Here is a 144,179-nt window from a genome sequence, read left to right on the forward strand (position 1 = left end):
GTGTGTGTTTGTTGTGTGTGTTTGTTGTGTGTGTTGCATGTGTTCTGTATGTTGTGTGTGTATGTTTGTTGTGTGTGTTGTATGTGTTGTGTGTGTTTGTTGTGTGTGTGTGTGTGTTGCATGTGTTGTGTGTGTTCTGTATGTTGTGTGTGTGTTTGTTGTGTGTGTGTTGCATGTGTTGTGTGTGTTCTGTATGTTGTGTGTGTGTATGTTTGTTGTGTGTGTTGTATGTGTTGTGTGTGTGTTTGTTGTGTGTGTGTTTTGTTGTGTGTGTTTGTTGTGTGTGTGTTTTGTTGTGTGTGTGTTGCATGTGTTGTGTGTGTTCTGTATGTTGTGTGTGTGTGTGTATGTTTGTTGTGTGTGTGTTGTATGTGTTGTGTGTGTTTGTTGTGTGTGTGTGTGTTGTATGTGTTGTGTGTGTTCTGTATGTTGTGTGTGTGTATGTTTGTTGTTTGTGTTGTATGTGTTGTGTGTGTTCTGTATGTTGTGTGTGTTTGCTGTATGTGTTGTGTGTGTTCTGTATGTTGTGTGTGTGTATGTTTGTTGTGTGTGTTGTATGTGTTGTGTGTGTTTGTGGTGTGTGTGTGTGTGTTGCATGTGTTGTGTGTGTTCTGTATGTTGTGTGTGTATGTTTGTTGTTTGTGTTGTATGTGTTGTGTGTGTTCTGTATGTTGTGTGTGTTTGCTGTATGTGTTGTGTGTGTTTGTTGTGTGTGTTTGTTGTGTGTGTTGCATGTGTTCTGTATGTTGTGTGTGTGTATGTTTGTTGTGTGTGTTGTATGTGTTGTGTGTGTTTGTGGTGTGTGTGTGTGTGTTGCATGTGTTGTGTGTGTTCTGTATGTTGTGTGTGTGTATGTTTGTTGTTTGTGTTGTATGTGTTGTGTGTGTTCTGTATGTTGTGTGTGTTTGCTGTATGTGTTGTGTGTGTTTGTTGTGTGTGTTTGTTGTGTGTGTTGCATGTGTTCTGTATGTTGTGTGTGTGTATGTTTGTTGTGTGTGTTGTATGTGTTGTGTGTGTTTGTTGTGTGTGTGTGTGTGTGTTGCATGTGTTGTGTGTGTTCTGTATGTTGTGTGTGTGTGTATGTTTGTTGTTTGTGTTGTATGTGTTGTGTGTGTTCTGTATGTTGTGTGTGTTTGCTGTATGTGTTGTGTGTGTTTGTTGTGTGTGTTTGTTGTGTGTGTTGCATGTGTTGTGTCTCACGTCTTGTGCCGTACTACCTTATATGTTTTGTTTGCGTCAGTTCAGAGAAACCAAAAACCATATCATGTTTGGTGCACTATATTAAATCACTACAAGGCCGCATGTATTTATGTTACACAGCATGGTGAAGACCGGTTAGAAATGTAACAAAGCTTTAAAAGTATACATAAGTTAGATGTTTTTTGAATAAAAATAATCTGTCTTATATTATTCACTGAAAGGAAGCAAAATTTACGGTATACATAGAACGCCAAAGAACGGCGACAAACTATAACTAAAAGTCAGATTATAAAGAAATTAAGATTTATTATCTGCAAAAAGTGGAGAAACAAACTTTGAATGTTTTGTAATTGTAATATTCAGGAGCCTGCACACTTATGTAGCTTGGTGGCTCTAATAGCCTATCTTGGGAGCAAAAATAATTGTAATGACTAACAAATTCCATGGAAAAATAAATAAATAAATAAATAAAAATAAAAATAAATAAATAAATAAAAATAACTGAATGTAACAATTGCCAAGTAGTAGAAACAATAAATGGTTTTACAATATCACCCAAATCAGCTAGGTCATTATTCTTTATTTTAATCCAGTTACATACAAGTTGAAAGCAGGAATCATTAGCTGCATGTTATAAAATATGACAAACGTTATTATATTCACTAATCCAACAAGTTCTAGAGCCAAATTTCTACACATGGTGTTTATTGTAGAGATCCATAAACCCACGGCATAAGCCTTTTTCACATTAACATCATGGATAATTTTCATCATTTTTGTTTTATAACCGGAGCGGCCAATTCTGTAGCATTATTCTTTCCATAACTATTATGTGGAAACCATGATAGAACCCCCTTAGACCCCATTAAAATCAGTGGTGTATGTCCGGATTTGAAAGTAGCTATTTGGCTCTATTTTAAGCTACAGATATTACAATAGTCTGAATGGGGCCTAAGATGTAACTTCATATGAAACTACTGTGATACATTATAAATTACAAAATAGTTTGAAGCTTTGTGTAGAAATATATCAGGCAAAGAATATAAATCTACTAGGCACTCTAAAAGAATAGTTAAAAGTAACTATTAATAAAATAAAATACTGTAACATATGTAAAACATTATATTCAATAATACGCATATTTTTTAAAGGAAAACTGTCCATGGTTGGGAATAGTGTACATTCAGAAGCAGCAAAGAGAAATGAGTGCAGTGGTAACGCTCAGCGAGCTGCGCTAGAAAAATCATGAGAAACACAGCTGTTATACAAATGTTTAAGGTCTGCAAAACACGGCTTCAAAATGGTTGTGTGCAAATAGATGGCACAGACATCTGTGAAATTAATGTGTGATAAAATAATGTTGAATTAAAGAATGATGGAATAATATACGTGTCTGTGGCGGTTGTAAAAGTCCTGCATTTGTTTCTTACGTGTCTTGGGCTAACCAAGAAGATTTTTATGGAAAATTTCATAGTCGTTCAATATTGACACAATTTTGCGGTGTATGATTATTATTATTATTATTATCATCATTATTATTATTAAAGTAACACCAGGAAAATAAAATACTGTGACATATGTAAAACATTATATTCAATAATATTCGTATTTTTTAAAGGAAAGCTGTCTATGGGTAAGAATAGTGTACATTCAGAAACAGCAAAGAGAGGTGAGTGCAGTGGTAACGCTCAGCGAGCTGCGCTAGAAAAATCCGGAGAAACACATCTGTTATACAAAATGTTTAAGGTCAGCAAAACACGGTTTCAAAATGATTGTGTGCAAATAGACGGCACAGGCGCTACGATATCCGATGTCAATAAAAGAGAATAAATATTGTTGGTACACTTTTGATATTATTATCAATTTGTTGGAAGCGTATCAGTAATCAATTTAATACATTTTGATTCGCTGTGATTTTGGTGTACTGTCTATTTAACACGCTTTATGCGCTTTTAATTAATTATCTGCAGTCCAAATAAATATTATTGGGGCTATAGGTTTATGAAAATGTCAGAACACTGGCTTGTCAAGCAAGACTAATCTTAATATATCATATAAACATCTAATATAAAACAATTACTGGGATAATATTCACTGTATTAACAAATTAAACTATATCACACAACCTGACATCTAGTTAGTGGTCAGTACAGATACATTTTAACAGCTGCTAGCAAGTTGAGTGCTTGTATCTGCACCACAGAAAATCTTAGCAGCTGTTAGCAGTTATAGTGCCCAGACTTCAAGCTCACAACAGAATAATACTGTAGAAACACACCCCGCTCCCCCTACAGAAACTGAGGTGGCCGGTTATACCACCAGACTCTATTACTGTGGTTGAGATCTGAGACAGCAAGCAGAGGTGGGATGTTATAGCATTAGAGCCTATTACGGCCGGGGAGATATGAGGCTATTCAGTAATATTCATATCTATACATAATAATCCCATACAGTGAGGTATAAATCAAATAATCAAATAATCGGGCAGAAACACAGAATATACATAATATACTCTATTTTATAAGAAGTGTAATGGTGTATGTTAATTGTACATGTGATGATTTTTACTTTTTATATTCATATACCTGTCATGTATAAAACAACCGCTTTATACCCTGTCAAAACACTGGTCCCTAGTTTCTGTTACAGAAACTCTAGCATTTAGTTAATGTATAGCATTGAAGTGGTAAAACAGACAGCAAAACAAATGTAACACCGGGAAAATAAAATACTGTAACATAGGTAATACATTATATTCAATAATATTCATATTTTTAAATGAAAACTGTCCGTGGGTGGGAATAGTGTACATTCAGAAGCCTCCAAAGAGAAGTGAGTCCGGTGGTAACGCTCAGCGAGCTGCGGCTACGGTCACATCTTTATGGCCTGTCGGCAGAAAAATGCGGCTTACAGAGGCAGCCGCACAAACAGCTACAAATAATGTGAAAATCTAATATGCTATAAAATAAACAGATAAAATGCTATAAAATAAACAGATAAAATACTGTAACATAAGCTCTAGCATTTAGTTAATGTATAGTGTTGAAATGCTAAAAATTGTGTCATCAAATTAGCAATGGCTCATTTGGGGATGAGTGTAATAAAAATACGAGCCATAATATAGGATAGCTTTTGTCAAAATTTTCAAGTTTAACCCGCTGTTCGGGCAGAAATTATCATTTTAGTGAACAATTAACTAATAATTATACATAATATGACCTGGGGTGAGTGTAATAAAAATACGCACATTAATATAGGATAGTTTTTGTCAAAATTTTCAAGTTTAATCCGCTGTTCGGGCAGAGATTATAATTTTAGTGAAAAATTAGCTAATAATTATACATAATATGTCCAGAATATACTGTGCTTGTCTGAAAGTTTCACAGTGATAGCTAGCAGTATCGCTCTGGTTGCAGAATGCCCTCTCAGCACAAATACATATAGAAGCACTATTCACTATATGTGAACACTGTGTATAAAATACACTGCTCTGATTACAGAGGCAAATTCATTTCAGCTGCCTTAGTAAATATCACGCCTGTCTGATACATACTTTATTAAAGTCTATTAAAACTCATACAGTGACTGTCATTTTTGCACTTCTACATCTGTGTTTTGCTTTTACCGCTTCGGTAAGTTATCACACATAACACAGTCCTCTGAAAGTTTCACACTGATAGTTAGCAGTATTGCACTGATAACAGATTGCACTCTCAGCACAATTGCATATAGAAGCTCTATTCACTACAGCAAGCAGTGTGATGTGCCATTGCAGTCTGATACATACTGGTACAGCAAGACATGTAATGTGATAGTTAGACTCTATTTAATACAACATATAATGAATAAACAGCATGGTGTATTATAAAACACAATTTTGTGTCATTTTAGTGAAAAATTAACTAATAATTATACATAATATGTCTTTTAAGCTAAATCATGCATGTGTACATACATATTTAATGTTTTTGCTTTTTATATTCTGTAAGAATTTTTATATTATTGAATTGTCTTTGTCAAAATTTGACATTGTTCTGTCAGAAATGACCGTTTTAGTGAACAATTAACTAATAATTATACATAATATGTCCAGAATATACTGTACTTGTCTGAAAGTTTCACACTGATAGCTAGCAGTATTGCTCTGGTTGCAGAATGCACTCTCAGCACAAATACATATAGAAGCACTATTCACTATATGTGAACACTGTGTATAAAATACACTGCTCTGATTACAGAGGCAAATTCATTTCAGCTGCCTTAGTAAATATCACGCCTGTCTGATACATACTTTAATAAAGTCTATTGCCTTGTATTGTATATCTACCCTTGATTATTGTCGAGTTATGTGTAAGCCGGTCACTGTTGGTGAATTGGCATATCATATCTGTATTTTATCTATTAACCACACGAGCATGTAGCCCCCGTATCACACATAACACGACCTCTTAAAACTCATGAAAATGAGAAACTGCGTTATAAGCTGAAAAAATATGCTGTTTCACTCTAAATGTGCAGTGGCCAACTGCACTTGTCTTCACTCACGATTATTTCGTCAACATTTTCAAATTTACCGCGTTCTAATTGCAATTATCAATTTAATCAAAACTGCACTTGTCTTCACTGATCTAACTAGTTGTTTAAATTCTTAGAGGACGTTCAAGGTGACAGATGCTTTGTGTGACAGCTGCTAGCAAATTCTGTGTTTTCTCGGCTAGTGGGATATCTACCATGCTTTATTTCACACAGTAAACTATTTTTAGCCAGCCTCTGCTTGCGCCCCGTTATTTGGGGTACCTGAGAAACAGCTGCGGGGAGCCCCACAAACACAGGTTTGAATCATACGCGGTCATTTTCCAAGCACAGTGATCCAGTCATTTTCCAAGCACAGGGATCCCAGCTGTTAGGGTAATTAAGTAGGAGACAGTATTCCATACTTAAATGCAAGCAGTTGTGTGGCCATTAACTAGACAGCCAGTGTTTCTGCAGTTAGAATGTGTTCAGTGATAATGAACCACGACTTATAGTGGATAAATAATCACATTATTTTGTAAGGCGTTTGTTGCTGTATAACCAACGTGTTATTTATTTTGTGCGTTGCAGTATTGATATTTATTTTGAAAGAAGTGTACTGTGTACAGGCTGCAGGGGCTCCAGTCAGAAAAAAAAAAAAAAAAACAGGTGTGTGTCTGCATGACATACATTCGAGCCAGAGTTTCTGAGTTTTAACAAGTGTTCAGAAAGTGATGATAGTGTGTTACATAGACATCTAATCAACGGTTACTTTTACAATACCCCGACTTTTGCTTTTTTATAAACGTATAAAACACCACGATTCATACCTGCGATTGTTGTAATATGGTCGCACACATAATGCGCCCATTATAAAGCACCTATAAATATAAAACTCTAATATAAATCAATTACGGGGGTAACACTCATGTTGTAACATGCCCAGGGGCATGTTGTAACATGCCCCGGGGATAATATTCATGTTGTAACATGCCCGCATACATAATGCGCGCATTATAAATACCCATATAAATATAAAACTCTAATATAAAACAATTACGGAGATAATATTCCCTGTATTAACAAATTAAACTATATAAAAAGGGAGGGGGAGCTGCCACACAGCTGCTGTTAGAAGACAAGGAGGCCAGCTGTCAGGGGGGAGGGGTTACACACTTTGATACAGCTTGATAGGGGCGTGTCCACCTGTCAAATTGAGTTTGACGAAACCACCCGACGCTCCACTACTCACATCCCTTGTCACCTGGGTGGATTGCTTCGCAGGTGTAGAATGGGCCAAGAACAGGAGAGAGGTGTATCCAGGCCCAGCTGGGTAACCCTGCTAGAGAAGATTTTACACAGCAGATGACTCAGGGACTTGTGGTCTACTTTGACCTTGGAAGGGGCTTTGGCTTCTTTATGGAGAGCACCTGGGACAAGATGTAAGTGATTGAAAGATGTCTTCTCTGCAGTCTCAGTCTACAGCCCAGAGAGCGGGTCCAATTCTTGAAGGAGGATGGGATACTGTGGTAGTTCGCAAAACATACAACTCTGCCCTTCACCTTTCCAAACAAAGCTATTTCAACACCATCATCACCTCACTGTCCAATAATCCTAAACGTCTTTGACACTTTTCATTCCCTACTCAACCCAAGAGTGCAGGCCCCAACCACGGATTTCCACGCTGACGATCTGGCCATCTACTTCAAAGAAAAAATTGACCACATCCGACAGGAAATTATCTCCCAATTCCCTCATACCATGCACTGTCCTCCCTCTTCCACTGCATCTAGTTCACTCTCTGACTTTGAACCAGTTACAGAAGAAGTAATCAGGCTCCTTGCATCTTCTTGCCCGACCACTTGCACCAGTGACCCAATTCCATCACATCTCCTACAGTCCCTTTCCCCTGCTGTTACCTCTCACCTAACAAAAATATTCAACCTTTCTCTCTCTTCCGGTATCTTTCCCTCCTCATTTAAGCATGCCACCATACATCCATTACTTAAAAAACCATCCCTCGACCAAAACTGTGCAACTAATTATAGACCTGTCTCTAATCTTCCCTTCATCTCCAAACGCCTTGAATGCCTGGTCCACTCACGTCTTATCCACTATCTCTCAGATAGCTCTCTTCTCGACCCTCTTCAATCTGGTTTCCGCTCTTTACACTCTACTGAAACCGCCCTCACTAAAGTCTCTAATGATCTACTAACAGCTAAATCTAATGGTCACTACTCCATGCTAATTCTCTTGGATCTCTCTGCAGCATTCGATTCTGTGGATCTTCAGCTCCTCCTCACTATGCTATACTCCATTGGCCTCAAGGACACCGTTCTCTCCTGGTTCTCCTTCTATCTCTCTGCCTGCTCTTTCACTGTATCTTTTGCTGGTTCCTCCTCCTCTTATCTTCCCCTTACTGTCGGGGTTCCTCAAGGATCAGTCCTAGGCCCCCTCCTCATCTCTTTGTATACTGCCCCTATTGGACAAACAATCAGTAGATTTGGGTTCCAGTACCATCTCTATGCTGATGATACCCAATTATACACTTCTTCTCCTGATATCACGCCTGCCTTTTTAGAAAACACCAGTGATTGTCTTACCGCTGTCTCTAACATCATGTCCTCCATCTATCTGAAACTGGACCTGTCAAAAACTGAACTCATGTTTACTCCCTCTACTAACCTAACTTTGCCTGACATTGCCATCTCCGTGTGTGGTTCCACCATTTCTCCCAAGCAACATGCCCGCTGCCTTGGGGTCATACTTGATTCCGAGCTTTCATTCACCCCCCACATCTGATCACTGGCTTGCTCTTCTTATCTGCATCTCAAAAACAATTCTAGAATTTGCCCTTTTCTTCCTTTTGACTTTGCAAAAACTCTTACTGTTTCTCTTATTCATTCTAATTTGGACTATTGTAACTCTCTACTAATCGGCCTCCCTTATACCAAACTCTCCCCACTCCAATCTGTCCTGAATGCTGCACCCAGGATCATATTCCTCACCAACCATTACACCAATGCCTCTACCTTGTGCCAGTCATTACACTGGTTACCCATCCAGTACAAACTTATTACCCTCATCCACAAAGCACTCCATGGCTCAGCACCACCCTACATCTCCTCCCTTGTCTCAGCCTACCACCCTACTCGCGCTCTCCTTTCTGCTAATGACCTGAGGTTAACATCCTCAATAATCAGAACCTCCCACTCCCGTCTCCAAGAATTTTCACGTGCTGCGCCAATTCTCAGGAATGCACTACCCATGTTAATACGATTAATCCCCAATCCCCACAGTTTTAAGTGTGCCCTAAAAATGCATTTGTTCAGACTGGCCTACCGCCTCAACGCATTAATATAACTATCCCTGTGTGGCCCATTCAAAAATCTTAAACCATAATCAGGTTACTCGCATCATGATCTCTTATGCTTTATGCATTTAATAGCCCTCTGTCTGTACAGTTACATATTTAGGCTGTTAATCGGTTCACGCAGCTTTACACGAACACCCGATTCTTACACTATGTCTGGTCCAAACAACGAAAGCAATTGTTACCATCCACCTTTCGTGTCTCCCTTTTTTCCTCATATATTGTAAGCTTTCGAGCAGGGCCCTCATTCCTCTTGGTATCTGTTTTGCACTGTTTATTGTTATGCTGTAATGTCTATTGTCTGTACAAGTCCCCTCTATAATGTAAAGCGCTGCGGAATATGTTGGCGCTATATAAATAAAATTATTATTATTTTTATTATTATTAATAAAAGGATCTTTTGTATAAAATTGGAGATGAAAGGATTTCCTGCGGCCGTGCAGCATCGACGAGAGGTTTCACTTCTTAAGACCATAAGTAGGGATGAGAGAACTTGTTCGGAGAACATTTGCCAATCTGAAATTCGGCCCGAATGCAGCATGTTCAGATTAGTGTTCTCCAAATTTGTTCCTAAAAATCTGCAAAAGTTGGATAAAGTTCGGTAAATGACAGAGTTCACTAAAGGCTCTTTCAAGCATCAGTGTTTCTAGTAGCAGCACATGCCTCACAATGTCCCGCACATGTGCACACTGATGACATCTGTGTCATCAATGTAACACGTATTGGCGCCTGAGAATCATCGGTACTGTTTGTGCTGTTTCCTGGCACTGGGTGCTCAAGAAGACAGCTGACATTGTCCCCTGCCTGCGATCAGCACTAGCAGAGGATAATGTTGAGAGTTGTAGTATTATATTCAACTGTTAACAGCGAAAGCAGACGGTGACTGATGGGAGTATTCATCAGCCACCACCTGCGCTGTAAATTAATAAAAAAGACATGGGGTTCCCCTGTATTTCTGATAACCAGCCAGGCAAAACTGACAGCTGCGGGCTGCAACCCTCAGCTATCAGCTTCAGCAAGGCTGGTTATCAAGAATAGAGGGAGTCCCCACGCCCCTACTAAGCCGTGAGCTTGATGTCACTGGACAATACAAAGGTGACTTCAATCCCACAAATATGAACCCCGCTAGTCACCACCACAGGGCAAGTGGGAAGAGGCAGGCAAAGTGCAAGAATTGGCAGATCTAATAGATGGGGCATCTGCTGGGTGCTATTTTTAGGCTGGGGGCAATATCCACGACCCTTTACTAGATGGAGAATACTTACCCCCAGCTGTCAGCTTTAGCTTGGCTGGTTGTCAAAAATGTGGGGACCCCATGCCGTTTTATTAAATTATTTAAATAATTAAAAAACATCATGGCGACCCCTCAGAGGCCCGCTCACTACTACCCCAGCATATGATTGCAAAAAAGATGGCACTTGCCACTACAGACTAGTAGAACAATTCTAACATTTTGCTGCACACATTAAAAGACCTCAGTTTCCTTAGGAAATACAATCTGCTCATCCCCTTCTTGTAGACAAACTCTGAGTGGCATCTCCAGTCCAGTTTGCTATCCAAATGGACCGCCAAATATTTATAACTCTCCACCTGCTCTACCTCCTGACCAGCAATAGTGATCGTTAAGCATTCCATCTTTATCCTGCTATAGTTGGCCACCAACTCCTTCGTTTTCTTAACATTTAGTTGTAGATAGTTACCATTGCACCAATCCACGAAATTCGACACCACCCTTCTGTATTCCTCATCCCCCTGATCTCCCCTAATACATCCCACAACCACGGAGTCATCCGAAAATTTTTGAAGGTGGCAAAGATCAGATTTATACTGAAAGTTTGAAGTATACAGTGTGAAAAGAAAGGGCGCAAGCACCGTTCCCTGGGGGGCACCTACACTGCTCAATAATCTGCTTGACACATCTGCTCCCATCTGTACAAACTGTGGCCGATCTGATAGGTAGTCAGTTATCCAGTTTCTCATCCCCTCCTCAGCCTTCATATCAGTCATCTTTTTGTGTAGTAAAAGTGGCTGCAGGGAGTTAAATGCACTCGAGAAATCGAAGAACATCGCTCGCACCATGGTTCCGTCAATCTCCAGAAATGAATGTACACTATGTAACAGAGAAAGAATAGCATCATCCACCCCCAATCTATGTCGGTAAGCAAACTGAAGGGGATCGATAAAAGCATTGACCCTTGGTCTTAAGTGAGCAAGCACTAATCTTTCCAAGGCCTTCATAGCGTGAGATGTTAAGGCTACAGGACGATAGTCATTTAGGGTTGCAGGAGAAAGAAGAAGGAGGAAGAAGTCTTGGGTACCGGTACCAGACAGGAAGTTTTCCATAACACAGGTACCCTCTGTGTTTGCAGACTTCCATTAAATAGGAGTGTAAAGACAGTACAGAGCTGGTCTGCACACACTTTAAGGACACGTGGACTGAGTCCATCACTTGACTTATCCTGACTTACTGTGCTATAATACTACAAGTTCCATGATGCATTGCACTGGCCTGTAAGCCAGCACCTAGCACACCCACTCCAAAATACACGCCAACCCCTCCCTCTATCTTCAATGTGAAGCATCCATTCTTAACACATTGCAAGCACCTAGGCTGATGAGGAGAGGTCACATCGGGGTCACAAGCTCAAAAGCGGCACCAAGGACTGCACAACCATGGTGATCAAGCTTTTAGCTTTTTCTCTTTATCATCTATTTCATAGTATATATACAGTAGTTTAGTATACATATATGATATAAAGAGTGCACATATGTCTTAGATATGTAAATACACAGTACATGTGTGGGTATATATGTCCATCTACATATACTTGTGTGCATGTCTACAGTTTGTGTGTTCTAATTTTACACCATTAATGCTCATATACAGGAGAGGCCCCTGTTTCAGAAACAATATATGGGCCATTTGCAGTACAATAGCTCATCATAAGTCACGATTCCACCTGCTCTGGAGGTAGAAATGGCCCCTTGGCCTCTTAGCTGCAGATTGCACCAATGTGCTGTCACACAAATATATACTTCTATGTGTATGTATGAAAACAAATTATTAATATACATACACTTTAACCCCTTCATGACCTTGGGATTTTTCGTTTTTGTTTTTCACTCCCCTCCTTCCCAGAGCCATAACTTTTTTATTTTTCCGTCAATTTGGCCATGTGAGGGCTTACTTTTTGCGGGACGAGTTGTACTTTTGAACGACATCATTGGTTTTACCATATCGTGTACTAGAAAACGGGAAAAAAATTCCAAGTGCGGTGAAATTGCAAAAAAAGTGCAATCCCACACTTGTTTTTTGCTTGGCTATTTTGCTAGGTTCACTAAATGCTAAAACTGACCTACCATTATGATTCTCTAGGTCAGTACGAGTTCATAGACACCTAACAGGTTATTTTTTACCTAAGTGGTGAAAAAAAATTCCAAACTTTGCTAAAGGAAAAAAAAAAAAATTGCGCCATTTTCCGATACCCGTAGCGTCTCCATTTTTCATGATCCGGGGTCGGTTGAGGGCTTATTTTTTGTGTGCCGAGCTGGCATTTTTAATGATACCATTTCGGTGCAGATACGTTCTTTTGATCGCCCGTTATTGCATTTGCAATGTCGCGGCGACCAAAAAAACGTAATTCTGGCGTTTCTATTTTTTTTCTCGTTACGCCATTTAGCGATCAGGTTAATGCTTTTTTTTATTGATAGATCGGGCGATTCTGAACGCGGCGATACCAAATATGTGTAGGTTTGTTTTTTTTTTATTGATTTATTTTGATTGGGGCGAAAGGGGGGTGATTTAAACTTTTATGTTTTTTTTATTTTTTTCACATTTTTTTTTTCACTTTTACCATGCTTCAATAGCCTCCATGGGAGGCTAGAAGCAGGCACAACGTGATCGGCTCTGCTATGCAGCAGCGATCATAAGATTGCTGCTACACAGCAGAATTGCAGGTGTGCTGTGAGCGCCGACCACAGGGTGGCACTCACAGCTACCGAGGATCAGTAACCATAGAGGTCTCAAGGACTTCTATGGTTACCTTCCTGATGCATCGCCGACCCCCGATCATGTGACGGGGGAAAGCGATGATGTCATATCCAGCCGCCCGGCCGGATGCGGTAGTTAAATGCCGCTGTCTGCGTTTGACAGCGGCATTTAACTAGTTAATAGGCGCGGGCAGATCGCGATTCTGCCCGCGCCTATTGCGGGCACATGTCAGCTGTTCAAAACAGCTGACATGTCCCGGCTTTGATGCGGGCTCACCACGGAGCCCTGCATCAAAGCAGGGGAGCTGACCTCGGACAGTATAGTACGTCTGAGGTCAGTAAGGGGTTAATATATTGATGCAGAGTGATATATGCATGCATATGGAATTTTGAAGGGTTTGTCCACTATTCTAACAACTCCAGTGCCTGCACGTTCCAATGGTGTCGGCGCGGTGTCTGTACCCTGTGGTCAATCAGTGGCCGCATCACTCTCCCCTCCTTCTAAGCAACCTCTTATATCTGTAGGAAGTGAGTGTTGCTGCATTTTTAAAAAAAATAACAAATGTAAGCCATTTTTCCTAAGGCGAAGACAGTGAAGCAGCCACTGATTGTCCACAGGGGTCGCATCCTATAGTAGGAAAGTGTTAAAAAAAAACCACACACACACACACATAAGACTAAAGTATTTTAATGAAATAAAACGCAATACGGTTTTCATATTTTTATTGCACGCCCAGATCCAAGCGACGCCCTCGGTCTCCTATAATAAAAAGTAAAAAAATAAACCAATCGCATACTCCCTGCTGACGCAGTCCAATTAATGACGAGTGCCCCACGACGATCTCCCCTATAGAACAGTGACATCAGGTGGACACTGCTTTATAGGGCCTCCCCGTGATGAACTGACAGGAGACAATGGCTCCTGCAGTGCATCACTGAGGTTACCTGAGTTCAGGCTCTCACTTTACAGCAATGTTGCGTGAGAATTACGGTTAGGGCTACAGGACCTCTTTCCCGGCGGCAGAGGGATACACACCGGAGGATTACCTCCGCCTGTCATTTCATTGCTGGAGCCCCTGTAGAGCACTGACATCACCCAATCACTGGGACCCTCGTTATTAATTGGACTATGGTGGAAAGGTAAGTATAGGTTGGTTTATTATTTTATTTTTATTAAAGGAGACGAGGGCGTTGGGGAATTAGGTGATTGGTAAGTATTAGTGATGAGCGAATATACTTGTTAGTACATGTGGGGGTTACCTGGTTGCTAGGGAATCCCCACATGTACTTTTGCTGGCTAACAGATGTAAGTCATTCAGCTGCGGCAAGAAAAGCTAAATCTCCGAGCACTAAAAAATACTCGGAGGACCCCCGAGCATGCTCGAGAAATCTCAAGTAATGAGTACATTCGCTCATCACTAGTAAGTATGTAATCTATGTTATGTGTTGTATGTTATATGTATGTTCTGTATGTTAAATGTTGTATGTTCCGTATGTTTTTTTTTTTTTTTTTTTTTTACATTCAACACATTAGCCGGATGATGGGATTACTACTGCCCCATCATTGGCTAATGTGTCACTCACTGACAGTGTGGCAATCTTCATAGTAGTATAATCATCTATATGACTCATGTGTATATGGTAAATTTAGGTTTATTTATGAAGTATGGTTGTTTTCTGTAGGGAACATATAACTCTGCTATGCAATGTATATTAACTGAGTATTATGGAATATTTTTTGGTTTATCGTTACCTGCTGGTCTTCTAGTTTGGCTTGAGGCATCCAGTATATACTTGAATAATTTTATGTATTTATTATGAATAAACTTTATTGATTTTATATATACACTCCTTGTTCCTTGATTGGTTCTGGGTTGATGTGATATATACGGAGTGTGACGTATATATGTTTAGGGTGCTGTGAGGACTAATATGTATACTTCACCAAATAAAAGCATTTATTATGAATGGCATTGGAAGACAAAAAAGGTACAAAAATGTAAAACACATTAAAAAAGCCAATAGGCCATTTATACACAAATCTGTGTCTGTAGTTATATGAACACCTATCCGCATATGCCTGATACGTTACAATTCACAGGATTTCCAGCAAAGAAAATAAAAGCTAAGTTTATACTGACAGAATGATAACCAAAGGAATATGAACAATTTGTAATGCCAAGATACCAAAAAATACACAAGTATTGTTCAATCACAATTAATAACTCTAGTGATATGCATGTCAGCACATAAGGACTTATACTAAGCACAGATACCATGAGAATAATGAAACAAATAGGACAAAATAAATATAACAAGGAACCTGTGAATGAGGCAAAACTAGAATCAGGAGAAAAAATTTTGTGTGTTTCGCCGCACAAGCTGTGGCTTCTTCATGGGGCCTCCTTTCTAATGGTGCCAGACAATGTCCCTTATATACACAAAGATAATAGAATAATAAAGTACATGATTTAATTACCAGGTGTAGGAGGCAGAGGGAATAAATCAATGGGTTATATCAGGTTGGAATTGTGTAATGCGCATGCATAAACTTAAAATATAAATAAAGTTGATTTGAGGTTGCCATTTCACAGGAGTGAACTTGCTATATTGATAAAATTTGCTTGAAAGATTAATTGCGTATGTGCAAACAAGTGTTAATACATTTTATACAATTATCAAGGCAAATGTGAGAGCAAAGCATTTATAGGCAAGTAATTTGTAGACAAGCTGCGCATACGTGCAAGAATAATCATACAGAATATAGAAATGTTCAGTTGAGCTATAGCGCATGTGCGCAAAGTAAAATGTGAGATTGACAAAGCTATTCGTAAGAGAAAGCGGAGTATGTGAAGAGCTCCGCGCCACTAATGATTTGTAAGTAGAATGCGCATGTGTGATAAGATAAATCCATACATAATATGTAGAACGCTTAATTAATCCATAGCACAAATTACAAATCAAACATTGATGTCAAGAACGATACGTGTTTAAAGAGGAACACATCAGAGAACAATGGAAAATGGAGTATATCCATACAAAAATAAATGTATATGGAACATTAGTAGATCTAGAGCACATGAACGCATGATACAACATTGATTCCTGGGCAGAAGTAGCAGATAAGTGAGAGATAATAATAGTTCAGGAAATATAAGGTAAAAAACCCATATATATTATTAATGACAAAGAGATAGAGGGAAGGGATCATTCATGACATCTCTGAATCATCCAATATAATTTAACATATATTTATATGTCACATATATTATAGATTCAATATTCTATTTTTATCGAAGAAGAAATGTAATTGTTGAAAATAAAGGAGGAGATAAAGGTGTATACATTAGATTTTATTCCTTTTCGATAACAGGTGTACATTGGTAATTGCATACATTTCTGGATCATCACAGGGTGTTCTAAATAACTTTTCTTTCCTTACGTAACATATGACTTTACTTTTACTAACAGTTTTAATGAATTTGTAAAAAAAAAATTGAAAATCGCTGCTTCCATGTGTGATTTCTCTGATGTTAACGAAAATGTGATGTGTGAGTAAATTGTTCTAGACATGAAAATGACTTCCTCCCTATGCGAGTTCTCTGACAGGCAAAAAAACTTGGTTTGTAAAATGTTTACTACATTCTGAATGTGAAAAATGTTTTTTTTTTCACTCTGTGTGTGTTCTCTTATGTTTGCTAAGAGCGGAGCGATCATTAAAACATTTCCCACATTCTGGACATGAAAATGGTTTGTCCTCTGTGTGAATTCTCAGATGTCTAACCAGGTCCCATTTGTTTCTAAAACATTTCCCACATTCGGAACATGAATATGGCTTCTCTTTTGTATGAATTCTTTGATGTACAATCATATTTGCTTTGTATATAAAACATTTCCCACATTCTGGACATGAAAATGGTTTCTCCCCTGTGTGAATTCTCTGATGCTCAACAAGTGTTCCGTTCTTTGAAAAACATTTCCCACATTCTGGACATGAAAATGATTTCTTCTTTGTGTGAATTCTCTCATGATAAAAAAGTGTTCCTCTTTGTGCAAAACATTTCCCACATTCGGAACATGAATGTGGTTTCTCATTTGTGTGAATTCTCTGATGTTCAACCAGGTTTGAATTGCGTAAAAAACATTTCCCACATTCGGAACATGAATATGATTTCTCCTTTGTGTGAATTCTCTGATGTCTAACTAGGTTTGATTTGCTTATAAAACATTTCTGACATTCTGAACATGAAAATGATTTCTCTTGTGTATGAGTTGTTTGATTTTGCATATCCGTACTGTTATTTTTACTATGCTCAACAGTCTGTGATGAATCAGAAGACAGGACTTGTTGAAAAGGATCAGTTGAAAGCTTTTTGATGTGAAGATTTGGAAGTCGATCCGGTATAAGAATCTGCTCTTCATACGAATCTGGTTTGACACCACGATTTTCTTCTTTAAAATGTGAAAATAACAGATGTTTCTCTGAGCTTCTGCAACAGCCATCTAACAAAAATAAAATAGATTTTAATTTCCTTCAATAACAGGGAATATTATTTAACATCTGTCCATCCAGTTCAGCCTATATTCCATCAGAATAAATCCCGAGATCCACGTCCTTCTACAGAACCTAACAGCTGTAAGATACAATATTGTTACGCTCCAGGAAGACATCCAGGCCTCTCTTGAACCCTTCGACTGAATTCGCCATCACCACCTCCTCAGGCAAGAAATTCCAGATTCTCACTGCCCTAACAGTAAGGAATCCTCTTCTATGTTGGTGGAAACACCTTCTCTCCTTCAGATGCAGAGAATGCCCCCTTGTAACCACTGCCTTACTTGGTATAAACAGATCCTCGGAGAGATATTTGTATTGTCCCCTTATATACTTATACATGGTTATTAGATCGCCTCTCGGTCATCTTTTTTCTAGACTAAATAATCCTAATTTTGCTAATCTCTCTGGTTATTGTAGTTTCCCCATCCCCTTTATTAATATCGTTGCCCTCCTTTGTACTCGCACTAGTTCCATTATATCCTTCCTGAGCACCAGTGCCCAAAACTGGACACAGTACTCCAAGTGCGGTCTAACCAGGGAATTGTACAGAGGCAGTATAATGCTCTCATCATGTGTATTCAGCCCTCTTTTAATGCACCCCATGATCCTGTTTGCCTTGGCAGCTGCTGCCTGGCACTGGCTGCTCCAGGTAAGTTTATCATTAAAGGGCCACTGTCACCCCCCCAGCCGTTATAAACTAAAAGAGCCACCTTGTGCAGCAGTAATGCTGCAGTCTAATAAGGTGGCTCTTTTAGTTTTTGATTAAGTTATTACCGCAATAAAACGTTTTAAAAATTGGCCAAACGTACCAGATATTGTATCTGGAGGCGGTCCGAAGCGTCCTCTATCAATCCCCCAACTGCCGTCACTCTTCTCTACAGGGCCGATGGTACCCGCCCCCTTCCTGGGAAGGCGGGGGAGCGTCAGAGATGGGAGAGCGTCCGAGATGGGGGAGCGCCTGAACAGCGCAGTGCGCATGCCCAGGAACCCCAGCCCCGCAGTGTGCATAATGAATAACACAGTGCGGGGCGGGGATTCAGCAACAGGGCGGCCGCACTGCCCGCACAGGCGCAGTCAGGCACCCTGCGTGTAAGTGATGACGGCCAAAGAAGACTGCGCAGGCCCCAGGCAGGCACGCACAGCGCAGGCGCCGGATTTGAAGCAACAACGCGAAGGGGGCGGGTACCATCGGCCCTGAAGAGAAGAGTGACGGCAGTTGGGGGATTGATAGAGGACGCTTCGGACCGCCTCCAGATACAATATCTGGTACGTTTGGCCAATTTTTAAAACGTTTTATTGCGGTAATAACTTAATCAAAAACTAAAAGAGCCACCTTGTTAGACTGCAGCATTACTGCTGCACAAGGTGGCTCTTTTAGTTTATAACGCCTGGGGGGGGTGACAGTGGCCCTTTAACTAAGATCCCCAAGTCATACTCCATATCAGATTTACCCAGTGGTATTTCTTACAATATTAGATATTTTATAGCAATTCTGCAGAAGCATTTCTATACATATTGGGGTAAAATTCAATTGAGTAGGAGAAAGTTGACATTAATAGATGTCAAAGCAGGGTCTAGTGGATTATTATGTTTGGTCCTCAGGTTGTGCACTTTCAATAGTTCACTTCTCTGTAGCTTTGCCATAGGTTCAAGTCTCTTTGTCCCCTTCGGCAACCTTTCGCAGTAAAACATTTAGTAAAGACTCATGATGGCTCATATAGGTCAGTGATATTAGATGTCCATTACATACAATAGATAGCAGATCACATGAGCCAGGGCTTTGGAGTAAGTGCAGTACTCTGGTGCCAGGTACATGTTTGTATTGATTTTTTATGTTTTTGAAAAGTAAAGAGTGGAAGATAAGCACTTGTGGCTTGGTTTTGACCTGGATACTGGATTCTCCCATCATCTGTTTCTCTAGCTGCATCTAATCTCAATAATGTGATTTTTCTCTTTTGCCTGCTTTAATGGAACTCGAACTGCTGCTATCTATTGACCTTAACGTGAATTTCATCTGCATCCCTCTGCTTAAATATCCACCTGCCCAACTTCTGTGTATGACCTGACCATCTATGATCATCAGTGTAATAATCATTGAATATACTGCAATTTATGTCCTGGGAACTTCCTGTATCAAAATAAAAATCCTTGTATTGGGGTTAAAAAAGTGAATAGCAGGGGCGCTGTGGACTCACTGTCTGGTTTTGTCAATACCAAACACATGGCAGCTTGTTCCACCTTGCTGGTAAGTACATTCATAACTAGTGTTGAGCATTCCGATACCGCAAGTATCGGGTATCGGCCGATACTTGCGGTATCGGAATTCCGATACTGAGATCCAATACTTTTGTGGTATCGGGAATCGGAATCGGAAGTTCCCAGTGTATGGTTCCCAGGGTCTGAAGGAGAGGAAACTCTCCCTCAGGCCCTGGGATCCATGTTACTGTGTAAAATAAAGAATTAAAATTAAAAATATTGATATACTCACCTGTCCGGAGGCCCCTGGACATCACCGCTGGTAACCGGCAGCCTTCTTTGCTTAAAATGAGCGCGTTCAGCACCTTCCGTGACGTCATGGCTTCTGATTGGTCGCGTGCCACTCATGTGACCGCCACGCGACCAATCACAAGCCGTGACGTCATTCTCAGGTCCTAAATTCCTAAATCCGATTCAATACAGGAAAGAAATATATCTTGGTACCGTGTTAGCCAGTAGATAGAAAAATATTTAGAATTGAGAGTCCTCAGTGGTTGATACCTTTTAATGGCTAACTGAAAAGATGGTAACAAATTGCAAGCTTTCGAGACTACATACGTCTCTTCATCAGGCAAAGACTAAAACAAATTCTGAAGAATCACATATTTATGCACAACATAGTATAGAGAAAAAAAAAAAAGAGGGGAAAAAAACCATGGATAAGCTAGGTGACATGAAGCAGAATTACCATGGGTGATAAACAGTTACGTCCATAAATAAATGTTTATCACCCATGGTAATTCTGCTTCATGTCACCTAGCTTATCCATGGTTTTTTTTCCCCTCCTTTTTTTTTTTCTCTATACTATGTTGTGCATAAATATGTGATTCTTCAGAATTTGTTTTAGTCTTTGCCTGATGAAGAGACGTATGTAGTCTCGAAAGCTTGCAATTTGTTACCATCTTTTCAGTTAGCCATTAAAAGGTATCAACCACTGAGGACTCTCAATTCTAAATATTTTTAAATCCGATTCAAGGATTTTATACTTCTTATCTTATATGTTTTCAATAGTCAGCAAACATCATGTTCTGGGTACATGGTAAATAAAGGTCAGCATGACCCAGGATAACAGGGGGGGGGCACATGAGTTACATTTGCTTTAGAAAAAAACCTGCCTCTTTTTCCATTAAATCAGTTTTTTCTCCAAGCAACCTATTAATTTTGCCTCACTGGTGATCTGGCATATCTAACTTTGGGTCAGAACAAAAACAGGTACGACATTAGCAAACAGAGTTCTCCCTATGTCTCTGTAACACCACATGGACATGTTCCTGGTGAGTGTCCAAGACTGGTGAGAAAATTAGAATGCCATCGAGGTATATTACAACAAATCTTCCAATGCAATCAGAGAAAATATAATTCATAAAATTCTGAAACACAGCAGGTGCATTAGATAATCTGAAAGGCATGACAAGGTTTTCAAACAGACCCTCAGATGTTAAAAATGCCATTTTCCACTCATCACACTTCCGAATCCTTATCAAATTGTAAGCACCTCTAAGATCAAGTTCAGAAAACACCCTGGCCCCCAGAAGCTGATTATATAAGTCGGGGATGAGTGGAAGTGGGTAGGTATTTTTAACAGTGATTTTGTTTAGTTCACGGAAATCAAGTCAAGAACGGAGACCCCCATATTTCTTTTTAAGGCCCCTTTCACACATCAGTTTTTTGCCATCAGTCGCTATCAGTCAAATTTAAAAAAAAAACGGATATGGCGACTGATGTCGCCGTATCAGTTTTTTCCTCATAGACTTGTATTAGTGATGGATTGCGATGGATAGCCTCACGCTTCATCCGTCGTTCGCCGCATCCATTGAAAATTGTTTGTCCGGCAGCCGGAGACAACGGACAAAGTAACATTTTTTGTGTACGTCGAAAAAACAGACAGGGATGGATCCGACACCGTCCATCGTTTGCTAGAATAGAAGCCTATGGCGCCGGATCTGTTAAATGATGGTATCTAGTGATGGATTCCGTTTTTTTAACTGAGCATGCTCCGATCCAATTAGCCAGATCTGCTTGTCGGATCAGTCCAAAAAACGGATCAGTCACATCAGTTTTTCACAATCTGCAACGGATCCGTCGAGCCCACGGATTGTGACTGACGGCAAAAAACTGATGTGTGAATGGGGCCTAACAAAGAAAAATCCAACAGCTACAGGGGACGAGGAAGGACAGATATGACCCTTCCATAAACTTTCACTAACATTCTTTCATGGCGGTCCGTTCATGCCCCAACAAATTGTAAAGGCGAGCTTTTGTCAATTTAGTGCTAGTAATAAGGTCAATTGCACAATCATAGGAATGATGGGGAGGAAGTATCTCCGTCTCTTTTTCTGAGAACACATCTCCAAAGTCCTTCAGGTACTCAGGAAAACCCTCTAGACTATGGGAGTATATTTGTACCTTTTTTAGATATTTCTTGGAACAGTTGGGGCTCCATTCCACAATGTCCTTCAGACACCAATCAATAACTGGATTGCGAGTCTGCAACCATGGAAACCCCAGTACAAAACCAACAGGTAAATTATCCAAGACAAAACAGGAGATGGATTCAGAGTGGAGTGCCCCCACTTGGTGAAATCCACCGTTGCTCTATTGACCAACTTGAGAGCCAACGTTGTCTTCTCAAGGGTGATGATTTGAATGTGTCTTTCTAAACTAACTGTCCCTAACCCTAGTTTCAGAACCAGTCCCGAATCAATAAAGTTAACAGCAGACCCACAGTCAATGAACGCGAATGTTGATAACACCTGTTTCTCAAAGGAAATCATCATATTAATCAGTACTTTGTCAGAAGAAAAAGGTACCTGGGAGTCTGTTATGATCTGGTGGTTTAGGAGCAACATGGGACGTGCTCTGGAGGAGGTGGTACCTGTACTGACCGCAGACCCTGAACTTAACACAACAACTAGAAGTAACCGTGGGATGTTCCTAACACTGCCTAGACACCTCGTCACAGCCTGAGGACTAAATACCCCTTAAGATAGAAACAGGAAAGCTATCTTGCCTCAGAGAAAATCCCCAAAGGATAGACAGCCCCCCACAAATATTGACTGTGAGAGGAGAGGAAAATAACAAACACAGAATGAAACCAGGATTTAGCAAAGGAGGCCACTTCTACCTAAATAGAAAGTACAGGACAGAATACTGTGCGGTCAGTATTAAAATACTAGAAAAATCCACCACAGAGATTACAAAAATCTCCACACCTGACTAAAGGTGTGGAGGGTAAATCTGCTTCTCCAGAGCTTCCAGCTTAACTGAATAAATCCATACTGACAAAGCTGGACAAGAAAAAACATAGAATGCACTGAACTATTAAGTCCACAGCATGTGGACAGCAAAAAACCAAGCCAGGACTTATCTTTAATGACTTGGTCAGAATAGCAGGAGAATCCAAGCAGAGATGTGAATCCACCAAAGAACAATTGACAACTGGCACTAAGGAAAGGGTCTAGCCAGATTAAATAGCCCAAACAGAATTAGTAATAAGTGAACGCACCTGATAACTTGCTGAAATCCAAAGGAGCAGCAGTACCACTTATAACGACCGGAGGGAGCCCAAGATCAGAACTCACAACATTACCACTTATAACCACCGGAGGAAGCCCAAGAGCAGAATTCACAACAGTACTCCCCCCTTGAGGAGGGGTCACCGAACCCTCACCAGAGCCCCCAGGCTGATCAGGACGAGCCAAGTGAAAAGCACGAACCAAATCGGCAGCATGAACATCGGAGGCAATGACCCAAGAATTATCCTCCTGGCCATAACCCTTCCAATTGACAAGATACTGAAGCTTCCGCCTCGAAAAATGAGAATCCAAAATTTTCTCAACCACATATTCCAACTCCCCCTCAACCAACACCGGGGCAGGAGGATCAACAGAGGGAACAACGGGCACCACATATCTCTGCAACAACGATCTATGGAAAACATTATGGATGGCAAAAGAGGCTGGAAGGGCCAAACGAAAATACACAGGATTGATAATCTCAGAAATCTTATAAGGACCAATAAACCGAGGCTTGAACTTAGGGGAAGAAACCTTCATAGGAACATGACGAGAAGATAACCAGACTAAATCCCCAACCCGAAGCCGGGGACCAACACACCGACGACGGTTAGCAAAACGTTGAGCCTTCTCCTGAGACAACGTCAAATTGTCTACCACATGAGTCCAAATCTGCTGTAACCTGTCCACCACAGAATCCACACCAGGACAATCAGAAGGCTCAACCTGCCCTGAAGAAAAACGAGGATGAAAACCAAAATTACAAAAGAAGGGTGAAAACAAAGAGGCCGAACTAGCCCGATTATTAAGGGCAAACTCGGCCAACGGCAAGAAAGCCACCCAATCATCCTGATCAGCAGACACAAAGCATCTCAAATAGGTTTCCAAAGTCTGATTAGTTCGTTCAGTTTGGCCATTTGTCTGAGGATGAAATGCTGAAGAAAAAGACACATCAATGCCCATCCTAGCACAAAAGGCCCGCCAAAACCTAGAAACAAACTGGGAACCTCTGTCAGACACAATATTCTCCGGAATGCCATGCAAACGAACCACATGCTGAAAAAACAACAGAACCAAATCAGAGGAGGAAGGTAATTTAGGCAAAGGTACCAAATCGACCATCTTAGAAAACCGATCACAAACCACCCAGATAACAGACATCTTCTGGGAAACAGGAAGATCTGAAATAAAATCCATGGAAATATGCGTCCAAGGCCTCTCAGGGACAGGCAAAGGCAAAAGCAACCCACTAGCGTGGGAACAGCAAGGCTTGGCCCGCGCACAAGTCCCACAGGACTGCACAAAAGAATGCACATCCCGCGACAAGGAAGACCACCAAAAGGACCTAGCAACCAAATCTCTGGTACCAAAAATCCCAGGATGACCAGCCAACACAGAACAGTGAACCTCAGAAATTACCTTACTAGTCCATCTATCAGGAACAAACAGTTTCTCCACTGGACAGCGGTCAGGTTTATCAGCCTGAAATTCCTGAAGAACCCGCCGTAAATCAGGGGAGATGGCAGAAAGAATCACCCCTTCCTTGAGAATGCCAACCAGCTCAAGGACTCCAGGAGAATCAGGCAAAAAACTCCTAGAGAGGGCATCAGCCTTAACATTCTTAGAACCCGGAAGATACGAGACCACAAAATCAAAACGGGAGAAAAACAGGGACCATCGAGCCTGTCTAGGATTCAGCCGCTTGGCGGACTCAAGGTAAATCAGATCTTATGATCGGTTAAGATCACAACGCGGTGCTTGGCTCCCTCAAGCCAATGTCGCCACTCCTCAAATGCCCACTTCATAGCAAACAACTCCCGATTGCCGACATCATAATTACGCTCCGCAGGCGAAAACTTTCTGGAAAAGAAGGCACACGGTTTCATCAAAGAACCATCAGAATTCCTCTGAGACAAAACGGCCCCTGCCCCAATCTCAGAAGCGTCAACTTCAACCTGAAAAGGAAGAGAAACATCCGGCTGACGCAACACAGGGGCAGAAGTAAATCGGCGCTTAAGCTCCTGAAAGGCAGCAACCGCCGCAGAGGACCAATTCGTCACATCAGCGCCTTACTTCGTCAAATTGGTCAGGGGTTTAACCACACTGGAAAAGTTGGCAATGAAACGGCGATAAAAATTAGCAAAGCCCAAACATTTCTGAAGGCTCTTCACAGATGTGGGTTGAATCCAATCATGAATGGCTTGAACCTTAACAGGATCCATTTCTATAGGCGATGGAGAAAAAATGAAACCCAAAAAAGAAACCTTCTGAACTCCAAATAGGCACTTAGACCCCTTCACAAATAAAGCATTATCACGAAGGATCTGAAATACCATCCTAACCTGTTTCACATGAGACTCCCAATCATCGGAAAAAATCAAAATATCATCCAAATATACAATCATGAATTTATCAAGATAATTGCGGAAAATATCATGCATGAAGGACTGAAATACAGATGGAGCATTAGAAAGCCCGAAAGGCATCACAAGGTATTCAAAATGGCCTTCGGGCGTATTAAATGCAGTTTTCCATTCGTCACCCTGTTTAATACGAACAAGATTATACGCCCCTCGAAGGTCAATCTTAGTAAACCAACTAGCCCCCTTAATCCTAGCAAAAAAATCAGAAAGCAAAGGCAAAGCGTATTGAAATTTGACCGTGATCTTATTAAGAAGGCGACAATCAATACAGGGTCTCAAGGAGCCATCCTTCTTGGCAACAAAAAAGAATCCCGCTCCCAATGGTGACGAAGATGGCCGAATATGCCCTTTCTCCAAAGACACCTTAACATAAGTCCGCATGGCGGCATGCTCTGGCACAGACAGATTGAAAAGTCGGCCCTTAGGGAATTTACAGCCAGGAATCAAGTTAATAGCACAATCACAGTCCCTATGTGGAGGAAGGGAACTGGACTTGGGCTCATCAAATACATCCTGGAAATCCGACAAAAACTCAAAAACTTCAGAAGAGGGGGAAGAGGAAATTGACATCAAAGGAACGTCACTATGAACCCCCTGACAACCCCAACTAGTCACAGACATAGATTTCCAATCCAGCACCGGATTATGTACCTGTAACCATGGAAAACCCAGTACAACAACATCATGCAAATTATGCAACACCAAAAACCGGCAATCTTCCTGATGTGCTGACGCCATGCACATGGTCAGCTGTGTCCAATACTGAGGTTTATCTTTGGCCAAAGGTGAAGCATCAATGCCCCTCAAAGGAATAGGGTTCTGCAAAGGCTGCAAGGGGAAACCACAACGCTTGGCGAATTCTAAGTCCATTAAGTTCAGAGCAGCGCCTGAATCCACAAATGCCATGACAGAAAATGATGATAATGAGCAGATCAAGGTCACAGATAAGAGAAATTTAGGCTGTACAGTACTGATGGTAACAGACCTAGCGACTCTCTTAGTACGCTTAGGGCAATCAGAAATAACATGAGCAGGATCGCCACAGTAAAAACACAACCTATTCTGACGTCTGAATCCTTGTCGTTCAGCTCTAGACAAAATCCTATCACACTGCATAGGCTCAGGACTCCGCTCGGAGGACAACGCCATAGTGTGCACAACTCTGCGCTCGCGCAAGCGCCGATCAATCTGGATGGCCAGAGACATAGAATCACTCAGACCAGCAGGCGTGGGGAACCCCACCATAACATCTTTAACGGCTTCAGAAAGACCCTTTCTGAAAATTGCCGCCAAAGCATCCTCATTCCATTTAGTGAGCACAGACCATTTTCTAAATTTCTGGCAGTATAATTCTGCCGCTTCCTGACCCTGACACAGGGTCAACAAGGTCTTTTCTGCATGATCCACTGAATTAGGTTCGTCATACAATAATCCTAACGCTTAAAAAAATGCATCTACATTAAGCAATGCCGGATTCCCTGATTCAAGGGAGAAAGCCCAGTCCTGAGGATCACCACGCAGCAGAGAGATGACAATTTTAACCTGCTGAATGGGATCACCAGAGGAACGGGGTTTCAGAGCAAAAAACAGTTTGCAGTTATTTTTAAAGTTCAAAAACCTGGACCTGTCCCCAAAAAACAAATCAGGAGTAGGAATTCTAGGCTCTAAAGCCGGAGTCTGAACAACATAATCTAGAATACCCTGTACTCTTGCAGCAAGTTGATCCACACGAGAAGCCAAACCCTGAACATCCATGCCAGCGCCAAAGTCCTGAACCACCCAGAGATTAAGAGGAAATGAAAGACATAACAGACTGCAGAAAAAAAATGGCTCAGAACTTTTCTTTCCTTCTTTTGAGATGCATTTAACAGTTGTACTGTTATGATCTGGTGGTTTAGGAGCAACATGGGATGTGCTCTGGAGGAGGTGGTACCTGTACTGACCACAGACCCTGAACTTAACACAACAACTAGAAGTAGCCGTGGGATGTTCCTAACACTGCCTAGACACCTCGTCACAGCCTGAGGACTAAATACCCCTAAAGATAGAAACAGGAAAGCTATCTTGCCTCAGAGAAAATCCCCAAAGGATAGACAGCCCCCACAAATATTGACTGTGAGAGGAGAGGAAAATAACAAACGCAGAATAAAACCAGGATTTAGCAAAGGAGGCCACTTCTAGCTAAATAGAAAGTACAGGACAGAATACTGTGCGGTCAGTATTAAAATACTAGAAAAATCCACCACAGAGATTACAAAAATCTCCACACCTGACTAAAGGTGTGGAGGGTAAATCTGCATCTCCAGAGCTTCCAGCTTAACTGAATAAATCCATACTGACAAAGCTGGACAAGAAAAAAACATAGAATGCACTGAATTATTAAGTCCACAGCATGTGGACAGCAAAAAACCAAGCCAGGACTTATCTTTGATGAGTTGGTCAGAATAGCAGAAGAATCCAAGCAGAGATGTGAATCCACCAAAGAACAATTGACAACTGGCACTAAGGAAAGGGTCTAGCCAGATTAAATAGCCCAAACAGAATTAGTAATAAGTGAACGCACCTGATAACTTGCTGAAATCCAAAGGAGCAGCAGTACCACTTATAACAACCGGAGGGAGCCCAAGATCAGAACTCACAACATTACCACTTATATAACCACCGGAGGAAGCCCAATAGCAGAATTCACAACAGGAGTCTGGGTGACTTCCTTAGTCGTCATCCAGACTCAGCCACTTTCCCGATGGTTTGGTAGCTTGAGGAAGAGTTGGGCAATTCTTAAAAAAATGTCCAGAGAGACCACAGTATAGAGAGAGTCTGAGTTCTTGTCTCTGTCTTCTCTCCGTAACACGAAGACTGGCAACTCTAACCTCGGGTAAATGGACCTGCTCCGGGGAAAAATAACATGCGGCCTGCTGTGGTTGATTCGCATGGCATGATTCATGGCCTCCATCAGAGAACAAGGGGCGTCATGGAGGACCAGAGCATCTTTGAGTGTCTTGGAAAGACCTCTTTGGAACTGGCACATGAGAGCAGCATTGTTCCATAGAACTTCAGTGGACCACTGATGGAACTCAGTACAGTAGTCTTCAGCTGTGCGACCCCTGTGCCATGTTCATGATCTTAGCCTCAGTGACCTGGATTCTGTCAGGTTCGTCATAGATCAGACCTAAACTGTCAAAAAAGGCATCAATGGAAAACTGTTCTGGGGATTGTGGGGACAAAGAAAATACCCAGGTCTGAGGACCCATGCTCACTAGGGATATGATTATTCCCACCCGCTGGAATTCCTACCCTGACGACCGGGGGCGCAGGGTAAAAATAACTTACAACTCTCCCTGAATACCTTAAACTGGTCTCTCTCTCCAAAATATTTATCAGGGATATGACAGGATCATGATAGACCAACTGTAGATCAGAGGCTACTGATGTCACAGCCACTGCCAGCAGTGTGGGGCTATGGGAGGTCATCATCAAGTCATTTATCTCACCCTGCAACTGATATTGCGATGACTCCAGACTCTGGCAATCCTTCGCCAGATCCTGAGTTATCTGCATCAAATTCGCCACTTTGTCACAAAGCGTGTGAACAGGAATACTGGTGAAAAAGAAAAACTTAGGGGCCAGATGTAATGTGACGCTAGTAACATTCCAAGGTCAGAAGCCAGGAGGCTAACGGATCAGAACTGAAGGCGTTAAACAAGCGGATGGTCAGAACCAAGTCCAAAGTCAGGCAACAGATCTCAAGGCACAGGGAGCACAATGCACATACCTCACAAGATAGATGTGCGTCTGGCAGTGGTCTTGGAGAAGCTGCTCAGTTAAGTAGGCATGGCCATTACCCGGGATAGTGAACACCTGAGACAGCCGACGTCTCCCAGTCACAGATTGGCTAGTCGAGCTGTCAATAAACACACCGACAGCTCAACACGCCCCTGAACCAGACTGGACGGTCATGATGTCAATCAAAGTACTGACAGCTTCAGCACGCCCCTGTATCAGATTGGATGGCCGAGCTGTCAGTAACTGCATCCCTGACACCGTGAGGGGTGGAACTGTGACAATTAGTTATTTGAGTGACTGGACCAATGTGTCTCTGCTGCGACCAGATATTATCTTTGCACAATGTCATTACTTTCAATTGTTCTGATTTTGGATATGTGACAATCTAATGCTTTTTAATTTAATATATGGAAAGACATGCCAAATGTTAAAAAGGTGGAGGGAAGCATTAGTAACGTATTTGCTGAAAAGCTAAATGAAATTAAAGTGTCTCCTGTAGTTGGGTGCAGAAACCACATTTGTGGTGATTTTTCGTTTTGCAAAAACAATATAATTTCAATTTTACATTTTCAATGTTTCTCAGTAAAAATGCATTAATAAAAAGAAGTATAGTTTCAAAAATATGTGTAGGTCAATAGTTAATTGAAGAATCCAGTGACTCAGAATCACTGCAGAATCAGAATGCTCTGAATTTAGTAGTCACTACTCACCTGTGCTGTCATCTATAGGAATCTTCTCTTTATACCGCTCATCACTCCTCACATTTGTCTCTGCAGTATCACTATAGGTCAGATCTTTACCCTGAAGATGGAGAAGTCACATCTATGATCAGCTGTAATCCTGCCATCTCCACCATTCTAAATACACAAGTATAAACTATATAATACTGGTGGATCAACCAAGACAAAACACAAGATCTTAACAGCCGTCTAGACATCACAGGGGAGATCACATGCCGCCTTCTCTCCATGTACCTGATGATCCTGAGGAACATTGTGATTTTCTTCTGAACAGTCCTGTTCTTCTGAACATCTCTCTGGTGTTGTCCTCTTACTGAATAGAACTGGAGGAAACACATACAGGGACTGAATTCATTCTTTACATACAAATAATTACAGTTTGTGTATTTTTCATCCTGTCCATTACCCGGTGATGTGAAGGGCTGTGAAACCTCCATCATGATGTCCTTGTACTGATCTTTGTGTCCTTCTAAATACATCCATTCCTCCATGGACAAATAGACGGTGACATCCTGACACCTTATAGGAACCTGACACATACAATGAATCCGTCATTCCCTCGTTCCCTTCATAGCATTACTGTATAATGTCCCAGCATTCCCAGCAGTGTCACCTCTCCAGTCAGCAGCTCCATCATCTTGTAGGTGAGTTCTAGGATCTTCTGGTCATTGATGTCTTCATGTATCAGGGGGTGAGGTGGAGGCCCCGTGATTGGGCTCAGAGGTCTTCCCCATCCCTCAGACACAGGGGCCTGACAGCGCTCACTAGAGGTCTTCTTCACTACTGTGTAATCCTGGTTATGGAGAGACACATTAATAAATCTCACTACAGACATTTCCAGAGTCCTCACCTCTTCAGTACTGTCCATCTGTTATTCCCATAGATAAGAATGATGTAATGTCACGTCATCAGAATCTCTCACCTCTCCAGTAAGCCGGTAGAGGATCTCTAGGGTGAGGTGTAATATCCTTTCTGCCATCTTGTCCCTGTCCCTATCCATCCTAGATGGGCCACTCAAAAAATTCTCTTGAAGATCTCCACTGAGATGATTCGATATTGTAGGGACCTGAATGAAACAAAAATGTAAAATCATAGAGATCCTGATTGAAAATGAGAAATAACTTTTTTTTTTTTTGGGGGGGGGGGGGGGAATTTGAGTTTTTGAAATTTAAATAGGCTTCAATCCACAAGTCACGGGTGAGTCCCAATAGTTTGGGACAAGCGGCGGGACTGTTGGACGGGGTTAACAGACTGTTCTGGATACAGTGCGCTCTCCCCTCCATGTTAGGAGGGGATGGAAGGATGGGATGGGGATTTGTTGGGGATGTTTCTCTGTTGTGTGGGGGGAGGGGGTTGGGGTTGGGGAAATATTTGTGTAGTGTACATCACCAAGGTTACTGTGGTTGTGGCTTCGGCCGCAAATGGATGAACGAATGTGGGATAATATGTACTGAGGAGGGAAAATGTCGGGAAGAATGAGAATTGTGAGTTGGAATGTCAGGGGTTTGGCGTCTGGTGTGAAGCGGCAAGCTGTGTTTAAATTTTTGAATGATGCCAGGCCCTCAGTGATCTGTCTGCAGGAGACTCATATGGTGAAGGAGAGAACTCATTTTCTGGCTAAGAGATGGGTTCAGGTGGGGTACCATGCCACATATTCAGCATACTCTACGGGGGGTCAGCATCCTTATCTGTGCTGGGGTACCCTTTGTATATCACAAAGTGGTTATAGATCAGTCGGGTAGATTCGTATGTTTACTTTGTAAACTGTATGGAAGTCTGATGTGGCTGGTTTCAATTTATATTCCACCACCATATTGTGGAAAGGTGCTTCACAGACTTCTGGAGATAATAGAGGAGACACCGGGAATACCGTTTTTGCTAATAGGGGACTTTAACAACATTCCGGACGCACACTGGGATAGGGGAGATGAGAGCCGTTGAAGTCGTGTGATAATTGCACACCATTTGGTGCCATCCTGAGGGAAACTGCTCTGTATGATTTATGGAGGATGTCTCATCCTGGGGTGTACAAGTATTCCTGTTTTTCGTCCTCTTTCACTTCTTTGTCAAGAGTAGATCTGGCCTTGGGCAATTCACAGATGTTGGGCCTTGTAGGGGAGGTAACATATATAGCTAGAACAATATCTGATCATTCCCCCATGAGTGTGATACTTGAGGGTGTGGGATCTGTACATGCTAGGGGGTGCATGTGGAGGCTGAATCCGTTCTGACTACACCTTATTGATTTAGATGGACACATAGGGGGAAATTAAGGAATATTTTAAAATTAATGATGGGTCGGCTTCGGTATTGACGGTATGGGAGGCTATGAAGGCCTATTTCAGAGGGCTCTGTATTAGGGGGATATCCCGAGTCAAGGCAGAAACAGGCAGGAAGGATCAGATGTTGATAAAAGAGTTGGAGGAGGCTGAGGAGGCATTAATCAACAATCAATCCCCAGAGGCACAGGGGAGGTTGAACGTTGTGCAGAATAGAGTATGTCAGATGGCAATGAAAAAAGCGGAACGTAGGAGAATGTTTCAAACTGCTAAATACTTTGAAGAGGGGGACAGGGCAGGCCATCTCCTTTCCAAAATAGTGACGGTGCAGAGAGACTCCACACATATAATCGCTTTGAAGGGAAGGGATGGGAAGGAGCACACTGGTTGCAGAGCAATTTTGGAGGTGATGATGGAGTATTATTCGGATCTTTATAAATCACGTGTACAACCAACGATGGAGGAGGTGGATGGTTTCTTGACAGAGGTTCAACTTCCCAGACTCTCAGTGGCCGATTGGGGACTTCTTGAGGAGCCATTTAATTTGATGGGACCCCGGAGGAGGTGTATAAAAAATATAAAGAGATACTGCTACCTGCCTTATTGGAGGTGTATGCTGCTGGTCTGGTGGAGGGGGAGCTGCCGAGGTCCGTGCGGGAGGCAATAATTGTTGTGCTGCCAAAACAGGGTAAGGATCCCAGGGATCCAGCTTCTTATTACTTAATCTCGTTATTAACGACAGATATCAAAATCTTGGCCAAGATGTTGGCTAACCATCTTAACAGGGTGATAACGACACTAATAAATCAAGATCAATCCGGATTTATGCCCAATAGTTCTACAGCATGTAATCTTCAAAGATTGTTTCTCAAAATGCAGATAAAGGTGGATAATATGGGTCGGAGGGTTGTGATGTCTTTAGACGCCGCTAAGGCATTTGATAGTGTGGAGTGGCGGTATTTGTGGGCGGTCATGAAGGCTATGGGTTTTGGTGAAAGGTTTTTACGTTGGGTGCAGCTGATGTATGCGTCTCCAAGAGCCAGGATACGGGTAAATGGAGTCTTGTCGGGGGATTTCCCTTTACATAGGGGAACGTGGCAGGGGTGCCCCTTGTCTCCTCTGCTGTTTGCAATTGCTGTTGAGCCCTTGTCGGCAGCAATACAGAGGGACAGGGACGTAAAGGGGTTTCAGTATAGGGACTATGAAGAACAAATAGCCCTGTATGCAGACGATGTGTTATTGCTCTTGGAGGATGCACAGGAGTCTTTAGGGGCCTTTATGAATAGTATTTCTAAATTTGGGGCTCTTTCCGGATTATCTATTAACTGGGATAAGTCTGTGTTGTTGCCCATGGACATGGCGGCTCCTCTGACACTAGACCTCTACATATTGCATAATGCTCCAGTGTGGCTGCCTCCGAGTAAATTTTATAGGATCAATACTCTATTTAGGGATTTAATTTGGAAGGGTGGATGGGCGCGCATCAAATTGGAACATCTGCAAAGGGCAAAGGATGAGGGTGGTCTGGCAGTCCCTAATCCATGGATCTACTATATAGCATCCCAATGCCAACATATGATTGGTTGGGGAGAACCAGTACAAAGCTCTTCAGCGGGGATAATCATTGAACACGCGGTAGGGAAAGGCCCATTGTAAGCCAGTCTTGAAGCAGGTAGATTCTGAATTAACCCAAAAAAATTCCCAACAATAGCTATGCTGGTGAAAGTATGGCAGAACATTAAGCAATGGAGGGGAGTAACGGAATTTACGAGATATACGCCGATTTGGTTTGGGCCTAGATTGGCAGAGCTTACGAGATTGCGGGGGTTCGGTCAGTAGAGGCGCATTGGCATTTGGTTTGTGTCTCAGTCGCTTGATGGGGATGCTATAAAACCATTCGGGACACTTAGGACTGAGTTTTCTTTGCCCCAGAAGACGTTTATTCAGTACCTGCAGTTGAGACACGCCCTAAACTGTCAAAATGAGGGGTCGCGATTGATTCTGCAGTCAGATAGCATGTTGAACCTTATTGGGCCTCGGAGAAGTACGAGGGGGTTCATTACCTTGATGTTCAGGGGTCTGATGGATACCTTTTTATTGAAGCATCCGCTAAGGATTAAGGAGAAATGGGTGGCGGACGTGGACCCCTTGTTGGAGTCCCAGTGGGAGTCCATACTTCAATATATCCCCAGGGCTTCCCTGAGTGAGGCTAAGAGGGTGTCACAGCTATACTTGGTGTATAGGGTGTATAGGACCCCGATATGGATGATGAAGGCAAAACTGAGAGGTGACTCAAAATGTCCCAGGTGTGGTGAGGAAGGCGCTGATCTGCTACATATGATGTGATCGTGTGCTCACCTGCAACCCTTTTGGGTGAAGGTGCTTAACTTGATCCAGGAGGCGACAGGAGTAGATGTGGTGTGTAACCCGCTGACTTGCCTTTTGGGCTGTTTGGATGATATTGCTACGGATGAATGTGGAAGGCTGACTATCACAAGATTGCTGTACGCTGCGAGAAAGCTTATAGCAATGCATTGGTTGGATGAAAAACCACCAGGGAAAAAGGAATTTATCAACAAGATAAATTTTATTGTCCTTATGGAAAGAAACATATACAGTAAGAGAGGTCAGAATTACCCAGGCGTGGCGTCTGCTGAGTTACCGTAAAGTAGAATGGGGGTCATTTAGTTGATTCTGGGGGGACTCCTACATGTACAGGTGTGTTTTTGTAAAGCTTGCTATCTTTTCTCAAGAGGTGATGTTGTCAGATGGTTGTATTGGATAACGGGTAAGAGATTGGGGGGAGGGAGGTGGGTGGTTAGGGGGTAAAGGTGATGTTTAATAAAATGAAAATGTATTATCAGGTCATATATCTAATGTGTTTGTCTGAAAATTGTATCAGACTATGTTAATGGTATGTCATATGCTTTAATAACAAAAACATGATTTAAAAAAAAAGAAAATGAGAAATAACATTTAGAAGTTATATTCTTTTTGCTCATATGGACTAGAACATGAGTGGAATAGTTTACAATGCCAGCTCCTCCATGATCACAATCTTAATAATAATAATAATAATAATAATAATAATAATAATAATAATAATCTTTATTTATATAGTGCCAACATATTCCGCAGCGCTTTACAGTTTAACAGTTTCAATCTTCTTCCATAACGATAATTCAAGTCTCACTCGCCTATACTGGAATCTGCATCCGCAGAAAACTACAATGAAACAAGGATGACACCTTCATTATCCACTAACTTTTCTATAGGATACCAAAGGAAGTGGATCAATTCCGCACTACTGGAATTCCAAAATCAGGATCCAAGACCAAGATTAGAGAGAAGTGTTTTATTGTCAACGTGTTTCAAAGTCGATCTGACTCCTTCTTCAGGACAACCCCAGTTAACAATAAAGATATGTAAAAAAACAAACAAAATAAACATATTTGGTATCAATGTCTTTAGAAAAGTCAGTTTTCTGAAAATATAAATGCATTAAACCGATCTGTAAAAACTCTAAAGAGAAGAAAAATCAAAATGCCGGAATTAGCTTTTACTTCAATTCACTTGGAATTTTTTTTCCAAATTTACAGCAAATCATATGATAAAAAGAATGGTGTAGAGATCAGATTGAAGAATCCATTTTGTCTTCCTCTACTCAGAGACGTATATGAAGAAACTTGAGCAAGGTAGACATTTCCTTTTATGGACGCATTCCTTCTTGTTATTGTGACCTTTAACCTACATTCCAGAAGTTGAACGTTATTAGTAGAATAGATACTCTTTGTTAGAGAATATGAGCCCTTGTACGCATGTCTGTAAATGCTTATCTCATTCCTATATAAACAGGAGGGGTGAGCCCAGTGAGTCAGAGGCGAGCTCCTGGGCGATCCCTGCATATGATCACACATCTCTTGTGCTGTGTGTTATTACTTGGATCTCTCTACATCAGTAAGCCGGGGACTGATAAGGACTCAACATTTCCTGGCGCTCGAACAGGGACCCGAGGTGAGAGTATTTACTCAAGATTTACCTGCGGATACGGACAACGGAGATCTGGGATAATGGACGGCAAATGAAAAAAAACCTGGCCAGGTAAGAGACATTATTAGTTCTCTTTTATCTGCCCTGTATTATCCGAAAGATCTCTATGAGCCGTGTCATGCTGGGTTAGTCTAGTAGTGAGTAGATACCTATAGAACTCGGGTTACCATATTGTATAGATTTATGAGTCTAGTCCCTGGCAGTGTGTGAACAGTGTGTGAACAGTGTGTGAACAGTGTGAAGGTTGTGACATGTTGTGAAAGAAGAATAGAAGTACGTAGAACAATAAGCCACGATTGTTAGAACAAGGTTATTGGTGAAGTCAGCCTAACTGGGTTATGAGGTAGCGTCCTTCTGGGAGACCTCCGCCCATGCTTGACTCTCCTATAGAACTTGTTTCTACATTCCCTGGATAAGGTGTGATAGAATGAGCCCAGGACGCGGTTTTCATGAGCCTGGGACAAGTATGCTAACTGACACAGAAAGTTTTGTGATCTGTATGGTGTTGCTGGGTCTGTGTGCATAATAGCACTTAAGTACGTCCTGCATATTAGAAGAAACAGAGCAGACAAGCCCTTCAATATTTTAGCTCCCTAGGAGAGAAGGCAACGAGACGCCACCAACAGAGGAAGTGGTTGTCCAAACGTCACCTGGGGTAGAAATAGCAAATATTGAAAGGATATTTTAGCTCCCTAGGAGAGAAGGCAACGAGACATCACCACAGTGATTGTCCAAACGTCACCTGGGGTAGAAATAGCTAAAATGAGAAATAAACAGACCAAAACTGTTTTAGGACAAGTGGAAGCAGCAGATATCATACAGGAAAGATGTGGAAAGGCAGTCAGAAGTCAGATTAGAAGAGTAAGAGGAAAATTGGGAATTTCAGAAGCACTTATGTTCAGTACAGAATGGGAAAGACTGAGTAAAGAACGAGGTGGAATTATCAAAGACAATGGGTGGGAAGAAATCATACACTGTATGATAGAGGTCTCAAAAAACAGCTAAAGAGGAGAATTGGAAGTATGATCCAGACACTTCCAAATGGATCATGGGAAAGGGAAAAAGTTGTGACATAATCCCGCCACCTTACCTAGATCCAAAAGCCCAATCATTTGTACCATCTGGAAGAGCAGAAGGAGGAAAACAATTTCCAGCCTTGTATCCCAATCTTGGTGGGGTAGGAGGATGGGAATGTTCACACTGTGGACAACAAAATCCAGATGGGAGAAATGATTGCCTAGCCTGTGGTACACCTAGATATGGCGCTGTACTTGCCCCTGTTAGGGTAGTACCTAGACCTTTTAGAGAAGTTGGTGCTAATGGAGTAATGGCAACCCACTACCATAACACACGCCAATACTTCCCTTGGTCCCCTGCTGAGGGTATGTCCCTCTTACATAACGCACCAGATCCTGTCCAGTTTCCAGTTAGATTTGCACAATATATACAACAAATCATGCAGACTCATGCTGGGGTCTGGGCGGACGGGGAAGAATTATGTAGAATGAAAATGTCCCCCGGACTTTTTCAGGAATTATTGACACACCTACAGCCCAATAGACCAGTGGCAGAAGGGGGTGCCTTACAGACAGAAGCATCAGGTACCCAGTTCACAGAGGCATTAATAATTTTCATGAGAGGAAAACAGAGGGAAAGGGGGTCTACAGGTGTGATTATGCAGAAATTTGGGCAAAGTATTGAAGAATATAGTCAAGAACTAGAAAATAGCTTTAGGGATGAAGGATTAGATATGACTGATGCTTCAGTAAGGAGACTTTTTACAAAACAATTAATAGAGGGGTTAGATCCGAAAATCAGAGAAAAATTTAAATCCTCTACTCCAGATTGGAGAACAATTGAACAACCAAATATTGTGAAACAACGATGTTTAGGAATAGCCATGGATATGAGAGAGAATCATAAGCCTGTTAGAATAGCACAAGCTAATACAGGAGGAAGAGTGAGACACAATTTTCTTTGCCACTACTGTAAAAAGCCAGGTCATTTCCAAAGAGAGTGCAGGAAGAAGTTGGCAGATATAAAGTCAGGCAAATTTGTTCCCAGAAATAACCCTCCCCAAACGGACAACCAGCAGAAATCTACCATCATAGATGGTCCCATACCAGATTCAGATTGACTCGATGTGTTACAAACTTCCCTACCAGCTAGGAGACCTATGAGACAGGTGAATGTGGGGGGGAGAGAGATTCCATTTTTGATAGATACAGGTGCAACTTCCTCAATTTTGAATCAAGATTTTCTTCCAAATCCGGAAGATATTTCAGAACAAACAACTTTTGCTGAGGGTTATGATGGGGTAATTCGAACACTGCCATATACTGTGCCCCTAGAGGTCTCATTAGGACCTAAATGTTTTGCATCCAGATTTTTGTATGCCAGAGGTGCCCCAACATGTTTGTTAGGAACTGATGTACTAAAGAAATTAGAAGCTAACATCAATTTTAGGGAAGATGGCACAGTTATGCTGACTATCCCTGATGATGCAGAAACATTAGAACAATATGTCAGAATTCAGGCTTTTGAGGATTATGCTGAAGAAAAAGAGTACACCATAGATCTAGACCTCTCAATGGTCCCAGAAACACTGTGGGCACAGGGTGACACTGATGTGGGATTATTACATATCTCTCCTGTAAAATTATCTGTGCAACCAGGAACTGTTCTCCCACAGCTCAGACAATACCCTGTGAGTGCCCAGCAGGAATTAGCAATTACAAAACAGATAGAGGGATATAGAGAGAAAGGAGTTTTGGTAGAGATACAATCACCTGCTAACACCCCTCTGTATCCAGTCAAAAAGAGAACTCTTGATAAGAGTTCTATGCCCAAATATCGTATGGTACATGATCTAAGAGAAATAAACAAAGTTCTAGATCCAATCACCCCAGTTGTACCCAATCCTCATACGTTACTATCACAGATACCAGCCAGTTCTCAAGTGTTTACTGTAATAGATCTTTCAAATGCATTTTTCTCGGTTCCTTTACACCAAGACAGTTGGCATTTGTTTGCATTTACATTTAAGGGCAAACAGTTGGCGTGGACACGCCTTCCACAGGGAATGATACACTCCCCTACTCTTTATTCAAATGCCCTACAAACAGTTCTTCAAAGGTTTGAACCTGAATCACAGGTAGTAATTTTGCAGTATGTGGATGACCTACTACTTTGCTGCCCAGATCTAGAAACAGCAGAAAAGTCCACTGTGAGTTTACTATGTTTTCTAGAAAAAGAAGGGTGTAAAGTGAATAGACAAAAGCTACAAGTTTGTCAGATCAAAGTGGTCTTTCTAGGTCATTGCATTTCTCAAGGTAAAAAGCATCTTACACCTCAAAGAACTGAAGCAATAAGACAGATGAATGAGCCTAGAAATCATAAACAGCTACGAGCATTTTTAGGAATAGTGTCTCATTGTAGACAATGGATTATACATGCCAGTCAACTAATGCAATCACTGTATGACTGTGTAAAAAGTGAACCTTATTTGTTGACAAAAGAAGGTCAGATTTCGTTCCAACAATTAAAAGATGCCCTTGTTTCAGCTCCAGCGTTAGGGCTACCAGACTACACCAAACCATTTCAGCTTATGGCTGCAGAAGTTGATTCCCATGCTACAGGAGTTCTTACCCAGAAGCATGCAGGGAAACAAAGACCAATTGCATATCTTTCAGCAAGGTTAGATCCAGTAGCTAGGGCAGCGCCAACCTGTGTACGTGTGGTTGTTGCTGTCTCGCTATTGTTGGACAAAGCATCAGAAATTGTCCTAGAGTATCCACTCACAGTTCAAACTACGCATGATGTTTATGGGATATTAAACCAGGTCCAGCCAAAACACATTTCCATGGCCAGACATTTGCGGCTACAGTGTTCTTTGCTGCTCCCCTCTACTATCACATTTGCAAGGCTTCAGACTCTCAATTTAGCTACACTGCTACCTCTCGAGTCTGAAGGGGGGAATAAGGACACTGATCCACACGCAAATTTTTTCCCTACAGACACACATGATTGTACAGAGCTCATTTTACAAGAAACGGTAGGCTTACCCAATGTATCCGAAACACCACTTCAAAATCCAGATTTAGAGCTGTTTATAGATGGTAGTAGGTTTGCAGATGACACAGGTAATTTCCATACAGGGTATGCAGTTGTGTCAGAATCTGAAACTCTCAAAGCAGAACCTCTTCCACCGAAACAGTCTGCACAAGAAGCAGAACTAACAGCATTGATTGAAGCGCTAAAAATAGCTGAGAATCAGACAGCTAATATATACACTGATTCTAGGTATGCACATGGTATTGTGTTTGACTTTGGAGTAATCTGGAGAGCTAGAGGTTACATGACAGCGTCAGGCCAACCTGTAAAACATGCTTCTCTGATCAAACAGATCTTAGAGGCTGCACAAGAAACAAAAGAAGTAGCAGTAATTAAGGTAGCTGCACATGTGAGACTCGACACTAGGGAATCTAGGGGAAATGATAGGGCTGATAAAGCAGCCAAGGCAGCAGCGGTCAAACCCTTACAGCAGGTTCATACTGTAAACCCCACAGAAAATACTGAAGATAGACTGAGACAAGCACAGGAAGATGCAGGAGAAGAGGAGAGGGACAGGTGGAAAAAGGAAGGGGCAGAAGAACAAGCAGGAATTTGGAAGAAAGATGGACTAATATGTCTACCTAGAGCCTGGTACCCGATTGTAGTTGGTGGACTGCACCACCCTACTCATGTGTCTGCAAATGCAATGACACTGCTGGCAAAGCAAGTCTGGTTGGCTCCAGGTTTTGGCAACTATGCAAGAGACTATTGTGCTGCATGCGTTATATGCCTAACACATAATCCTGGACAGACAACAAAGACCCCTATGAAGCATCACGTCCGACCTCTCTATCCGTTTCAGCGATTACAAATAGACTTTATCCAGCTGCCAAAAAGTAATGGGTATGAGTATGTGTTGGTATGTGTGGACATGTTCTCGGGGTGGCCAGAGGCCTATCCAGTTCGGAAGGCTTCAGCTAAAAACACTGCTGTAAAGCTAGTTGCCGAACTGATACCCCGTTACGGTCTCCCTGAAGTGATCGAGTCAGATAGGGGTACTCATTTCACTGGAGAAATATTTCAAAATGTACTGAAAATGTTGGGTGTTGAAAGTTAGTTACACACTCCGTACCATCCTCAAAGTTCTGGTAAGGTGGAACGCATGAATGGAACTTTAAAATTAAAAATACAGAAAGCCATGGCTGAAACAGGAAAGCCTTGGACAGAATGCCTTCCACTGGCCCTTTACTCAATACGCAATACCCCAAGGGGTAAGACTAAACTGTCTCCATATGAAATTTTGTTTGGCAGGACTGCCAATTTAGGATGTTATTTTCCACAGCAACTTGTGTTAAATATTGAGTCATTGACTTCTTATGTGCAAAATCTTCCGAAACAATTAACTAAGGTGCATGCACAAGTTTTTGCTTCCCTTCCAGATCCTGACAACATTGAAGGAAGTCACAAGTTGGAACCAGGTGATCAAGTCTATGTAAAAAGACACACCAGAAAGGCTCTTGAACCAAGATTTGACGGACCCTTCCAAGTCCTGTTGACAACACCTACATCAGTCAAGCTTGAAGGAAAGGCATCATGGATACATGCAAGCCATTGCAAAAGAGCAGTATAAAACTCATAACATTGATGTTAATAGTATTAACCTCAACGGAGGCATGGGATAAACTGAATTCTCTAACCCCTTTGAACAATAGATTCGTACAACATCATAGAAAATTAGTACATGACTTGTTAAATAATACACAACCCCTAGCAGATTGTTGGATCTGTACCCATTCACCAGTATCAGCCACAAGTATACCTTTTCTAGCAGTTCCCGTGTCAGTTGAAGAAATATTCGCTTGGCCTAATTGTTCAGACAACCTGGCCAACAACCAAATTGGTAATACTAGGCTGTGGAATACTACAATCGCCATACCAGTTGTGGGATGGGTAGAATTTCCTTGGTGGCAGGGTAATCTTACAGGAAGAATAGGCAACTTACAATATTTTGCATTCAGGGGAGGAAAATGGGTACCTAGAAATAAGACTGGATTAACTGATTTAGGACAGGTCCCCACTGAAAATCTACAGCTCAGTTTCAGTACAACCACCGACTCTTCTTATGCTTTCAAACCTACAATGTTGGAAAGGTACATACATAATAGAAAATGGGAACATTCTGCGTTGTTCCCCCAAGGTGATGCAAACAGTTGTACAAGCAAACCGGGGAACCTGGTTTGTAATGAATCCGATGAGTATATCAGAGGAATGCCTTTATGTGGGAATCCCGCAGCCGGGTACTGTAGCCCCTTGGGACAAAAACCCTCTTGGTGTATGCTTCAGAATGTATCTAGATTTGTGGATTTGGCTCACAGATTGGTATTGCAGCACTCAGCACTATGGGATCTGCCTGAAGGTACATTTTGGATATGCGGAGAAGGAGCATATAAATGGCTTCCCGTAGGTATAAAGGGTACTTGTACATTAGGACGCCTAACCCCGGCTACTTTCATAATTTCAAATAAACAAGTGAATATGCAAGCCGTGCCCAAGCACACACTGTATAAAAGAGCTGCAGATAACTCACCACGTCCCTCAGGGAGACCACACATAGTGCAAATGGGTATAGCCAATAAAATTGTCAGTTCTATTTTTATTTATCCTATGTTAACACAAATGTGGGATAAATTAGTTAGAGCCACGGATTATTTAGATGATCAGATCTGGGATATATTGGATATACTAAACACTAGTATAGCTGTACAGAATCAGCTTATAATAGTCGTCAACCAACATACCCTGGTATTGGATTATCTAACTGCCTCACAAGGGGGTATGTGTCAAATCATCGGACCCACCTGCTGTCATTATATAGACCCGAATAGTACGATGAGTATGACATTCAAATTAAAGGATGTACAACGACTCAGAGATCAGTATGATAAAGACAATGACCAGAATAAGGATAGCTGGTGGTCTGATACTTTCTCTTTTCTCAACCCAGCCAACTGGTTCAGAGGAATCGGCGGGTGGGTTGCTGGGATCATGCAGAGCATAATACATATAGTTATGATTATTGTAGTCATATACGTACTATTCCAGATTGTGCTCAAGAGTATCTCAGTATGCACAGATAAATTTTGTGTAATGGATGCAAGAGTATAAATTTTCTTCTTCATTCTTATGTTATCCTCTAGTGATTCTAATTAATATTACTGTACTAATTTTTGTTTTTATATTTTAGTATACTTATTGCAGAACAAAGAAAAGGTTGTGAGAGTTAAACGGAAGAATTGATAGTAGATTTGATTCTCTTATTGAATACAAGCGTGTACATGTGTAATACCAAAAATAAAGGCTTTGTCTTTGGCCCTGTGGTAATCTAAAATATGGATATGTTAAAGGGGGATTTGTGATAGATTATAAAAGGAATATGTCAAAGGGGGGAATTGTAGAGATCAGATTGAAGAATCCATTTTGTCTTCCTCTACTCAGAGACGTATATGAAGAAACTTGAGCAAGGTAGACATTTCCTTTTATGGACGCATTCCTTCTTGTTATTGTGACCTTTAACCTACATTCCAGAAGTTGAACGTTATTAGTAGAATAGATACTCTTTGTTAGAGAATATGAGCCCTTGTACGCATGTCTGTAAATGCTTATCTCATTCCTATATAAACAGGAGGGGTGAGCCCAGTGAGTCAGAGGCGAGCTCCTGGGCGATCCCTGCATATGATCACACATCTCTTGTGCTGTGTGTTATTACTTGGATCTCTCTACATCAGTAAGCCGGGGACTGATAAGGACTCAACAATGGTATAGTTCAAAAGTAGAACTATTTCCACAAAAAACAAGCCCTCACTTGCCTTGTCAGAGGGAAAATAAAAAAAGTTACGGATCTGCGCTAAAGGGGAGGGAGAAACGAAAGCACAAAAACAAAAAATTACTCAATCCTTGCGAGGTTAAAGTGACTCTGTCAGCACAGAATGACTGCTCAAACCAAGAAAAATATTTAGAATTGAGAGTCCTCAGTGGTTGATACCTTTTAATGGCTAACTGAAAAGATGGTAACAAACTGCAAGCTTTCGAGACTACACAGGTCTCTTCATCAGGTAAAGACTAAAAGAAATTCTGAAGAATCACATATTTATGCACAACATAGCACAGATAAAAAAAAAGCAAAAAACCATGGATAAGATAGGTGACATCAAGAATTACCATGAGTGATAAACAGTTATGTCCATAAATATTGGACCAGTTCTTAGATAAGTAATGTTTTATTGTCCTCTGATTTGGGTTGGTTCTTTTGTGATGACCCCACATGGTCTGAGGGGCAAGTTCCTTAGTTGATGTAAAAAGACATGGATTTATAATATTTATAATAAATATATATATATATATATATATATATATATATATTTATATTTATAATGTCCAATATTTATGTACATAACTGTTATTTTTCTATCTACTGGCTAACATGGTACCAAGGTATATATCTTTCCTGCTCAAACCAAGCACAGACATTCGGTGCATCATGGCAGGGACAAACATTTAAGTGCACCTTCCCACATGCTTTTTTCTTTCTATCAATTTTTTTCTATCTAATCTATTTCTTTTTGACCATCCGCCATCTTGTTGTGGTTCAGGCTGCTGGTCTTTTTCCTCTGGTGCTGGGTTTGTCCTAGGTCAGGTGATTGTATCACCCTTTATTACCCAGCACCTGTCTCTCAGTCCTTGCTGGAAAACAGTGTTCATCCGCTAGTGTTCTGGCTTGGTGCCTTGTTAGCTTTCTGTGTATGATATTGTGCAGTTCTGGGATCTCTCGTTCTGCCAGTTTTGTTTTTGGTTTTCCATTTGTTTCTACAGCTTCCTGTATTTTCCTACTAGGAGGTTACCTGTTTTTGTTCCCAGTCCCTAGATGCTTCAGGGTACCCTTCCCCGCTACCTGTAGGTCTTCGTTTGAGTTTAGACTAGGAAATGTCAGTGGATCTATTCACAAGGAATTGGTCACCCACTCCATCATAGGGTTTCAGTCTAGTCCTAGTACAAAGTCAGCTTTTCCCCCTTCTACCCTAGTCCTGAGTTGCAGATCCGTAAAAGTTTGTCCAGCCACATATATATATATATATATATATATATATATATATATATATATATATATATATATATATATATATATATATATATATATATATTGTGACAAAACACTCCGGGATCGCCTTTGCTGGGGTCAAAGGTCACGTGGTTTGTGCATTAAACTCTGAGGCGTACAGCAGGATTCTGAGTAGACTGACCGTAGGTCAGATTTATTAAGGTGAAAGCAATCATGAAAACAAAACATAAACATAAATCCTAGCCTGTCCGGCACTACCTAAACAAATACGTTCCTATCTAACAACTGGGGGGGCTTCTCCCTCCCAGCTAACATTACACAGTTCATGAGCACAGCTCTCACTCACGTTTGTCTCACACAGACAGGCATTCTGTGTGCCCCAGGCTGACGCTCACAGCTGGTCATCTTTTATTCTTGCAGTTATTAACCCATCAGTATCCTGCAGATACTGAACGGTCTAATTCATATAGGACAAATACCTAGCCGAGATATACCTGCCCCCGACAACCAGACCGACATGACTTTTACATATCCTCCCCCCCCTGCTCAGACCACTCCGGTCGAGCAAGAACACCCTCGAAACAGTGCACTTGGGACAGGGCATCAGCGTTCCCCATCTGCACCCCGGGTCGGTGTTCCACCGTGAAAGAGTAAGCCTGCAGGGCAAGGAACCACCGGGTTACCCGACTATTATGGTCCTTGTGGAGGTGCATCCATTTGAGAGGGGCATGGTCCGTGACCAGCCTAAACTTCCTACCTGCCAGGTAATACTTGAGGGAGTCGAGAGCCCATTTAATGGCTAGGCACTCTTTTTCAACCACGGCATACCTCTGCTCATGTACATTCAGTTTCCGGCTGAGGTAGAGGACCGGGTGTTAGACTCCATCCCTCACCTGGGAAAGTACAGCTCCGACACCAGTATCAGAAGCATCAGTTTGGACCACAAACTCGCTGCTGAAATCAGGAGTCACTAGTACGGGCTGAGAGCACAAGGCCCGTTTCAGGCTGTGAAAGGCCTCTTCAGCCGCTGCGGTCCATTTTACCATGACGGAACCCCTCCCTTTGGTAAGATCCGTCAAGGGGGTAGCCATGGCTGCAAAATTGGGTATGAACCGGCGATAATAGCCGGCAATCCCCAGGAAAGCTTGTACTTGTTTCTTGTTTACTGGCTGCGGCCAGCCCTGAATTGCCTGTATTTTATCGATCTGGGGTTTAACAACACCTCTGCCAATCACGTAGCCCAAGTATCGGGCTTCTTCAAGCCTGATGTGACACTTCTTGGGGTTCGCCGTTAGGCCTGCGTCTCGTAGGTCATCAATCACCGCCTGTACCTTCCGGAGGTGAGTTTCCCAGTCCATGCTGTAAATTACGATGTCATCTAGGTAGGCCGAAGCGTATTGCCTGTGGGGCCTCAAGACTCGATCCATCAATCTCTGGAACGTTGCTGGAGCTCCGTGAAGTCCAAACGGCATGTAGACATACTGGAACAGACCTTCCGGTGTAGCAAATGCCGTCTTCTCTCTGGCTGCCTCGGCCAGAGGGATCTGCCAGTACCCCTTTGTTAGATCCAGGGTCGTAATGTATCGGGCTTTACCAAGCCGGTCGATCAACTCATCGACCCGGGGCATAGGGTACGCATCAAATTTAGAAACCGCGTTCAGTTTCCTAAAGTCATTGCAGAACCGTATGGAGCCATCCGGCTTAGGTATCAACACGATTGGACTGGACCAAGCGCTGTGTGACTCCTCAATGACTCCTAAGTCCAACATTGCCATCACTTCCCGGGAGACGGCTTCACAGCGGGCTTCCGGAATCCGGTAAGGCTTCACATGGACTGTGACCCCAGGCTCTGTGACAATCTCATGTTTCACCAGCTTAGTCTGGCCAGGTTTTTCCGAGAAAAACTGTCGGTTCTGTAACAAAAACTGCTTCACCTCAGATTTTTGTCGTTCCGAGAGAGTCTCGGCCATCTGCACCTCCGGTACGGTAGGTGCGCAAACCGGACGGGGTATATCCACCGTTAGGGCAGAGCGGTCTTTCCAGGGTTTTATCAGATTCACATGATAAATCTGTTCTGGCTGTCTCTTACCAGGCTGGTACACTTTATAGTTCACTTCACCAACTCTTTCCATTACCTCAAAGGGGCCTTGCCATTTCGCCAGAAATTTACTATCCACCGTAGGGATTAGGATCAACACCCTATCCCCGGCTGCAAAGGTACGGACCTTAGCACCTCTATCATAACTTTGCCTCTGGGCTCCCTGGGCCTGTAACATATGATCCCTAACAATGGGCATGACCGCGGCAATACGGTCTTGCATTTGTGTTACATGGTCGATCACCGTTTTAAAGGGAGTGACTTGACCTTCCCAGGTTTCTTTTGCGACGTCCAACAGACCACGGGGACGACGGGCGTACAATAGTTCGAAAGGCGAGAATCCGGTGGAAGACTGGGGAACTTCCCTAATGGCAAACAGCAAATAGGGTAACAAGTAATCCCAGTTCTTCCCATCTTTGTCTATCGCCTTCCGGAGCATTTGTTTTAAGGTTTTATTGAACTGCTCAACCAAACCATCTGTTTGAGGGTGATAGACAGACGTACGCAACGGGTCTATTTGTAAGAGTCTCCAGAGCTCCTTCATCACCCTCGACATAAAGGGAGTCCCCTGGTCGGTGAGTATCTGTTTTGGAATTCCCACCCGACTAAACACTTGTACCAATTCCTTGGCGATCGTCTTGGTAGCTGTGTTACGCAAAGGGATGGCTTCCGGGTAACGAGTGGCATAGTCCACGATGACGAGAATATGTTGGTGCCCACGTGCGGACCGGGGAAGGGGCCCAACCAAATCCATCCCAATTCTCTCAAATGGGACTCCAATGACAGGGAGAGGTACCAAAGGGCTACGGAACCGAGGTTTAGGCGCGGAGATTTGGCACTCTGGACAGGACTCACAATAGTTACGCACATCACTATGCATGCCGGGCCACACAAAACAATGGGATATCCTTTGTGGTTTTCTGCACCCCCAGATGTCCCATTATATGCCCGTGGGCCAGGTCCAGTACCTTCCGCCGATAAGGTTTGGGTACCACTAACCGTTGCACAGTGTCCTCCCCTTTTTTTTCTACCTGGTAGAGCAAATCATTTTCAAGAACCATATACGGGTATGCTAGCCTAGTGTCAGGTTGTACGGGTACCCCGTCTATTACTTTTACGTTTTTTCTACCCGGAGCCAGAGTAGGATCTTTCATTTGCTCGCTGTGAAAGTCATCCACCTGGACTTCCAAATCTGGCAGGCAGGGGGCTGGATGGCTATCTGCCTCCGCCTCTCGCTGAGTTTCCACAGTTTCCTCAGTTTCCCCCGCCATAACTGAGAAGGGGTACTGAAGGTTAGATTCAATATCCTCTCCAGCAGCATCTTCCTGTGGGGTCTCCTCCAGGAGCTCGGGACCTCCAGGTAGCATGGGAGAAGATTCACGGTTACAGCTACCGTGAAGGAGCAACTGATTCTCCCACAACTGCCAGAAATGAGGAAAATCCCTGCCCAAGATTATATCCTGTAACAATGCGGGAACGAGTCCCACTTTGTGTTGCACGGACCCATAGGGAGTGGAGATACATATGACCGCTGTAGGATATGAGCAGGTGTCACCATGCACACACGTTACAGAAAACTTGTCAGACGGACTAGTTGGACATGCTATCAGACTGGCTTTCACTAGAGTCACCACACTTCCAGAGTCTAGTAATGCCACAACATTTTTCCCCATCCACAGACAATTCACACAGATGTTTCACTGTAACATTTTGGCCCGCATTCACACCTACTAGCCGGGTAACCAAAGACACGCGTTTTTTAGAGTCTGTAACGTCGCACTGCATGGGTTCAGTGGTAACCGGACAGTTCGCAGAAACATGGCCCTTCTCATGGCAACGGAAACACCTAACAAGCCCCCTATTGAAACCAGAGTCCGACACCCTTGATCTCGGGGTGCGAGCAGTCCCGTGTTCCTCCCCCACAGTTTTTGGCAATTTTCCTTCCCCCGCAGTCCCTGGAACAGTCTTACCGGTTCCACGAGGAGGAGGTACAGTTTGGGTAGCAGCGGTATCATCAGGAAGTCCTTCCGCCACGGAATAACGCTCCACCAAGTCCACCAGTTGATCCGCTGTCGCGGGATTTCCTTGGCTCACCCACTTTTTCAGCGTTGGTGGTAGTACTCTCAGGTACTTGTCCAGGACGACCCGCTGGATTATCTCCGGTGTTGTCAGTACCTCGGGTTGCAGCCATTTCTTTATCAAGTAGATCGGGTCGAACATCTGTGACCGCGGCGGTTTATCTTGCTGATAGGTCCACTGATGTACCCTCTGTGCACGGACAGCCGTTGTCACACCCAGCCGGGCCAGGACCTCAGCTTTCAGCCTCTCAAAGTCCTGAGCGACTTCCGGGTCCAAGTCATGGTAAGCTTTTTGGGCCTCACCGGAGAGAAACGGAGCAATTAGATCGGCCCACCGTTCCTTTGGCCACTTCTCTCTCAATGCTGTCCGCTCAAACGTTGTCAGGTACGCCTCGACGTCATCTTCTGCGGTCAGCTTTTGCCAGTATCGACTCACATGGATCCTCCTGGACTCTGCTTCCGGGTCAGCCTCAGGCATGCTCATCAAGCGTTGCGCCACCTGTTGGAGAAGCTGGCGGTCTGCAGTCGTCATGTCCAGTAATTCCTTCAGCTGTGCGGCCATCAAGCGATTAGCTTCCTGCTGTGTAGCAGTGGCCTGCACTAAGGCTTTCACCACGTCTTCCATACTGTCGCTTGTGCCACGTGTTTGCCCGCATTCTCCACCACAATGTGACAAAACACTCCGGGATCGCCTTTGCTGGGGTCAAAGGTCACGTGGTTTGTGCATTAAACTCTGAGGCGTACAGCAGGATACTGAACGGTCTAATTCATATAGGACAAATACCTGGGCGAGATATACCTGCCCCCGACTACCAGACCGACATGACTCTTACAATATATATATATATATATATATATATATATATATATATATATATAAAAATCTCTCTCCCGGATTCTGGCAACATGGACAACGTTCAAGAACTTGCTCAACGCTTGCAAGGGTTAACTTTGAAACCCAACAACAACAGCAAGCGAGTAACTGCCTTGGAACACGCTCTGAAGAACCAAAGGTAGAATTACCTGAGCTTTTTTCCTGGTAAACGGCAGGAATTTTTTACGTTTAAAAAGCATGTTTACTATATTTTTGGCTTAGACCCAGATCCTCAGGGAATGAATTACAGCGAGTGGGGATTATCATGTCTTTATTGCGAAGTGAATCTCAAATTTGGGCATTTTCATTACATCCTGATGATCCTTGTTTGAAGTCAGTAGAATTTTTTTTTACTGCTACGGGGTTGCTATATGATGATCCTGATCGGGTCACAGCAGCTGAGGCAGAGCTCAGATGGCTTAAACAGGGTTCAAGTGATGCTGAGAGGTATTGCACCCTGTTCAGATGATGGTCCGCAGAGGTCAGGTGGAATGACCCAGCGCTCAAGAGTCACTTTTTAGCAGGTTTGCTTGACAGAGTTAAATATTTACTTATTGCATATCCTGCACCTGATACTTTGGAAACTGTTATGCAGTTAGCTATCCGTGTGTATAGAAGATTGAGAGACAGGCAGAATGAAGATAAGTCTCCTACTATGCTGGACCCAGCTCCTCAAGATACCCCCATCAACAACGGGGAACCGATGCAACTTGGGGCGATGTCCTCTTGTTCCCAAGAGAGGGAGAGGAGGTTCTCTGAGGGTCTATGCTTGTATTGTAGTAGGACTTTTTTTGTAAAAAAAAAAGGATGGGGGTCTTAGGCGGTGTTTGGATTTTCGGGAGATTAATAAGATCACTGTGCGCAATCCTTATCCATTGCTGCTAATTCCGGATTTGTTTAACCAACTAGCCAGAGCAAAGTGGTTCTCTAAAATCGACCTTCGTGGGGCATATAATTTGCTGTGGGTGAAGGAGGGAGATGAATGGAAGACAGCCTTTAATACCCCGGAAGGTCATTTTGAGTGTCTAGTGATGCCTTTTGGCCTTACTAATGCGCCTGCATTTTTTCAAAATTTCACTAATGACATTCTGAGGCCATTGATCGGTAGAAGTATTATTGTTTATTTGGATGACATTTTGATTTACTCACCTGATCTGTAGTCGCATTGGCAGAGAGTCCGCAAAGTTCTACAGATTTTGAGCGAAAACACACTCTTTGCTAAATTGGAGAAGTGTGAGTTTGCGGTAAAGAAAATTCGTTTTTTGGGGTACTTTGTCTCCAATGATGGGTTTGACATGGACCCGGTGAAGGTTCAGGCAGTTTTGGAGTGGCCTAGGCCTGAATGTTTAAAGTATGTTCAAAGAGTTTTAAAGTTTGCTAACTATTATAGAAAATTCATAAAGAATTTTTCTGTTATTGCTAAACCTATAACTGACCTCACCAAGAAGGGTTCTAATACTGTCCAATGGTCTACTGAGGCTGTTAAGGCTTTTGAGCATCTGAAGGAGAGGTTTAGCTCTGCTCCTGTTTTGATCCAGACAGATGAGACTAAGCATTTCTGGTAGAGGTGGATGCCTCTTCAGTAGGGGTGGGGGCAGTTCTGTCCCAGGAGGGAGAGGATGGGGTGCATCCCTGTACTTTCTTTTGTAAAAATTTTTGGAGACTGAGCTCAACTATGATGTTGGGAACCGAGAGTCGCTGGCTATTAAACTTGCGTTTGAGCATTGGCGACACTTTTTTGAGGGGGCTAGACATCCGATACAGGTTTTTACTGATCATAACAATCTGATATATCTGGATGCTGCTAAACGTTTGAATGCCCGTCAAGCTAGGTGAGCACTGTTTTTGCCTGCTTCCATTTCTCTGTATCTTATATCCCTGGAACAAAGAATGTCAAAGCGGATGCTTTGTCTCGTAGTTTCTCTCCAGCTGTTAATACTGAGAAGGAGGAATGTATATTGCAGAGAGGGGTGGTGGTGGCAGCATTGGGTTCTGAGTTGGAGAATAGCACCCTAGAAGCCCAGAATGCTGCACCAACAAACACTCCGTATGGTAAATTATTTGTGCCTAGAGCCTTGACGAGAGCTTTGTTTGTTGAATGTCATGAGTCTCATTTGGTGGGTCATCCAGGGATTTCGGAAACTAGAAAGTCGATCGGTTGAAGTTTCTGGTGGCCAGGGTGGCAAAGAGAAATCATCAAGTGGGTGCGTCAGTGTACCGTGTGCGCTTGGTTAAAGGCCTCACATGCCCCGGCTGCAGGGATGCTTTACCCTTTGGAGGTTCCTAGTTTACCATGGACGCATCTTGCTATGGATTATATCACCGATCTGCAGGTCTCTCAGGGTTTTCCTGTCATCTGGATTGTTGTGGATCGGTTTAGTAAGAGGTGTCATCTGGTTCCAATCAATAAATTACCCTGCGCCAAGACTCTAGCTAAGGCATTTGTGAAAGACATTGTCAGTTCCCACGGACACTGTTTCCGATAGGGGACCACAGTTTGTGGCTCAATTTTGGCATGCTTTTTGAAACAGATTAAAGGTTTATTTGTCATTTTCATCAGATTATCATCCTGAGTCCAATGGAGAGACATAAAGGAAGAACCAGGAGGTCGAGCAGTTTTTGAGATGTTTTGTAGCAGACAATCAGGAGATGTGAATCAAAAATTATAAGTTAAACCACACCTCATGTAGCCAAAGTCCTACAGGACACTATTTAAGACGCACGTCACAACCAGGGAGTTCATCCTGGAAAAAAGTCCATACCAAGTAGTAGAAAAGACAGCGCCTCAAAAGTTGGTGAAAAAAGAATCACATTTTATTCCGCCTCCTGTGGCAACATTTTGGTCCAAAAGATCTTGAGAAAGATCTTTTGGATCGAAACGTTGCCACAGGAGGCGGTATGAAATGTGATTCTTTTTTCACCAACATTTGAGGCACTATCTTTTCTACTACCTAATCAGGAGATGTGGTCAGAATATCTACCACTAGCTGAGTTTGCTCTTAATACTAATACGTCTGTTCTCCTTTTTTTTGCTGTACAGGGAGACATCCATCTTTCAGACCATTTTCTAAGATTGGGGTGGTGATGCCTGAGGAGGGAAGTTTTTCTGGAAATTTGGAAAGGGTTTGGACCAGGGTACACCATAATTTGAAAGAGGCGAATAGGAGGTCAAAGAAATATTTTGACAAAAAAAGAAGGGATGCGTTGTTTGCAGTTGGGGACATCGTCTGGTTGTCCTCTAGGAATCTGCGTTTGAAGATCCCTTCTAAAAAACTGGGGCCCAAGTATGTAGGACCCTTCAAAGTGGTTCAGGTTGTCAACTCGGCAGCGGTGAGATTGGACATCCCCTCATCCTGGAGAATTAATTCATTTTTTCATGTATCTTTACTGAAGAGAGTTGACACGCCAGATAAGGAGACAATACTGATTGTTCCTCCAATTGATGAGGACGGCGAGTTTGAGATTTCATGCATTCTTGATTCCAAGTGACACAGGGGAAGGTTGAAGTATCTCATGTCCTGAAAGGGTTTCGGTTCCGAGGATAATTCCTGGGTGACAGCTGAGGACACCTCAGCCTCAAGGCTGACTAAGGCTTTTCACAGGAGATTTCCGAATAAGTCTCAGCCAAGAGGATCCGGAGGACCCTCATAAAAAGGGAGGTACTGTTAGAATCTATTTTGTTGTGACCATCCGCCATCTTGTTGTGTTTTTTAGGCTGCTGGTCTTTTTCCTCTGGTGCTGGGTTTGTCCTAGGTCAGGTGATTGTATCACCCTTTATTACCCATCACCTGCCTCCCAGTCCTTGCTGGACAACAGGGTTAATCCACCAGTGTTCTGGCTTGGTGCCTTGTTATCTCTCTGTGTATGATATTGTGCAGTTCTGGGATCTCTAGTTCTGCCAATTTTGTTTTTGGTTTTCCATTCGTTTCTGCAGTTTCCTCTATTTTCCTACTAGGAGGTTACCTGTTTTTGTTCCCAGTCCCTAGATCCTTCAGGGTACCCTTCCCCCTACCTGTAGGTCTTCATTTGAGTTTAGACTAGGAAACGTCAGTGGTTCTATTCACAAGGAATAGGTAGCCCACTCCATCGTAGGGTTTCAGCCTAGTCCTAGTAAACGGTCAGTTTTTCCCCCTTCTACCCTAGTCCTGAGTTGCGGATCCGTAACAAGATCAATGGAAACAAAGCAGGTGGGAAGGTGCAATTAAACGTTTGGCCCCACCATGATGCACCAACAGCCTGTACTTGGCTTGAACAGTCATTCTGTGCTGACAGGTTCCCTTTAAACGTGACGTTATTATGTCATAGAAATAGATAGAGCAATAGGGTCTTATCCGATAAAAGTTAAGAATTAAAAATAGCAGATTTTGCTCACTTGATCCACAAAATTGTGTGTTTTAAAATGTTATGCAGCTGCTGCGGATCCAAGGGCCATCAGACCACTTTCAATAGAAACCAGAAGGGATTTTGTGGACTTGCTTGCACACCTAATTATTGAAGATGTCAAAATCAGAAAATTATTTAAATAATTGTTTTTATTTGACGCGTTTTGAAGTACAATATAGTTCTTCCTCAGGAAAGAGTGTGTTGTATTTCAAAATGTCGAATAAAACCATATATTTAATTATCTTTAAATTATCTTCTGAATTAGACGTCTCCAATGATCAGGAGCGCGAGCAAGTCCACAAACCCTTCTGGTTTCTGTTGTTGTGCTATGTGAGCTCTGCAACCAATCAGCAGCCACTTCTCTAACTTCTTTTAGGAAAAACTAACACATGGAAGAATTGGGACATCGATGGAATGGTGTCTACACATGGTGAGTATAGCTGTTGTTTTTCTACATAGAGGAAATGCGGTGGTAGAAAATGGGTTGTTCGAGTAGTGGACAACCCCATTATTGTCTATAGACTATAATATGGAAAAGTCTCCAGTGTTTTACTTTTGACATCTTTGTAATGGGTTTTTTTTCCACTTTACTCTCAGTATAATGTTTTTTTCTGCCACTTTCCTCTTAGGTTTCTCTACAGGACGTGAACAAAAAACAACAACAAAAAACATCAAAAAACAGGTGATAAGTGCCACAAAATAAATTCAGCACAAACAACTCAACATAAAAAAAAAATGACACACAGCATCCCTTTTTACAGACGTTTATGACCCTTTGAGCACTACAATGGACATGTTTGTCCAATTATGGCACAGGCATAGCGCCAACTCCAATTCCAACACTTGTCCCTGTTAAAAGTGACCACTTCATCTAAGGTTGAAAATTGGTTGAGATTATCTGTCAGATCTCCCGCTGCCACCACATGATTGTGAGGTGCTTCTGCAGTCCTGACAATGGCCTCTGGGTCTGCAATGTGTAATAGTCCAAAGTCTATGAGGCCCAGAGGCGGCGTCATAGACTGGCTATCAAAATGGACACTGACCGGCAGGGATAGTGCACTGCACTACAGTAATACAGTGTAGGCCCGGATTGGCACTCTGCCAAACCAGACAGATGCTCAGTGGGCTGCAGTACTAACCTAGAATGCCGGTTACAGCCCTCAGTTTGCAGGCAGCTGGCCCTTTAAATCTTCTACATACTGGCATTGTGTGCAAGCAAACGAACATGCACTTGCTATGCTGCCGCATGCACACAGGCCTGTTACTGTCCGACGCTGGCCAGTGCCAGGGTCAGAACATTTTTTCTGTGGGCAAAGTTTGCACTTTACTGTCCTGTCCTCGGTAGGTAAATGGAATTGGCTCCTCTGTGCGCCCGACCAAGGAAGAATTGCAGTCTCCTATGGAATGTATATACAGCAATAAAATAGGTCAGGAGTGGTGCGCTCAAAAAACAGATAATATGGTGCTTGAAGGAAACAAGTCAAATGTAGTAGAGAAACACCTTCAGCACTCAACAAGTCCACAATTCAGTATATTCAACTTGAGTTTTTATTATGCAGCCAGCAGAAAGAAAACAGACATCACAATCCAACGTTTCGGCAAACACTGCCTTTTTCAAGGAAGTCTATGGTAACAAAAAAACATAAGCAACATACATAGATTATACAAAGGTAACCTTCACTAATAGACTGCGGCCGAACAAATATACACAAAAGAGAAAGAAAAATAAATAAAAGATTTTTAATAGAAAGAAGAGACACCAAGAACCAAATACGAATACTGTGTCGCCATAATAGTGCAATCAAGGTAATAAACCCATCCTTTTATTAATAGAAATATCCTACTGGATAAGAAGAGGGTGTGAGTGTAGTGAGACAATGAGTCAAAGTATACTAAAACCACCAAGAAAAGAAGGGGTGTGTACATTTATGCAAACTAAACTCATCTATACATGAGCACCAGCGCCACCAAAATGAATAAGTATGGACCAAAGCCCTAAGCACAAAACATTAAGGGACCAGTGCGGAAAAGGAAGTAAAATAAGTATCCACTAGATACCTGTATATACTAAGTAGAGCTCCTATTTGAATAGCTCGTCAAGCGGCATGGAAGAAAAGAAAGGGGCAACTGAAAAAGCAAAAGGTGAATATACTATCAACAGGATAACAGGAAAAGCGCGTATATTCACGGACAATCCATATACCAGTATAGGCAAATAACTTACACCGGAACAAAGTCTAAGTAAGCCCCTAAAGAAAAAAATCCTGGAGAACTGTACCTGCCCTGAGTAGAGTGCTGGCATGCGTCCTGCAGATGGAGGCGGGATCACAAACCACCGCCGAAAACCAGGTATAAATGCCGTACTTGTTGTGATGTAATATCCGGTATAACGAGCACAAACTCATGCAAGAGACGGAAAAAGCCGAAGTATAAAGACAACGCATGCGCATTGCATCGTAAGGGCAAATCCACAAACAAAGCGGAACGCTATGAGATAGCACCCATAAGGGAAAAATATCACACTAAGGACTAACGGAAACAAAGATTCAGTGCATCTGCACTGCAGAAACCCAAAGCAACATGTTAAACTAATGACTCAATACAAAACTCACAAAAATTAATACATATGCGTGGCCGAGAGACAAGGATTGTTATATCCCTCCCAATATTTCTGTCCGAAACAATAGGACAGTCTAGGAAACTCCCCAATAAATACAAAACAACAGAACGGAGTATACAAGTCCCAATACGCATTTTATTTAAAAATTGTATAATTTTATTTATATTATCAAAATATATAATTCAAACTGAGTAATCAAATATAAATACAATACATATAAATAACAGGATTAGTGGAGGAGGAAACACTATAATAGTGGCGGAGCGGATGACAACACCTATCACATCATATCACAAGGACTGCTATTGTGGGAGCCATAGTATGAAAACAGTCTGTGGCAATAGCCCTAATCATCATAGCTATATTGCTCAAAAAGAAAAAAAAAATAAAAAAAAAAAAAAAAGGTTGCAACAGTGCAGGTTATATCACTAGCTAAAGTGCCATAGTGCCTACAGGACTCATCACCTCATATCATATAAAGCAGCTTACCCATTAGGTCTGAGATGTCTCACCACGCTCCACACACCACCCCCTTGACGCACGTTTCGCGGTCGCTTTCTCAAAAAGGGGTTTGTTGCTAGCTCACTCTCTCACCGGTTAAAATAGGGCGCATACAGGAAGTCTCATCAAGCGCATCGGCGCACATGTGTCCAAGGTCCAGATCCATCATACCCGGCGGTCGTCAGAGCCGCACACACAGGGGCGGAAAACCGCTCAGTGACGTCACATGGTGTGTGTGCGGCATCTAATGATAACCGCCCAGGAAGTCAGGTGCATAGGATCTAGAGCACGTGTGCGCACAGCCTGAGACCCTCCCACCGAAGTCCATGGCGGCCGCCATTTTCTAAATGATATCCAGTATGTTACAAAGTAACATGTGAGTAAATAAAAGAAAGTCTTTGACCAGAGACCATCAGAAGCACGAATCACCGCAAAGTAAGTAATACTACTAAGCCTGCTGTGAATTACATAGTTTAACTCCCCAGATCACCATATCGGGGACCACAAGAAAAGTGCTTAAAGTGCTGTAAACAAAGTGACTGCCTACATAAATAAATCCAAAACCCACCCATGGATAACCATGGGAATCGCTATATTATAATGGTGAGATATAACGTGCATAAGCACGATTAAAATAGTGAAATGTCATTAATGGAGATCATACAACCCCTCCTGCTATACTAAATAGAAACTCATACTTGGTGAAAACATAACAGTGTGCACCATGACAGGGGCCCATCAGAAAACATGATAAGTGATATACAAAAACTAAACATAAATTCATATGTGAATACATAAGTAATTACAAACGTGTACACATACATATAAATGCAACACAGCAGGAATAAAAAAAAAAAAAAAAAAAAAAAATTAAAAAAATTATAAAAAAAAAAAAAAAAAATTAAAAAAATTATTAAAAAAAAAAAAAATAGTAAATATATAATACTAATAAATAGTATGCATAAATAATAATAGAAAAAAATATAAAGATATAATAAGACAAATAATCAATAATGAATATATATATGAATATGAATATATAAATATATATGAGTAATTGAATAATACGAAAAAAATAATACAAGAACGATATCTAATATAATAATAATAACGAAGAAAAATAAACACATCAAATAATAAAGAAAATAAAATGAAAATAAAAAATAACAAAATAATAAAGTTGAAATCCGGTTTCATTCATAGAAGGTCTCAGGCGAATCCGGTGAGAGATCGCATAACAGGTCACATTGCGGCAGCGTCCCATACTAATAAAAACTAAAGACAAGAGAACAAACTTATTAGAATAAAACTTAAAAACACAGAAAGGAATCATCTGGAAAGAGGATAAACAACAATAGTCAGAATTGTACTGAGTGCTGGGACAGCACAAAAGTATTACCAATGAGGACGAAGTCGTGGTGGAACAGCAATCGCACATAAGAGGTGGGAAAGGCGTGTCATAAAAATGGAACAAAACTCAATTGTTCATTAAGTCCCTTGGGGGACATGGTGTCAAGGGTGGCAATCCACCTGCATTCACATTGTGCAAGCAGTTGCTTCAGATTGCCACCCCTGATGCCGCCATGAATCCTATCAATTCCCCTCACTTTTAGACCGGTGGGATCAGACCCGTGGTACATGCGGAAATGCCTAGGTAGGGTTTTCAAAGTTGATATATCCTTTGTTTCTTTTGCAGCCAGAATGTCACGAACATGCTCGCGCGTCCTAACCTTCAGTTCCCTAGATGTGAGACCGATATAAATCAGGGAGCAGGGACATGTAGCGTAATATACCACATGGGTGGAATTGCATGAAATATAATCACGAATTGTATATTCCCTGCTCCCATCAGATGATAAAAAGGTCCCACATCTAAGGATATTAGGACACGCGACACATGACCCGCAGGGGAAGCAACCCAGTCTGGGATTTATTTTCGCCAAGAAGGTATCACATTTTGCCACATAATGGCTTTTCACCAGACTGTCTTTAAGATTTCTTCCCCTGCGCTGTACCATACATGGGGCTGGAGACAAATGTTTCGCCAGAACATTATCCGTCATTAAGACCGACCAATGTTTGGTCAAAATATCACGGATCCGATCCCACCGGCAATTTGCTGTGGAAATAAACCGTATCTCAGGATCCCGTGCTTTGTTGGTCTTTTTAGATGGTACCAACAGATCCTCTCTCCGGGTCTGTTTCGCCCGTCTATAACCTGCCTTGATGCACCGACGACTGTACCCCCTGGCCTTGAATCTGTCCGAAAGAGTCGCGGACTGTCCCTCAAAGCGGGCCTCGGTGGAGCAGACACGCCTATTCCTCAAGAACTGACCAACTGGGATGGCCTTAATAGTTGAGTAGTTATGTGCTGAAGAGGCATGAAGTAAAGAATTGACGGCCGTCTCTTTGCGATAGAGGTCCGTCTCAATAGAGCCATCTGCGGCAACACAAAGAGTGATATCCAAAAAATTAATCCGAGTTTTGTGCCAGCAATAGGTAAACTTCAAATTAAAACAATTTTGATTAAGGTACTGCATGAACTGGGTCAGGCTGGTCTCGTCACCGTTCCAGATCATAAGTACATCATCGATGTAACGAAACCAGCCCACCACCTGGTCCGCGGCATGTGCCCCGTCGCCCTGGAAGATGGTTCTTTCCCAGTACCCCAAAAATAGATTAGCATAAGACGGGGCACACGCCGCGCCCATTGCAGTACCTTGTAACTGTAAAAAAAATTTATCCTTAAATACAAAAAAATTGTGCTTCAAAATAAATTCCAATAATTCTAAAATAAATTCCGAAAAATGTCCATCCCAGTTGGTTGTCTCAAGAAAGAAGCGTGCCGCCCTTAACCCATCGCTGTGTCGAATTGACGTGTATAATGATTCGATATCGATGGTAACCAGAAGCATACCCGCCTCGAGGGACAGGCCATCGACCCTTGTTAGAACATCCGTAGTGTCTCTGACATAGGAGGGGAGCGTTTCCACGAGTGGTTTTAGATAGTAGTCAATAAATTTACACACATTATCGCACAACCCTCCCATGCCAGAGACAATCGGTCTGCCAGGGGGATTAACAGCGTCTTTGTGCACCTTCGGCAGTAAGTAGAAGGTGGCTATCTTTGGAAATTTTGGAAGCAGGCCATCAAGGACCTTCTTTGGAATAATCCCTGACTCCCCAGCATAGGATAGAATCACCTCTAATTCATTAGTGAAGGATTGTAAAGGGCTGTGGGGCAACACACAGTAAGTGGTTTTGTTCCTCAACTGTCGAAATGCCTCCTTCTCGTATTTGTCGGTTGGCCAGATAACCACATTCCCTCCCTTGTCTGCTGGTTTAAAAACCACTGAATCCAATGATTGTAATTCCTTCAGAGCTCTCCTCTGTGTCTGTGTAAGATTGTCATTACATCTAAATTTTGATATCTTCTTGAGATCCTCCGTTACAAGTCTACAGAAGATCTCAACTTGTGGACAGAGAGACAAGGGAGGGAATGAAGAGGATCTGGACACAACCGACAGGGGAAATTTACCTGGAAGTTCAGACTCCTGCTCCCTCAAAAGATCTTCCAATGCCTCCAAGGCTTCACGTTCCGCATCCACAGGTAGATCTTGATTGGAATCCCTTTGACTATATAGCTTCTTAAGTATCAACTTACGACAAAAGAGATGGGTATCTTTTAGGACTGTAAAAAAGTCAAAGTTATTACAGGGTACAAAATTTAAACCCAATTTCAACAGTTCCACCTGTGTTTGGGAGAGATGATGGGATGATAAATTAATTACCTCCAAGTCAGAGGATTTGGATTTGCAGTCATATATCCCTGTTGGTGAAAATTTATTCTTATTAAAATTTTGTTTCTTGGCAACTCTGCCCGGTTGTATCTTTCTGGCTGGCTGCTTATTCCTTGAGTGATCAGATATAATACTTGATTCATCAATAGAAGTTACGGATGAGATAGAGCCGGATCGGGACTGAGAGTACGGGCGACCCCTTTTATTGTTATTTCTCCACCGGTACACTTTATTGTCTTGGTAATCAGAGTTATCCCTCTGTAGTTTTTTGGTTTTAACTGCACCAATCTCCTGTTCCCACCTTAAAAAATCTTTGTCTAAGTCTCCATTCAATTTCTCCAAGGCCTCTGATGTCAGGTCATCCTTGATTTGGGATTGGAGGGTATCAATATCCCTCTCAATTTCTCCCAATTTAGTCTCGTCCAATCCCATCAACAATTCAATAAACCCCCTAGAGCATTTGGTGGCCAGATCCTCCCATTTTCCTTTAAATACTTCATCATCCACTGTAAACGAAGGGAAGATCTGGACCCGTAGGCCCCTAGGTATTAGATTGCGAGCCAGGTACTGGCCCAGGGAAGCCCTATTCCACCACAGCTTCGTCCTCCTATACAAGAGTGACTTCAATTTAACAATCCTCTCCCCAGAGTCCCCTCTGTCAGAAGTTAAAACAACATTAGCGTCCTCCTTGAACACCTCCTGTAACCGGGATAACCAAGTTTGGTCCCGGATACGAAAATCCATTTTGTAGTTAGATGCTGTGAAAAACACAGAACAATTAGACTCAATACAAAACTCACAAAAATTAATACATATGCGTGGCCGAGAGACAAGGATTGTTATATCCCTCCCAATATTTCTGTCCGAAACAATAGGACAGTCTAGGAAACTCCCCAATAAATACAAAACAACAGAACGGAGTATACAAGTCCCAATACGCATTTTATTTAAAAATTGTATAATTTTATTTATATTATCAAAATATATAATTCAAACTGAGTAATCAAATATAAATACAATACATATAAATAACAGGATTAGTGGAGGAGGAAACACTATAATAGTGGCGGAGAGGATGACAACACCTATCACATCATATCACAAGGACTGCTATTGTGGGAGCCATAGTATGAAATGGCCGTCTTCCAGGGCGACGGGGCACATGCCGCGGACCAGGTGGTGGGCTGGTTTCGTTACATCGATGATGTACTTATGATCTGGAACGGTGACGAGACCAGCCTGACCCAGTTCATGCAGTACCTTAATCAAAATTGTTTTAATTTGAAGTTTACCTATTGCTGGCACAAAACTCGGATTAATTTTTTGGATATCACTCTTTGTGTTGCCGCAGATGGCTCTATTGAGACGGACCTCTATCGCAAAGAGACGGCCGTCAATTCTTTACTTCATGCCTCTTCAGCACATAACTACTCAACTATTAAGGCCATCCCAGTTGGTCAGTTCTTGAGGAATAGGCGTGTCTGCTCCACCGAGGCCCGCTTTGAGGGACAGTCCGCGACTCTTTCGGACAGATTCAAGGCCAGGGGGTACAGTCGTCGGTGCATCAAGGCAGGTTATAGACGGGCGAAACAGACCCGGAGAGAGGATCTGTTGGTACCATCTAAAAAGACCAACAAAGCACGGGATCCTGAGATACGGTTTATTTCCACAGCAAATTGCCGGTGGGATCGGATCCGTGATATTTTGACCAAACATTGGTCGGTCTTAATGACGGATAATGTTCTGGCGAAACATTTGTCTCCAGCCCCATGTATGGTACAGCGCAGGGGAAGAAATCTTAAAGACAGTCTGGTGAAAAGCCATTATGTGGCAAAATGTGATACCTTCTTGGCGAAAATAAATCCCAGACTGGGTTGCTTCCCCTGCGGGTCATGTGTCGCGTGTCCTAATATCCTTAGATGTGGGACCTTTTTATCATCTGATGGGAGCAGGGAATATACAATTCGTGATTATATTTCATGCAATTCCACCCATGTGGTATATTACGCTACATGTCCCTGCTCCCTGATTTATATCGGTCTCACATCTAGGGAACTGAAGGTTAGGACGCGCGAGCATGTTCGTGACATTCTGGCTGCAAAAGAAACAAAGGATATATCAACTTTGAAAACCCTACCTAGGCATTTCCGCATGTACCACGGGTCTGATCCCACCGGTCTAAAAGTGAGGGGAATTGATAGGATTCATGGCGGCATCAGGGGTGGCAATCTGAAGCAACTGCTTGCACAATGTGAATGCAGGTGGATTGCCACCCTTGACACCATGTCCCCCAAGGGACTTAATGAACAATTGAGTTTTGTTCCATTTTTATGACACGCCTTTCCCACCTCTTATGTGCGATTGCTGTTCCACCACGACTTCGTCCTCATTGGTAATACTTTTGTGCTGTCCCAGCACTCAGTACAATTCTGACTATTGTTGTTTATCCTCTTTCCAGATGATTCCTTTCTGTGTTTTTAAGTTTTATTCTAATAAGTTTGTTCTCTTGTCTTTAGTTTTTATTAGTATGGGACGCTGCCGCAATGTGACCTGTTATGCGATCTCTCACCGGATTCGCCTGAGACCTTCTATGAATGAAACCGGATTTCAACTTTATTATTTTGTTATTTTTTATTTTCATTTTATTTTCTTTATTATTTGATGTGTTTATTTTTCTTCGTTATTATTATTATATTAGATATCGTTCTTGTATTATTTTTTTCGTATTATTCAATTACTCATATATATTTATATATTCATATTCATATATATATTCATTATTGATTATTTGTCTTATTATATCTTTATATTTTTTTCTATTATTATTTATGCATACTATTTATTAGTATTATATATTTACTATTTTTTTTTTTTTTAATAATTTTTTTAATTTTTTTTTTTTTTTTTATAATTTTTTTAATTTTTTTTTTTTTTTTTTTTTTTTATTCCTGCTGTGTTGCATTTATATGTATGTGTACACGTTTGTAATTACTTATGTATTCACATATGAATTTATGTTTAGTTTTTGTATATCACTTATCATGTTTTCTGATGGGCCCCTGTCATGGTGCACACTGTTATGTTTTCACCAAGTATGAGTTTCTATTTAGTATAGCAGGAGGGGTTGTATGATCTCCATTAATGACATTTCACTATTTTAATCGTGCTTATGCACGTTATATCTCACCATTATAATATAGCGATTCCCATGGTTATCCATGGGTGGGTTTTGGATTTATTTATGTAGGCAGTCACTTTGTTTACAGCACTTTAAGCACTTTTCTTGTGGTCCCCGATATGGTGATCTGGGGAGTTAAACTATGTAATTCACAGCAGGCTTAGTAGTATTACTTACTTTGCGGTGATTCGTGCTTCTGATGGTCTCTGGTCAAAGACTTTCTTTTATTTACTCACATGTTACTTTGTAACATACTGGATATCATTTAGAAAATGGCGGCCGCCATGGACTTCGGTGGGAGGGTCTCAGGCTGTGCGCACACGTGCTCTAGATCCTATGCACCTGACTTCCTGGGCGGTTATCATTAGATGCCGCACACACACCATGTGACGTCACTGAGCGGTTTTCCGCCCCTGTGTGTGCGGCTCTGACGACCGCCGGGTATGATGGATCTGGACCTTGGACACATGTGCGCCGATGCGCTTGATGAGACTTCCTGTATGCGCCCTATTTTAACCGGTGAGAGAGTGAGCTAGCAACAAACCCCTTTTTGAGAAAGCGACCGCGAAACGTGCGTCAAGGGGGTGGTGTGTGGAGCGTGGTGAGACATCTCAGACCTAATGGGTAAGCTGCTTTATATGATATGAGGTGATGAGTCCTGTAGGCACTATGGCACTTTAGCTAGTGATATAACCTGCACTGTTGCAACCTTTTTTTTTTTTTTTTATTTTTTTTTTCTTTTTGAGCAATATAGCTATGATGATTAGGGCTATTGCCACAGACTGTTTTCATACTATGGCTCCCACAATAGCAGTCCTTGTGATATGATGTGATAGGTGTTGTCATCCGCTCCGCCACTATTATAGTGTTTCCTCCTCCACTAATCCTGTTATTTATATGTATTGTATTTATATTTGATTACTCAGTTTGAATTATATATTTTGATAATATAAATAAAATTATACAATTTTTAAATAAAATGCGTATTGGGACTTGTATACTCCGTTCTGTTGTTTTGTATTTATTGGGGAGTTTCCTAGACTGTCCTATTGTTTCGGACAGAAATATTGGGAGGGATATAACAATCCTTGTCTCTCGGCCACGCATATGTATTAATTTTTGTGAGTTTTGTATTGAGTCATTAGTTTAACATGTTGCTTTGGGTTTCTGCAGTGCAGATGCACTGAATCTTTGTTTCCGTTAGTCCTTAGTGTGATATTTTTCCCTTATGGGTGCTATCTCATAGCGTTCCGCTTTGTTTGTGGATTTGCCCTTACGATGCAATGCGCATGCGTTGTCTTTATACTTCGGCTTTTTCCGTCTCTTGCATGAGTTTGTGCTCGTTATACCGGATATTACATCACAACAAGTACGGCATTTATACCTGGTTTTCGGCGGTGGTTTGTGATCCCGCCTCCATCTGCAGGACGCATGCCAGCACTCTACTCAGGGCAGGTACAGTTCTCCAGGATTTTTTTCTTTAGGGGCTTACTTAGACTTTGTTCCGGTGTAAGTTATTTGCCTATACTGGTATATGGATTGTCCGTGAATATACGCGCTTTTCCTGTTATCCTGTTGATAGTATATTCACCTTTTGCTTTTTCAGTTGCCCCTTTCTTTTCTTCCATGCCGCTTGACGAGCTATTCAAATAGGAGCTCTACTTAGTATATACAGGTATCTAGTGGATACTTATTTTACTTCCTTTTCCGCACTGGTCCCTTAATGTTTTGTGCTTAGGGCTTTGGTCCATACTTATTCATTTTGGTGGCGCTGGTGCTCATGTATAGATGAGTTTAGTTTGCATAAATGTACACACCCCTTCTTTTCTTGGTGGTTTTAGTATACTTTGACTCATTGTCTCACTACACTCACACCCTCTTCTTATCCAGTAGGATATTTCTATTAATAAAAGGATGGGTTTATTACCTTGATTGCACTATTATGGCGACACAGTATTCGTATTTGGTTCTTGGTGTCTCTTCTTTCTATTAAAAATCTTTTATTTATTTTTCTTTCTCTTTTGTGTATATTTGTTCGGCCGCAGTCTATTAGTGAAGGTTACCTTTGTATAATCTATGTATGTTGCTTATGTTTTTTTGTTACCATAGACTTCCTTGAAAAAGGCAGTGTTTGCCGAAACGTTGGATTGTGATGTCTGTTTTCTTTCTGCTGGCTGCATAATAAAAACTCAAGTTGAATATACTGAATTGTGGACTTGTTGAGTGCTGAAGGTGTTTCTCTACTACATGTATATACAGCAGTCACAGTCTCCTATGTGAAGTATATACAGAAGTCAGTTTCCTATATAATGTACTCTGACAAGCAAAAGAGTGATAAAGTTTTGAACTGTTGACTTTCAATCTCCATATCTCACCATGCACTAATACTTCAATAGTATGACTACCATCTTTTTGAAAACACTGCGAGCAGTGAAGATTCATTTCCCTTAAGGCTACTTTCACACTGGCGTTAACTGCAAAACGTCGCAATGCGTCGTTTTGCCGAAAAAACGCATCCTGCAAAAGTGCAGGATGTGTTTTTTCTACATTGACTAACATTAGCGACGCATTTGCGACACATTGACACACGTCGCAACCGTCGTGCGACGGTTGCGCCGTGTTGTGGCGGACCGTCAGGAGCAAAAAACGTTACATGTAACGTTTTTTGCTACCGACGGTCTGCTTTTTCCGACCGCACATGCGCGGCCGGAATTCCGCCCCCACCTCCCCGCACCTCACAATGGGGCAGCGGATGCGCTGGAAAAATGCATCCGCTGCCCCCGTTGTGCGGCGGAGACAACGCTAGCGTCGGTGACCTCGGCCCGACGCACTGCGATGGGCCGAGCCCGACACTAGTGTGAAAGTAGCCTAATAGTGGGCACGGTGTTAGCCACCGAGCAATCACATGTGCCTACTATTAAAAAGAATGAATATTCAGTGCTATCCACTCCTATGGGCATAGAGAGCAGTGAATATTCATTCTGTTTTTTAGCGGGCCCACATGCTCGCCCGGCGGCTGCAACTAACAATGTGCCCACTATTAAAGAAAATTAATATTCACTTTCCCCACGCCCATAATCCTGGGCTTGGAGAGCAGTGTGTATTCTGGCAGCTGTCCTCAGCGTGTGAGGGTGCATGGCAGTGACGACATGCGTTTTTACACCCTGAATAAGCTGCTGTCATCAGAAAAGGACTCCGAACCGAGGGAGTGGAGGGAAGGTAAGTAGATTTATTTTTTTTTATATGTGCAGTGTGATGGGGGGCCATGTACATACCAGGATGGGAGTAAAGGAGCCATGTATACCAGGATGGTGGATGGGGCCCATGTACAGTGGGTATGCAAAGTATTCAGACCCCTTTACATTTTTCACTCTTTGTTTCATGGCAGGCATTTGGTAAATTCAAAAAAGTTATTGTTTTTTCTCATCAACCCCTTACGGACATCGGGCGTAATAATACGCCGATGTCGGTATCCCTCCTTTTGATGTGGGTTCCGGCGGTGAGCCCACATCTTTCCCAGGACATGTCAGCTGTTTTGAACAGCTGAAATGTGCCCGCAATAGCTGCAGATGGAGTCACGATCCACCTGCTGCTATTAACTAGATAAATGCGGCATTTAAATGGCGCTTCCGGCAATTGCGCCGGAAACATGCACACCGGTGACCTGCGTCACGTTTCCTGGAGACCTCTATGGTTGTCAGCGCCGGGTTGCTGTGAGTGCCACCCAGTGGTCGGCTCTCATAGTAAGTCACAATTCAACTACATAGAGACGATCTGACCATCGCCTTTATGTATCAGAGCCAATTGGGCTATGGCAGCTTCTAGATTCCTATGGAGACTATTGAAGCATGCCAAAAGTATAAAAAAAGTTTTTAAAAATATAAAAGTTCAAATCACCCCCTTTCACCCCATTCAAACTAAAACGATAAAAATAAAATCAAACCTACACATATTTGGTATCGCCGCGTTCAGAATTGCCCAATCTATCAATAAAATAAGGACTAACCTGATCGCTAAACGGCATAGTGAAAAAAAAAGTCAAAATGCCAAAATTATTATTTTTTGGTCACCGTGACATTGCATTAAATTGCAATAACGGGCGATCAAAAGAACATATCTGCACCAAAATGGCATAATTAAAAACATCAGGTTAGCACGCAAAAAATAAGCCCTCTCCTAACTCGAGATCACGAAAAATGGAGACGCTACAGGTATCGGAAAATGTTGCAATTTTTTTTATAAACAAAGTTTGGAATTTGTTTTCACCACAGATAAAAAAGATCCTAAACATTTTTTGTGTCTATGAACTCGTAATGACCTGGAGAATCATAATGACAGGTCAGTTTTAGCTTTTAGTGAACCTAATAAAAAAGCCAAGCAAAAAAGTGTGGGATTGCACGACATGGTAAAACCAATGGTGTCATTAAAAGTTGCAACTCGTCCTGCAAAAAACATGCTCTCACACAGTCAAATTGATGGAAAAATAAAAAAGTTATGGCTCTGAGAAGAAGGGGATCAAAAAACGAAAACGGAAAACCGTAAACAGCTCAGGGGCCTAAGAGGTTAATATACACTCTGCACCACATCATGACTGAAAAAAAACTAGAAATATAGAAATGTTTGCAATTTTGTTAAAAAAGAAAGACTGAAATATCACATGGTCATAAGTATTCAGACCCTTTGCTCAGTACTGAGTAGAAGCACCTTTTGAGCTAGTAAAGCCATGAGTCTTCTTGGGAATGATGCAACAAGTTTTTCACACCTGGGTTTGGGGATCCTCTGCCATTCTTCCTTTCAGATCCTCTCCAGTTCCGTCAGGTTGGATGGTGAGCATTGGTGGACTGCCATTTTCATGTCTCTTCAGAGATGCTCAATTGGGTTTAGGTCATGGCTCTGGCTGGGCCAGTCAAGAATGGTCACAGAGTTGTTCTGAAGCCATTCCTTTGTTATTTTAGCTGTGTGCTTAGGGTCATTGTCTGGTTGGAAGAAGAACCTTTGGCCAAGTCTGAGGTCCAGAGCACTGTGGAAGAGGTTTTCATCCAGGATATCTCTGTACTTGGCTGCATTCATGTTTCCTTCAATGACAACCAGTCGTTCTGTCCCTGCAGCTGAAAAACACCCCATAGCATGATGCTGCCATCACCATGTTTCACTGTTGGGATTGTATTGGGCAGGTGATGAGCAGTGCCTGGTTTTCTAAACACATACCGCTTAGAATTATCACCAAATGGTCTATCTTGTCTCATCAGACCAGAGAATCCTATTTCTCATAGTCTAGGAGTCCTTCATGTGTTTTTTAGCGAACTCTACGTGGGCTTTCATATGTCCTGCACTGAGGAGAGGCTTCCGTCTGGCCACTCTGCCATAAAGGTCTGACTGGTGGAGGGCTGCAGTGATAGTTGACTTTCTCCCTTATTCCTACTGCATCTCTGGAGCTCAGCCACAGTGATCATGGGGTTGTTCTTTACCTCTCTCACCAAGGCTCTTCTCTCAGGATTCAAAAAGGGAATTGCACAGCACTCCGTAAAAGTGAGGTGCACGAATAGGGTACCACTCCCAATATAGAAGAAAAAAATTTGGCACTCTCAAATATCATGCAGAAATCAAGAATTAAGGTTTTATTACTGATCAACTGTTTGACAAAAAATCATTGACGTTTCGGCCAATACCTAGGCCTTCATCAGAACTCTGATAAATGAACATAAAGAGTACATATCAGTATAGTCCAAGTGGTAAGACGTATCTTCTTCTACCACATCATTTTGTGCAAAAAAAACCATAACATTTCTCAGTTACGTTTCCAGGTATTGGAGCAAATTTCTTACCCTAGAAGAGGTGGTAATAGGGTTAAAACTCTTAAGCGCCGCGAGGCCTTTTGGATTAATAAGCTAGACACTTTGGAACCGCGAGGACTAAATAGAGATTATGAGATCTCCAGTTTTATTTAAAATACTTGAGTCTTATTACTCTTATTTTCTCTTATAGACACGAATAAACTGAGACTATATGCTGCACTGCATGGATGGGTATAACTCTCTAATTTTCCACTTTGGCTAATTTCATTTCCTACTTTCATTATTTTTATTTTTTTATTTTGTATATTTTTTTATATTTTAGTATTTTTTTAATACAACTTATAAGCATCATCTAATAATTATCTTTTTCAAATTATTATTTTTCTAGCTTTTTTTTTTTTTAAATTGTTCATTATTTTTATTATATAAATTTTTTATTTTATTGATATTTTTCTTACTTTTGACAGTTTTATCCCATTTTCCCAGTCCAATGCATATCACTAATTATTTTCTATTTTTCCTCTAGGTAAACTTGGAGCTCTTCATTCTATAGAGCTATCCTTCTTTTCCATATATCCTTTACTAAATTGTTAGTTTCAACATTAGTTTTCCCTTTCCAGTAGTGGTTCCAACCTTGCAGACATTGTATTCATGTTTCCGGGGAAACCTCTTTTTTTCTAATCTTCTGTATGTTTACAGAAATCCATTACGTCATTTCCGGTGACGCGTTCTACCCACAGTGATGCGGCACCATTACATCTTACATGCTGTACACGGAGGAGTCTTTTTTCTCCTTGACAGTCCCGCCGCGTCACTTCCTGTGACATTACACACATAGTTGAAGCCATGCAACCAAACGTTTACATACACTATATAAAAAGACAAATATGCATGTTTTTCTCAATATCTGACATGACAATCAGAATAAATCTTAACTGTTTTAGGTCATTTAGGATTACCATAATTATTAATATTTGCCAAATGCCAGAATAATGAGAGAATGTTTTAAGGAATTTTTATTACTTACTGAAAGTCAAAAGTTTACATACACTTAGATTACTATGCCTTTGAACAATTCTGGACTGCCAGTATGACGATATAATGTCTTTGGAAGCTTTTTTGCAACATCTGAGTTAATTAGAGACACCTGTGGATGTATTTTAATGCACACCTGAAGCAACACTGCTTCTTTGTGAAGCATCATGGAAAAGTCTAAAGAACTCAGCCAAAATATCAGGAAGAGAATTGTGGACTTGCACAAGTCTGGATCATCCTTGGGTACAATTTCAAGATACCTAAAGGTGCCTTGTTCATTTGTATAAACAATTATACACAAGTACAAACAAGATGGGAATGTTCAGCCATCATACCGCTCAGGAAGCAGATGGGTTCTATGTCCCAGAGTTGAATGTGCTTTGGTCCGACATACACATATCAACCCAAGGACAAAAGCAAAAGACCTTGTGAAGAGGTGGTAAGAGCTGGTAAGATTGTGTCAATATCCACAGTGAAACAAGTACTGTATCAACATGGGCTGAAAGGCCACTCTGCCAGGAAGAAGCCCTTACTCGAAAAGAAACATAAAAAAGCCAGATTAATGTTTACAAATGCAAAGAAAGACCTTAATTTTTGGAGACGTGCTGTGGTCAGATGAAACTAAAGTTGAACTTTTTGGGCATGATGACCATTGTTACGTTTGGAGGAAAAAGGGAGAAGCTTGGAAGCCTAAGAACACCATCCCAACTGTGAAACATGGGGTGGCAGCATCATGTTGTGGGGTTGTTTGCTGCAGGAGGGACTGGTGGACTTCACAAAATAGATGAGATCATGAGAAAAGAAGATTATGTGGCAATACTGAAGCAACATCTCAAGATGCCAACCAGGAAGTTAAAGCTTGGGCGGAAATGGGTCTTCCAAATGGAAAATAAAGCATACTGCCAAAATGGTAACAAAGTGGCTTAAGGATAACAAAATCAGTGTCATCACAAAACCCTGATCTAAATCCTATTGACTTTTCACATTGCAGTAGGTAATTAAAATGCCTTAAAACATTTTCTCTCTCATTATTCTGGCACTTGGCAAATAATAATTATGGTAATCCTAATTGACCTAAAATGGAAAAACTTTATTCACATTTCATGTTAGATATTGAGGAAAAACATGCAGATGTGTCTATTTATATAGTGCATGGAAACATCCTGTCAATGAGAAGCCGGCAGCTTATGTCGGTGTGAAATCACTGGCGGTGGATGACATCATGCGCTGCCCATGGCTTGCCTGCTGACATCAGCTGCCGGTTTCTGTGCCGACTATGGAAGAGAACACCACATTTCATGGGAGTGGGAGAAGGTGAGTAAATCGTTTTTTGTTTTTTTTTATTTGAGTATTGGAAGAAGTCCAAGATGAAGGACTTATATTACTAGATGGGACCCAGGATGGCAGACACTATACCAGGATGGCAGGCATTATACCAGGATGGCAGGCATTATACCAGGCATTTTACCAGGATGGCAGGCACTATACCAGGATGGCAGGCATTATACCAGGATGGCAGGCACTATACCAGGATGGCAGGCATTATACCAGGATGGCAGGCATTATACCAGGATGGCAGGCACTATACCAGGATGGCAGGCATTATACCAGGATGGCAAGCTCATTTTTTAATTTTGTGACAAATTAAGTCCAATTTGCCTTTTTGCTGTCTTTTTTGTGTTGTTACAATACAGACAAAGGAAATAAACGTATGTATAAGAAAAAGTGTGTAATTAAAAAATAATTTTAAGGAACAATTTCAAGGGTGCCAACATTTTCAGCCATGATTGTATTACTGGAAGGAGCCTAGGATGAGGGACATTATACCAAGATGGGGGACGTATATTACTGGAAGAAACCCATGATGGGGGACATATACTGTTGGAAAGGGCACAGTATGGGGAACATATATTACTGGGAGGGGTCCAGGATGGGGACATTATACCAGGATGGGGACACTGTTACATAGGAGAGTGAACATGAGGGTCTCCAGAGGATCTACAAGGTCCCATATATCTGACAAACATGTAGGTGGGGGCTCAGGTCCAAATTTTGCATCAGAGCCCATCGAACTCTAGTTACACCACTGAAAATGACTCTTCCATACAAACTGCGCTCCACTTGGAACCGCTGACCTGTGATCCCCCCCGGTACTGACCACCACTGTACAAAGTGTGATAATGCGCTAGATGTCATCGCTGCAGGGTATTATGGGAAGGCCACGTGGTGACACAAAATTATGCCAGCTCACTCTCTGATGCTTCTGCAGTGTGCAAAATGGTGTCGGCAAGTTGTTTTGGGGGTTTTTTTTTGCAAAGAGTGAATATCAAAATGCTCATATTTGCATGAAACCGCAGATTTCAGGAAACTCAACTCAAACTGTAGCCACTCATCCATACTAAATAACACCAGTAATGGGGAATCTCCAGCACCTACCTCCACCTGCAGAGCCGCACACCACATATATGGCTGTTCTGTGCGCACAGGACCTGGGATGAGGTCACAGGAGGGGAGGAGTCAGGGGTCACATGATCAGGGGCCTCAGTGTATGCAGGACTCTGCTGTGCTGGTGTCATGGTGCTGGATGAGGGGAAGTTTCTGTGTGGGGTCAGGAGGGGTTTACAGGGTGGATGTAGCAGAGCCGTGTGTGTACGAGGTGTACGGAGCGGAGCCGTGTGTGTACGAGGTGTACAGAGCGGAGCCGTGTGTGTACGAGGTGTACGGAGCGGAGCCGTGTGTGTACGAGGTGTACGGAGCAGAGCCATGTGTGTACAAGGTGTACGGAGCGGAGGTGTGTGAGTACAAGTTAAACGGAGCGGAGCCGCGTATGTATGAGGTGTACGGAACAGAGCCACATGTGTACAAAGTATGGAGCGGAGTCACGTCTGTACGATGTGTACGGAGCGGAGCCGCGTGTGTACGGAGCGGAGCCGCGTGTGTACAAGGTGTACGGAGCCATGTGTGTGTACGAGGTGTACAGGGCAGAGCCGCGTGTGTACGAGGTGTATGGAGCAGAGCTGCATGTGTACGGCGTGGAGCTGCTTGCGTGTACGAGGTGTACGGAGCAGAGTCACGTCTGTATGAGGTGTACGGAGCCGAGCCATGTGTGTACAGAGCAAAGCCGTGTGTGTACAGAGCGGAGCCGCGTGTGTACAGAGCGGAGCCACGTGTGTACAGAGCGGAGCCACGTGTGTACAGAGCGGAGCCACGTGTGTACAGAGCGGAGCCACGTGTGTACAGAGCGGAGCCACGTGTGTACAGAGCGGAGCCACGTGTGTACAGAGCAGAACCACGTGTGTACGAGGTGTATGGAACAGAGTTGCATGTGTACGAGGTGTACGGCGTGGAGCTGCGTGCATGTATGAAGTGTAAAGAGCGGAGCCGCGCACGTGTGAACGGGGTTTACTGAGAACATTTGGGTGTGCATGGTGTATGCACAGAGAGGAGCTAGACATGCATGGCGTGTGTGCAGAGAGCTGTGCATGTGTAAGGGGGATGACTGTATCTCAGGTATCTGGGTGCTGGGTCTGGAACTCATAAGTATGCATCCCCTCTTCCGTGGGGGGACTTTAACGAGGCGGACCTACCCCTGTTGCCTGGGGGAAGCTTTAGGGAGGCGGACCTTCATCCTGACAGAGGACATAAAAGGGAAAAGCGTGCGCAGCAGCGCAGTTTGGTGCGAACAGAGGGCAGTGCGCAGTCAGGCGACTGGCGAGCTCCGCGTCCCCTCCCTACAGAGTACCGCCTCTGCAACAGGGCCCCACTGTCTGCAGAGGGATCGCTGCCCGAAGAGAAGCTGGGTGTGCTGCAGCCATCAAGAGAGAGTGCTGCGCTCAGGGACACTGCGTGATCAGCAGCAGTCAGGGAGAGGAGTGCCCCATCCTGACAGCGGGGATTAGAGCCAGAGAGAGGTGCAGTGTGCCACTGACTACCAAAGAGAAGGACGCCGTGTCTATGAGTACAGCACACGTGCCACATAAGAGGGTCCGGGTACGGGACTGACACTTGCGCCCTGAGTCTTGCCAGTTATTTGCCGAGCCACGTTGGGCTCGTACAGGACTGTGGCTCACACTCCTGTCAGCCACTACAGTATATGGACTAGGGGTAGCGGATGGTACCAGAGACCAACCACTGCCCCCCAGAAGACCAGGCATTGATGCCCACAGGACCCCTTTTGGAAAATACACTGCACCTGCCGTTGTTGGCACTATTGACTTTAGAGTCTGAGGAACTACTGACTTTCTAATCGTATTCACCGGAACTGCCGTTACCTGATCCTTTATTCTTGAACTCTGCATATCCTTTTGCAGTTAGACTGTTTATTCCCCTGTTTAACCCATTACCTCCCTGTGTGGAGTATTCCCTGTTCATTAAATATTGTTAACCCTTGGTCTGCTGTTATGATTCCAATGGCAGGGAATCGCAAAGTCTGCAAACATAAGTACTAGCTCAATAGGGAAGTGGTAACTAGGCTGACCATATACCTAATCCTAGCACAAACACTAATAATAGCCGGGGAACGTGCCTACGTTGGTCCTAGACGTCTCGCGCCAGCCGGAGAACTAACTAACCCTATCAGGGAAAATAAGACCTCTCTTGCCTCCAGAGAAAAGACCCCAAAGTAATACAAGCCCCCAACAAATAATAACGGTGAGGTAAGAAGAAAAGACAAACGTAAGAATGAACTAGATTTTAGCAAAGAGAGGCCCACTGACTAATAGCAGAATATAGTAAGATGGCTTATATGGTCAGCAAAAAACCCTGCAAAATATCCACGCTAAATATCCAAGAACCCCCAAACCGACTGACGGCGTGGGGGGAGAATATCAGCCCCCTAGAGCTTCCAGCGATATCAGGAATCACATATTGTACAAGCTGGACAAAAATATGAACAAAGCAAATAAACAAAAATAAGAAAGCAGGACATAAGGCCCCGTCTCACATAGCGAGATCGCTAGCGAGATCGCTGCTGAGTCACAAGTTTTGTGACGCAACAGCGACCTCAGTAGCGATCTCGCTATGTGTGACACGTACCAGCGATCAGGCCCCTGCTGTGAGATCGCTGGTCGTGTCGGAATGGCCTGGACCTTTTTTTGGTCGTTGAGGTCCCGCTGACAGCGCTGAATCGGTGTGTGTGACACCGATCCAGCGATGTCTTCACTGGTAACCAGGGTAAACATCGGGTTACTAAGCGCAGGGCCGCGCTTAGTAACCCGATGTTTACCCTGGTTACCAGCGTAAATGTAAAAAATAACAAACAGTACATACTCGCCTTCTGATGTCCGTCAGGTCCCTTGCCGTCTGCTTCCTGCTCTGAGTGCCGTACAGTGAGAGCACAGCACGGCAGTGACGTCACCGCTGCGCTCTGCTCTCACTGTACGGCGGCACTCAGTCAGAGCAGGAAGCAGACGGCAAGGGACCTGACGGACATCAGATGGTGAGAATGTACTGTTTGTTATTTTTTACATTTACACTGGTAACCAGGGTAAACATCGGGTTACTAAGCGCGGCCCTGCGCTTAGTAACCCGATGTTTACCCTGGTTACCCGGGTGCTGCAGGGGGACTTCGGCATCGTTGAAGACAGTTTCAACGATGCCGAAGTCGTTCCCCTGATCGTTGGTCGCTGGAGAGAGCTGTCTGTGTGACAGCTCCCCAGCGACCACACAACGACTTACCAACGATCACGGCCAGGTCATATCGCTGGTCGTGATCGTTGGTAAATCGCTATGTGAGACGGGGCCTTTAGCTTATCTTGCAAAGAACCAGGACCTGAAGACAGGAGCAAACAGAGTGAACTGATTACAACGATGCCAGGCACTGGACTGAGAATCCAGGAAGTTTAAATAGCAACACCCCAGACCTAACGAAGCAGGTGAGTATCAACCTGGGAAAGGACAATCAAGTGCCAAACCACTAGTGACCACAAGAGGGAGCCAAAAAGTATAGTTCACAACAGTACCCCCCCTTTAAGGAGGGGTCACCGAACCCTCACCAAGACCACCAGGGCGATCAGGATGAGCAGCGTGGAAGGCACGAACCAAATCGGCCGCATGAACATCCGAGGCGACCACCCAGGAATTATCCTCCTGACCATAGCCCTTCCATTTGACCAAATACTGGAGCCTCCGTGTAGAGAGACGAGAATCCAAGATCTTCTCCACCACGTACTCCAACTCGCCCTCAACCAACACCGGAGCAGGAGGCTCAACAGCAGGAACCACAGGCACAACGTACCGCCGCAACAAAGACCTATGGAACACGTTGTGAATGGCAAACGACACAGGAAGATCCAAACGAAAAGAAACCGGGTTAAGAATTTCCAAAATTTGATAAGGACCAATAAAGCGAGGCTTAAACTTAGGAGAGGAAACCTTCAGAGGGACATACCGAGAAGACAACCAAACCAATTCCCCAACACGAAGTCGGGGCCCCACACCGCTGCGGCGGTTGGCAAAATGCTGAGCCTTCTCCTGTGACAACTTCAAGTTGTCCACCACATGATTCCAAATCCGCTGCAACCTATCCACCACAGAATCCACCCCAGGACAGTCAGAAGACTCAACATGACCCGAGGAGAAATGAGGATGAAAACCAGAGTTGCAGAAGAATGGCGAAACCAAGGTAGCGGAACTAGCCCGATTATTAAGGGCAAACTCAGCCAATGGCAAGAAGGTCACCCAATCATCCTGGTCCGCAGAAACAAAACATCTCAAATAAGCCTCCAGTGTCTGATTAGTTCGCTCCGTTTGACCATTAGTCTGAGGATGGAAGGCAGATGAAAACGACAAATCAATGCCCATCTTAGCACAAAAAGATCGCCAGAATCTGGACACAAAACTGGGATCCTCTGTCGGACACGATATTCTCCGGAATGCCGTGTAAACGAACCACATTCTGAAAAAACAAAGGAACCAGATCGGAAGAGGAAGGCAACTTAGGCAAGGGTACCAAATGGACCATCTTGGAAAAACGATCACACACCACCCAGATGACAGACATTCCTTGAGACACCGGAAGATCAGAAATGAAATCCATGGAAATGTGTGTCCAAGGCCTCTTCGGGACGGGCAAGGGCAAAAGCAACCCGCTAGCACGAGAACAACAAGGCTTAGCCCGAGCACAAGTCCCACAGGACTGCACAAATGACCGCCATCCCATGACAAGGAAGGCCACCAAAAGGACCTAGCCACCAAATCTCGGGTACCAAAAATTCCCGGATGTCCTGCCAACACCGAGGAATGAACCTCGGAAATGACTCTGCTAGTCCATTTATCAGGAACAAACAGTCTGTCGGGTGGGCACGAGTCAGGTCTACCAGCCTGAAATCTCTGCAACACACGCCGCAAATCAGGAGATATGGCCGACACGATTACTCCCTCTTTAAGAATACCAGCTGGCTCCGAGACTCCAGGAGAGTCAGGCACAAAGCTCCTAGAGAGAGCATCAGCCTTAACATTCTTCGAACCAGGCAGGTACGAGACCACAAAGTCAAAACGAGAGAAAAACAATGACCAACGAGCCTGTCTAGGATTCAGGCGCTTAGCAGACTCGAGATACATCAGATTTTTGTGATCAGTCAAGACCACCACACGATGCTTAGCACCCTCGAACCAATGACGCCACTCCTCAAAGGCCCACTTCATGGCCAACAGCTCCCGATTTCCAACATCATAGTTCCGCTCAGCAGGCGAAAACTTCCTAGAGAAAAAGGCACATGGTTTCATCACAGAACAACCAGAGCCTCTCTGCGACAAAACAGCCCCAGCACCGATCTCAGAAGCATCCACTTCAACCTGAAAGGGAAGTGAGACATCAGGTTGGCACAAAACAGGCGCCGAAGTAAACCAGCTCCTGGAAGGCCTCCACGGCCGCAGGAGCCCAATTAGCCACATCAGAACCTTTCTTGGTCATATCCGTCAAAGGTTTAACAACGCCAGAAAAATTAGCAATAAAGCGACGGTAGAAATTAGCAAACCCCAAGAACTTCTGAAGACTCTTAACAGACGTGGGCTGAGTCCAATCATGAATAGCTCGGACCTTAACTGGGTCCATCTCCACAGCAAAAGGGGAGAAAATAAACCCCAAAAAGGAAACCTTCTGCACTCCAAAGAGACACTTTGAGCCCTTCACAAACAAAGCATTATCACGCAAAACCTGAAACACCATCCTGACCTGCTTTACATGAGAATCCCAATCATCCGAGAAAACTAGAATATCATCCAGATAAACAATCAAAAATTTATCCAGATACTTCCGGAAGATATCATGCATAAAGGACTGAAACACTGAAGGAGCATTAGAGAGCCCAAAGGGCATCACCAAGTATTCAAAATGACCTTCGGGCGTATTGAATGCAGTTTTCCATTCATCTCCCTGCCTAATGCGCACAAGGTTGTACGCACCACGAAGATCTATCTTAGTGAACCGCTTGGCACCCTTAATCCGAGCAAACAAGTCTGACAATAGTGGCAAAGGATACTGAAACTTAACAGTGATTTTATTCAGAAGCCGATAGTCTATACAAGGTCTCAAAGACCCGTCTTTCTTGGCCACAAAAAAGAATCCCGCACCAAGAGGGGAAGAGGATGGACGAATATGCCCCTTCTCCAAAGACTCCTTGATATAAGAACGCATCGCGGCATGCTCGGGTACAGACAAATTAAATAATCGTCCCTTAGGAAATTTACTGCCAGGAATCAAATCTATAGCGCAGTCACAGTCCCTATGAGGAGGAAGAGCACTGGACCTGGACTCACTGAATACATCCTGATAGTCACACAAATACTCAGGAACTTCTGAAGGAGTGGAAGTAGCAATAGACACCGGCGGAGAATCGCAATGAATTCCCTGACAACCCCAACTTGACACAGACATAGCTTTCCAATCCAAAACAGGATTATGGGTCTGTAACCATGGCAGACCTAAAACGACCAAATCATTCATTTTATGCAAAATAAGAAAACGAATCACCTCCCGATGTTCAGGAGTCATGCACATGGTCACTTGTGTCCAATACTGCAGTTTATTTTCCGCCAGTGGTGTAGCATCAATTCCTCTGAGAGGAATCGGAATTTTTAAAGGCTCCAGGACAAAACCGCAGCGCTTGACAAAGGACAAGTCCATAAGACTCAGGGCAGCACCTGAATCCACAAACGCCATAACAGGGTAGGAAGACAATGAACAAATTAAAGTCACAGACAAAATAAATTTAGGCTGCAAATTACCAATGGTGACAGGGCTGACAACCTTGGTTAGGCGTTTAGAGCATGCTGATATAACATGTGTAGAATCACCACAGTAAAAACACAGCCCATTCTGACGTCTATGATTTTGTCGTTCGGTTCTAATCAGGATTCTATCACATTGCATTGAGAGAGGTGTCTGTTCAGACAACACCGCCAGAGGTTTAGCGGTTTTGCGCTCCCGCAAACGCCGATCAATCTGAATAGCCAGCGCCATAGAATCATTCAGAATTGTAGGAATTGTAAAACCCACCATCACATTCTTAATGGCTTCAGAAAAGCCATTTCTGAAATTTGCGGCCAGAGCACATTCATTCCATCGAGTAAGCACGGACCATTTCTGAAATTTTTGGCAGTACACCTCAGCTTCATCCTGGCCCTGAGAGATGGCCAGTAGAGCTTTTTCTGCCTGAATTTCAAGATTAGGCTCCTCATAATGCAATCCGAGCGCCAGAAAAAACGCATCAACAATGCCGGATCTCCTGGCGCTAACGAGAAAGCCCAATCCTGAGGGTCGCCACGCAAGAAGGAGATAACAATTTTAACTTGCTGAGCTGAATCTCCAGACGAACGAGGTCTCAAAGATAGAAACAATTTACAATTATTCCTAAAATTCCTAAATTGAAATCGATCTCCAGAGAACAGCTCAGGAATGGGTATCTTAGGCTCTGACATAGGACTGCTAACAACAAAATCCTGAATGCCCTGCACACGTGCAGCAAGCTGATCCACACTAGTAATCAAGGTCTGAACATTCATGTCTGCAGCAAAGCTTCAAGCCACTCAGAGATTAAGGGGAAGAAGAAAAAAAAAAACAAAACTCAGAACTTCTTTTCTTTTAATCCCACTTCAGCAATGCATTAACTATTTCAGGCCTGGCATACTGTTATGATTCCAATGGCAGGGAATCGCAAAGTCTGCAAACATAAGTACTAGCTCAATAGGGAAGTGGTAACTAGGCTGACCATATACCTAATCCTAGCACAAACACTAATAATAGCCGGGGAACGTGCCTACGTTGGTCCTAGACGTCTCGCGCCAGCCGGAGAACTAACTAACCCTATCAGGGAAAATAAGACCTCTCTTGCCTCCAGAGAAAAGACCCCAAAGTAATACAAGCCCCCAACAAATAATAACGGTGAGGTAAGAAGAAAAGACAAACGTAAGAATGAACTAGATTTTAGCAAAGAGAGGCCCACTGACTAATAGCAGAATATAGTAAGATGGCTTATATGGTCAGCAAAAAACCCTGCAAAATATCCACGCTAAATATCCAAGAACCCCCAAACCGACTGACGGCGTGGGGGGAGAATATCAGCCCCCTAGAGCTTCCAGCGATATCAGGAATCACATATTGTACAAGCTGGACAAAAATATGAACGAAGCAAATAAACAAAAATAAGAAAGCAGGACTTAGCTTATCTTGCAAAGAACCAGGACCTGAAGACAGGAGCAAACAGAGTGAACTGATTACAACGATGCCAGGCACTGGACTGAGAATCCAGGAAGTTTAAATAGCAACACCCCAGACCTAACGAAGCAGGTGAGTATCAACCTGGGAAAGGACAATCAAGTGCCAAACCACTAGTGACCACAAGAGGGAGCCAAAAAGTATAGTTCACAACAGTCTGCCTCCTGAACGTCACTGCTTCCTGCTAACACTCGGCATAGACAGCAGGATGCAGCCCACAGGCGCCGAGGTTGCAGACCAATCAGTCTGGGGTGCCCCAAGAGTCAATATACCGCTGGAGGCAATACTGAGCAACCTCCCAAAGTTTACAGGGAGCAATGCTCTGTTGGGGGACTGGACTGAGCGATTCAGGGGTATGTTGAGAATGCACCCTGTCACGGGGTCCTTCTCCGTATCACACAATCAACAGAGCCAGCGAAGAGTGAACAATCCCAAGACCTTTATTTAGGCAAAAATACGAAAGGTCCATATAAGACCCACCACACAAAGGATAAACTAGTCCAGAACACGAATGCAGTTCAGTAACAGAATAAAAGTCCAACAATCCAGCAGACAGAGGATAGCATAGTCCACATACTCTTCTCTTCTTTCTCTCTGACGTGCTGTCAACACATCATCATTCCATACAGGACTGATCTGTGTCTCACCTCCCTGATATTTACAAGTCTCTCTCCTCATTCACAGGTCAGGAGGGGGAAGGTCTCAGGGGCGCATTGTTTCAACAAGCTAGGCCATTATGTCATTAGCATATTAGCAAACTATACTGTGGGGGCTGATATCAGATGGCAGCAACAGCCAGTCATCAATTAGCAAACAAATAGAAGTATACAGAAAAATGATACCCACATAGCATATCACACCATCACACACCATGACTCCTGCCATGAAGGCAGAGATTGCCATGATGGCCCTGGATAGAGAAGCAAGGTGCTCTGTCATGCTAAGGCCTCCCCACGAGCGAGACACCTTTACCAAGGTGTTACAAATTTTTGAGATAATGCATTTAGACCCCACGGATAATAGAGAATTGTGCCTTGTTTAGGCGTGTCCAAAGGGAAGGGTAGTCCATGACCTACTACATGAACGCACTGCAGGAGATCCATGCTGTGATTGCAAAGCAAGTCGGTGTAGTTATAGGCTCTTCTGATATTGTGTTGCGAGACCATTTAGTGACGGACCTTAGAGTTGCACTTCTTAAGTAAACCTTGTGTGAGCACCTGTGAGCTAATCCGCACATGACTTTTTCATAAATCAGGGCGGAGGTGTGCATAAGGGAGCAGGGGACTGCAGCCTTGGCAGGGATGGTCCGGAGCTGTGAAGTACCCACGCCGAACGAGGAAGAGCCGGAGTGGTCCCTTGAATTACAGCAGGGAATGTTGAAACTGAGGGCAGAAATCGAGAGCCTGAAGGAAGTCCTTGCTGCTACCTTGGAGTCCAAAGCCATACCCCAGGGTAACTTATGGCAAGGGATGAAAGACGATAGAAGAGAGATGCGGAGCATAACACAAACTCCAGCAGCAGTCCCAAAATTGAATTCCATGTCCTGGGGTGAAAAGCGATTACAGAAGGGGTATGCCTATCGTGGAGGATGGCGATTCGACCAAAGTGTCCACCAGACAGGCGCAGAAGTGAGTGCTGGACATGTGGAAGAATGGGGCACCTGTCCAGAAGCCCCATGAGAGACAAGCGACAGCGAAGATTCACTCACCCTTCCGAAGGTCATGCCAACTGGAGAGAGTGCTGCCCCTGGAGGAAATGGTATGGAGAGAAGAGGGGAGCCGCACCCAGAGCCACGACATTGAGAAGAGAGGGAGAAGATGTCGACTGTCTACAGTGAGAAGTCTGTGCTGCTCCGTTGTGTGGAGGTGAATCAGGTGGAACGCCAAATTGGATCCAATGGTCCTATCTGTGAGGATCAACCCGAAGGAGGGGAGAAAGTGTCAAGTGTCCCTGAAACGTTCACTCCCACGGTTCCCGATGTTGATGAGGAAGAACCCCTGCCTCGTTCAGACATGGATAGTTCGTGCCGCTAGTCCAAGGGAAGTATATAGGCTTGAAACTCCAGAGATAGCTGCTCCGATGGAGCTGGCCGTCCCCGGAAACCCAACCTGGCTCTACCACTCAACCTGAAGTTCTGAGTACTCCTAATGAGCAAAGTCAAGAGGAGCTTCAGTTAATGTCCCCTGTGCCCAGTAATGAGGAATCTCCAGCACATCCCTCCACCTGCAGAGCCGCACACCACGTATATGGCTGTTCTGTGCGCACAGGATATGTGATGAGGTCACAGAAGGGGAGGAGTCAGGGGTCACATGATCAGGGGCCTCAGTGTATGATGTGAATGAAGCGGAGTCGCACATGTACAATGTGTGTATGGCACAGAGCAGCGTGAGCGTGGAGAGGAATGTGCACAGAGCATGTACGGAGAGGAGTGTATACCTCACCAATTTACTACTCCATTCACTCCTGGACACATGCCTATACGCTCTGTTCATATGACAGACATTCCTTGAGACACCGGAAGATCAGAAATGAAATCCATGGAAATGTGTGTCCAAGGCCTCTTCGGGACGGGCAAGGGCAAAAGCAACCTGCTAGCACGAGAACAACAAGGCTTAGCCCGAGCACAAGTCCCACAGGACTGCACAAATGACCGCACATCCCGTGACAAGGAAGGCCACCAAAAGGACCTAGCCACCAAATCTCGGGTACCAAAAATTCCCGGATGTCCTGCCAACACCGAGGAATGAACCTCGGAAATGACTCTGCTAGTCCATTTATCAGGAACAAACAGTCTGTCGGGTGGGCACGAGTCAGGTCTGTTGTGAATTAGACTTTTTGGCTCCCTCTTGTGGTTACTAGTGATATGACTCTGGGATTGTCTTTCCTCAGTTTGGCTCCCACCTGGGCCGTTAGTCCAGGGGTGTTGCTATATAAACTTCCTGGATCCTTAGTCCAGTGCCTGGCATCGTTGTAATCAGATCCTTCTGTTTGCTCCTGTCTGCTGGTCCTGGTTCGTGCAAAATTAAGCTAAGTCCTGCTTCTTTGTTTTTTGGTTAATTGCTTTGCTCTTATTTTTGTCCAGCTTGTACTAAATGTGATTCCTGACTTTGCTGGAAGCTCTAGGGGGCTGGTGTTCTCCCCCCGGGCCATTAGACAGTTCGGGGGTTCTTGAATATCCAGCGTGGATATTTTGATAGGGTTTTTGCTGACCATATAAGTCATCTTACTATATTCTGCTATTAGCTAGTGGGCCTCTCTTTGCTAAATACCTAGCTCATTCTTACGTTTGTCTTTTCCTCTTACCTCACCATTATTATTTGTTGGGGGCTTGTATCCTACTTTCGGGGTCTTTTCTCTGCAGGCAAGAAAGGTCTTTCTTTTCCCTTCTAGGGTTAGTTAGTTCTCCGGCTGGCGCGAGACGTCCAGAACCAACGTAGGCACGTTCCCCGGATGCTGCTATTTGTGGTGCTAGGATTAGATATATGGTCAGCTCAGTTACCACTGCCCTATGAGCTGGTTTTTTATGTTTGCAGACTTAGTAATTATTTCTGAGACCCTCTGCCATTGGGGTCATAACAGTATGCCAGGCCAACATTGAATGTTTAATGCATTGCAGAAGTGGGATTATAAGAAAGGAAATTCTGAGTTTTTTTTTTTTTTCCTCTCTTCCTCCCCTTTACCTCTGAGTGGCTTGTGCTTGCTGCAGACATGAATGTCCAGACCTTGATTACAAGTGTAGACCAGCTTGCTGCTCGTGTGCAGGGTATACAAGATTTTGTTACCAGTAGTCCTATGTCTGAACCTAAAATACCTATTCCTGAACTGTTTTCTGGAGACCGATTTAAGTTTAGGAATTTCAGGAATAATTGTAAATTGTTTCTATCTCTGAGACCCCGTTCATCTGGAGATTCAGCTCAGCAAGTTAAAATTGTTATCTCTTTTTTACGGGGCGACCCTCAGGATTGGGCTTTCTCGCTAGCGCCAGGAGATCCGGCATTGGCAAATATTGATGCGTTTTTTCTGGCGCTCGGATTGCTTTACGAGGAACCCAATCTTAAAGTTCAGGCAGAAAAAGCCTTGCTGGCTATTTCTCAGGGCCAGGATGAAGCTGAAGTGTATTGCCAAAAATTTCGGAAATGGTCCGTGCTTACTCAGTGGAATGAGTGTGCTCTGGCCGCAAATTTCAGAAATGGCCTTTCTGAAGCCATTAAGAATGTGATGGTGGGTTTCCCCATTCCTACAAGTCTGAATGATTCCATGGCGCTGGCTATTCAAATTGACCGGCGTTTGCGGGAGCGCAAAACCGCTAATCCTCTGGTGGTGTTGTCTGAACAAACACCTGATTTAATGCAATGTGATAGAATTCAGACTAGAAATGAGCGGAAGAATCATAGACGTCAGAATGGGTTGTGTTTTTACTGTGGTGATTCTACACATGTTATATCAGCATGCTCTAAACGCCTAACAAGGGTTGTTAGTCCTGTCGCCATTGGTAATTTGCAACCTAAATTTATTTTGTCCGTGACTTTAATTTGCTCATTGTCTTCTTACCCTGTTATGGCGTTTGTGGATTCAGGTGCTGCCCTGAGTCTTATGGATCTGTCATTTGCCAAGCACTGTGGTTTTGTTCTTGAGCTGTTGGTAAATCCTATTCCTCTTAGAGGTATTGATGCTACGCCATTGGCGGAAAATAAACTGCAGTTTTGGACGCAGGTAACCATGTGCATGACTCCTGAACATCGGGAGGTGATTCGTTTTCTTGTTCTGCATAAAATGCATGATTTGGTCGTTTTGGGTCTGCCATGGTTACAGACCCACAATCCAGTCTTGGATTGGAAGGCAATGTCTGTGTCAAGTTGGGGCTGTCAGGGAATTCATGCTGATTCCCCGCCGGTGTCTATTGCTTCCTCTACTCCTTCGGAAGTTCCTGAGTATTTGTCTGATTATCAGGATGTATTCAGCGAGTCCATGTCCAGTGCTCTGCCTCCTCATAGGGACTGTGACTGCGCCATAAATTTGATTCCAGGTAGTAAATTTCCTAAGGGAAGACTATTTAATCTGTCTGTACCTGAGCATGCCGCAATGCGTTCGTATATCAAGGAGTCTCTGGAGAAGGGGCATATCCGTCCATCCTCTTCCCCTCTTGGTGCGGGATTCTTTTTTGTGGCCAAGAAGGACGGATCTTTGAGACCTTGTATTGACTATCGGCTTCTGAATAAAATCACTGTTAAATTTCAGTATCCTTTGCCTCTGTTGTCGGACTTGTTTGCCCGGATTAAAGGTGCCAAGTGGTTCACCAAGATAGATCTTCGTGGTGCGTACAACCTTGTGCGCATTAAGCAAGGAGATGAATGGAAGACAGCATTTAATACGCCCGAAGGTCATTTTGAGTACTTGGTGATGCCTTTTGGGCTCTCTAATGCTCCCTCAGTGTTTCAGTCCTTTATGCATGATATTTTCCGGAAGTATCTGGATAAATTTATGATAGTTTATCTGGATGATATTCTGGTTTTCTCTGAAGATTGGGACTCACATGTGGAGCAGGTCAGGATGGTGTTTCAGGTTTTGCGTGAGAATGCTTTGTTTGTTAAGGGCTCAAAGTGTCTCTTTGGAGTACAGAAGGTTCCCTTTTTGGGGTTTATTTTTTCCCCTTCTGCTGTGGAGAAGGACCCAGTCAAGGTCCGAGCTATTCATGATTGGACTCAACCCACGTCAGTTAAGAGTCTTCAGAAGTTCTTGGGTTTTGCTAACTTCTACCGTCGTTTTATCGCTAATTTTTCTAGCGTTGTTAAACCTTTGATGGATATGACCAAGAAAGGTTCTGATGTTGCTAACTGGGCTCCTGCAGCCGTGGAGGCGTTCCAAGAGTTGAAGCGCCGGTTTACTTCGGCACCTGTTTTGTGCCAGCCTGATGTCTCACTTCCCTTTCAGGTCGAAGTGGATGCTTCTGAGATTGGGGCAGGGGCCGTTTTGTCGCAGAGAGGCCCTGGTTGCTCGGTAATGAGACCATGTGCTTTCTTTTCTAGGAAGTTTTCGCCTGCTGAGCGGAATTATGATGTTGGCAATCGGGAGTTGCTGGCCATGAAGTGGGCATTTGAGGAGTGGCGTCATTGGCTCGAGGGTGCTAAGCATCGTGTGGTGGTCTTGACTGTTGTGGATTCTGTTTTTGGGCTCCCTCTGGTGGTTACAACTGGTACTGGGTGACTTTGGTGGTTTGCGGTCTCTGGTTTCCACCTGTCCATCAGAGGCTTGGTGTTTCCTATTTAACCTGGCTTTCCTGTCATTTCCTTGCCGGCTATCAATGTATCCAGGGCTGGACTGGCCATAGGGCACTTCTGGCAAATGCCAGAAGGGCCGGTGCCAGTGGTGGGCCGCTCAATCCGCCGCCCCCGCCGTCGCATTCAACTATACCGGCGTATAGACGCCGGTACAGTTGAATGCAATGATGGAGGAGAGAGCGTCTACAGACGCTCCTCTCCCATCATTCCCCGCTCTGCCTCTGACACTGCGGGTGCGCGATGATGTCATATCATCGCGCACCTGCTGTGTCCCGGGCAGACTGCAGCTGCTGAGACAGGAGCAGGAACCAGGAAGCAACGCTGGGCACGAGGAGAGGTGAGGAGAGTTTTTTTTTTTCCGGACTGTGGGGCCATTCTCGGAGGAGGTGAGGGGAGGAAGAGAAGAGATGTGGGCTGTATATAGTTCTCTGTGGGCTGTGCTCTGTGCTGTATACTGCTGTGGGCTGTATATAGTTCTCTGTGGGCTGTGCTCTGTGCTGTATACTGCTGTGGGCTGTATATAGTTCTCTGTGGGCTGTGCTCTGTGCTGTATACTACTGTGGGCTGTATATAGCTCTCTGTGGGCTGTGCTCTGTGCTGTATACTACTGTGGGCTGTATATAGCTCTCTGTGTGCTGTGCTCTGTGCTGTATACTACTGTGGGCTGTATATAGTTCTCTGTGGGCTGTGCTCTGTGCTGTATACTGCTGTGGGCTGTATATAGCTCTCTGTGGGCTGTGCTCTGTGCTGTATACTACTGTGTGCTCTGTGCTATATATAGTTCTCTGTGGGCTGTGCTCTGTGCTGTATACTGCTGTGGGCTGTATATAGCTCTCTGTGGGCTGTGCTCTGTGCTGTATACTACTGTGTGCTCTGTGCTATATATAGTTCTCTGTGGGCTGTGCTCTGTGCTGTATACTGCTGTGGGCTGTATATAGTTCTCTGTGGGCTGTGCTCTGTGCTGTATACTGCTGTGGGCTGTATATAGTTCTCTGTGGGCTGTGCTCTGTGCTGTATACTACTGTGGGCTGTATATAGCTCTCTGTGGGCTGTGCTCTGTGCTGTATACTACTGTGGGCTGTATATAGTTCTCTGTGGGCTGTGCTCTGTGCTGTATACTGCTGTGGGCTGTATATAGCTCTCTGTGGGCTGTGCTCTGTGCTGTATACTACTGTGTGCTCTGTGCTATATATAGTTCTCTGTGGGCTGTGCTCTGTGCTGTATACTGCTGTGGGCTGTATATAGCTCTCTGTGGGCTGTGCTCTGTGCTGTATACTACTGTGTGCTCTGTGCTATATATAGTTCTCTGTGGGCTGTGCTCTGTGCTGTATACTGCTGTGGGCTGTATATAGCTCTCTGTGGGCTGTGCTCTGTGCTGTATACTACTGTGTGCTCTGTGCTATATATAGTTCTCTGTGGGCTGTGCTCTGTGCTGTATACTGCTGTGGGCTGTATATAGTTCTCTGTGGGCTGTGCTCTGTGCTGTATACTGCTGTGGGCTGTATATAGTTCTCTGTGGGCTGTGCTCTGTGCTGTATACTACTGTGGGCTGTATATAGCTCTCTGTGGGCTGTGCTCTGTGCTGTATACTACTGTGGGCTGTATATAGTTATCTGTGGGCTGTGCTCTGTGCTGTATGCTACTGTGGGCTGTATATAGTTCTCTGTGGGCTGTGCTCTGTGCTGTATATAGTTCTCTGTGGGCTGTGCTCTGTGCTGTATACTACTGTGGGCTGTATATAGCTCTCTGTGGGCTGTGCTCTGTGCTGTATACTACTGTGGGCTGTATATAGTTCTCTGTGGGCTGTGCTCTGTGCTGTATACTGCTGTGGGCTGTATATAGCTCTCTGTGGGCTGTGCTCTGTGCTGTATACTACTGTGTGCTCTGTGCTATATATAGTTCTCTGTGGGCTGTGCTCTGTGCTGTATACTACTGTGGGCTGTATATAGTTATCTGTGGGCTGTGCTCTGTGCTGTGTGCTACTGTGGGCTGTATATAGTTCTCTGTGGGCTGTGCCCTGTGCTGTATATAGTTCTCTGTGGGCTGTGCTCTGTGCTGTATACTACTGTGGGCTGTATATAGTTCTCTGTGGGCTGTGCTCTGTGCTGTATACTACTGTGTGCTGTATATAGTTCTCTGTGGGCTGTGCTGTATATAGTACTCTGTGGGCTGTGCTGTATATAGTACTCTGTGGGCTGTGCTGTATATAGTACTCTGTGGGCTGTGCTGTATATAGTACTCTGTGGGCTGTGCTGTGTATAGTACTCTGTGGGCTGTGCTGTATATAGTACTCTGTGGGCTGTGCTGTATATAGTACTCTCTGGGCTGTGCTGTATATAGTACTCTCTGGGCTGTGCTGTATATAGTACTCTCTGGGCTGTGCTTTATATAGTACTCTGGGCTGTGCTGTATATAGTACTCTGGGCTGTGCTTTATATAGTTCTCTGTGGGCTGTGCTGTATATAGTTCTCTGTGGGCTGTGCTGTATATATTACTTTGTGGGCTGTGCTGTATATATTACTTTGTGGGCTGTGCTGTATATATTACTCTGTGGGCTGTGCTGTATACTACTGTGTGGGCTGTGTTATCTACTACGCGAGCTGTGCTATAGTATGCAGGCTGTGCTGTATACTATGCGGTTTGTGCTATATAATATGCGGGCTTTGCTATATACTATGGGGAGTATATTATATTCTATGGGGGAGGCCATGTTATGTACTATGTGGCTGTGTTATATACTATTGTGGGGGTATATTATATTCTATGGGGGAGGCTGCGTTATATACTATGGGGGGCTGCATTATATTCTATGGGGGGCTACATTATATATTATGGGGAGGTGGGCTGTATTATATTCTATGGGGGTTACATACTCTGGGGTGGCTGCATTATACTCTGTGGGGTGGCTGCATTATACTCTGGGGTGGCTGCATTATACTCTGGGGTGGCTGCATTATACTCTGGGGTGGCTGCATTATACTCTGGGGTGGCTGCATTATACTATATGTGGGCTGCATTATACTGTATCGAGGACTATGGGGAATACGTTATACTATATGAAGAACTATGGGGTGCATTATACTATGGGAAGTGAATTGTACTACATGGATGACTGTGGCGGTGCATTATACTATATGGAGCACTATGAGGATTGTATTATGCTATATGGAGGACTATGAGGATTGTATTATGCTATATGGAGGACTATGAGGAGTGTATTATACTATGTGGAGGACTGAGCAGTGTATTTTAATATATGGAGGACTATAGGGAGTGTATTATACTATATGGAGGACTATGGAGCACATTATAATATATGGAGGACTATGGGGTGTATTTTACTAAACAAGTAAAATGCTGTATATTCGGATTGTTTTTGCTGGAACAAAAAGCCTTGTTGTCAGCAGCACATTGCCAGTGTAAACTGTAGATGTGCTGCTGAAAACATGATACTGTATGGTGATCTATTAGTGATCGTTCTGTCTCATCATTATTCCTCAGCTGGTGGAAAGAGGCCGGGAAACAAGCGTTGAACAACTTCAGTATTGTCGATCAAACTCGTTTAGCGGCCTGAACTCAGCGCACGTAAATACAACAGAAAGGCTTCTGTGTGATGTGCAATATGTTAGCATTTGGGGACCCATTTTAAACTTTGCCTAGGGCCCCACTTTGCCTAAAACCGGCCCTGCCTACAAGTGTACAAAGATATTATACAGTCACCAGGTGACAAGTGGGCCTGTGTAACTTCAAATGCCAGGGCTGAATTTTAGTCCCAGTCCGGCCCTGAATGTATCAGTGTGTCTCTGTTACCTTTGCTACCTGCTCCTAGGCCTTCAAGACAAGCTAAGTCTGGATTTCCCTGTTTCATGTTTGCTTTCATGTTTTTAGTCCAGCTTGCAGATATGTAATTCTCTGCTGCTGGTTGCTCTAGTGGGCTGAAATTACCACTCATGTACCATGAGTTGGCACATGAGTTCAAGTAATTTCAGGATGGTATTTTGAAGGGTTTTAAGCTGACCGCGCAGTTCACCTTTTGTATCCTCTGCTATCTAGCTTAAGCGGGCCTCATTTTGCTGAATCTGTTTTCATAACTACGTTTGTGCCTTCCTCTCATTTCACCGTCATTATATGTGGGGGGCTGCTATTTCTGTGGGAATATTTCTCTGGAGGCAAGATAGGTCTGTGATTCTTCTGATAGGGGTAGCTAGATCTCTGGCTGGCGCGAGACGTCTAGAGTCCCCCCAGGAACGTTCCCCGGCTGCTGTTAGTTGAGTGTTGAGGTTCAGGATCGCGGTCAGCTCAGGTTCCATCACCCTAGAGCTCGTCTTTTTGCCCGTGTTATGTGTTTAATTCCCTGCCATTGGGAACATGACACTTGACTGATCACAAAAATTTGATGTATCTCGAGTCTGCTAAACGCCTGAATCCTAGACAGGCCCGCTGGTCATTGTTTTTCTCCCGTTTTGACTTTGTGGTCTCGTATTTACCAGGTTCAAAGAATGTGAAGGCTGATGCTCTTTCAAGGAGCTTTGTGCCTGACTCTCCTGGAGTCGCAGAACCAGTTGGTATTCTTAAAGAGGGAGTTATCTTGTCGGCCATTTCTCCTGATTTGCGACGTGTGTTGCAGAGATTTCAGGCTAGTAGACCTGACTCTTGTCCACCTGACAGACTGTTTGTTCCTGATAAGTGGACCAGCAGAGTCATTTCCGAGGTTCATTCCTCGGTGTTGGCAGGGCATCCGGGAATTTTTGGCACCAGAGATCTGGTGGCTAGGTCCTTTTGGTGGCCTTCCTTGTCACGGGATGTGCGGTCATTTGTGCAGTCCTGTGGGACTTGTGCTCGAGCTAAGCCTTGCTGTTCTCGTGCCAGTGGGTTGTTCTTGCCCTTGCCTGTCCCGAAGAGGCCTTGGACACACATTTCCATGGATTTCATTTCAGATCTCCCGGTGTCTCAGGGCATGTCTGTCATCTGGGTGGTATGTGATCGCTTTTCTAAAATGGTCCATTTTGTGCCTTTGCCTAAGCTGCCTTCCTCTTCCGATCTGGTTCCTGTGTTCTTTCAGAATGTGGTTCGTTTGCACGGCATTCCTGAGAATATTGTGTCTGACAGAGGATCCCAGTTTGTTTCCAGGTTCTGGCGATCCTTTTGTGCTAGGATGGGCATTGATTTGTCGTTTTCGTCTGCCTTTCATCCTCAGACTAATGGACAAACGGAGCGAACTAATCAGACTCTGGAGGCTTATTTGAGGTGTTTTGTTTCGGCAGATCAGGATGATTGGGTGACCTTCTTGCCGTTGGCTGAGTTTGCCCTTAATAATCGGGCTAGTTCCGCTACTTTGGTTTCGCCATTTTTCTGCAACTCTGGTTTCCATCCTCGTTTTTCCTCGGGACATGTGGAGCCTTCTGACTGTCCTGGGGTAGATTCTGTGCTGGATAGGTTGCAGCAGATCTGGAATCATGTGGTGGACAACTTAAAGTTGTCACAGGAGAAGGCTCAGCGTTTTGCCAACCGCCGCCGCGGTGTGGGTCCCCGACTTCGTGTTGGGGATTTGGTATGGCTGTCTTCTCAATTTGTTCCTATGAAGGTCTCCTCTCCTAAATTTAAGCCTCGCTTCATCGGTCCTTACAAGATATTGGAAATCCTTAATCCTGTGTCCTTTCGCTTGGATCTTCCGGTGTCGTTTGCCATTCACAACGTGTTCCATAGGTCTTTGTTGCGGCGGTACGTTGTACCTGTGGTTCCTTCTGTTGAGCCTCCTGCTCCGGTGTTGGTTGAGGGCGAGTTGGAGTACATGGTGGAGAAGATCTTGGATTCTCGTCTCTCCAGACGGAGGCTTCAGTATCTGGTCAAGTGGAAGGGCTATGGTCAGGAGGATAATTCCTGGGTGGTTGCTTCTGATGTGCATGCGGACGATTTAGTTCGTGCCTTTCACGCTGCTCATCCTGATCGCCCTGGTGGTCTTGGTGAGGGTTCGGTGACCCCTCCTTAAGGGGGGGGTACTGTTGTGAATTAGACTTTTTGGCTCCCTCTTGTGGTTACTAGTGATATGACTCTGGGATTGTCTTTCCTCAGTTTGGCTCCCACCTGGGCCGTTAGTCCAGGGGTGTTGCTATATAAACTTCCTGGATCCTTAGTCCAGTGCCTGGCATCGTTGTAATCAGATCCTTCTGTTTGCTCCTGTCTGCTGGTCCTGGTTCGTGCAAAATTAAGCTAAGTCCTGCTTCTTTGTTTTTTGGTTAATTGCTTTGCTCTTATTTTTGTCCAGCTTGTACTAAATGTGATTCCTGACTTTGCTGGAAGCTCTAGGGGGCTGGTGTTCTACCCCGGGCCGTTAGACGGTTCGGGGGTTCTTGAATATCCAGCGTGGATATTTTGATAGGGTTTTTGCTGACCATATAAGTCATCTTACTATATTCTGCTATTAGCTAGTGGGCCTCTCTTTGCTAAATACCTAGCTCATTCTTACGTTTGTCTTTTCCTCTTACCTCACCGTTATTATTTGTTGGGGGCTTGTATCCTACTTTCGGGGTCTTTTCTCTGGAGGCAAGAAAGGTCTTTCTTTTCCCTTCTAGGGTTAGTTAGTTCTCCGGCTGGCGCGAGACGTCTAGAACCAACGTAGGCACGTTCCCCGGCTGCTGCTATTTGTGGTGCTAGGATTAGATATATGGTCAGCTCAGTTACCACTGCCCTATGAGCTGTTTTTTTGTGTTTGCAGACTTAGTAATTATTTCTGAGACCCTCTGCCATTGGGGTCATAACACAGGTCTACCAGCCTGAAATCTCTGCAACACACGCCGCAAATCAGGAGATATGGCCGACACGATTACTCCCTCTTTAAGAATACCAGCTGGCTCCGAGACTCCAGGAGAGTCAGGCACAAAGCTCCTAGAGAGAGCATCAGCCTTAACATTCTTTGAACCAGGCAGGTACGAGACCACAAAGTCAAAACGAGAGAAAAACAATGACCAACGAGCCTGTCTAGGATTCAGGCGCTTAGCAGACTCGAGATACATCAGATTTGCCAGAAGTGCCCTATGGCCAGTCCGGCCCTGGATACATTGATAGCCGGCAAGGAAATGACAGGAAAGCCAGGTTAAATAGGAAACACCCAGCCTCTGATGGACAGGTGGAAACCAGAGACCGCAACCCACCAAAGTCACCCAGTACCAGTTGTAACCACCAGAGGGAGCCCAAAAACAGAATCCACAACAGTCAAGACCACCACACGATGCTTAGCACCCTCGAGCCAATGACGCCACTCCTCAAAGGCCCACTTCATGGCCAACAACTCCCGATTTCCAACATCATAGTTCCGCTCAGCAGGCGAAAACTTCCTAGAGAAAAAGGCACATGGTTTCATCACAGAACAACCAGAGCCTCTCTGCGACAAAACAGCCCCAGCACCGATCTCAGAAGCATCCACTTCAACCTGAAAGGGAAGTGAGACATCAGGTTGGCACAAAACAGGCGCCGAAGTAAACTGGCGCTTCAGCTCCTGGAAGGCCTCCACGGCCGCAGGAGCCCAATTAGCCACATCAGAACCTTTCTTGGTCATATCCGTCAAAGGTTTAACAACGCCAGAAAAATTAGCAATAAAGCGACGGTAGAAATTAGCAAACCCCAAGAACTTCTGAAGACTCTTAACAGACGTGGGCTGAGTCCAATCATGAATAGCTCGGACCTTAACTGGATCCATCTCCACAGCAGAAGGGGAGAAAATAAACCCCAAAAAGGAAACCTTCTGCACTCCAAAGAGACACTTTGAGCCCTTCACAAACAAAGCATTATCACGCAAAACCTGAAACACCATCCTGACCTGCTTTACATAAGAATCCCAATCATCCGAGAAAACTAGAATATCATCCAGATAAACAATCAAAAATGTATCCAGATACTTCCGGAAGATATCATGCATAAAGGACTGAAACACTGAAGGAGCATTAGAGAGCCCAAAGGGCATCACCAAGTACTCAAAATGACCTTCGGGCGTATTAAATGCAGTTTTCCATTCATCTCTCTGCCTAATGCGCACAAGGTTGTACGCACTACGAAGATCTATCTTGGTGAACCACTTGGCACCCTTAATCCGAGCAAACAAGTCCGACAATAGTGGCAAAGGATACTGAAACTTAACAGTGATTTTATTCAGAAGCCGATAGTCTATACAAGGTCTCAAAGACCCGTCTTTCTTGGCCACAAAAAAGAATCCCGCACCAAGAGGGGAAGAGGATGGACGAATATGCCGCTTCTCCAAAGACTCCTTGACATAAGAACGCATCGCGGCATGCTCGGGTACAGACAAATTAAATAATCGTCCCTTAGGAAATTTACTGCCAGGAATCAAATCTATAGCGCAGTCACAGTCCCTATGAGGAGGAAGAGCACTGGACCTGGACTCATTGAATACATCCTGATAGTCACACAAATACTCAGGAACTTCTGAAGGAGTAGAAGAAGCAATAGACACCGGCGGAGAATCGCAATGAATTCCCTGACAACCCCAACTCGACACAGACATAGCCTTCCAATCCAAAACTGGATTATGGGTCTGTAACCATGGCAGACCTAAAACGACCAAATCATTCATTTTATGCAGAACAAGAAAACGAATCACCTCCCGATGTTCAGGAGTCATGCACATGGTCACTTGTGTCCAATACTGCGGTTTATTTTCCGCCAGTGGCGTAGCATCAATTCCTCTGAGAGGAATAGGAATTTTTAAAGGCTCCAGGACAAAACCACAGCGCTTGGCAAACGACAAGTCCATAAGACTCAGGGCAGCACCTGAATCCACAAACGCCATAACAGGGTAGGAAGACAATGAGCAAATTAAAGTCACAGACAAAATAAATTTAGGCTGCAAATTACCAATGGTGACAGGACTGACAACCTTTGTTAGGCGTTTAGAGCATGCTGATATAACATGTGTAGAATCACCACAGTAAAAACACAGCCCATTCTGACGTCTATGATTTTGTCGTTCGGTTCTAGTCAGGATTCTATCACATTGCATTGAGACAGGTGTCCGTTCAGACAACACCGCCAGAGGATTAGCGGATTTGCGCTCCCGCAAACGCCGATCAATCTGAATAGCCAGCGCCATAGAATCATTCAGACTTGTAGGAATTGAGAAACCCACCATCACATTCTTAATGGCTTCAGAAAGGCCATTTCTGAAATTTGCGGCCAGAGCACATTCATTCCATTGAGTAAGCACGGACCATTTCCGAAATTTCTGGCAATACACTTCAGCTTCATCCTGGCCCTGAGAGATAGCCAGTAGAGCTTTTTCTGCCTGAATTTCAAGATTAGGCTCCTCATAAAGCAATCCGAGCGCCAGAAAAAACGCATCAACATCCGCCAATGCCGGATCTCCTGGCGCCAACGAGAAAGCCCAATCCTGAGGGTCGCCACGCAAGAAGGAGATAACAATTTTAACTTGCTGAGCTGAATCTCCAGACGAACGAGGTTTCAAAGATAGAAACAATTTACAATTATTCCTAAAATTCCTAAATTTAAATCGATCTCCAGAGAACAGCTCAGGAATAGGTATCTTAGGCTCTGACATAGGACTGCTAACAACAAAATCCTGAATGCCCTGCACTCGTGCAGCAAGCTGATCCACACTAGTAATCAAGGTCTGAACATTCATGTCTGCAGCAAAGCTTCAAGCCACTCAGAGAAAAAGGGGAAGGAAGAAAGAAAAAAAAACAAAAAAAAACTCAGAACTTCTTTTCTTTTAATCCCGCTTCTGCAATGCATTAACTATTCACGGGGCCTGGCATACTGTTATGATCCCAATGGCAGAGGATCTCAGAGATTACAGCAAAGTCTGCAAACATAAATACCAGCTCATAGGGAAGTGGTAACTAGGCTGACCATATACCTGATCCTAGCACAAACAACTAGCAGTAGCCGGGGAACGTACCTACGTTGATTCTAGACGTCTCGCGCCAGCCGGAGAACTAACTAACCCTATCAGGGAAAATAAGACCTCTCTTGCCTCCAGAGAAAAGACCCCAAAGTTATAATACAAGCCCCCAACAAATAATAACGGTGAGGTAAGAAGAAAAGACAAACGTAAGAATGAACTAGATTTTAGCAAAGAGAGACCCACTGACTAATAGCAGAAGATAGTAAGATGACTTATATGGTCAGCAAAAAACCCTACAAAATATCCATGCTGAATATCCAAGAACCCCCGAACCGACTAACGGTGAGGAGGGAGAATATCAGCCCCCTAGAGCTTCCAGTGATATCAGGAATCACATTTTGTACAAGCTGGACAAAAATATGAACAATGCAAATAAACAAAAATAAGAAAGCAGAACTTAGCTTATCTTGCAAAGAACCAGGACCTGTAGACAGGAGCAAACAGAAATGAACTGATTACAACGATGCCAGGCACTGGACTGAGAATCCAGGAAGTTTAAATAGCAACACCCCAGGCCTAACGAACCAGGTGAGTACCAACCTGGGAAAAGACAATCCAAGTGCCAAACCACTAGTGACCACAAGAGGGAGCCAAGAAGTATAGTTCACAACAAATACCCCATAGATTCTCTATGAGGTTAAGGTCAGGCGAGTTTGAGGACCAATCAAGCACAGAGATACTGTTGTTTTTAAACAATTGTATTGGTAATTTTGGCAGTGTGGACAGGGGCCAAGTCCTGCTGGAGAATGAAATTTCCATCTCCAAAAAGCTTGTTGGCAGAGGAAAACAAAGTGCTCTAAAATTTCCTAGTAGATGGCTGCGCTGACACACAGTGGTCCTACACAAGCAGATGACATGGCTCCCCAAACCATCACTGATTGTGGAAACTTCACACTAGACCTCAAGCAGCTTGGATTGTGTGCTTCTCCACTCTTCCTCCAGCCTCTGGGACTTTGATTTCCAAATGAAATGCAAAATGTACTTTCATCTGAAAACAACACCTTGGACCACTGACAACAGTGCAGTTCTTTTTCTCCTTGGCCCAGGTAAGACGCTTCTGGCGTTGTCTATTGGTCATGAGTGGCTTGACACAAGGAATGTGACACTTGTAGCCCATGTCCTGGATACATCTGTGTGTGGTGGCTCTTTAAGCAATGACTCCAGCAGCAATCCACTACTTGTGAATCTCCCCCAAGTTTTTGAATGGCCTTTTCTTAACAAGGTTGTGGTTATCCTGATTGCTTGTGCACCTTTTTCTACCACACGTTTTCATTCCACTCAACTTTCCATTAATATGCTTGGATACAGCACTCTGTGAACAGCCAGCTTCTTTAGCTATGATCTTTTGTGTCTAAGGCTATGTGCCCACATTGCAGAATCTAAGCCACACATGATGCTCCATACTGTATAATGGCCACACAATGATCCATACTGTATAATAGCCCCACATGATGCTCAATACTTTATAATAGCCACACAGTGCTCCATACTCTATCATGGCCCCACATGATGCTCCATACTGTATAATGGTCCCACATGATGCATCATACAGTAAAATGGAGCCACATGATGCTCAATACTATATAATGGCCACACAATGCTCCATATTGTATAATGGCCCCACATGATTCTCCATACTGTATAATGGCCTCACATGATGCTCAATACTGTATAATAGCCACCTGATGCTCAATACTGTATAATGGCCACACAGTGCTCCACACTGTATAATGGCTCCACATGATGCTCCATACTGTATAACGGCCCCACATGATGCTCAATACTGCATAATGGCCCCACATCACGCTCCATACTGTATAATGGCCACACAGTGTTCCATGCTGTACAGGTCCTTCTCAAAAAATTAGCATATAGTGTTAAATTTCATTATTTACCATAATGTAATGATTACAATTAAACTTTCATATATTATAGATTCATTATCCACCAACTGAAATTTGTCAGGTCTTTTATTGTTTTAATACTGATGATTTTGGCATACAACTCCTGATAACCCAAAAAACCTGTCTCAATAAATTAGCATATTTCACCCGTCCAATCAAATAAAAGTGTTTTTTAATAACAAACAAAAAAAACCCATCAAATAATAATGTTCAGTTATGCACTCAATACTTGGTCGGGAATCCTTTGGCAGAAATGACTGCTTCAATGCGGCGTGGCATGGAGGCAATCAGCCTGTGACACTGCTGAGATGTTATGGAGGCCCAGGATGCTTCAATAGTGGCCTTAAGCTCATCCAGAGTGTTGGGTCTTGCGTCTCTCAACTTTCTCTTCACAATATCCCACAGATTCTCTATGGGGTTCAGGTCAGGAGAGTTGGCAGGCCAATTGAGCACAGTAATACCATGGTCAGTAAACCATTTACCAGTGGTTTTGGCACTGTGAGCAGGTGCCAGGTCGTGCTGATAAATGAAATCTTCATCTCCATAAAGCATTTCAGCCGATGGAAGCATGAATTGCTCCAAAATCTCCTGATAGCTAGCTGCATTGACCCTGCCCTTGATGAAACACAGTGGACCAACACCAGCAGCTGACATGGCACCCCACACCATCACTGACTGTGGGTACTTGACACTGGACATCAGGCATTTTGGCATTTCCTTCTCCCCAGTCTTCCTCCAGACTCTGGCACCTTGATTTCCGAATGACATGCAAAATTTGCTTTCATCAGAAAAAAGTACTTGGGACCACTTAGCAACAGTCCAGTGCTGCTTCTCTGTAGCCCAGGTCAGGCGCTTCTGCCGCTGTTTATGGTTCAAAAGTGGCTTTACCTGGGGAATGCGGCACCTGTAGCCCATTTCCTGCACACCAGACTCAGTCCACTGCTTCCTCAGGTTCCCCAAGGTCTGGAATCGGTCCTTCTCCACAATCTTCCTCAGGGTCCGGTCACCTCTTCTCGTTGTACAGTGTTTTCTGCCACATTGTTTCCTTCCAACAGACTTACCATTGAGGTGCCTTGATACAGCACTCTGGGAACAGCCTATTTGTTGAGAAATTTCTTTCTGGGTCTTACCCTCTTGCTTGAGGGTGTCAATGATGGCCTTCTTGACATCTGTCAGGTCGCTAGTCTTACCCATGATGGGGGTTTTGAGTATTGAACCAGGCAGGGAGTTTTTAAAAGCCTCAGGTATCTTTTGCATGTGTTTAGAGTTAATTAGTTGATTCAGAAGATTAGGGTAATAGGTCGTTTAGAGAACCTTTTCTTGATATGCTAATTTATTGAGACAGGTTTTTTTGGTTATCAGGAGTTGTATGCCAAAATCATCAGTATTAAAACAATAAAAGACCTGACAAATTTCAGTTGGTGGATAATGAATCTATAATATATGAAAGTTTAATTGTAATCATTACATTATGGTAAATAATGAAATTTAACACTATATGCTAATTTTTTGAGAAGGACCTGTATAATGGCCACACATGATGCTCCATACCGTATACTGACCACACAATGTTGCATACTGTATAATGGCCCCACATGATGCTCCATACTGTATAATGGTTCCACATGATGTTCCATACTGTATAATGGTCACACAATGCTCCATACTGTATAATAGCCCCACATGATGCTCCATACTGTATAATGGCCCCACATGATGCTGAATACTGCATAATAGCCACACAGTGCTCCATACTCTAATTGCCCAGCAAGATGCTCCATACTGTATAATGGCCCCAAATGAAGCTCCATACTGTATAATGGCCACAGTGCTCAATACTGTATAATGCCCCACACGATGTTCCATACTGTATAATGGCCCTACATGATGCTCCATACTGTATAATGGCCAAACAGTGCCCCTTACTGTTTAGTTTCCCCACATGATGCTCCATACTGTATAATGGCCCCACATGATGCTCAATACTGTATAATGGCCCCACATCATGCTCCATTCTGTATAATGGTCCAAATGATGCTCCATACTGTATAATGGCCACATAGTACTCCATACTGTATAATGGCCCCACATGATGCTCCATACAGTAAAATGGCCACACAATGCTCCATATTGTATAATGGCACCACATGATTCTCTGTACTGTATAATGGCCACATAGTGCTCCATACTGTATAATGGCTCCACATGATGCTCCATACTGTATAATGGCCACACAGTGCTCAATAGTGTACAATTGCCCCACATAATGATACTGTATAATGGCCCCACAGTGCTCCACACTGTATAATGGCTCCACATGATGTTCCATACTGTATAACAGCCCCACATGATGCCCAATACTGTATCATGGCCCCACATGATGCTCCATTCTGTATAATGGCCCCACATGATGCGCCATACTGTAAAATGGAAAAAAGTGCTCCACACTGTATAATGGACACACATGATGCCCGATACTGTATAATGGCACATAGTGCTCCATACTGTATAATGGCCCCACATATTGCTCCATGCTGTATATTGGCCACACAGTGTTCCATACTGTATAATGGCCACACATGATGCTCCATACTGTACAATGACCACACAATGTTCCATACTGTATAATGGACCCACATGATGCTCTGTACTGTATAATGTCTCCACATGATGCTCCATACTGTATAATGACCACACAATGTTCCATACTGTATAATGGCCCCACATGATGCTCCATACTGTATAATGGTTCCACATGATGCCCCATACTGTATAATGGTCATACAATGCTCCATACTGTACAATGGCCCCACATGATGCTCCCTACTGTATAATGGTCCCACATGATGCTCAATACTGTATAATAGCCACACAGTGCTCCATACTCTAATGACTGTTGTGATTTTGCTTTTTGTTCCCTCTAGTGGTCATTAGTGATTTGACTCTGGAGCGTCTGTCTTTTCCTATATCCTCACCTGGGCCGTTAGTTCAGGGGCGTTGCTATGTAAGCTCCCTGGACCTTCAGTTCAATGCCTGGCATCGTTGATATCAGAGCTAATCTGTTGTGCTCTTGTCCTCTGATCCTGGTTCCTGTTTTTTCAAGCTAAGTCTGCTTCCTTGCTTTTTGCTTTTGTTTTGTTTGATATTTTTGTCCAGCTTGTTCCTATCTGTATCCTGACCTTTGCTGGAAGCTCTAGGGGGCTGGTGTTCTCCCCCGGACCGTTAGACGGTTCGGGGGTTCTTGAATCTCCAGCGTGGATTTTTATAGGATTTTTGTTGACCAGATAAGTTATCTTGCTATATTCTGTGTTATGGTTCTCAATGGCAAGAGAACATAGCCCAGCAAACATAAGAACTAGCTCTTGGAAGGATGGAAACTAAACTGACCATGAACTAAACCTGCCGCACAACTAACAGTAGCCGGGTAGCGTAGCCTGCGTTTTATCCCTAGACGCCCAGCGCCGGCCGGAGGACTAACTAATCATGGCAGAGGAAAATATAGTCCTGGCTCACCTCTAGAGAAATTTCCCCGAAAGGCAGACAGAGGCCCCCACAAATATTGGCGGTGATTTTAGATGAAATGACAAACGTAGTATGAAAATAGGTTTAGCAAAATTGAGGTCCGCTTACTAGATAGCAGGAAGACAGAAAGGGCACTTTCATGGTCAGCGGAAAACCCTATCAAAAAACACCATCCTGAAATTACTTTAAGACTCTAGTATTAACTCATAACATCAGAGTGGCAATTTCAGATCACAAGAGCTTTCCAGACACAGAAACGAAACTACAGCTGTGAACTGGAACAAAATGCAAAAACAAACAAGGACTAAAGTCCAACTTAGCTGGGAGTTGTCTAGCAGCAGGAACATGCACAGAAAGGCTTCTGATTACAATGTTGACCGGCATGGAAGTGACAGAGGAGCAAGGCTAAATAGCGACTCCCACATCCTGATGGAAACAGGTGAACAGAGAGGATGATGCACACCAGTTCAATTCCACCAGTGGCCACCGGGGGAGCCCAAAATCCAATTTCACAACAGTACCCCCCCCTCAAGGAGGGGGCACCGAACCCTCACCAGAACCACCAGGGCGATCAGGATGAGCCCTATGAAAGGCACGGACCAAATCGGAGGCATGAACATCAGAGGCAGTCACCCAAGAATTATCCTCCTGACCGTATCCCTTCCATTTGACCAGATACTGGAGTTTCCGTCTGGAAACACGGGAGTCCAAGATTTTTTCCACAACGTACTCCAACTCGCCCTCAACCAACACCGGAGCAGGAGGCTCAACGGAAGGCACAACCGGTACCTCATACCTGCGCAATAATGACCGATGAAAAACATTATGAATAGAAAAAGATGCAGGGAGGTCCAAACGGAAGGACACAGGGTTAAGAATCTCCAATATCTTGTACGGGCCGATGAACCGAGGCTTAAACTTGGGAGAAGAAACCCTCATAGGGACAAAACGAGAAGACAACCACACCAAGTCCCCAACACAAAGCCGAGGACCAACCCGACGCCGGCGGTTGGCAAAAAGCTGAGTCTTCTCCTGGGACAACTTCAAATTGTCCACTACCTGCCCCCAAATCTGATGCAACCTCTCCACCACAGCATCCACTCCAGGACAATCCGAAGATTCCACCTGACCAGAAGAAAATCGAGGATGAAACCCCGAATTACAGAAAAAGGGAGACACCAAGGTGGCAGAGCTGGCCCGATTATTGAGGGCAAACTCCGCTAAAGGCAAAAAAGCAACCCAATCATCCTGATCTGCAGACACAAAACACCTCAAATATGTCTCCAAGGTCTGATTCGTCCGCTCGGTCTGGCCATTAGTCTGAGGATGGAAAGCAGACGAGAAAGACAAATCTATGCCCATCCTAGCACAGAATGCTCGCCAAAATCTAGACACGAATTGGGTACCTCTGTCGGAAACGATATTCTCCGGAATACCATGCAAACGGACCACATTTTGAAAAAACAGAGGAACCAACTCGGAAGAAGAAGGCAACTTAGGCAGGGGAACCAAATGGACCATCTTAGAGAAACGATCACACACCACCCAGATGACAGACATCTTCTGAGAAACAGGAAGATCCGAAATAAAATCCATCGAGATGTGCGTCCAGGGCCTCTTCGGGATAGGCAAGGGCAACAACAATCCACTAGCCCGAGAACAACAAGGCTTGGCCCGAGCACAAACGTCACAAGACTGCACGAAGCCTCGCACATCTCGAGACAGGGAAGGCCACCAGAAGGACCTTGCCACCAAATCCCTGGTACCAAAGATTCCAGGATGACCTGCCAACGCAGAAGAATGAACCTCAGAAATGACTTTAATGGTCCAATCATCAGGAACAAACAGTCTACCAGGTGGGCAACGATCAGGTCTATCCGCCTGAAACTCCTGCAAGGCCCGCCGCAGGTCTGGAGAAACGGCAGACAATATCACTCCATCCTTAAGGATACCTGTAGGTTCAGAATTACCAGGGGAGTCAGGCTCAAAACTCCTAGAAAGGGCATCCGCCTTAACATTCTTAGAACCCGGCAGGTAGGACACCACAAAATTAAACCGAGAGAAAAACAACGACCAGCGCGCCTGTCTAGGATTCAGGCGTCTGGCGGACTCAAGATAAATTAGATTTTTATGGTCAGTCAATACCACCAACTGATGTCTAGCCCCCTCAAGCCAATGACGCCACTCCTCAAAAGCCCACTTCATGGCCAAAAGCTCCCGATTCCCAACATCATAATTCCGCTCGGCGGGCGAAAATTTACGCGAGAAAAAGGCACAAGGTCTCATCACGGAGCAATCGGAACTTCTCTGCGACAAAACCGCCCCAGCTCCGATTTCAGAAGCGTCGACCTCAACCTGAAAAGGAAGAGCAACATCAGGCTGACGCAACACAGGGGCGGAAGAAAAGCGGCGCTTAAGCTCCCGAAAGGCCTCCACAGCAGCAGGGGACCAATCAGCAACATCAGCACCCTTCTTAGTCAAATCAGTCAATGGTTTAACAACATCAGAAAAACCAGCAATAAATCGATGATAAAAGTTAGCAAAGCCCAAAAATTTCTGAAGACTCTTAAGAGAAGAGGGTTGCGTCCAATCACAAATAGCCTGAACCTTGACAGGATCCATCTCAATGGAAGAGGGGGAAAAAATATATCCCAAAAAGGAAATCTTTTGAACCCCAAAAACGCACTTAGAACCCTTCACACACAAGGAATTAGACCGCAAAACCTGAAAAACCCTCCTGACCTGCTGGACATGAGAGTCCCAGTCATCCGAAAAAATCAAAATATCATCCAGATACACAATCATAAATTTATCCAAATAATCACGGAAAATGTCATGCATAAAGGACTGAAAGACTGAAGGGGCATTTGAAAGACCAAAAGGCATCACCAAATACTCAAAGTGGCCCTCGGGCGTATTAAATGCGGTCTTCCACTCATCCCCCTGCTTAATTCGCACCAAATTATACGCCCCACGGAGATCTATCTTAGAGAACCACTTGGCCCCCTTTATGCGAGCAAACAAATCAGTCAGCAGTGGCAACGGATATTGATATTTAACCGTGATTTTATTCAAAAGCCGATAATCAATGCACGGCCTCAAAGAGCCATCTTTCTTAGCCACAAAGAAAAAACCAGCTCCTAAGGGAGATGACGAAGGACGAATATGTCCCTTTTCCAAGGACTCCTTTATATATTCTCGCATAGCAGCATGTTCAGGCACAGACAGATTAAATAAACGACCCTTAGGGTATTTACTACCCGGAATCAAATCTATGGCACAATCGCACTCCCGGTGCGGAGGTAATGAACCAAGCTTAGGTTCTTCAAAAACGTCACGATATTCAGTCAAGAATTCAGGAATCTCAGAGGGAATAGATGATGAAATGGAAACCACAGGTACGTCCCCATGCGTCCCCTTACATCCCCAGCTTAACACAGACATAGCTTTCCAGTCAAGGACTGGGTTATGAGATTGCAGCCATGGCAATCCAAGCACCAACACATCATGTAGGTTATACAGCACAAGAAAGCGAATAATCTCCTGGTGATCCGGATTAATCCGCATAGTTACTTGTGTCCAGTATTGTGGTTTATTGCTAGCCAATGGGGTGGAGTCAATCCCCTTCAGGGGTATAGGAGTTTCAAGAGGCTCCAAATCATACCCACAGCGTTTGGCAAAGGACCAATCCATAAGACTCAAAGCGGCGCCAGAGTCGACATAGGCATCCGCGGTAATAGATGATAAAGAACAAATCAGGGTCACAGATAGAATAAACTTAGACTGTAAAGTGCCAATTGAAACAGACTTATCAAGCTTCTTAGTACGCTTAGAGCATGCTGATATAACATGAGTTGAATCACCGCAATAGAAGCACAACCCATTTTTTCGTCTAAAATTCTGCCGTTCACTTCTGGACAGAATTCTATCACATTGCATATTCTCTGGCTTCTTCTCAGTAGACACCGCCAAATGGTGCACAGGTTTGCGCTCCCGCAGACGCCTATCGATCTGGATAGCCATTGTCATGGACTCATTCAGACCCGCAGGCACAGGGAACCCCACCATAACATCCTTAATGGCATCAGAGAGACCCTCTCTGAAATTCGCCGCCAGGGCGCACTCATTCCACTGAGTAAGCACAGCCCATTTACGGAATTTCTGGCAGTATATTTCAGCTTCGTCTTGCCCCTGAGATAGGGACATCAAGGCCTTTTCCGCCTGAAGTTCTAACTGAGGTTCCTCATAAAGCAACCCCAAGGCCAGAAAAAACGCATCCACATTGAGCAACGCAGGATCCCCTGGAGCCAATGCAAAAGCCCAATCCTGAGGGTCGCCCCGGAGCAAGGAAATCACAATCCTGACCTGCTGAGCAGGATCTCCAGCAGAGCGAGATTTCAGGGACAAAAACAACTTGCAATTATTTTTGAAATTTTGAAAGCAAGATCTATTCCCCGAGAAAAATTCAGGCAAAGGAATTCTAGGTTCAGATATAGGAACATGAACAACAAAATCTTGTAAATTTTGAACTTTCGTGGTGAGATTATTCAAACCTGCAGCTAAACTCTGAATATCCATTTTAAACAGGTGAACACAGAGCCATTCCAGGATTAGAAGGAGAGAGAGAGAGAAAGGCTGCAATATAGGCAGACTTGCAAGAGATTCAATTACAAGCACACTCAGAACTGAAGGAAAAAAAAAAAAAAAAGTCTTCAGCAGACTTCTCTTATCTCTCCTTTCTCTGTCAATTAATTTAACCCTTTCTGGCCGGTCAAACTGTTATGGTTCTCAATGGCAAGAGAACATAGCCCAGCAAACATAAGAACTAGCTCTTGGAAGGATGGAAACTAAACTGACCATGAACTAAACCTGCCGCACAACTAACAGTAGCCGGGTAGCGTAGCCTGCGTTTTATCCCTAGACGCCCAGCGCCGGCCGGAGGACTAACTAATCATGGCAGAGGAAAATATAGTCCTGGCTCACCTCTAGAGAAATTTCCCCGAAAGGCAGACAGAGGCCCCCACAAATATTGGCGGTGATTTTAGATGAAATGACAAACGTAGTATGAAAATAGGTTTAGCAAAATTGAGGTCCGCTTACTAGATAGCAGGAAGACAGAAAGGGCACTTTCATGGTCAGCTGAAAACCCTATCAAAAAACACCATCCTGAAATTACTTTAAGACTCTAGTATTAACTCATAACATCAGAGTGGCAATTTCAGATCACAAGAGCTTTCCAGACACAGAAACGAAACTACAGCTGTGAACTGGAACAAAATGCAAAAACAAACAAGGACTAAAGTCCAACTTAGCTGGGAGTTGTCTAGCAGCAGGAACATGCACAGAAAGGCTTCTGATTACAATGTTGACCGGCATGGAAGTGACAGAGGAGCAAGGCTAAATAGCGACTCCCACATCCTGATGGAAACAGGTGAACAGAGAGGATGATGCACACCAGTTCAATTCCACCAGTGGCCACCGGGGGAGCCCAAAATCCAATTTCACAACAGTACCCCCCCCTCAAGGAGGGGGCACCGAACCCTCACCAGAACCACCAGGGCGATCAGGATGAGCCCTATGAAAGGCACGGACCAAATCGGAGGCATGAACATCAGAGGCAGTCACCCAAGAATTATCCTCCTGACCGTATCACATAAGAACTAGCTCTTGGAAGGATGGAAACTAAACTGACCATGAACTAAACCTGCCGCACAACTAACAGTAGCCGGGTAGCGTAGCCTGCGTTTTATCCCTAGACGCCCAGCGCCGGCCGGAGGACTAACTAATCCTGGCAGAGGAAAATATAGTCCTGGCTCACCTCTAGAGAAATTTCCCCGAAAGGCAGACAGAGGCCCCCACAAATATTGGCGGTGATTTTAGATGAAATGACAAACGTAGTATGAAAATAGGTTTAGCAAAATTGAGGTCCGCTTACTAGATAGCAGGAAGACAGAAAGGGCACTTTCATGGTCAGCTGAAAACCCTATCAAAAAACACCATCCTGAAATTACTTTAAGACTCTAGTATTAACTCATAACATCAGAGTGGCAATTTCAGATCACAAGAGCTTTCCAGACACAGAAACGAAACTACAGCTGTGAACTGGAACAAAATGCAAAAACAAACAAGGACTAAAGTCCAACTTAGCTGGGAGTTGTCTAGCAGCAGGAACATGCACAGAAAGGCTTCTGATTACAATGTTGACCGGCATGGAAGTGACAGAGGAGCAAGGCTAAATAGCGACTCCCACATCCTGATGGAAACAGGTGAACAGAGAGGATGATGCACACCAGTTCAATTCCACCAGTGGCCACCGGGGGAGCCCAAAATCCAATTTCACAACAATTCTGCTATTAGTAAGCTGGCCTCTCTTTGCTGAACCTGGTTCATTTCTGTGTTTGTCATTTCCTCTTACCTCACCGTTATTATTTGTGGGGGGCTTGTATCTTGCTTTGGGGTCCCTTTCTCTGGAGGCAAGAGAGGTCTTTGTTTTCTTCTCCTAGGGGTAGTTAGATTCTCCGGCTGGCGCGAGTCATCTAGCGATCACCGTAGGCATGATCCCCGGCTACTTCTAGTGTTGGCGTTAGGAGTAGCTATTTGGTCAACCCAGTTACCACAGCCCTATGAGCTGGATTTTTGTATCTTGCAGACTTACACGTTCCTCTGAGACCCTGTCCACTGGGGTCATAACAGTATGCCAGGCCAGTATTAAATGTTTAATGCATTGCAGAAGTGGGATTATAAGAAAGAAAATTTTGAGTTTTTTTTTTCCCTCTCTCATTTTTTTTTTTCTTTTCCCCTTTACCTCAGAGTGGCTTAAGCTTGCTGCAGACATGAATGTCCAGACCTTGATTACAAGTGTGGACCAGCTTGCCGCTCGTGTGCAGGGTATACAAGATTATGTTACCAGAAATCCTAGGTCTGAACCCAAGATTCCGATTCCTGAACTGTTTTCAGGAGACCGATTTAAGTTTAGGAATTTCAGGAATAATTGTAAATTATTTTTGTCCCTGAAACCTTGTTCGTCTGGAGATTCTGCTCAACAAGTAAAAATTGTTATTTCATTCTTACGGGGTGACCCTCAGGATTGGGCTTTTTCGTTGGCGCCAGGAGATCCGGCATTGGCTGATATTGATGCGTTTTTTCTGGCGCTCGGTTTACTTTATGAGGAACCCAATCTTGAGATTCAGGCAGAGAAAGCCTTGCTGGCTATGTCTCAGGGCCAGGACGAGGCTGAGGTGTATTGCCAAAAATTTCGGAAATGGTCCGTGCTGACACATTGGAACGAGTGTGCACTGGCCGCTAATTTTAGAAATGGCCTTTCTGAGGCCATTAAGAATGTTATGGTGGGTTTTCCCATTCCCACAGGTCTGAATGATACCATGTCCCTGGCTATTCAAATTGACCGGCGGTTGCGGGAGCGCAAAACCGCAAATTCCCTCATGTTGTTGTCTGAACAGACACCTGATGTGATGCAATGTGATAGAAAAACCGCAAATTCCCTCATGGTGTTGTCTGAACGGACACCTGATTTGATGCAATGTGATAGAATCCTGACTAGAAATGAGAGGAAAATTCATAGACGCCGGAATGGCTTGTGCTACTACTGTGGTGATTCTACACATGTTATCTCATCATGCTCTAAACATATATCTAAGGTTGTTAGTCCTGTCACCATTGGTAATTTGCATCCTAAGTTTATTCTGTCTGTAACTTTGATTTGCTCACTGTCATCTTATCCTGTCATGGCGTTTGTAGATTCAGGTGCTGCCCTGAGTCTTATGGATCTCTCATTTGCTAAGCGCTGTGGTTTTATTCTTGAACCATTAGAAAATCCTATCCCTCTTAGGGGTATTGATGCTACGCCATTGGCAGAAAATAAGCCGCAGTATTGGACACAGGTTACCATGTGCATGACTCCTGAACACCGCGAGGTGATACGTTTTCTCGTTCTACATAAAATGCATGATTTGGTTGTTTTGGGGCTGCCATGGTTACAGACCCATAATCCAGTCCTTGACTGGAAGGCTATGTCAGTGTCTAGTTGGGGCTGTCGTGGTATTCATGAGGATTCCCTGCCTGTGTCTATTGCTTCTTCTACGCCTTCGGAAGTTCCGGAGTACTTGTCTGATTATCAGGATGTCTTTAGCGAGTCCAGGTCCAGTGCATTGCCTCCTCATAGGGAATGTGACTGTGCAATAGATTTGATTCCAGGCAGTAAATTTCCTAAGGGAAGACTGTTTAATCTGTCGATACCTGAACATACCGCTATGCGTTCATATATCAAGGAGTCTCTGGAGAAAGGACACATCCGTCCGTCTTCTTCCCCTCTTGGTGCGGGATTCTTTTTTGTGGCTAAAAAGGACGGATCTTTGAGGCCTTGTATTGACTATCGGCTTTTAAATAAGATCACTGTCAAATTTCAGTATCCTTTGCCGCTGTTGTCTGACTTGTTTGCCCGGATTAAAGGTGCCAAGTGGTTTACCAAGATAGACCTTCGTGGTGCGTACAACCTTGTGCGCATTAAGCAAGGGGATGAATGGAAAACCGCATTCAATACGCCCGAAGGTCATTTTGAGTACTTGGTGATGCCTTTTGGGCTCTCTAATGCCCCTTCAGTTTTTCAGTCCTTTATGCATGACATTTTCCGGAACTATCTGGATAAATTTCTGATCGTTTATCTGGATGATATTCTGTTTTTTTCTGATAATTGGGACTCGCATGTGGAGCAGGTCAGGATGGTCTTTAAAATTTTGCGTGAAAATTCTTTGTTTGTCAAGGGCTCAAAGTGTCTTTTTGGTGTACAGAAGGTTCCCTTTTTGGGGTTCATTTTTTCCCCTTCTGCTGTGGAGATGGACCCAGTCAAGGTCCGAGCTATTCTTGATTGGATTCAGCCCTCGTCAGTTAAGAGTCTTCAGAAGTTCTTGGGTTTCGCTAACTTCTACCGTCGTTTTATCGCTAACTTTTCTAGCATTGTGAAACCTTTGACGGATATGACCAAGAAGGGCTCCGATGTGGTTAATTGGGCTCCTGCTGCCGTGGAGGCTTTCCAGGAGTTGAAACGTCGGTTTACTTCGGCGCCTGTTTTGTGCCAGCCTGATGTCTCGCTTCCCTTTCAAGTTGAGGTGGATGCTTCAGAGATTGGAGCAGGGGCCGTTTTGTCGCAGAGAGGCCCTGGTTGCTCTGTTATGAGACCTTGCGCCTTTTTCTCTAGGAAGTTTTCGCCTGCGGAGCGAAATTATGATGTGGGCAATCGGGAGTTGTTGGCCATGAAATGGGCATTTGAGGAGTGGCATCATTGGCTCGAGGGTGCTAAGCATCGTGTGGTGGTCTTGACTGATCACAAAAATCTGATGTATCTCGAGTCTGCTAAACGCCTGAATCCTAGACAGGCCCGCTGGTCATTGTTTTTCTCCCGTTTTGACTTTGTTGTCTCGTATTTACCAGGTTCAAAGAATGTGAAGGCCGATGCTCTTTCCAGGAGCTTTGTGCCTGATGCTCCTGGAGTCGCTGAACCTGTTGGTATTCTTAAGGATGGTATTATCTTGTCAGCTATTTCTCCAGATCTGCGACGTGTGTTGCAGAGATTTCAGGCTGATAGGCCTGATTCTTGTCCACCTGACAGACTGTTTGTGCCTGATAAGTGGACCAGCAGAGTCATTTCCGAGGTTCATTCCTCGGTGTTGGCAGGTCACCCAGGAATTTTTGGCACCAGAGATCTGGTGGCCAGATCCTTTTGGTGGCCTTCCTTGTCTAGGGATGTGCGTTCATTTGTACAGTCCTGTGGGACTTGTGCTCGAGCTAAGCCTTGCTGTTCTCGTGCCAGCGGGTTGCTCTTGCCCTTGCCTGTCCCTAAGAGACCTTGGACACATATTTCCATGGATTTCATTTCTGATCTTCCGGTGTCTCAGGGCATGTCTGTTATCTGGGTGATATGTGATCGCTTCTCCAAGATGGTCCATTTGGTTCCTTTGCCTAAACTGCCTTCCTCTTCCGATCTGGTTCCTGTGTTTTTCCAGAACGTGGTTCGTTTGCACGGCATCCCTGAGAATATTGTGTCAGACAGAGGATCCCAGTTCGTTTCCAGATTCTGGCGATCCTTTTGTAGTAGGATGGGCATTGACTTGTCGTTTTCGTCTGCTTTCCATCCTCAGACTAATGGACAGACGGAGCGAACTAATCAGACTTTGGAGGCTTATTTGAGGTGTTTTGTCTCTGCTGATCAGGACGATTGGGTGACCTTCTTGCCGTTAGCTGAGTTTGCCCTTAATAATCGGGCTAGTTCCGCCACCTTGGTTTCGCCGTTTTACTGGTTTCTCTGGTTTCCACCCTCGTTTTTCTTCGGGTCATGTGGAACCTTCTGACTGCCCTGGGGTGGATTCTGTGGTGGATAGGTTGCAGCGGATCTGGAATCTTGTGGTGGACAACTTGAAGTTGTCACAGGAGAGGGCTCAGCGCTTTGCCAACCGCCGCCGCGGTGTGGGTCCCCGACTACGTGTTGGGGATTTGGTGTGGCTTTCTTCCCGCTTTGTTCCTATGAAGGTTTCCTCTCCCAAATTTAAACCTCGTTTTATTGGTCCTTACAAGATATTGGAAATTCTTAATCCTGTATCCTTTCGCCTGGATCTTCCTGTGTCGTTTGCTATCCACAACGTGTTTCATAGGTCCTTGTTGCGGCGGTACGTTGTGCCTGTGGTTCCTTCTGCTGAGCCTCCTGCTCCGGTGTTGGTTGAGGGCGAGTTGGAGTACGTGGTGGAGAAGATCTTGGATTCTCGTCTCTCCAGGCGGAGGCTTCAGTACCTGGTCAAGTGGAAGGGCTATGGTCAGGAAGATAATTCCTGGGTGGTCGCCTCTGATGTTCATGCGGCCGATTTAGTTCGTGCCTTTCACGCCGCTCATCCTGATCGCCCTGGTGGTCGTGGTGAGGGTTCGGTGACCCCTCACTAAGGGGGGGGGGTACTGTTGTGATTTTGCTTTTTGCTCCCTCTAGTGGTCATTAGTGATTTGACTCTGGAGCGTCTGTCTTTTCCTATATCCTCACCTGGGCCGTTAGTTCAGGGGCGTTGCTATATAAGCTCCCTGGACCTTCAGTTCAATGCCTGGCATCGTTGATATCAGAGCTAATCTGTTGTGCTCTTGTCCTCTGATCCTGGTTCCTGTTTTTTCAAGCTAAGTCTGCTTCCTTGCTTTTTGCTTTTGTTTTGTTTGGTATTTTTGTCCAGCTTGTTCCTATCTGTATCCTGACCTTTGCTGGAAGCTCTAGGGGGCTGGTGTTCTCCCCCCGGACCGTTAGACGGTTCGGGGGTTCTTGAATCTCCAGCGTGGATTTTTATAGGATTTTTGTTGACCAGATAAGTTATCTTGCTATATTCTGCTATTAGTAAGCTGGCCTCTCTTTGCTGAACCTGGTTCATTTCTGTGTTTGTCATTTCCTCTTACCTCACCGTTATTATTTGTGGGGGGCTTGTATCTTGCTTTGGGGTCCCTTTCTCTGGAGGCAAGAGAGGTCTTTGTTTTCTTCTCCTAGGGGTAGTTAGATTCTCTGGCTGGCGCGAGTCATCTAGCGATCACCGTAGGCATGATCCCCGGCTACTTCTAGTGTTGGCGTTAGGAGTAGCTATTTGGTCAACCCAGTTACCACAGCCCTATGAGCTGGATTTTTGTATCTTGCAGACTTACACATTCCTCTGAGAACCCTGTCCACTGGGGTCATAACAAATGACCCAGCATGATGCTCCATACTGTATAATGGCCCCACATGATGCTCCATACTGTATAATGGCCCTACATTATGCTCCATACTGAATAATGGCCAAACAGTGCTCCTTACTGTATAGTTTCCCTACATGATGCTCCATACTGTATAATGGCCCCACATGATGCTCCATTCTGTATAATGGTCCAAATGATGCTCCATACTGTATAATGGCCACATAGTACTCCATACTGTATAATGACCACACATGATGCTCAATTCTGTATAATGGCCACGCAGTGCTCCAAACTGTATAATGGCCCCACATGATGCTCAATACCATATAATTGCCACACAGTGCTCCATACTGTATAATGGCCCCACATGATGCTCCATTCTGTATAATGGCCCCACATGATGCGGCATACTGTAAAATGGAAAAAAGTGCTCCATACTGTATAATGGACACATATGATGCCCGATACTGTATAATGGCACACAGTGCTCCATACTGTATAATGGCCCCACATCATGCTCCATGATGTTTAATGGCCACACAGTGTTCCATACTGTATAATGGCTCCACATGATGCTCCATACTGTATAATGGTTCCACATAATGCTCCATACTGTATAATGATCACACAATGTTCCATACTGTATAATGGCCCCACATGATGCTCCATACTGTATAATTGTTCCACATGATGCTCCACACTGTATAATCGTCATACAATGCTCCATACTGTATAATGGCCCCCCATGATCCTCAATACTGTATAATAGCCACACAGTGCTCCATACTCTAATGACCCAGCATGATGCTCCATACTGTATAATGGCCCCACATGAAGCTCTATACTGTATAATGGCAACACAGTGCTCAATACTGTATAATGGCCCCACACTATGCTCCATACTGTATAATGGCCCCACATGATGTTCCATACTGTATAATGGCCCCACATGATGCTCCATTCTGTATAATGGCCCAAATGATGCTCCATACTGTATAATGGCCACCTAGTACTCCATACTGTATAATGACCACACATGATGCTCAATACTGTATAGTGGCCACACAGTGCTCCAAACAGTATAATGGCCCCACATGATGCTCAATACCGTATAATTGCCACAGAGTGCTCCATACTGTATAATGGCCCCACATGATGCTCCATTCTGTTTAATGGCCACACAGTGCTCTATACTGTATAATGGCCCCACATGATGCTTCATACTGTATAATGTCCACACAGTGCTCCATACTGTATAATGGCTCCATATGATGCTCCACACTGTATAATGGCCCCACATGATGCTCCATACAAAATAATGGCCCCACATAATGCTCCATACTGTATAATGCTCATTACTGTATAATAGCCACACAGTGCTCCATGATGTATAATGGCCCCACATTATGCTGTGTACAGTATGATCGCAACTGACACATGATGCTGCATACTGCATGATGGCCACACTGCTTCATACTGTATAATGGCCTCACATGATGCTCAATACTGTATAATGGCCACACAATGCTCCATACTGTATAATGGCCAGACATGATGCTCAATACTGTATAATGGCCACACAGTGCTCCATACTGTGTTATGACCCCACATGATGCTGCGTAGAGTATAATGGCCATACATGATGCTCCATACTGTACAATGGCCACAAATGATTCTCAATACTGTATAGTGCCCTCAAAAAGTGCTCAATACTGTATAATGGCCCCTCATGATGCTCCATACTGTGTAATGGCCACACAGTGCTCAATACTGTGTTATGACCCCACATGATGCTCCATACTGTATAATGGCACCACATGATGCTCCATAATGTATAATGGCCACACAGTGCTGCTTATTGTGTAGTGGCCCCGCATGATGCACCATACTGTATTATGGCCCCACATGATGCTCAATACTGTATAATGGCCACACAGCGATCTATACTTTATAGTGGCCCCACATCATGCACCATACTGTTTAATAGCCAAAGTGGTCTATACTGTATAATGGCCACACATGATGCTCCATACTGTATAATGGCCCCACATAATGCTCAATCCTGTATAATGGCCACACAGTGCTCCATACTAAATAATGGCCCCACATAATGCTTCATACTGTATAATGGCTACACAATGCTCCAAACTGTATAATGGCCCCACATGATGCTCCATACTGTATAATGGCTCCACATGATGCTCATTACTGTATAATAGCCACACAGTGCTCCATGATGTATTATGGCCCCACATTATGCTGCGTACAATATGATCGCAACTGACACATGATGTTCCATACTGAATAATGGCCACACAGTGCTTCATACTGTGTAATGGCCCCAAATGATGATGCGTACAGTATAATGGCCACACATGATGCTCCATACTGTACAATGGCCACAAATGATGCTCAATACTGTATAATGCCCTCAAAAAGTGTTCCATACTCTATAATGCCCCCTCATGATGCTCCATAAAGTATAATGGCCACACAGTGCTCAATACTGTATAATGGCCCCACATGATGCTCCATAAAGTATAATGGCCACGCAGTGCTCCTTACTGTATAGTGGCCCCACATGATGCACCATACTGTGTTATGGCCCCACATGATGCTCAATACTGTATAATGGCCCCACATGATGCTCCAGTCTGTATAATGGCCCCACATGATGCTCCATACTGTATGATGGCCACATAGTACTACATACTGTACAATGGCCACACATGATGCTCAATTCTGTATAAAGGCCACACAGTGCTCCATACTGTATAATGGCCCACATGATGATCAATACCATATAATGGTCACACAGTGCTCCATACTGTATAATGGCCCCACATGATGCTCCATACTGTATAATGGCCCCACATGATGCTAAGTACTGTAAATTGGCCTCACAAGATGCTCCATCATGTGTAATGACCCAACATGTTGCTCAATACTGTATAATGGCCACACAGTGCTCCATACTGTATAATGGCACCAAAAGATGCTCAATACTGTATGATGGCCACGCAATGCTCAATAAAGTATAATGACCCCATATTATGGTCCATATTGAATAATGGCCCCACATGATGCTCCATACTGTATAATGCCCCCACATGATGCTCCATACCATATAATGGCCACACAAAGCTCAATACTGTATAATTGCAACACATGATGATCCATACTGTATAATGGCGTCACATGATGCTCTGTACTGTATAATGGCACACAGTGCTCCATACTTTATAATGGCCACACAATGCTCCATACTGTATAATGGGCCCACATGATGCCCCATTCTGTATAATGGCCCCACATGATGCTCCATGCTGTATAATGGTCACACAGTGCTCCATACTGTATAATGACACACATGATGCTCAGTACTGTATAATGGTCACACAGTGCTCCATACTGTATAATGGCCTAACATGATTCTCCATACTGTATAATGGCCACACAAAGCTCCATACTGTATAATGGCCCCACATGATGCTCCATAATGTATAATGGTCCTACATTATACACCATACTGTAAAAATGACCACACAATGCTCCATACTCTATAATGGCCCCACATGATGCTCCATACTGTATAATGGCCCCACATGATGCTCAATACTGTATAATTGCCATGCATGATGTTTCACACTGTATAATGGCCACACAGTGCACAATACTGTATAACGGCCTCACATGATGCTCCATTCTGTATAATGGCCCCACATGATGCTCCATACTGTATAATGGTGACACAGTGCTCCATACTGTATAATGGCCTCACATGATGCTCCATACTGTATAATGGCCACACAGTGCTCCATACTTAATAAAGGCCCCACATGATGCAACATACTGTATAATGGCCCCACATGATGCTCCATACTGTTTAATGGCCACACAGTGCTCCATAATGTATAATGGCCCCACATTATGCTCCATACTGTATAATGGCCACACAGTGCTCCATACTGAATAATGGCCTCACATGATGCTCCATACTGTATAATGGCCACACATGATGCTCCATACTGTATAATGGCCACACAGTGCTCCATACTAAATAATAGCCCCTGTTATGATCCTAGTGGGAGAGGATCTCTGGTATTCCGGCTAAGTCTGCAAAAATCATAGAACAGCTCTAGGGAGGTGGAAACTAGGCTAACCGCATACCTGATCCTAACACACAACTAAAAGTAGGCGGTGAACGTGCCTACGTTGTTTCTAGACGTCTCGAGCCAGCCGGAGAACTGACTACCCCTAAAGGGAAAATAAGACCTCACTTGCCTCTAGGGAAATTAACCCCAAAGATATAGAAAGCCCCCAACAAATAATAACGGTGAGGTAAGAGGAAAACACAAACGTAGAGATGAACTAGATTCAGCAAAGTGAGGCCCACTAATATAGATAGGCAGAAAATAGAAAGTGAACTATGCGGTCAGCAGAAAACCCTGCAAAAACATCCACGCTGAATATTCAAGAACCCCCGCACTGACTAACGGTGTGAGGGGAGAATATCAGCGCCCTAGAGCTTCCAGCGATCTAGAAAATCACATTTTGAGCAAGCTGGACAAAAAACACTGATAATGCAAATGATCCAAAGTATGCAAACAGAACTTAGCTTTTCTTGCATGAGACAGATGGCAAGGAATCAGGAGGAGACCAATTTGGACTAAATACATCGATACCAGGCAAGAGACTGAGTCCTAAGGAGAACTAAATAGGGAACACCCACAGCTTAATGAAACAGCTGAAGCCCAGGCCTGCAGAAAGACATGACTCATACAATACCGTTTGTGACCACAAGAGGGAGCCCAGAAACACAGTTCACAACAGTACCCCCCCTTGAGGAGGGGTCACTGAACCCTCACCAAGACCCCCAGGGCGATCAGGATGAGCAGCGTGAAAGGCATGAACCAAATCAGCCGCATGAACATCAGAGGCGACAACCCAGGAATTATCCTCCTGACCGTAGCCTTTCCATTTAACTAAATACTGAAGTCTCCGTCTAGAGATACGAGAATCCAAGATCTTCTCCACCACGTACTCCAACTCGCCCTCAACCAAAACTGGGGCAGGAGGCTCAACAGCAGGAACCACAGGCACCACGTACCGCCGCAACAAGGACCTATGGAACACATTATGAATAGCAAATGACGCTGGAAGGTCCAAACGAAAAGACACCGGGTTAAGGATTTCCAAAATCTTATAAGGACCGATAAAGCGAGGCTTGAACTTAGGAGAGGAGACCTTCAAAGGAACATGCCGAGAAGACAACCAAACCAAATCCCCAACACGAAGTCGGGGACCCACACCGCGGCGGCGGTTGGCAAAACGCTGAGCCTTCTCCTGTGACAATTTCAAATTGTCCACCACATGGTTCCAAATCCGCTGTAACCTATCCACCACAGAATCAACCCCAGGACAGTCAGAAGGTTCAACCTGGCCCGAGGAAAAACGAGGATGAAAACCAGAATTGCAGAAAAAGGGCGAAACCAAAGTGGCAGAACTAGCCCTATTATTAAGGGCAAACTCGGCCAGTGGCAAAAAGGTCACCCAATCATCCTGATCAGCAAAAACAAAACATCTTAAATAAGTTTCCAACGTCTGATTAGTTTGCTCGGTTTGGCCATTAGTCTGAGGATGAAAAGCCGACGAAAAAGACAAATCAATACCCATCTTAGCACAAAAGGATCGCCAGAATCTGGACACAAACTGGGATCCTCTGTCAGACACAATATTCTCAGGGATGCCGTGCAAACGAACCACATTCTGAAAGAACAAAGGAACCAAATCGGAGGAGGAAGGCAACTTAGGTAAGGGCACCAAATGGACCATTTTAGAAAAACGATCACACACCACCCAGATGACAGACATCTTCTGAGATACCGGAAGATCCGAAATGAAATCCATGGAAATGTGCGTCCAAGGCCTCTTCGGGATAGGCAAGGGCAAAAGCAACCCGCTGGCACGAGAACAGCAAGGCTTAGCCCGAGCACAAATCCCACAGGACTGCACAAAGGAACGCACATCCCGTGACAAGGAAGGCCACCAAAAGGACCTAGCCACCAAATCTCTGGTACCAAAAATCCCAGGATGCCCCGCCAACACCGAAGAATGAACCTCGGAAATAACTCTGCTGGTCCATCTATCAGGGACAAACAGTCTCTCTGGTGGGCAACGATCAGGTCTATCAGCCTGAAATTTCTGCAGCACTCGTCGCAAATCTGGGGAAATGGCAGACAAAATCACTCCCTCTCTGAGAATACCAGCCGGTTCTGAGACTCCCGGAGAGTCAGGCACAAAACTCCTAGAAAGCGCATCAGCCTTCACGTTCTTCGAACCAGGCAGGTATGAGACCACAAAGTCAAAACGGGAGAAAAACAACGACCAACGAGCCTGTCTAGGATTCAGGCGCTTGGCAGACTCGAGATAAATCAGATTTTTATGATCAGTCAAGACCACCACACGATGTTTAGCTCCCTCGAGCCAATGTCGCCACTCCTCAAATGCCCACTTCATAGCCAACAACTCCCGATTACCAACATCATAGTTCCGCTCAGCAGGCGAAAACTTTCTTGAAAAGAAAGCACATGGCTTCATCACAAAGCCATCAGAGCTTCTCTGCGACAAAACGGCCCCGCACCAATCTCAGAAGCATCAACTTCAACCTGGAAGGGAAGAGAGACATCCGGCTGGCACAAGACTGGCGCTGAAGTAAACCAGCGCTTCAGCTCCCGAAAGGCCTCCACGGCCGCAGGAGACCAATTAGCAACATCAGAACCTTTCTTGGTCATATCCGTCAAAGGTTTAACTACGCTAGAAAAATTAGCGATAAAACGACGGTAAAAATTAGCAAAGCCCAAGAACTTCTGAAGGCTCTTAACAGATGTGGGCTGAGTCCAGTCATGAATGGCACGGATCTTGACTGGGTCCATCTCCACAGTAGAAGGCGAAAAAATAAAACCCAAAAAAGAAACCTTCTGTACTCCAAAGAGACATTTTGAGCCCTTCACAAATAAAGCATTATCACGCAGAACCTGAAACACCATCCTGACCTGGTTCACATGGGACTCCCAATCATCAGAAAAATACCAAAATATCATCCAGATAAACAATCATAAATTTATCCAGATATTTCCGGAAGATGTCATGCATGAAGGACTGAAACACAGAAGGAGCATTAGAGAGTCCAAAAGGCATCACCAAGTACTCAAAATGACCCTCGGGCGTATTAAATGCTGTTTTCCATTCATCTCCCTGCTTAATGCGCACAAGGTTATACGCACCACGAAGATCTATCTTGGTGAACCAACTGGCACCCTTAATCCGAGCAAACAAATCAGACAACAATGGCAAAGGATACTGAAATTTGACCGTGATCTTATTCAGAAGACGATAATCTATACAAGGTCTCAAAGACCCGTCTTTCTTGGCCACAAAAAAGAATCCTGCACCAAGAGGGGAAGAGGATGGGCGAATATGTCCCTTCTCCAAAGACTCCTTTATATAACTCCGCATCGCGGCCTGCTCTGGTACAGATAAATTAAAGAGTCGACCCTTAGGAAATTTACTACCAGGAATCAAATTTATAGCACAATCACAGTCCCTATGAGGAGGAAGGGCACTGGACCTGGGCTCACTAAATACATCCTGGTAATCCGACAAAAACTCAGGGGTCTCAGAAGGAGTGGAAGAAGCAATAGACACCAACGGAGTATCGCCATGAACCCCCCGACAACCCCAACTTGACACAGTCATAGCTTTCCAATCCAAAACTGGATTATGGGTCTGTAACCATGGCAGACCCAAAACGACAACATCATGCAAATTATGCAGAACAAGGAAGCGAATCACCTCCTGATGTACAAGAGTCATGCACATGGTCACCTGCTGTTGTGAATTTGCTTTTTGCTCCCTCTAGTGGTTACTAGTTTTTTGACTCTGGTTTTTCTGTCATTCCTTTTATCCGCACCTGGGTCGTTAGTTAGGGGTGTTGCTATATAAGCTCCCTGGACCTTCAGTTCAATGCCTGGCAACGTAGTTATCAGAGCTAGTCTGCTGTGCTCTTGTCTACTGATCCTGGTTCCAGTTATATCAGCTAAGTCTGCCTTTTGCTTTTTGCTATTTGTTTTGGTTTTGTATTTTTGTCCAGCTTGTTCCAAATCTATATCCTGACCTTTGCTGGAAGCTCTAGGGGGCTGGTGTTCTCCCCCCGGACCGTTAGACGGTTCGGGGGTTCTTGAATTTCCAGTGTGGATTTTGATAGGGTTTTTGTTGACCATATAAGTTACCTTTCTTTATTCTGCTATCAGTAAGCGGGCCTCTCTGTGCTAAACCTGGTTCATTTCTGTGTTTGTCATTTCCTCTTACCTCACCGTCATTATTTGTGGGGGGCTTCTATCCAGCTTTGGGGTCCCCTTCTCTGGAGGCAAGAAAGGTCTTTGTTTTCCTCTACTAGGGGTAGCTAGATTCTCCGGCTGGCGCGTGTCATCTAGAATCAACGTAGGAATGATCCCCGGCTACTTCTAGTGTTGGCGTTAGGAGTAGATATATGGTCAACCCAGTTACCACTGCCCTATGAGCTGGATTTTTGTATTCTGCAGACTTCCACGTTCCTCTGAGACCCTCGCCATTGGGGTCATAACAGTTTGCCAGGCCCGTATTAAATGTTTAATGCATTGCAGAAGAGGGATTATAAGAAAGAAGATTCTGAGTTTTTTTTTTCTCAATCCCCTTTACCTCAGAGTGGCTATGCTTGCTGCAGACATGAATGTCCAGACCTTGATTACAAGTGTGGAGCCTTCTGACTGTCCTGGGGTGGATTCTGTGGTGGATAGGTTGCAGCAGATCTGGAATCATGTGGTGGACAACTTGAAGTTGTCACAGGAGAAGGCTCAGCGCTTTGCCAACAGCCGCCGCGGTGTGGGTCCCCGACTACGCGTTGGGGATTTGGTGTGGCTTTCTTCCCGCTTTGTTCCTATGTAGGTCTCCTCTCCCAAATTTAAACCTCGTTTTATTGGGCCTTACAAGATATTGGAAATCCTTAATCCTGTATCTTTTCGTCTGGATCTTCCTGTGTCGTTTGCTATTCACAATGTATTTCATAGGTCCTTGTTGCGGCGGTACATTGTGCCTGTAGTTCCTTCTGCTGAGCCTCCTGCTCCGGTGTTGGTTGAGGGCGAGTTGGAGTACGTGGTGGAGAAGATCTTGGATTCTCGCCTCTCCAGGCGGAGGCTTCAGTACCTGGTCAAGTGGAAGGGCTATGGTCAGGAGGATAATTCCTGGGTGGTCGCCTCTGATGTTCATGCGGCCGATTTAGTTCGTGCCTTTCATGCCGCTCATCCTGATCGCCCTGGTGGTCGTGGTGAGGGTTCGGTGACCCCTCACTAAGGGGGGGGTACTGTTGTGAATTTGCTTTTTGCTCCCTCTAGTGGTTACTAGTTTTTTGACTCTGGTTTTTCTGTCATTCCTTTTATCCGCACCTGGGTCGTTAGTTAGGGGTGTTGCTATATAAGCTCCCTGGACCTTCAGTTCAATGCCTGGCAACGTAGTTATCAGAGCTAGTCTGCTGTGCTCTTGTCTACTGATCCTGGTTCCAGTTATATCAGCTAAGTCTGCCTTTTGCTTTTTGCTATTTGTTTTGGTTTTGTATTTTTGTCCAGCTTGTTCCAAATCTATATCCTGACCTTTGCTGGAAGCTCTAGGGGGCTGGTGTTCTCCCCCCGGACCGTTAGACGGTTCGGGGGTTCTTGAATTTCCAGTGTGGATTTTGATAGGGTTTTTGTTGACCATATAAGTTACCTTTCTTTATTCTGCTATCAGTAAGCGGGCCTCTCTGTGCTAAACCTGGTTCATTTCTGTGTTTGTCATTTCCTCTTACCTCACCGTCATTATTTGTGGGGGGCTTCTATCCAGCTTTGGGGTCCCCTTCTCTGGAGGCAAGAAAGGTCTTTGTTTTCCTCTACTAGGGGTAGCTAGATTCTCCGGCTGGCGCGTGTCATCTAGAATCAACGTAGGAATGATCCCCGGCTACTTCTAGTGTTGGCGTTAGGAGTAGATATATGGTCAACCCAGTTACCACTGCCCTATGAGCTGGATTTTTGTATTCTGCAGACTTCCACGTTCCTCTGAGACCCTCGCCATTGGGGTCATAACAACCTGCGTCCAATACTGAGGTTTATTCTCCGCCAATGGCGTAGCATCAATTCCTCTAAGAGGAATAGGAAATTCCAAAGGCTCCAGGACAAAACCACAGCGCCTGGCAAATGACAAATCCATAAGACTCAGAGCAGCACCAGAATCCACAAAAGCCATGACTGAGTAAGAAGACAATGAATAAATTAAGGTCACAGACAAAATAAATTTAGGCTGTAAAGTACTAATGGCGACAGGATTAACAACTTTTTTTAAGCGTTTAGAGCATGCTGAGATAACATGCGTTGAATCACCACAGTAAAAACACAACCCATTTTGACGTCTATGATTTTGCCGTTCGGCTCTGGTCAGAATTCTGTCACATTGCATAGAGTCAGGTGTCCGTTCAGACAGCACCGCCAAAGGATTAGCAGATTTGCGCTCCCGCAAACGCCGATCAATTTGAATGGCCAGAGCCATTGAATCATTCAGACTTGTAGGGATAGGAAACCCCACCATCACATTCTTAATAGCTTCAGAAAGACCATTTCTGAAATTTGCGGCCAGGGCACACTCATTCCATTGAGTAAGCACGGACTATTTCCGAAATTTTTGACAATACACCTCAGCTTCGTCCTGACCTTGAAAGATAGCTAGCAACGCCTTTTCAGCCTGATTTTCAAGATTAGGCTCCTCATAAAGCAAACCAAGCGCCAGAAAAAACGCATCAACATTCACCAATGCAGGATCTCCTGGCGCCAGAGAGAAAGCCCAATCTTGAGGGTCGCCACGCAAGAAGGAGATAACAATTTTAACTTGCTGAGCGGAATCACCAGAGGAACGAGGTCTCAGAGACAGAAACAATTTACAATTATTCCTAAAATTCAGGAACTTAGATCTATCTCCAAAAAACAGCTCAGGAATAGGTATTTTTGGTTCAGACATAGGACTATGAGTGACAAAATCCTGAATGCTTTGCACCCTAGCAGCAAGCTGATCCACACTAGAAGTCAGAGTCTGAAAATTCATGTCTGCAGCAGAGCTCAAAGCCACTCAGAGTATAAGGGGATGAAAGAAGCTAGACAGACTGCAGCAAGGAAAAATAACACACACAAAAAAAAAAATACTCAGAACTTCTTTTTAATCCCGCTTCTGCGATGCATTAAACATTTCCTTTTGGCCTGGTATACTGTTATGATCCTAGTGGGAGAGGATCTCTGGTATTCCGGCTAAGTCTGCAAAAATCATAGAACAGCTCTAGGGAGGTGGAAACTGGGCTAACTGCATACCTGATCCTAACACACAACTAAAAGTAGCCGGTGAACGTGCCTACGTTGTTTCTAGACGTCTCGAGCCAGCCGGAGAACTGACTACCCCTAAAGGGAAAATAAGACCTCACTTGCCTCTAGGGAAATTAACCCCAAAGATATAGAAAGCCCCCAACAAATAATAACGGTGAGGTAAGAGGAAAACACAAACGTAGAGATGAACTAGATTCAGCGAAGTGAGGCCCACTAATATAGATAGGCAGAAAATAGAAAGTGAACTATGCGGTCAGCAGAAAACCCTGCAAAAACATCCACGCTGAAAATTCAAGAACCCCCGCACCGACTAACGGTGTGAGGGGAGAATATCAGCGCCCTAGAGCTTCCAGCGAGCTAGAAAATCACATTTTGAGCAAGCTGGACAAAAAACACTGATAATGCAAATGATCCAAAGTATGCAAACAGAACTTAGCCTTTCTTGCCTGAGACAGATGGCAAGGAATCAGGAGGAGACCAATTTGGACTGAATACATCGATACCAGGCAAGAGACTGAGTCCTAAGGAGAACTAAATAGGGAACACCCACAGCTTAATGAAACAGCTGAAGCCCAGGCCTGCAGAAAGACATGACTCATACAATACCGTTTGTGACCACAAGAGGGAGCCCAGAAACACAGTTCACAACAAGCCCCACATAATGCTCCATACTGTATAATGGCCCCACATGATGCTCCATTCTGTAAAATGGCCACATAGTTCTCAGTACTGTATAATGACCCCACATGATGCTCCATACTGTATAATGGCCCCACATGATGTTCCAAACTGTATAATGGCCACACATTGTTCCATACTGTGTAATGGCCCCACATGATGCTCCATACTGTATAATAGTCACACTTGATGCTCAAAACAGTATAATGGCCTTACATGATGCTCCATTCTGTATAATGGCCACTTAGTGCCCCATACTGTATGATGGCCCCACACGGTGCTCCATACTGTATAATGGCCCACATGATGTGCAGTACTGTATATTGGCCCCGCATGATGTTCCATTACTGTCTAATGGCCCCACATGATACTCCATACTGCATAATGGCCACACATTGTTCCATGTTGTGTAATGGCCACCATGATGCTCCATACTGTATAATTGCCCCACACGATGCTCAATACTGTATATTGGCCCCACATGATGCTCTATACTGTATAATGGCCACAGTGATCCATACTGTATAATGGCCACACATGATGCTCATAACTGCTCATAACTGCTGTAGTATATAAAGGATATTCAGTACAGACAAAAAGCTTGGACACACCTTCTCATTTAAAGATTTTTCTGTACTTTCATGACTATGAATTAACACATGTGAAATTATATACTTAACAAAAAGTGTGAAACAACTGAAATTATTTCTTATATTCTAGGTTTTTCAAAGTAGCCACCTTTTGCTTTGATGACTGCTTTTCACACTCTTGGCATTCTCTTGATGAGCTTCAAGAGGTAGTCACCGGGAATGGTCTTCCAACAATCTTGAAGGAGTTCCCAGAGATGTTTAGCACTTGTTGGCCCTTTTGCCTTCACTCTGCGGTCCAGCTCACCCCAAACCATGTCGATTGGGTTCAGGTCTGGTTCTGTGGAAGCCAGATCATCTGGCGTAGCAACCCATCACTCTCCATCTTGGTCAAATAGCCCTTACACAGCCTGGAGGTGTGTTTGGGCTCATTGTCTTGTTGAAAAATAAATGATGGTCCAACTGAATGCAAACTGGATGGAATAGCATGTCGCTGCAAGATGCTGTGGTAGCCATGCTGATTCAGTATGCCTTCAATTTTGAATAAATCCCCAACAGTGTCACCAGCAAAGCACCCCCACACCATCACACCTCCTCCTCCATGCTTCACAGTGGGAACCAGGCATGTAGAGTCCATCCGTTCACCTTTTCTGCGTCGCACAAAGACACGGTGGTTGGAACCAAAGATCTCAAATTTGGACTCATCAGACCAAAGCACAGATTTCCACTGGTCTAATGTCCATTCCTTGTGTTCTTTAGCCCAAACAAGTCTCTTCTGCTTGTTGCCTGTCCTTAGCAGTGGTTTCCTAGCAGCTATTTTACCATGAAGGCCTGCTGCACAAAGTCTCCTCTTAACAGTTGTTGTAGAGATGTGTCTGCTGCTAGAACTCTGTGTGGCATTGAACTGGTCTCTAATCTGAGCTGCTGTTAACCTGCGATTTCTGAGGCTGGTGACTCTGATAAACTTATCCTCAGAAGCACAGGTGACTCTTGGTCTTCCTTTCCTGGGGCGGTCCTCATGTCAACCAGTTTCTTTGTAGCGCTTGATGGTTTTTGCCACTGCACTTGGGGACACTTTCAAAGTTTTCCCAATTTTTCGGACCGACTGACCTTCATTTCTTAAAGTAATGAAGGCCACTCGTTTTTCTTTACTTAGCTGCTTTTTTTCTTGCCATAATACACATTCTAACAGTCTGTTCAGTAGGACTATCAGCTGTGTATCCACAAGACTTCTGCACAACACAACTGATGGTCCCAACCCCATTTATAAGGCAATAAATCCCACTTATTAAACCTGACAGGGCACACCTGTGAAGTGAAAACCATTCCCGGTGACTACCTCTTGAAGCTCATCAAGAGAATGCCAAGAGTGTGCAAAGCAGTCATCAAAGCAAAAGGTGGCTACTTTGAAGAACCTAGAATACAAGACATATTTTGCAGTTGTTTCACACTTTTTTGTTAAGTATATAATTCCACCTGTGTTAATTCATAGTTTTGATGCCTTCACTGCGAATGTACAATTTTCATAGTCATGAAAATTCAGAAAAATCTTTAAATGAGAAGGTGTGTCCAAACTTTTGGTCTGTACTGTATATATATATATATATATATATATATATATATATATATATATATGTTCTGTGCCTACGACTAACAGGCTGCCCTGAATCGCTGTAACTGTTGCCACTACTCCTGGTTACAATGCCTTGTACTGTAGGCACAGCAGAGCAGGGCTTAGCTGCATGTATGTGTGCAACATACACACGTACCTGTTATGACCCCAATGGCAGAGGGTCTCAAAAATACATACCAAGTCTGCAAACACAAAAAACCAGCTCATAGGGCAGTGGTAACTGGGCTGACCATATATCTAATCCTAGCACCACAAATAGCAGCAGCCGGGGAACGTGCCTACGTTGGTTCTAGACGTCTCGCGCCAGCCGGAGAACTAACTAACCCTAGAAGGGAAAAGATAGACCTTTCTTGACTCCAGAGAAAATACCCCAAAAGTTGGATACAAGCCCCCAACAAATAATAACGGTGAGGTAAGGAGAAAAGACAAACGTAAGAATGAACTAGATATTTAGCAAAGAGAGGCCCACTGACTAATAGCAGAATATAGTAAGATGACTTATACGGTCAGCAAAAACCCTATCAAAATTTCCACGCTGGATATTCAAGAACCCCCGAACCGTCTAACGGCCCGGGGGGAGAACACCAGCCCCCTAGAGCTTCCAGCAGAATCAGGAATCACATTTAGTACAAGCTGGACAAAAAATAATAGCAATGCAAATAACCAAAAAACAAGGAAGCAAGACTTAGCTTAATTTTGCAAGATCCAGGACCAGCAGACAGGAGCAAACAGAAAGGAACTGATTACAATGATGCCAGGCACTGGACTGAGAATCCAGGAAGTTTATATAGCAACACCCCTGGACTAACGGCCCAGGTGGGTGCCAAACTGAGGAAAGACAATCCCAGAGTCATATCACTAGTGACCACAAGAGGGAGCCAAAAAAGTCTAATTCACAACACGTACCTAAGAATGTCCTCTCTCCCACCGCCCCGGAAGAAGATATGGAAGGGGCATGGCCTAATACAAGGGGGCATGTCAGATGCTTCTGCTGGCTGTGCGGTAGAAGTAGAGTCCTGTGCGGGACTGCGGGGCACAGCCTCAAAATCGGGACAGTTTGAGGGATGGTTGGGAGCTATGTACACCTGCTTTGTGTCAGCACTGAGGGGGTTAATGTCCCCTGCATCCAGTAATGGGGAATTTCCAGCACCTACCTCCACCTGCACAGCCGCACACCACATATATGGGTGTTCTGTGCGCACAGGACCTGTGATGAGGTCACAGGAGGGGAGATGTCAGGGGTCACATGATCAGGGGTCACAGTGTATGATGTGAATAGAGCGGGGTTGTACATGTAGGATGAGGAGTCGCGCATGTGCAGCGCCCCACTGCCGCAGGGCCGAGGGGTACCCGGTACCGGGTCTCTGAGTCTCTGTTCTGGGGTTGTCACGGTGGCTAGACCCGGTCCGTGACCCTGCTGGGAAGGGGGCGCATACAATTAAAGGTGAAAGTGTGGTGGTGAGGTTGCGGTGCTGTGCAGGTCGCAGTAAATAACGAGGACACCAGGTTGCAGTCTCTTTACCTCTTTACTGAAGGATTCTGAGTCCTCAGTCCGGAATACGGTTAACCAGGCTGCGCAAGTCCGGCCGGTCCAATGGCACCTCCAGAGTTCCCTTCGCAGGTGGAAATCTGTGCCTACCTTCTAGCACTTGTGTGTTGTGGTCCTCCCCTGCTGTGCTTACGGAAAGTCCCCACAACCGTTGTGTCTGTTTCTCGTGTTCCCTCACAACTCGATTCTGATGTTCTTCTATGTCCCCCAGATGTTGTAGTAAGGATCCACCCGTATGACGGGGAGGCTCGGAGGGTCTTCCGGGACCCTAGCGTCACCTTACTCCTGTTGTTACCTCCCTGAGTCTTCCTGGGTCTATTCAGTGAGACAGCCCACCTCTAGCTTACTGTCCTGCCGTAGGTTTGAAGTCTGGCTTGGAACCTAGTACTTCCTCGGCGTTCCGGCCACCGGTTATGTGCCTCAGTAGGATGTTGCCTCTCTCACAGCACGACTCCTACTGGTGTTCTCCTTGTTGCGTTGATCTCGTTTCTCACTCAGCACAATATATCTCGCTTCTTATCCTTTCTTGGGGTGCCGCCGCTATGAAGAGCAGGCGCGAACCCGTGACTTTCTCTCTGTTTGCTAGGCCTCTGTCAGGATCCCACCCCTGATAGGGACCCCTCTGAATCTTCCCCTACAACACCCCCTGCCACTAGGTGTTGCCTGGTTCCAACCCAGTCAGCTGTCTGACTAACTTCCTGCCTGACCCCCAGTTTTACCAATGTGTGAGTAGTGGCCTAATACATAGAACCCTTAGCTCCCCCTGGAGGCCAGACTGTGAAATGTATTGGTGTCTGTGATACCTGGTCAGGTGAACTCCTTCAGTGCCATCAGACGCACCATGGCCCCCCATAGCGGTGGAGCAACAGTACTGCAACAACCAGGACTCTAGGGCGCTGCACATGTACAACACATGTATATGTCATGGAGCTACATGAGAATGGAGAGGAGTGAACATATATGTATATGAACATATATATGAATATATGTGTATGAACATACTGTATATACGTGGCGCATGTGTAAAGAGATGGACAAACTGCCCACATTTCCCCTGAAGAAAATTCAACTTGTCATGATGTATATTGTGAAGTGTGACTTGTGATAATGATATTGATAATATGTGTAGTTTAACAGTAAAAATAGTTAGACTTAACCCTTTAATGACAGCCAATACGTCTTTTAACTGACCTGAGATGTAAAAGAATAGTATCCCCATACAGGTAACAATCCAGTAGCTGTCAGCTGTCCACTATAGCTGACAACTTGCTGTATCAGCCACGATCAGTGTTTGCACCATCCATTTCTGTTTAACCCCTTAGATGCTGCTGTCAATAGTGACTACATCATTATAAATGGTTAACAGAGTGTGGGGGCTTCCTCTTTATCCCAATCGGTGCACTCAAATCATGATTGTTTGGTCCTGATGTTTGCAATGGCAATTCACGACCAAATAGCGACCTTAGAGTCTGACAGTTGTTGTAACCTGTTCAGACGTTACCGACATTTAGGTGGTTAAAATACACATTTTCATTTCTGTCATCCCACTTTGCATTAATTCCTGTAAAGCACCTGAAGGGTTAATAAACTACCTGGCAGCAGTTTTCAATATGTCAGGGGGTGCTGTTTTAAAATGGTGTCATGTTGGGGGGGGTTTTCCCAATATATGAGACCCCTAAAGTCACTTCAAACATGGATAGTTCCCTAAAAAGATAAATGTTGTAAACTTCCATGAAAAAATGAAAAATTGCTGGTACATTTTTAAACCTCCTAAAATGCTAACAAAATAAAATAACGTTTTACAAATGGTGCTGATGTAAAGCCGACATGTGTGAAATGTTATTTATTAATGGTTTGCTGTGGTATGACTATCTGGATTAAAGGGACAATCATTCAAATTTTGAAAATTGCACATTTTTTAACATTTTTCTCACATTTTTGATATTTTTTATAAATAAACACAAAACATAGTGACCTAACTTTACCATTATCATAAAGTATAATGTGTCACGAAAAAACAATCTCAAAATCACTGGGATTTGTTGAAGCGTTGCAGAGTTATTACCACATAAAGTAACACTGGTCAGATTTCAAAAATTTGGCTCCATCACTAAGGGGTTAATGTTTGGGGTTATCCCAGATTGGGAGGGGCTAAATTGAACAGAAAATGACGGTTTCCAGTCTCCGGGAAAATGCGCTGAAATCTGATCTCCCGAGATCTTGGTGCCGAAATCGCCATCTGCGCGTGGGTCGCCCCCCGCAGTCATTTTCCCGTAGTCCACTGCATAGGAAACTATGTAACTGTGGGGAATCTGGGCTTTCACAAAATGTCGGCAGAGTCCCCGATGCACCGAACAACCGCAGTGGCATGCCACACATCTGAACACCCCTCATCCCAGCCTGTGCCTGCAGCACGCTCCACTCTTGCCTCCTACAGCAACGACCTTGGGACCCTGCTTCACCGTAGCTAACACCCCCTGGTAGGGAATATCCTAATTATAAGACGCACCCCCATTCTCCCCAACTTTTTTGAGGAAAAAAGTATGTCTTACAATCCAAAAAATACGGTCCCTGCTATCTCCTGTATATACTGTAACTCTCCCCGAGTGTTATGATCTGGTGGCCGAGGAGCAGCATGAGACGTACTCTGGAGAAGGGGGTACCTGTACTGACCGCAGACCCTGAACTAAACACTGCAACTAGAAGTAGCCGTGGGATGTACCTAACACGGCCTAGACACCTCGACACAGCCGGAGGACTAAATACCCCTAAAGATAGAAACGGGAAAACTATCTTGCCTCAGAGAAAATCCCCAAAGGATAGACAGCCCCCCACGAATATTGACTGTGAGAGGAGAGGGAAATAACATACGGAGACTGAAAACAGGATTTAGCAAAGGAGGCCACTCTAGCTAAATAGAAAGGACAGGACAGAGTACTATGCGGTCAGTATTAAAACACTAGAAAATATCCACCACAGAAAATACAAAATCTCCACATCTAACTAAAGATATGGAGGGTATTTCTGCATCTCCAGAGATTCTAGCTTGGCTGAATAAATCCTTACACAGACAAAGCTGGACAAGAAAAAACATAGAAATTCACTGAACTATTAAGCCCACAGCATGTGGACTGCAAAAACAAAGCCAGAACTTATCTTTGTTGATTTGGACAGCATAGCAGGAGAAACAAGGCAGAGATGTGAATCCTCCAAAAACAATGGACAACTGGCACTGACTAAAGGATCAGCAAGACTAAATAGCCCAGTCAGAATTGCACTAAGTGAACACACCTGATGAATGCTGCGATCCAAAGACAGCAGCACTACCACTTATAACCACAGGAGGGAGCCCAAGAGCAGAATTCACAACACCGAGTTAATGTTCAGTAAAAACTTTATTTTTGACTGGTGGTCTCCCTAATTGAACTGTCCAAAACCTGATCCTGGCAAACCAACAACATTTGATACAAGCGGCCTGCACGGGTGTAATGCCCTCGCAGCACAAGTCTGCACACCCAGACAGATCTCTTCCACCTACCTGGAGATCTTATGTGCTGAGACTCCAAAAGGTCCCCCACTGACCCTGGAAATAGTCCACAACCAACCCCGGAAGTTGTCCCCAACCCTGGGAGCACACTTCTTGTCACCTGGGCGGATTGCTTCGCAGTTGTTGAATGAGCCAAGAACAGGAGAGAGGGGTGTAAACAGGCCCAGCTGGATAACCCCACTGGAGAAAATTTTACACAGCAGATGACTCGGGGACTGGTGGTCTACTTTGACCTTGGAAGGGGCTTTGGCTTCTTTATGGAGAGCACCTGGAACAAGATGTATGTGAATGAAAGAGGTCTTCTCTGCAGTCTCAGTCTACAGCCCAGAGAGCGAGTCCAATTCTTGAAGGAGGATGGGATACTGCGGTAGTTTGCAAAAGGGTCTTCAGTATAAAATTAGAGATGAGAGGAGTGCCTGCAGCAGTGCAGCATTGACAAGAGGTTTCAGGTCTTAAGACCATAAGTAGAGATGAGAGAACTTGTTCGGAAAATGTTCACCAATCTCAAATTCAGCCCGAATATAGCATATTCTGATTAGTGTTCCAAAATTTTTCATAAAAATCTGCAAAAGGTGGCCAAATATCGGTAAATCACAGAGTTCACTAAAGGCTCTTTCAAACATCAGTGTTTCTAGTAACAGCACATGCCTCAAAACGTCCCACACATGTGCAATCTGATGACATTCCTGTGTCATTAATTTGACACGTACGAGTGCCTGAGAATCATCGGTTCTGTTCGCGTTGTTTCCTGGCACTGGGTGCTGAAGAAGACAGCTGACATCTTTGTCCCCTGCTTGCGATCTGCACTAGCAGGGGACAATGTTGAGAGTTGTAGTATTGTATTCAACTGTTCACAGCGAAAGCAGGCGGTGACTGATGGGAGTATTCATCATCCGCTGCCTGGCTGTAAAAGAATAAAAGAAGACATGGGGTCAGGGCCGGACTGGCCATCTGGCAATTCTGGCAAATGCCAGAAGGGCCTCTCTGGTTGTGGGCCACCTTGTCTGCTTCATTGTTTAACAGAATCGATGTTCTCAAGACACCAATACTGTTAAGAGTTGTGATGGAGGTATCATTAGCAATATCGGTCTAGTAGTAAATATTGCTTTCCCCTATGAAGGGTAATATTAGTAATTTATCCCATCTGGTGCTTGGGGATAAGAACAGCATGGGCCTGTGTGATTTCAAATGCCAGGGCTGAATTTCATTCCCAGTCCGTACCTGCATGGGGTTCCCCTGTATTTTTGATAACCAGCCAGGCAAAAGTGACAAGGCTAGTTCTCAAGAATAGAGGGGGTCCCTGCGCCATTACTAAGCTGTGACATCAACCCCACAAATATGAACCCCACTATCCACCACCAACACAGGGCAAGTGGGAAGAGGCGGGAAAAGGGCCAGAATTGGTGAATCTAATAGATACGCCTTGGGGTATCTGCTGCTTGCTATTTTTAGGCTGGGGGCAATATTCAGGGCCCTTTACCAGTTTGAGAATACAAGATTGGAGGATGATATATCAATATTAATGAGTTTAACTGAAACAAAGATTTCTTTGCCAGATATCGGAGTGGATCCTTTCACACATTTTTGGACCATTTAAAAGGGGTATAAAATAAAATTACATGCCTCCTATTTCACCTGGTAATGTGATAGATTTATTTCATGATATGGTAATAAATGACATAGAAGCACTTCATTATAAAATGCCGCAAAACTATTTAAATACTGCAGAATTAAAAGCATTAGATGAAATGAGGAAATGGGACCATCATAATTATAAGAGTAGACAAAGGTTGAAATTTAGTATTGTTAAAACGAGAGTATTATATATCTGAAGCCTTATTACAATTAAATGATGAAGTTACTTATCTCCCATTAGATAAAGATCCAACAGAGAATTTTAAAAATAAGTTGAGATCTTTACTCAGAAAGTATGTGGAAAAAGGAATTCTCTCAAAGAAAAAAGCGGAAAAATTAATATCTGAATACCCAGCAAAGCCTCATTGGTATAGTATTCCAAAAATCCACAAATCTAGAGAAAAACCTCCAGGCCGACCAATAATATCTGGGATTATTTCCCTTACAGAACCTCTGTCACAATATCTAGACTGGTTATTGAAACATTTAATAAAACAAATTCCCTCTTTTTTAAAAGACTCTGGTGATTTTTTGAAGGTTTTAAGTGATATAGACTGGCAAACAACTTTTTTGTTGGTATGTATAGATGTGGAAAATCTATATACACACACAAAAAATAGGTATTGAAGCTATTGGTCAAATTTTTAAAAAATACTGATTGCGATCCAAGAAGTATCGTTTCTCCTTGTGGAGAGTGACATGTTAAGCATGTTGAGGTGAGGAGGCAAAGCCGCCATGCTCCTCTGGGAAATATGCAAATTTTCTCTTCAGAGTGGATGAGGACTAGAACTCTAGTGCCACCTATTGGAAGTAGCAATCCTTCTTGGATTCTGGTCAGACGCCTCTCAATCAGCCAAACCAGATCTCCGCTTTGCACTGACGAGGGGAAGTACCCCGAAACACAGTGTCTACAAACTGAGATTTTGGTTTGACTTTTATCCTAAGTCATGTGACAAGGCTCGTTAAAGGGTGGACATTGACTGCTAGGATTGCTATTTCCAGTAGGTGGTACTAGAGTTCTAGTCCTCTTCCTCTCTGAAGAGACAATTTGCATATTTCCCAGAGGAGCATTGCGGCTTTAAGTCTCCTCACCTCGACATGCTTAACATGTCACTCTCCGCAAGGAGAAACGATACTTTTTGGATCCCGGTCAGACACCTCTCGATCAGCCAAACCACATCTCCGCTTTGCACTGACGAGGAGCAGTACCCTGAAACACAGTGTCTGCAAATTGATATTCTGGTTTGCCTTTTATCCTAAGTCATGTGACAAGGCTCGTTAAAGGGTCGACATTGACTGTTAGGATTGCTACTTCCAATAGGTGGCACTAGAGTTCTAGTCCTCTTCCTCACTAAAGAGAAAATTTGCATAAAAAATACTGATAAAACTGCAGACTATATATCATTCATTCTGGAATCTTTAGAATTTGTCTTGTCCCATAACGCCTTCAAATTCTTGAGAAATTGTATTTACAACGGATCGGTACAGCCATGGGCACACCGGTCGCATGCGTTTTTGCCTATTTATTTTTAGCAGTTTTTGAAGATAAATATATCACAAGTGCCATGAACCGCTACCTTAAATATATCCGTACATACTTGAGATATGTGGATGACATATTTATGCTATGGGACGGCACAGAAAAAGAATTTCAGGACTTCGTGTGCAACCTAAATACAATCAATACAGAAAACATGCGGTTTACATCTTGTTTTGGAGGGAATAAATTAGAATTTTTTAGATGTAGAAATTAACATCTTAGAAGGACAAATAATCTCTATGGCATTTAGGAAGTCCACCGCGACAAATATGATGCTATATTACAAGAGTGCGCACCCCTTACATACTAAAAAACGCGTACTATATAGCCAAATGTTAAGGTTATGTAAAAAGAATAGTGAAATTATTTATAAAGAACAAATAGAAACTTTATAAAATCGATTTATTGAAAGGGCTATCCGATATCTTTGTTAAATGAAGCTCAAGAACATGCAAGCAAATTTTCGCATAATACACTGCTTGATAGAAATAAAAGTAAAAACAAAGTAAAATACCTAAAAGAGAAGGAAACGCTAAGGTTCACTTGTAAATTCAAACAGTCCAATAGATAACATCATTCATGTGGCAATTTGGAAACACTGGCACATTATAAAAGCAGATAGAGATCTGCAAAAAAATAAGATATATGAGCCCACAATTTCCAAACCGCAGAACACATAATATTGGTGATTTATTAGTACACAATCGAATATTACCCATGGAAACCAACTGGCTAAAAAGAAATAATTTAAAAGGGAATTTTAAATGTGGAAATTGTGCGAACTGCCCTTTACATCTTACATCTAATCCTCTCCGTATTGGTGCTGCTACACACAGAGTTTTGGACTTTCTCTCATGCAAAACCAAGTTCGTGGTGTACATCTTATTTTTCCCATGTCTGTTCTATTATGTAGGGAAAACAATTAGACCATTAACTACCAGGTTTTCCAAACACTATAGATCAATAACTTCAGGTAAAGGGTCTTTAAGATTAATACAGCACATAAAAGAACAGCATAATTATAATCCTGATACATTAATGTTTGCAGGTCTCAAAATTGTTAAAAACCTACCACAAGGTTATGAAGTCCGCACTCTCTCTTTCCACATGCCTCCTTGACCTGCACGCCCTCTTCCCTGTCTATGCCACAAAAAGGTGAAATAAAGGACTTTAACCCTTTCTGACCTCGGATGGGATAGTACGTCCGAGGTCAGATCCCCTGCTTTGATGTGGGCTCCGGTGGTGAGCCCGCATCAAAGCCGGGACATGTCAGCTGTTTTGAACATAGCAAGCCTGTAATTAAGCTACATAGGAGCGATGTGATGATCTCTGCTATGTAGCAAAGCCGATCAGTCTATGCCAGCTTCTAGCCTCCCATAGAGGATATTGAAGCATGGCAAAAGTAAAAAAAAAGGTTTAAAAAAAGTATGAAATAAATAAAAAAATATAAAAGTTTAAATCACCACCCTTTCGCCCCATTCAAAATAAAACAATAAAAATAAAAACAAATATATACATATTTGGTATCGCCGCTCTCAGAATCGCCCGATCTATCAATAAAAAAAAAGAATTAACCTGATCGCTAAACGGCATAGCGAGAAAAGAATTCGAAACGCCAAAATTATGTTTTTTTGGTCGCCGAACATTGCATTAAAATGCAATAATGGGCGATCAAAAGACCGTATCTGCACCACAATGATATCAGTAAAAATGTAAGCTCGGCACGCAAAAAATAAGCCCTCAACTGATCCCAGATCACGAAAAATGGAAACGCTATGGGTATCGGAAAATGGCGCACTTTTTTTTTTTTTTTTTTTTTTAAAGTTTGGAATTTTTTTTCACCACTTAAGTAAAAAATAACCTAGATATGTTTGGTGTCTATGAACTTGTAATGAACTGTAGAATCATAATGGCATGTCATTTTTAGCATTTAGTGAAGCTAGCAAAAACGCCAAACAAAAAACAAGCTTTGGGATTGCACTTTTTTTTGCAATTTCACAGCATTTGGAATTTTTTTCCCATTTTATAGTACATGACATGGTAAAACCAATGGTGTCATTCAAAAGTACAACTTGTCCCGCAGAAAATAAGCCCTCACATGGCCATATTGACAGAAAAATAAAAGTTATGGCTCTGGGAAGGAGGGGAGCGAAAAACGAAAACGGAAAATTGCAAGTTCATGAAGGGGTTAAAATATCAATAAAGTTGTGAGTGCCGCAATTATCGATGAATATAATCTGTGTGTTTGGCTTTGCCTCCCATTGAAGTCAATAGGATTCAGGTATGTTCGAACCGTTCGGTAATCATCGGGAAGATCGCCAATCCGAACCAAAATAGAAAGGTTCGCTAATCTCTAGGCTCATGTGAGGAATAATAGTGGGGTAACCTCCCCACATGTCTTTGATTCCTTGGTGGAGTGAAGAACGACCAGCTTATGGGACATAGTAGCCAAAACAGACATGGTATGTGTGGCCAGAGTGTCAACTCCGCTATGTACATGCAGAGAATAAAGGCCAACGAGACGTAGGTCTGATTACCAGTGGTTGGAAACCTATTTTTGAGAAGAAGGAACAGAGATGAAGCTGGATAATGCCGCGATGTGCCAGTTGTATTTGATAAGAGGAACGAGCTTCCCATTTCCAGCGGGTCACTGACCCATTTGTCTTCGACTCCTCGATTATCGCCAAAGTTGTTGTCTTGCCCCTTGTTTAGTTTCTTGTGCTTGTTGCGAATTCCCGTGCTGGATTAAGAGACACTGCAGCCACTGAATGTAATTATACCCTCAGTCAAGGACTGAACCTCATCCAGTGTGTATATCATCCCTAAGGGACTATGCGTGTGTTCCTACCTTGAAGACAGGAGAGGAGTTAAAGGATTGCGTCCCCATCCTAAGGATTGATAAGGGGCAATGTACTGTTCCCTTGTCATAAGGGAGCTACTCTTATAGGGATGGACTCAACTGTGTATTGTTGGCTTGTGGACCTTGCTCAAAGAGGCCAAAGTAACCCGCAGGACTCAGGCCGGCGTAAGGAAAATGAAAAGGACTCTGATGGTGGGTTCAAACTAAAAGGACCTCTTTCAAACAAAAGGAAAAAACATTTTCTGGTTTAAGAAATGTGCAGGAGGATGATTTGGCATTCTTGCAAAGCATCTGGTGATACAATTTAAAGTATGTGCACAAGTGAGATGGTGAAGGGGAAATGTAAGGACATGGACATACAGCCCACATTCTACCTGGAAGAAATGCAAATTGCAGTGATGTATAATGTGAAGTGTGACTTGTGTTAATGATGTTGATAATGTGTGTAGTTTCACAGCAGGGATAGTTATTCAGATCTCATCGAAGAGTTAAGCTGTTACAACATTTATAACATAGATCCAAGAAGTATCGTTTCTCCTTGCGGAGAGTGACATGATAAAAATGTCGAGATGAGGAGACTTAAAGCCGCAATGCTCCTCTGGGAAATATGCAAATTGTCTCTTCAGAGAGGAAGAGGACTAGAACTCTAGTGCCATCTATTGGAAGTAGCAATCCTAACAGTCAATGTCGACCCTTTAACGAGCCTTGTCACATGACTTAGGTTAATAGCCAAACCAGAATCTCAATTTGCAGACACTGTTTCGGGGTACTGCCTCTCGTCAGTGCAAAGTGGAGATGGGCAGTACCCCGAAACACAGTGTCTGCAAATTGAGATTCTGGTTTGGCTTTTATCCTAAGTCATGTGACAAGGCTCATTAAAGGGTCGACATTGACTGTTAGGATTGCTACTTCCAATAGGTGGCACTAGAGTTCTGGTCCTCTTCCTCTCTGAAGAGACCATTTGTATATTTCCCAGAGGAGCATTGCGGCTTTAAGTCTCCTCACCTCGACATACTTATCATGTCACTCTCCGCAAGGAGAAACAATACTTCTTGGATCCCGATCAGATGCCTCTCAATCAGCCAAACTAGATCTCCACTTTGCACTGACGAGGGGCAGTACCCCGAAACACAGTGTCTGCAAATTGAGATTCTGGTTTGGCTTTTATCCTAAGTCATGTGACAAGGCTCGTTAAAGGGTCGACATTGACTGTTAGGATTGCTACTTCCAATAGGAGGCACTAGAGTTCTAGTCCTCTTCCTCTCTGAAGAGACAATTTGCATAACAACTTAGAAAAAGAAATATGCAAGTGCACAGGGATCACCAAATAAAAGCCTTTATTATGAATGGCATTGGAAGACAAAAAAGGTACAAAAATGTAAAACACATAAAAAAAGCCAATAGGCCATTTATTCACAAATCTGTGTCTATAGTTATATTAACACCTATCCTCATATGCCTGATACATTACAGTTCACAGGATTTCCAGCAAAGAAAATAAAAGCTTAGTTTATACTGACATAGAATGATAACCAAAGGAATATGAACAATTTGTAATGCCAAGATAGCAAAAAATAAACAAGTATTGTTCAATTACAATTAATAACGCTAGTGATATGCATGTCAGCACATAAGGACTTATGCTAAGCACAGATAACCATGAGAATAATGAAACAAATAGGACAAAATAAATATAACAAGGAACCTGTGAATGAGGCAAAAATAGAATCAGGAGAAAAAATTCTGTGTGTTTCACCACACAAGCTGTGGCTTCTTCATGGGGCCTCCTTTCTAATGGTGCCAGATAATGTCCCTTATATACACAAAGATAACAGAATAATAAAGTACATGATTTAATTATCAGGTGTAGGAGGCAGAGGGAATATATCAAGGGGTTATATCAGGTTGGAAACGTGTAATGCGCATGTATGAACTTAAAATATAAATAAAGTTGATTTGAGGTTGCCATTTCACAGGAGTGAACTTGCTATATTGATAAAATTTGCTTGAAAGATTTATTGCGTATGTGTAAACAAGTGTCAATAAAGTTTATCAAGGTGTATACGCGAGCAATGCATTTATAGGCAATAGCTGCGCGTGTGCACAAAACATGTGGACTCCTTGTAATTTGTAGACAAGTGGTGCATACATGCAAGAATAATCATACAGAATATAGGAATGTTCAGTTGAGCTATAGCGCATGCGCGCAAAATAGAATGTGAGATCGACAAAGCGATTGGCAAGTAGACCTGTGTGATAAGATAAATGCATACATAATATGTAGAACGCTCAATTAATCCATAGCATAGATTACAAATCAATCACTGAAGTCAAGAAAGATACGTGTTTAAAGAGGAACACATCAGAGAACAATGGAAAATGGAGTATATCCATACGAAATATTATATATATATATTGTGGTGCAGTGACCAATGTTATAGCCA

General features: G+C 43.7%; 1 protein-coding gene across 2 annotated transcripts; it reads right to left on the bottom strand.

Annotated features, from left to right (window-relative positions):
- Positions 1 to 16,048: 16,048 nt before the first annotated feature.
- On the bottom strand, positions 16,049 to 85,082 carry LOC143767388 (gastrula zinc finger protein XlCGF66.1-like). 2 transcript variants are annotated; one of them, XM_077255695.1, is made up of 7 exons: positions 84,630 to 85,082; positions 31,270 to 31,413; positions 30,961 to 31,140; positions 30,754 to 30,877; positions 30,582 to 30,670; positions 30,318 to 30,408; positions 16,049 to 17,578 (listed from the first exon to the last, which is right to left on the bottom strand). In XM_077255695.1, exons 1-7 carry the CDS (start codon positions 84,642 to 84,644, stop codon positions 16,746 to 16,748), a joined length of 1,476 nt encoding a protein of 491 aa, XP_077111810.1. In that variant the 5' UTR covers positions 84,645 to 85,082; the 3' UTR covers positions 16,049 to 16,745. The 2 variants fall into 2 exon arrangements, with proteins under 2 accessions (XP_077111810.1, XP_077111809.1); XM_077255694.1 differs by lacking the exon at positions 84,630 to 85,082 and adding an exon at positions 74,644 to 74,695.
- Between the last annotated feature and the right edge of the window lie 59,097 nt (positions 85,083 to 144,179).

This window comes from Ranitomeya variabilis, chromosome 4, assembly GCF_051348905.1.
Source record: "Ranitomeya variabilis isolate aRanVar5 chromosome 4, aRanVar5.hap1, whole genome shotgun sequence".
Taxonomy (NCBI): domain Eukaryota; kingdom Metazoa; phylum Chordata; class Amphibia; order Anura; family Dendrobatidae; genus Ranitomeya; species Ranitomeya variabilis.

Coding starts and splice junctions, on each gene's coding strand:
- LOC143767388 (XM_077255694.1), bottom strand. CDS start 74,670: ATGTGGTGTGCGGCTCTGCAGGTGGAG. Junction 31,414..74,643: donor GTGCGGCTCTGCAGGTGGAG/GTAGGTGCTGGA, acceptor TGTTTCATTCAG/GTCCCTACAATATCGAATCA. Junction 30,409..30,581: donor ATGTTCCTCAGGATCATCAG/GTACATGGAGAG, acceptor CTCCATCTTCAG/GGTAAAGATCTGACCTATAG.